General features: G+C 47.2%; 1 protein-coding gene across 1 annotated transcript; it reads left to right on the top strand.

Moving 5' to 3' along the window:
- The first annotated feature begins 71,715 nt into the window (after positions 1–71,715).
- LOC8034996 (bone morphogenetic protein 4) lies at positions 71,716–132,141 on the top strand. Its single transcript, XM_040499319.2, has 2 exons — positions 71,716–72,061; positions 131,140–132,141. The coding sequence occupies exons 1-2, from the start codon at positions 71,716–71,718 to the stop codon at positions 131,928–131,930; spliced, it is 1,137 nt and encodes a 378-aa protein (XP_040355253.1). The 3' UTR covers positions 131,931–132,141.
- The last annotated feature ends 9,753 nt before the right edge of the window (positions 132,142–141,894 follow it).

Genomic DNA, 141,894 nt, shown 5'->3' with positions numbered 1-141,894 from the left:
TTTGTAAGAACATGCTATACATCATTATGGCTACCAGTAAACATTCGTAGTACTTTGTTCTGTAGCACTGAAAGTGGGTGTGGAAGAAAATGGTACCGGGAACAACTAATTTAAATTACAAGGTAGAAACAAAAAAAAAAGGATCTCACGAACGCAGTGGAAATAAAGTACAGCAGGGTGAATTCCTTGAATAAAAATATAAGCTCCCTCAAGTAAAAAAAGAAAATACTTTCAGCCTTTCCACTCTGGTAAAGAAGGAAAGACCAGCGAAGCTGTACTATAGGAACCGTGCGGATCTAATTCAAGCCCCGACCAGGGGCGCCCCTAGCGGCAAACGGGTCCGTTGCATCGGGCATCTTCTGTCAGTCGCTGCGTTGGTTGTGCGTTGTAGTGGGTTAGCGCTGTAATTTCTGAGATGGCTATTTTGCACCAAGAAAGCCGTAACAATCGCTGCGTGGTCGGCAAGATCGCGCACGGCACGAAGTACTACATCGTCCCTTCGAAGCCGTACGAGGCGGAGTACTGCGCGACCTGGGTACGACTTGTGCGTCCTTACAGGTTAGTGGTGTTTCTTACCTTCCAGTTCGCGCTTTGTTTAATCTGCTGACGAATAATACAATTAACTTTTTTTTCTCTTCTAGCGACGATGGAAGAGCATCAACACCGACGGCAAACTCTAAAGTTTGCAGCAAATACTTCACCGGAATCGAGAAGCGGATGTTTCCATCAGCCTACAGGAAGATAGTAAAGAGAATCGCGGAACGGCGCGAAAAAATATCGCCCAGTTATTGTCAAGCTGATTCAGAAATAAACGTACATAATTACCGCAGTCCACTCAACGCCAACAAAATTTGTTTGCAGGCGCGCTTAATTTTGTTCGCAGAGTACGGCGCTCCGTGACATCCACTTGTCCGTCGAAACGGACCTCCTTCACGTCGCACACGCGGCCAGATTCATGAAACAGTTTTCTCTTCGTTATATTGGCACCACGGAAAAAGCTTTCTGAATTCGTAACCGCCTTAAACCCTGTCGTAATCACCCCGGGAACACTGTCCGCTGTGCTGCTAATCGCCACTGCTTCCCCCCGATGATTCCGCACCGGCTACCGAAGGAGCTTTCCGGATTCTTAGTCGCCCACAATCCTCTGCGCTGTTCGTGGCCGGCGGCACCGGCTTCCGAAGGGACTTTCCGAACTCGTAACTGCCTTAAATTCCGTTGTAATCACGACGGGGACACTGTCCGCCGTGCTGTGCGTCGCCATTGCTGCCCGATGCTCCTGCGGCGGCTACCGCCAGGTCGCGGCGAACAATAGGCGACCGCCGCGACACGGCCGGCTTGCTCGCTTCCTATGGTGGGAATGAAGTAATGGCCGGCCGCAAATCGGGAAGCAAGAGTGGAAAGGCTGCAAAGGTTGCGCCATCTATAAGCGACGGCGGCAACCAGACAACCGGCGAGCCGATTGTCTGGTTGCCGCCGTCGCTCATAGATGGCGGTAGCTGTCCAGAGTTTCGTGCCGTCATTTGTTTGCTGACGGACACGATACTGGGGAAACTAACCCTTAACAACTCCGCTGTAAAAAAACAAAAAAACAAAAAAAACAAGATTGTTTTTTTGCCTATTAGCGAATCCACGCTGAACCTCTGGGCGATATCATCTATTGGAATATTAGGCCATTCTGGCGTCTATAAAGAATGCAAAAAAGGGTTGCAATAGAAAATAAGCAAAATTTACTTACATATCCTCTTCAGTTTGTCAGAACAAACACGGCAGTAACCCAAAAAATCATTTGTGGTTTACACGCGATCGAAGTACAGAAATTGCAGATTTTTGTTTTCATGCTCCTCTAGTAAGCGAAAAAAATCATAATTCCATACTTTTATTGAACAAAGGCACCACCTTGTTATACCTGTGTTCCTACTTACACCGAAATATGTTTAAAAAAGTCGATTTGGCGCTCAGTTAAGAGTCTTGACGCCTTCAGATTCTCCCTGCGTATTTCATGTGTTCCATTGTTTTCAATAAATGTTTATTCACTGGATAAACATTTAAGACCTGCTAGTCTGAAACAAGTCAGTGAGGTTTTCAAATGTTATTTTAATAAATATTGCGGGGACAATACGCAGGTGCGGTGAAAGGGCCAAGTATTTTAGTTTTATATAATAATTTAAGACATTTTTTAGATTGAAGTTTTTACTCAATAAGGAGTCTCTTAAAGTTCAGGGTTTCCTGTATCTTCTGATAAAATTCACCTCTCATCTCCGTTCTTATTTTTCGCTAGGAGTCATCTACAGCTTGCATTTATTCCTTCTTAACTTTCCTCATAGAGGGATACTGAACCCCAACAATTTAGTGTCCATAATAAGGGGCGCACGTTCTTTCTATCCTGTAGCTGCCGGTGTGCGCGATCACACGCGACGACATCGACGTCATAGTCCCCCATTCGCGCTTAAGATGACAGTGAAATAAGTGTTTGGGCTTCGGGCCAAAGGAGAATAAAGACAGGCTTTTTCATCTCCACAAGTGAAAGCTACGTGCTTGTTAGACCAATTAATTGCTTACCTTTGAACTCCAAACCCCATTGTGGAAATGAAAAGTTTGTCTTTATTCTCCTTTTCCCTGGGCATTCGCTATGACGACTATGGCGTCAATTTTGTTGCGTGAGCTCGTGCACACTAGCGGCTGCTGGCTAGTGGAAAGATCGTGCGCCACTTAATATAGGCACTGAAATGTTTGGCAATAACAAAAAAAAAAAACATACGAACAAAAACTTTACAAAACAGGCAGATAGAAAGGCTGTAGTAAAAGTTTGGTTGGGGCTAGTTGGTACATAGTGATTAAAAGGTTAAGAATGGCTTTCACCTGCCTTCACGCAGCCATTGCAAAAAGCTGCCAGCATAGACTGCCAATCAGCTTTGATCATTAGGTTGAATGGTTGAAGAGTGCCGGTTACCCCAAGTGCCTGATATCAAGTGTGTGAGAAAGACTCCTCCGGACAATTAAACGAGAAAATGGCAACAAGTGTTGTGAAAAGACAGACAAGATGCCAGTGCAGGGGGTTCCATATTAATGTAGTGATCTCAGCCCCGTGCTAACTTTCAAAGATTTGCTCCGCGATGTGAAAACAAAAGCTTGTTTCGTGCTGAAGAAAAAAAGAAAAAGAAAAAAGAAGAAAAAAACATGTAATAAGATACACCGAATGCGTAACTAAGGTGGTGTGTAAGATTGCCTTTAAGTGCGGCCAAGTTTACATCGGTCAGACCTGCCGATGTTTTAATGAAAGAGCACGGGAACACAAGCTTGCTGTAGGCAATAATTAGGGGTGGCCATCTTGCGGGAGCACTGCAGACGATGTGTTTGTGAACCAATAATAGAGCGCACCAGACCCGAGATTCTGCAAGGCAGAAGATCCTCCTCACTATGGGGGAGAAGGAAAGAGGCAACGGTGGAACGGGCGGAAGGAGGCAGAGGGGGAAGCCGGGGAAAAGTGGAAAGCACGAATTGGTCGTCGGTCTGTAAAAGAGGGAATGAGAAGATGGAAAGGGAAATAAGCGAAGTGGCTGACCAATTCATAACGATGCCATCCCTTTATCTGCTGAACAAAGAAGTTGTGTCTCTTGATGCATGCGTGTGTGATGAGCGATATATGAACCTTTATCTTGTTTCATGGGGGTGTGTATAGTATAGGTGATGGGGGAACGACAGTTTGACGATGCTTGATGTTACATTAAACCAGTTTGAAGTTGGCGCTTGTCTGTGTCGTACATGTGTCTTAATTTTCGTCCTGTTTCAGTTCGCGCCTTTTAACCTTTTAATAGAAATGCTGTGTTCGACCGCGCGTGCACATATAATTGATCGACAACTAGAGGCTTGCACGGGCCGATATTTAGGAACCCGGCCCGAGGCCCGCTCTATTTTCGCCATTGCAGCTCTCTTGCCACTACACATGTTGTATACGGCTCGATAGTCAGTACAATAAGCGTAATTTTACGTAAAATTACGTCTTTCTCCGCGCTCGGTAGGGGGTGCAAAGTTGGGCAACCCCAAGATTCTCGGACAGGCGAGCGCCGCCACTACTTACGCCATCTATCGGCCGCCGTTGCGCCGGCGCCCGTAACTCAATGGACCAAAGCGATCTTTTTTATACAAAGAAAAGTAATCACTCAATCGCTTTGCACTTTATTGTCACGTTTTAATACGCTGCCCTCAACCTCCACGAGAAATTTCGTGGTCCTGGGTTTATATTAAATCTGGCCAAAATGCAACCAAACTTTTACTCATTGGTTCCTATGGCGAACCGCAGAAAAATCATACGTCTTTTCAACATTCAATGCAAACCCTAAGAGAACCACACCATCAATTTAGTTGCATTTTGCTATATATATAGCCAGTGTCTCTAGCTCCATGGAAACAATTTTTATTTTCAAATTACTTAAATTTAAAGTGGTTCCCCAGGACTTTAAGTACCAAAAAGAATCCGCAGTTGGTGAGGAGACTCGAGGATTCAGTGACGTTGTTGCGTTCCTAAATACATTTTTTAGCAACATATGTAATGCATAACAAAACGGCAACTACACTGAATATTTTCTTAATTGATAAACACGGAACCTGAATGCAGGTTTTTTTTTTTTTTTTTTTTTTTTTTTGTTTTCATCGCGTAATTAGCTCAAATACATTATACTTAAAGCGCTGAATAATTAAGGAGTCAAAACGTTTTTTTGTTCCGAACTATATTTTACAAATAGTCCAAATTTCATTTCACCAGCTATTCCACTTCCTCCCCCCCCCCCCCTTCCCCAAGAATGGTATTAAAAATAAAAATGCCAAAATGAATGGGCGTGGTCCAGACATTTTGGCCAACGCGACATGAAGAGTACCATTTATGGCGACATTTAGCACGCTGTTACTGCTAATTAATCAATCTTATGTAGGTTTGCTGCGCGTGCGCCCAAGAGTTTTTGAAACGGCCCATTATCTCTTAAGTCATCACAACCTCAGTCGTCAAAATCAGGCAAAAAAGGGGCGTGTCCCAGAAATTTGGCATACGCGTCGTCAATTGTACCATCGATGGCGACGCTCAGCAGTCTGTAATTCATTATAAGGAATCTCCTCTAGGTCTATGACACGTATGCCTGAGTGCTTTTGAAGCGGCACAGAATTTATTTAGTTATCACTCTCCAAAGCTTGCCTCAACCGTCAAAAGGGGGCGTTTCCCACAATTTTGGACATACGCGCCGTCAATTGTACCATCAATGGCGACGCTCAGCAGTCTGTAATTCATTATAAGTAATCTCCTCTAAGTCTATGACACGTATGCCCGAGTGCTTTTGAAGCGGCACAGAATTTATTTAGTTATCACTCTCCAAAGGTTGCCTCAGACGCCAAAATCAGCCAAAAAGGGGGCGTTTCCCACAAATTCGGGCATACGCGCCGTCAATTGTACCATCAATGGCGACGCTCAGCAGTCTGTAATTCATTATAAGGAATCTCCTCTAGGTCTATGACACGTATGCCCGAGTGCTTTGAAGCGGCACAAAATTTATTTAGTTATCGCTCTCCAAAGGTTGCCTCAGACGCCAAAATCAGCCAAAAAGGGGGCGTTTCCCACAAATTCGGGCATACGCGCCGTCAATTGTACCATCAATGGCGACGCTCAGCAGTCTGTAATTCATTATAAGGAATCTCCTCTAGGTCTACGACACGTATGCCCGAGTGCTTTTGAAGTGGCCCAGAATTTATTTAGTTATCGCTCTCCAAAGTTTGCCTCAGACGCGAAAATCAGCCAAAAAGGGGGCGTTTCCCACAAATTCGGGCATACGCGCCGTCAATTGTACCATCAATGGCGACGCTCAGCAATCTGTAATTCATTATAAGGAATCTCCTCTAGGTCTATGACACGTATGCCCGAGTGCTTTTGAAGCGGCACAGAATTTATTTAGTTATCGCTCTCCAAAGGTTGCCTCAGACGCCAAAAAGCATTTTATTGCCAAAAATCAGCCAAAAAGGGGGCGTTTCCCACAAATTCGGGCATACGCGCCGTCAATTGTACCATCAATGGCGACGCTCAGCAGTCTGTAATTCATTATAAGGAATCTCCTCTAGGTCTATGACACGTATGCCCGAGTGCTTTTCAAGCGGCCCAGAATTTATTTAGTTATCGCTCTCCAAACGTACGCGACGCCATATCCCATGTTACAGTAGCCATGTCCTCCGGATTTCGACGACAGCGCCACTCGCGGCAGTCTGCACTTCTGGCTTCACACGGCCGATGGGACGCCGCCGACACTTTTTCCACAGTGTAACTAGAGCGCCGACGTTAGAACGCGCGACTCGAGAGCGCTGCGATAGGAGCGCGCTTGCCATTAGAGTGCACGTCACAAGAGCGCATGACCAGTAGAGCGCATGTCACGAGATTGATTACCTTGTCCGAAAAAGAAGCTTTATTGTACGCAAACACTTTAAAGCACACAGAACCACTTGACGATCGGCTGGGTGCAGGAGCCAAGATTGAATGTTCTTTCGAATGGTGAAGTTGTGTACATTAGGAAGTGACTTCATACTCAACCATTACCACATTTTCTAAGTTTGCGAAGCGCTGCTCAACAACACAAGGTGCACCTCACTAGACCATTTTTCTCTACCACACAAACTTATGGTGTAGTGGAAAGTCATCACTGGGGCCACTAACTTTAGCGCGTCGGTGTCGCATTGGCCCTGACAGCATTCACAAACACGTTATGAAAGTGCGTCACACACCGCTAACAAATAAATGCGCCCCGCAAACTCAATAATGAGCGGCCGCATCATCGACGTCTGTCCTGAGCCGGCTCTGCATGCCATTCGTGCCTTCTTTTTCTGGACAGCATCTCCGTCGCAGTGCACACCGATGTTGCGATCGCCGGAGTACGGTAGAAGCTGGCCGTGTAGTTTCCGCTTCTTTTTTGTTGCGCGAGCGCTTGCTGCAGCCCAACGCACCACCGTCTTCCATAGCTCTGTTGCAAATCGCGGTCGTCTCAACCACCAGCATGGTCGACACCGGCGTGCGACGTCCTTTTGTGGCGTAGGTGCAGCCCATGTATAGTACAATGGTTTGTTTTAGGCTTCATCTAGCAGTCTGAAGAGTCTAGGACATTTCGGTGCTCGAAATATTCGGTGTGCGGAGTTTTTGTTGCATGGTCGTGGAACACAAAGCGACGCAAAGAGTCGCTTTTGTCCTTATTTTACGATTATTGTTTGCCCGAACTTCATAAAAAAATGTCATCTTCTCTTTCTGCTCGACTTTTTAGCAGACACCACCGCCCCACGGGCGTTAGAGCATGTGTGTTCTCGCTTCCGACCACAATGAATAAACTTGCACCCCCGTGTATAGCGTCTTTTGGGAAGCCGGGATCAGGGACTGGAATGATGCTCGACGATTCCTCAGAAGCGTTGCTAGCAACGCCGATTAGGTCACAGAGCAGTGAGCACACGCGTTTTGTAAATAAAAGGGGTCCACATTACCCTTCGTGCATGATTATGTTTCTTTTGAAGGCAGCTGGCCTCAGACTCTTACTTTATTACGTATACGACGACTCACCTGTGATACGTGGGCGTTATAGTATTTGGGAGGGCTAGAAACTGGCATTCTTTCCGGAATATATTATTATCAAGCCACACATGCGAATAACTTCATATGCGTATGCTTATGCACGTTATACCTATCATCCAGACATATTTATGACAAATCTTAATAAAGATGTCCTAGACGTATATTCTAACCTTTAGAATATTAAAGCATGCTATTGCCAGAAATGACGGGCCGTTTACACCGAAATATCCGTGTACCTTACGTCTTTTATTAACATGTCCTCATTGGATCACACAGGCAAATAATTGCTTAATTACACGTATCGTATATTTTCATTAGGGGGAAAAACATAGTCAAATAAGGCATCTTGATAATTACATCCATTATATTTTATGCGCCACTGCCGCCACAATATTTGGACATTCAAATGTCCGCAATGCCTGCTGGAAAGCTCAGCTATTTGAACTTCCAAACGTCTATTTACACAAAAATCTCCATGCAGCAAAACGTCCTTGCACCGAAAAGTCCGTGCTCCGAAATGTCGGCACCGAAACGACCTACACCGAAACGTCCTACACTGAATTGTTCGGATCCCCAGTCTGAAGAATCCAACAACCTTGCGAATAAAGACAGAGCCATTTGACTCTCCTTGTATTTTTTTAAAATTTGTAAAACGCCAAGTATCCGGGTTCATCAGAGATTTAAGCCATAACTGCAGCGACTGGCGGCTTCATAATAATATATAAAAACAAAACTTATGCAAACTTTCACAAGAGCCGTCGTTGAAACAGGGCGCTCTCGCACTACCCCATGCCTCCCGCGCTTGGAAATATTGAATTTTAAAAAAAAAGGAAAAAAAAAGAAGCAATACTGGAACGGGGTGTGTGTGATTCATGCTGAAAGCGAGGACGGGGGGGGGGGGGGGGGGGGGGGTGCACTTATCATTCTTCTTTGTTCAGTATACCAGGAACTCTGTGATAACGTTATTGCCCCGTTCAAGGTTTTCGAAACGCACAATGTCGCTTTAGAGCCTGCTTGGGGAATTCCTTCGGGTCGCTGAGGTGGGGCTTGATGGAAGTAGGACATCCGGACGCTACAAGCTGTTCCAGCCGATGCACTGCTGTGAGGGTTTCATTAGCAAAGCGCACATGAAGGCTCCCTAAGTTTCATATGACTTCTCGCTTTTTGGCGCGCATCGCTGCACGAAATCCGAATGCCACGTGTCACTTTTCCCAGCACTGAGTCACCTCCGATGTCTCATGGTATCGAGGCGCTCGAGGGGGAAGGGGGGGGGGGGGGGGGGGGAGAGGAGGCTCCACTACGTTCTTTCTTGTGTTTGGGTTCAATGTTTCAAGCCCAAGTCTGTGAATAACGGGGAGGCTTGGGAGAAAGCTTCGAAAACCAGACAGCTTCTTGTGCAAATCGTGATTGATTTGAGCCTGAGCTACGAACTACGTGCATAATGAAATGTCCGAAAATATTTGTACCCTTTTTTTATCCCTTTCATCGCCTCATCTAAAACTTTCTGGTTTTCTCGAGCGTAAATGACATCTTTAAAACAATTGTGAGCTTGGATGTAACCTACTTCAGACAAGCTTAGTAGCCCAAGTGTGACACAAATAGGCGGCGCACACCAAGTCACTGAGCCAGAAACTTTCTGGTTGTCGCGGGGTAGTCAGCACTGCATAGTGTACGCGTGCTTGTCCTCATGCGACTACCATTATATTGCCGGAGAAAAGCAGTTCTTTTCTTGGTCCTGACATTTAATTGAAAATATGGCATAGAATATAGTTGTCCTTCGATGCAAAAGGAACTATTTCCGAAAACGAGAAACGATCTCCAAATACTATTTTAAAGCATTCAATTAAACGGCTTTGATCAAATGGCGTTTGATTCAATAACGTTCGATGAAATGGCTTCGATGAAGTGTCCGGACCCAATCACCATCATTAATTTGAAATACGAGTTCATCTTTCCTACCTTGCTCAGTCCACGGATAAAACCACCTCATCTGGTTGGTTGCTAATATCAATGACCTAACTTGATTAGAAATGCCATCAGTGACGTTTTTGCGGTGGCCCGTGACCTGCTTCTTTGTTTCTGTTTATTATTAGTAATTATTTGTTACAGATGTACAGACTATTTCGGCAGTGTATTTACCTTCCGCTCTATAACGACTTCGGGCCACGAGAGCGCATTCGATAAACAAGTACACAAAAGTAGTAATTGTGGTCGCGTTGTCAACTCTATCCCTTGCTTAATCATGTATACAATGCGTAGGAAGAAACGCGTTGACAGCAATATAAGGGGAGAAGCTTGGAGAATTGTTAAGCGGGCGTTGGTTTTTAAAAGCCGGGGATCTTGAAGATGTGTGACAGAACGCGGGGGTTTGCGGCAGGGGTATGGAAACGGGGCTTTCGGATTTGGATTATTTCTTAAACTGATCATGGAATGGGGCAGAATCGTAAATGTCGGCGAGGAGCACTTTATTCTGCCAGGAAGACCCGGCTTGCTTTTGTAAGTAAACGACCGCTGAAACAGATAACAGACATGCACTGGATTCTCCAGTTGCTTCGAAAAGCCACGTTACGTTCTCCGCTCAAATCGTTACATTGGACTTTAAAATTACGTGGAACAGAAAAAAACGATCAGATAGAAAAGCTACATGGACTGAGTGTATCTCCGTTTCACCATAACTTGACAAACGGCGAAAGCTACGATCCCCGTTGGCCAATCAGAGCAAAGGAGCGACGCACGAGACAGCTCTCCGTGGGAGGATCGTGTTTCAATGGTACATCGTCAAGTGCTTTGCTCCGATGCCCCGATTGGCTCACGAGGGTCGTAGCTTTATATCCTGTTTTCAAAGGACTGGCTCTCACAACGCTTGAACGAGCACTTAACGCCTCGCCTTGTCCTGTGCGGAAGGTACTCCGTGATAATGGTTTTGTCCGGTTTGACATTCTGACAATATACAATGACACTTTTGTGAGCTGCTTGGAGATGTCTTCGGGGTGATCCGGGAAGTCAGACATACTGCTTTGGTACAAGATTATGTTCTGTATACCCAGGGATGGACCACACCGGACGCTGCAAGTCGTTCCAGCCAATGCAGCGCTGCGAGCGCTTCATTTGGCCTCGTGCCACACTCAGCGCATGTCACGTGTCACACACTCGGAACTGATTTACCTCCGATGGCTCGTAGCGTCCGCTGCGGTCCATTTTAAGGTAGAACGGATCGTAACAGACTACGCTGCTTTGTGTTTGCGAATAATGGATCGCTTTGAGTGGTTCATTGGTAAATCCTGCTTGAGTTCAGCCTGAGCTCGCAAACTCTGGACACAATAAAACTATGTGGCGTTGAAATAAAAGCCACTGAAAATGTCAGTACCGTTTGTCTTTTTGTACTTGCAACTTTTGTTATTGCTTGGGACCGAGTTCGGCCCTGGGAGCTGTTTGCCGCACTGTAAATTTGTCCAGTTATTAGTTAGTGCAATGATTTTCATGTAGGTGATAGGCCCTCTTGGGAAGAACATATTAGAAATAGTTCAATGCTATATCTTGAAGACATTGCCAGATAACAACTCACAAATATTGGGTAAAAATTTCAAAGTGGCCTAGTTCGTGTATTTCGAAGCGCTGCATTTTGCATGGAGACAAAATAATGCAACATGTTAACGGAACATTACGCGATAGACCGCAAAATATTTTCCTCGAGAAAAAAAGGAAAACGAAGTTTTCTTTTAACTGCACGCTGAAGTTGGGGAACTTTTCACATTGAAGCACGTTTGAAGCGTTGTAAATATTTTCAGTTATAAACTCGAGTAAAAAAATATTTTTAGGTGATTTACCGTTCCGGAAAGAATATACAAAAAAAAAAAAAAAATTAAACGCTATATCTAGAAAATATTACGAGATATGCACTCGCAAACGTCAGATACAAATATCAAAGTTACACGCACGCACACACGCACGAAGGTACACAATAACCTGAAAGCTGAATGCAGTGGCTGATGTACGAGTAGTGATCAAACTGTTTCTGCGGTTGACATCATGGGACGTCGCGTTCATGTGGGAGCTGTAAAGGTTAGGTGATCAAAAATGCACAATCATGACAATCAGAGCACATATCTCCAACATTTTTTACCCTCAACAACCTTCTCTCCCCTCCCCCTTTTTTCTCGCTCAGAAAAAAAGAAAAGAAAAAGAAGGGAGATCATTTAATGGTGCGACTTTTGCCGACGGTGCACGCGCGCAAAAGTACTTGTCAATCGCAAAAGTGTTATTTACGAGATAAAGTACACATGAGAGTGATTGTCGCTTTAGATGTCATTATAATTGGTTTTAGTAGTGCACCCATACAGTAGCCTAACCACATAGTTTTAACCCAACTACGTGAAAACGATCAGTTCTTTGGTTGACCCGTTCAAGACTGGCAGTTGTTGAAATATTTTAGCAAAGCGAAAACCGGGTATCGGCGCAAATGATAATCTATACGCAAACCCGAGCCCCTGAAACTTCAACAGTGCCTCCGGTATATGTGTGCGTGTGTTCACCTTGATTAGAGAAGTCATTCCAGATATAGTCACGGCAGTCCGGAAAGTCGAAGTGCTTCCGTCGCATTCCAATTAATGCTCGGAGCCTTTATTCTTGGCTGTAGGTATAGGTTAGGTTAGCTCGCACCTCACGCGTGATCCTAAGAACAAACGATTCCGTCAAAGCATTTTATGCTGCACAGGTTACGCCACCTCAGCTTATCGGATATCAGTGATACATTACAATAGACTTGAGTAACTCTTGCTGTGTTGCAACTTACAAGCACAAGTAGAGAATTAAAGAAAAAAATAATATTATCTTCTTTTTTATTAAAAACGAGCTTGCGAGAGCACGGTTATGGTCTCATCTCATATGTTGCGCTGTAGTACAGCATGGCGACACCACTGATTCAGATACTTTGGAGTTATTAGCGCATCGTAAAACCTCGTTGTCATCGGCGGCTTCCTGAACAAGCTCGCGGCATGACAGTAATGTATTATATTGCGCCTACATTGCACTGTTTGCAACAGCAGACTGATATTTCATTATCGACAAACAAACTCTACCTGCAAAAATTAAATGTAATACGAAGAGAATGCCCATAGTTTTAGTAATCAGTAATTTGTAATGTGAAATAATTAAATTTTAGTGATTTTTAAGAAAGGAATTGGTAATGTAAAACAGTTAGTTTTGGAAAGTGCTTTTGCCATCTCTAGCCTAGAAATCTCAAGAGGGCGACTGTACTAAAGTGATTAACCATTTCGAGAAGAGATATTGAGTTGAGAAAAATTAACGCTAATTACACTTCCAAAATTTGACGGGTGAACTTGTACTTTAAACTTTTGCTTACGGAAGGGTGAGTTCTAGTCACCGGTGTGGCCACGTGCAATATGACGTCTAAACGCGGCACTGGTCACTAGTAGGATCTCAAAACGCAATGTAAAAATGCAAGGAACCGGGAAAAAAAAAAAGGCTGTTTCGTATTATGGATTTTTGCAGATCTCAATATTTGGAGTTTCGGTCAAATTTCAGAACAAAAACAACGGTTTGACAGCCCCCAGCACTGTTTATTTCAACGTGTGTCCCATTTAGGCAACACCAGGTGGGTTGGGGTAAAAGCACCGGACATGTTAGAGTACGCACGCTGGCATGAGTTCCCGTCCCGTAAACACTTTTTGTAAGGCTCGCCGCTTCCTCTTCAAGTACCCAGGGTCACAATACACTCTGTAGTACCGTATTTTCCGGACTATACAAGTTTAAAAGTTGAAAATTCACCCGATGCAGAATATCTACAGGTGCGGACAATACAATGATTTAATTTCTCTAGATCCTTCACTATGACAATCGTGAAGGGTTTTATGAGTAACGGACTATACTAATGTTGATTTACGTACGATAAAGCTTCATCGTGACCTAATACAGTAGGCGTTTGTCAAGATCTGCTGAGTATGATACTTTTTACGTTCGGACTAGGTGCTAAGTGCGGGCTTTGCACTGGGTGCCGATTGTGTACCGGGTGCGGACTATCTAAGAAAACACTTTTATTTTTGACGCAAAATATTTCCCTGCGGACTATGCACCGGGCGCGGCCTATAGTCCGGAAAATGCGGTAGTTCCTTCGAACCCTAGGGTTTTTGGACGATGGCTCTTGGCCTATGCCCATCCTCACATGTCCTTGGGTCACTTTACATGGACGGCAGAAGCAGTCAAATGCTCGGAGTAGCCAAGCATGCTTATCGCAAAACAAAACAAAAATTCAGAGACAAAACCGAGAGGCTAGGCTCTGAAATGCTGCTGAAAGGAGAGTTCGGTTTCGGGCGCTTCTCTGGTATCGCCGGAGGAAAGGGGCCGCTGTGCCTCCCGCCGCAAATCGCCCATTGTGCGCTTAGCTTGGCTTATCTGGCCCCGAGATGCAGCAACAAAAGGAGTCTCCCCGCCGTCAAGTTAACTATGGGAGAGGAGGAAATGGGAAGTGTGGCGAGGGGAACTTTTTTTCTGGTTGAAAAATATTCTGCAGGTTGGTCTTTGAGCGCCGCGTGGTGGGAAGTTTTGAAACTATCCCGAATGTCTCGGAATCTTGGCCTTGAGAGTGATTCCACGAAAATGTGGTCAAGGAAGTGACGCCACACAGATAATTAACATGGGAGCGCCGACCGATTTGCATCGCCACGCTCCCTGACTGCGCGCAGTGCCTGTTGCCGAGAACCACGCAGTGAGCACGCGCGTCCTTTGAATGCCACAGCATTCTTTAGCGCCCCCGCCCCCGGATTTCTTGATTCTCTGACTTTCTAATGCTCAGTTTTGCCACAAGGCTGAGCGAATGGCATTGTGCTGAGATTTGATTGGATTCCGGGCCATGCACAGATTCCCGGGAACGAGTGGGATCGTCGAGTCGCAGCGGAGACAGCCAGGAACAACAGCTCTGCGACAGGCTCAACCACTCGGGAGGACAACGAGGAAACGGAAGATTCTGTGGAGAAGGCCGAACTAGCAAGACAAGCTAGAAAAACCTACTTCAGGGTACTCGTACCGACGAAGGAATACCCACCAAATGGATACCTAAGATGGGAAGCGGCCATACTTCGCAGAATCAGAACCGGCACGGCACTAACGCCGTCCAAGCTGGCAGCCTTTGGGCTACTGAAGGAAGACGATTTTATCTGCGGGGCCTGCAGAGAAATAAGGTGGTATGTATTAAGCACTTACTGGTAAAAGTGCGAACGCCTGGAAGACCACAGAAGAACGGCGTGGGGAAAATTTCCCGCTCAAGACCAACCAAGTAGGCTTAGCGACTGGACTCACCCCGGAGGCCAGGAACAGCACCGAAAGGCGACCCTGGACTTTCTGGTTGAATTTATGAGGGAATCTGGGACTCATAAATTCATCTAACAAAACCATAGTAATCCACACCTCCTTCTTATAACACCCCCCCCCCCCCCCCCTGTCTCAGGGCACACTACTCATAGACAGGAATCCTAACTATCATACATATTAAACATGTTCTCTCTCTCTCTAATGCGCAGTAGGTATGCACAGTAGACCATTTCGGCTCGAAATCTCAGTCCTTCACACTCGCACCCTCTTCGAAGGAGCTGATGACCTTGACGTCGTCGTTGACGTCGCCGTTGACGCCGTGTCGTACTAGGGGTCGTCCTTGAGGTCATCTTTGACGTCGCCCTTCAGGTCACCCTAGAGGTCATCTTTGACGTCGTCCTTGAGGTCGTCCTTAAGATCGTCCTAGAGGTTGTTCTAGACATCGTCCTCGACGTTAGACAATGCTCCGGCAGCCGTGATTCCAGTGGCCGAGCCGCCGACCTCGCGTCCTCTGCGGCACGAGCGGTTCACGCGACTCTCAAGCGCAACTCGGCGAAGCATTAACCCCCCCTTTCCCCTCTATCTTTTTTCTTGCGCCAACCATACGTAGTTTTATGGAAATGTATGCAGCATAGAATTTTTCGTTTTCAGCTGCTATTATTAGTCAGACATATCTGCGGGCCAATAGTCGGTGACAGGTCAAGAGTGAAGTGGAAGCTGCTGCCACCTTTCTCCCCTATGGCAGAGCGGACGCTGGAGAGGAGGCGACCTCCTCTCCAGCCTCCGCTATGTTGAAGTGGAAAGAGGTGGAAAAAGCTTCCACTTAAAAAAAGAAAAGAACAACTTTTTTTTTTTTTTTACGAAAATATTTAATGGAGAAGGGGAACAAGGGCGACAAAGGACAAAACCAAATCTCCAAACACAGCTAGGTGACTGGTGCGCGACCGAAAAACTCCGCCTGGTCCTGGAATCAAACCAAGGACCTCTCCATTTTCCCGTGGAGCGCTTACCAACTAAACTAACCAAAAGTGTTTTTGTTTTTTTTTTGCCGATTTTTGATTAGAAATACAACATAACAATTAATGATAATCACAATGATAAAAACTCGTAAACAACACATGGGTCTCGAGCATGGATGTTAAAATTCACTAAACTTCTCTAAAGAGTCCAATATTGGCACCGAATCGGGTGGACACTCTAATGCGGCATACACAGATTTCAAGCAGCCGAACAGATTCCATCAAATACATTTGGACAAGCTGCGCGTTTACATCAGCATGTCTTACTGCCATTTTAGTGCACCATATTGCATGCAGGCTAAGTAGCATAAAAATTACACCAGGAATTTCTTTGGCTTTGTGAACAGGATGGAACCTGATACCATGCGGCGCTAAGATAAAATCCTTTTCAATAGCTCCCTGGAGAACATATAAAAAAAGAAAGGCGTCACAGCGGTCTAAAATGCATGTTTCGTAGTTTCAGGCTTTTTGCGCAGAAAGCAGTCAACGACCCAAGGGACAAACAGTTTTTTTTTTTCTGATGGAGCCAGGTTTTTACTGGGAGAGTGTTTGTCTGTAACTTAAAGAAGAAGGTTTTTTACACAAGGTGGTATTGACATTTTCTTGACTCTAGACAACACCTCCTGCCCTGGGTTGGCATGAAACATAGAACGGTACACAGGTACAGAAAAGGCAGTGCCGAGGCGTTTTCGGTTGACACCCGACAAATATTCAAGAGAGAAACATACATTGAAAAACCGGCAGGCTCAGTCACTTCGCGAAATAAACTATCAATTCGCCTTTGCTTTGTGTAACATGTAGAAACAATGAAATATAAACTTTCCTCTGCAAGTCTAGTCTGAATGATAGCACGAAGAAAAGGACAAGTTTTCTCTCTGAAAAAAAAAACATAAAAAAAAACAACTTGCATGACAAACAGACGTGCTCCTTTTTTGACGCAGCGAAACAGATTGTCGCAACATATACTTTCCCACCCAGACCGCCAAAAGAATACAGCGAAAACATGGTGTATTTTTTGAACATTTACTCTAGCGCAATTCAAAACCTAAAGTACGTACCAAACGTTTGCAATTAAAAAAAAAAAATGTTACAGAAAGTGGCACGCGTAAGAATGGACATATCCCACCCACCCCATTTACGAGCTTTCTCTCGCGTCTCATAAATTACCGTCGACCAGTATTCATTTGATATTTTATAATATTGTAGTGGAACACAAACGTACTCAGTTGGCGTTGACATAAAACTATTATGTTCAGAAACTTCGGGCTTCATGGCCCATGTCCCATGCCAAAGGTTGCTCAGCTCGCACTAATACTTTACTTCACGCTACCGCTTCGAGAATACTTCTCTTATCTTTACAAAAAACAAACAAACAAGCAGCAACATCATCAGCATAAGCCAGAAGTTTTACTTCTATATTTTGGAGAAAAAAATTCATTGGCACGTTTATTTTTAATTAGGTTTCTACAAAAGGGTTCGCTAAATGTACAGAACAGCAACGGGGACGGTCGGCAACCTTGTACACTAATACGTTTTGTAAGCTTCCCGTTAATTATGAGCTGGTTAGTACATCCTGTATATGCCGTGCGAACGAAGTTTAATACTATTTTGCCTACTCCAACCTGTTCAAATATTTTATACAAGTGTGGGCGATGTTCATTGCGTGTTTTTGGACCTACTTTCACGGCTTCGCCTGGCGTCCTGAATATCTGATTAGCTTGGGAAAGCTGGCGAGCGAACCTGCCGCTACAGCTTTTTGTTTTCGCCGCTAGGCACCGTCGATTTCGCGGAAGTCACCGACAAGAAATAAACTTGTCCGACAGGAAAGCCCAAAATGGAGGGGCTGGAAAGGCCAGACGCGTGTTCGACCAATGCCGTAATGATATTGCCCCCTTCTTGCGCTAAGGGTCCAAAATACATTTTTTGTGGCTCTTCCGAGCAATTGTGCGATCGAAAAGCACTTAAAGAGACCGTAAACGTTGTCTCAGCATTATAGGGAAAGGTTATAGGTTATTATAGGACTGCCAGTTGTGAAAACCCGCGGGGTTTTCACAACTGCAGTCCCCAAATTTTGAGCGCTTCGGGTAACTCCGAATCTGCAATATTTTCACCGGCGGTATTTTATGGTTTTTATCACATTTATAAAAAAATATAAATACAACCATATTCACGAATTAATAGGAGCGGTACTTGTGCCGTTTCGTTCGTATGACTCACCATACAAACAAAGCGCCTTTGCCAAGCCAACCACGCATTTGCGTTTGACTGCGCTCGAGTACGTCGCGTTTTGTATCTCGCAGCGCCCGCACCTGGCGTGGGTAAACACGGACATCAGTGTTTGCAAAGAGCGCGCTGGTCTATAGTTGCACGAGCCGGTGCTGTCATGCACACATGTGGCTATCAACGCTTGCCTATAGACGATTGCAAGCTGAGCGACTGGCCGCCGCCATGTCTCTGCTCGAGCAGGCACGCCCGTGCGATTACGAGCTTGCCAAAGCTACGTTCACCCGCGCGTTGCACGCGCTTGCACGCATGGGGCACCACTTGTGGCGCCATGCTTGCAATTGTCTATGTACATGGTGTTATTTTAAGCTTTACAAATTTTGTTTAAAAAGTGAAAGACGTTTACAAATCTCTGTAATGCGAAACTAGAGCGCAGCTCTTGGAGAGGAGCAGGGGAGGGTACGGAAAGGGAGGGTATGCTCCTCCTCCTCCTCCGTACCCTCTCCTCCTCTCCTCGATCCTGCCGCTGAATTTGTTCATGAGTGACGTGAGACGAAGTCGTGACGTCATTTTCCTTGCTGCGTGTAGCGAGGAAACTGAATTGGTGTTGCGGTCATGTGACATCAATTTTCCCCGCTAAATTTAGCGGGAAATTTTTTTGCTAAAGTTAGCCGGGAAATTTTCCCGCTAAAGTTAGCGAGGAAATTTTACCGCTAACTTTAGCGGGGAAACGTCCCATAATGTAACGCGATCGGTTACGCCGACATCGACGCCGCTCAACCCGGAAACGGGCGCCTAAGAGCTGCGCTCTAAAAAGTCGCGAAAGCAACACTTATGCGGTTAGTGCTGGTGAGTTAACTTATACGGCCTGGGGGACATATAGAGGGCTAATTGTAACAATCAGTCGGCTAATTAGGTAAGATTTGTTAATTAACTTTCTTATTACTGAAAATGGACATATGGTTCAAATTAAAAACTTGAGCGTCAGACGACTAAACCAACTGTTTTCAGAAGGATATAACGCGGGGGCAGCACTTTACGGCGTTCCGTAAAACCAGTCAATTTGGACGCGTTTCTAGGTTTTGGTTTCTTATCGGAGCGCATCTCTGCGCCCGCGGTCCTGTTCCCTAGTGGCTGAGACGCGCAACACACGTGCGCCCAACTTCCCTCCATGCTACAAGGGAGGCGAGGGGGTGGCTTCGCGCCGCGACCACCGGGAGGCAGGACCGCGGGCGCAAAGATGCGCTCCGGTAACAAAGCAAAACCTAGAAACGCGTCCGAATTGAGCGCTTGTTTAGAACGCCGTAAAATGCTGCCCCTGCTTCATGTCCTTCTAAAAAGAGTTGATTTAGGGGTTTTCCATGACGTTCATCAAGTTTCTAATTGGGAGCATATGTGTATCTTTGCTAATTAAAAAGTTGATGAGCCAATTTGAGTTCATTAACCGACTGATCGTGACGATTAGCTCCCTATACTATGGCGCCCTGGCCGTATAACTCGTCTGCAAACCGCAAAACTGTAGCTTTCACTTTTTTCTTTTTACAAATTTGTATAGTAAAAAAAAAAAATAATAATAAAAACACCGTGTACGCTTTTCTTAAAGATGGTTTCACCTAAACGCTATCTCTTTCCGCACATCGCAGCTTGTCTGCATTGTTTCCAATATCACCAATGAGTGAACACCGAATTTGAGGATTGGTGCGCTTTAACATATACTGCATATTGGAGATCATTGGGCTTCACCACGTTCTTCAGTGTTAGCGGGCTTTTTTCTTTATCTGGTCTCGCGTCCGTTTATACCTAACACGAGGACGCCACAGCGCCCCGTCTACCTGTTGTCTTCTCGCACTTATAGTAAAAGACAAACATTTAGGAACTATGGCAGTGTCGTCTGCGAAACTTCGCGTGCGTTCAAATTGCCAGTCATCTATGTTGCGTGGGCGACGGCGAGCTTCTTCAAAATGGCGCCTCCGTTGAGATTTAGCGAGTTGTCCAATGCAGTCATCGAAAGTTTGAGAACGGCGAGGAGAAAGGCCTCCAGCATGAGCTTCGTATACCTTCGATCCATAGCCTCATCTCTACTCACAAAGCCTGTCAGTTCGACGACGGAGCCATAGAGTGCCAGGTCGCAGGTTCGGAGCACGAGGATCTGGTAACGTATAGCATTTCTCGGGGAACCTGGACGTCAGCGCACAGCTTTTGCAGCGGCGAGGACCCGAAACACAGCTTTCAAACCCGACGAGAAAAAAAGCGGCAGCTCGAGGAACGGACATTCCATCGCTTGGGACAAGTGTGGTTCGGCGTCTTGCCGCAGCTCGTCTCGTTCGTTGTCTGCCACTCTACCTTTTCGAGTTCGGCGGCCGCGTCTCGTGAGGATAACACTTCGGCGTCTGGTGAGCCCCTCATCTTGCCAGTAACGGCGAGAAGGAAATGAGAGTTCGGAGTTCGAACGCCGAACGCTAGATGCCGCCTTTCGAACGTAAAAAATCTACACGCCGGAGCGAACGATGGTTGCTCTGATTGGAGGGAGGTAGAGACAAAGGTATAGCTAGCGTTTGCGCTGACGCCGTCGCCCCCCCCCCCCCCCCCCCCCCCCGCTCTCTTTTCCTCCCCTCCTTCAGTGTGTCTCGGTATAATAGACCAACGCGCTGTTTACAAGTAAGCACGCCCACACTGCGCGTGCGCAGAAGCTGTCTGAGGTCAAGCGACTGGGCACGAGCCTTGCCGACAGGAGCACCACCGTGATGACAGAACCGCGTGTTCCCCGGGCCGGTCGGTGCGCCGTCGCAAACAGACACGGATATGACGGTCGCTTGTAACCGGTCCCTGAAAACAAAAAAAACAAAAAAAAAGAAGAAACGGGTAATCAGGTGGCCGAATCTGTGTCTTCTATATATCGCATAGGCACCTCTTCAAGACGCCCGACCGTTTAGCCGCACGCGCTACCGAAACTGGAATGGCAATTCTTGCGCCACGGGAGCACAGCATGGTATGTCGGCGATTTCGAGCGCACCGCCCCAATCCTGACGTCATGTTAGAGGCAAGGCGCGCACGCGCTAAACCGGAAAAGAAATGACAAGAAAAAGAAAAAAAGAAAGACACAGCAAGGTTGTGTATACGCGTCGCCGGTCGTTTAACTGGCGCGACGCGTAGGTACACTCGACCATTGCCAGATCTCAAAAGATAGGGTGCAATACGGTTTGCGTCGGATCTGACACGGTAAAAGAGTGAGCTGAAGTGCAACGCACAAAAGTATTGCAACACCGCGGGGTCACCGTGGAAATGTGGCTATATTTAGACCCAGTGGGAGCAACACCAAGACCGCCTGATGTCCGATTGTGTTTCGATTTCCGCAGTTTCGATGCCGTTCGCAAACCGGATGCAATCGCCCTCAGGGATGTCTACCTTCCTGCAATGCCGGGGCCGTGACGTAAAGGTAACGTCGCGCGCCGATATTTTGTCGTGCCCCCCTTTGGGGTTTTTGACCGGGGCGGTTGTCGGGCTTTCCGGTTTGAATAAAATTAAAAAAAAAAAAAGTTGATATGTCTTAGTTTTCTATACTCGTCAAACGCACAGACCTGTGATTGTCCGTCATTTGTCTTTTTTTAAATCACTTTTGTAGCGTGAGCATGGGCGTACCAACCCAGGGGGCGGGGAGCAAGGGGGGCGCTTGCACCCCCAGTTCTCAGAGTGGGGGAGGGGGAAGGGGGGCAAGGCATTTGTTTTGCCCCCCCCCCCCCCCCTTAAACAGCCGCCACTGATCAGAGAATATACTGTCCGTCGGCGCCCAAGAGGTACCATGGGCACCCCCCCCCCCCCCCCCCCCCCCGGGTCGGTGGGGGGGGGGGGGTCTGGTTTGCTCCCCCACTCAAAGACAAGTTGGTACGCCACTGAGCGTGAGCTACACTGGCCCTGCTGCGCATGCGCGAAGAGCAGTGACGTCACACGGCGCACACCTGGCGCGCCGGAGCCGCCGCCGCCGCGCCCGCCTCGCCTGCAGTCTTGGGTAGTAACGGGTTACTAGTAACGCGTTACTGTAACTTTATTACTTTTTTGGTAACTTATAACTGTAACGAGTTACTTTTTAAAAATGTAACTTGTAACTGTAGCTCTATTACTTTTTTCTAAGGCAACGATGAAAGTAACGATGTTACTTTTCTCGTTACTTTCCAGTGTTTTAGGAATAATATATCACTGAACGAGTGCAATTTAGCCATTCCTTGTATTTTCCAAATCGTCTAGTCTGACATTTCGAGTGTCAAGTTTGCCTTGCACAAAGTTGTGAATACGTTCTTTCTCGCGAGTCACGACCCGAATATAGCCACGTGTAGGTTTTATGAAAAAAATATCTAGTTATTTTTACGCACGCGCTTGTACTTTGTGACTGAACACTTACATCTTAGTGTTTTGAAGCACTATTTATGTTTTTTTGTTTTTTTTTCTGTGCAAACGCTTTTTAATCGGGTGAATCAACCGTGAAACAACGATACACGTGGAGGGCACTGCGCATGTTTCGTATTTTGATTGGCGCCCCTACTCCGGCGTGGAAACTTTCAAACACTAACTTCGGGAAGAAACTGCTGCTAAGTTACAATACGAAGTAAAAAGCGTACTTTTTAATTTTGTGCAATAAAACGTGTGAGGGCATTTTCTAGTTTTTTCTAATTTTTTGTGTTATAGAAAAGTAACTGAAAAGTAACGTCGTTACTTTTTAAAAGTAGCTGTAACTGTAACAAATTACTTTTTAAAAGTAACTTACCCAAGACTGCTCGCCGGTCTGCGCATTCCAGAGTAGTGACGTCATAGCCGCGGCAGACGCACTGGCGCCGCCGCGTGCCCAGCTGTTCGCCTCTGTTGCGCAGTAGCCAAGTCTGACGTTGCACCGGAGCCGCTTGATAGCGCCTCTCATTTTGTGCGCATAAACTCATGCTACGTATATTCTGGCATAGCCGAGCTAAGCCACCGCAATTTTTTTTTTCTGCTTTTGATTTTCATGGTACCGGCATGCGGTTATGTATCGCTATTGTGTAATGCGCGTTAAAGACCCCAGGCTAGAGGTTGTACTGCACCAGCTAAATTTCTTATCTACAGCTGGGAGACAAGTCAACCGTTGAAGCAGACTAAGTTCTAGTTCTTATTTTGATGCGTTAAAATTACAATAACTTTCAGGAACTTTTTTTTTTTTGCATATACGCACGCATATATTACGTTAACATATTGGGAAACGTGCATTTAACAATAAGTGTCAGTTTGCAGTCTATCGTGTTGTATGTATTTGGCAGACGTAAGGTGACCATTTTTGCTTCATAGTGTTGCGTTGTGGGCGAACCTCCAAAATTACGCCTCTATTTTAGGATTAGATAAGAGCCAAAAACTATCCGACAATTTTCTCCATAGGTATCTAATGGCTCCAACTTCCAAATGCTTCGCGCTGGGTTATTATTGTTATTATTTTTAGGGGCGAAGCTCCTTAGGGTCTAGCCTTGTCCGTCCGGCGTCCGTGCTCACATCGATTTGCTGGTGCTGATGCTTGTGAGCTCACGTGCTCACGTGCTCGAGCAAAGCAAAAAAAAAAAAAAAAAAAAAAAAAAACTGTTTGCGCAGTCGCCAGGATTCGAACCTGTGCGTGGAGACCCCAATGGATTTCTAGTCCATCGCTGCGGGACGAGTAGGGGGCTCTGAGATGTGGTAGTAACTCAAAGTGGTAGTAACTCAAGAGCTGGGGATGTCATGGATGAAACGTTGCATGTAGCCGCTCAACGTCTATACAGGAGAGGGCGTCGCGGTCAAATGCGTACATAATCGCGTTAAACTGTGCATTCATTGGCTCAACGTTTATAGACGAGAGGGCACTCTGGTCAAATGCTTAAATGCGTATATAACCTCGTTCCATACCACACGTTCTCTTTCTGACATGGATGAAAACGAACGAAAGGCTCGGCACGCTGCGGCTCAGCGTCTACGCAGACAAGCCCAACCAGAGCTTCGCCCCAATCAACATCATTCACCACGTAGAGATGCGGTCAATTTGTTTTTGTATCGAAATTGATTAAGACAATTGTTAAAGAATGACTGCTTTCCCATGATTCTTTTTCCCTTGTCACCTCGCTGACCGAGCTAAATAGAAATAAAAAAAAATCCCGATTAATAGCAACTCTTCGAGCTGGTTCGCAGGAAAACGTCTCGGAAATGCCCCCAGAGAAAACCCTGTGGGTAACCATAGCGTATCATGCGAGTCATCAAAACACGGATAATGTTCACCCGTCCGGAATTTCCTTCCCTTGACCTCGATCACACGCGCTCACAATCGCCGAACCTGTACTTCGTTCCAGCTTAATTTGGTAAAGAGCGAACGCTACGGCCCCGTTGAGCCAATCAGAGCGACGAAAACGAATCACGTGACTTGCGCTTACCAAAAGGGGCGAGAGCGCAACACATGCACTCGAAGAAGAGGGGAAGGAGGAATTCCCTTCTTACCCTCTTGCGTGCGTTCTAATCGTGCCGAGTCAGTCCGTCGTAATGCGATTATTCCGCCATATTCCCCACTTAGTCGCGATGCACGTATCCGTCGTGTTACACGCTTAGCCGTAATGCGATTATCCGCCGTAGTGACAGTGAACCGGAGAATAAACAGGGCTTTTCTCTCTCTCCCGCTCGTGCCTTTAATAGTGCTGCATAGCTTGCACTGACGTCACTCGGCCAGACATAGTGAGGGAAAGGGCGCGCGAGGGGGTAGCTTCCGATTCTGACCACCAGAAGGAGGGGCGGCCTGCAAGGATGCAAAAGAAACTACGGCATGCCCTCTTCGACTTCCGCCGGGTTTGGGCTGCGCATGTGCCAAAGTGCCGTCAAAGATGGAAAGCTCGCGCAGGAGGCGGAGCTCCTTGCGCTGGAGGCGGAGCTTCTGTAGTGAGGTAAAGTGCAGTCACATGTGTCCCTCGGACGTGCTGGTTGGCTCATACGGACCGCAGCCTTCGCGGAATAGTCAATTGGAATTAGCCTAGAGTAAACAAAAAAGAACAAAAATTACGCAAAAAAAAAGTATTAAAATAGAAGGATCTGCCCATACATAAACTTGTCTCGACGACTCACTTAATACATGGTTGCGATTGTGCGAAATGTCGATCGGGAAGGTGCGATAGGGCGGACCCAGCCGGGGAAAGTGGCTGAAGTGGCTCCAACGATCACGGTCGCATGACTTGCGCGTCCGATTTCAATATGACGTCTTGTTTTCCTTTCTGGATCTAATGAAGAGGAATGACGCTGTCATTATCGAAATTATGGAGGATTTTCTCCGTACTGTATCGGATAATTGAGCGATGGGTGCGTGTGACCTGTCAGATGTATCCTTGAAGCTTTGGCGATGATAGCAGGGACTTTATTAGAGGGCGGGAAGTGTCCGTGGTTCTGCTGGTCAGATTAATGGACATATTCTCGCAATGGCATCTCGCCAGGGGGAACGTGCTTGTTTCTAAGTGTTGGAAAGGTAGATATTATCCTAAGGCCCTCAATGACTGGCCGCTTTTTAGCAGACCCAGTCTCTGTCCGTCTGAATCTCAACGGACATATAGAGAAAGGAAAGAACAAAGAGGACAGAGCGGAAAAAAATTAAGTTGGATGAACGGATGGAGAATTGTCTGCGTCCAAATGCATCGAATCAAGTGGCGACTTGCGCCACCTAACGAGTATTTTGAATCAGATTTGCTAATACGCATATCGAGGTAAAGCTTCTTCAGATAAGGACGATGACAGGTTAGTCGAGTAAATTCTCCACATCCAGCGCGAGCTTGTTGCTTTCCGCATGGCTTTGGCTGGGCGTGCGACAAGGTGCTACCAAAAGCAGAAAAGTCGTGCTCGAGGCGGAGCATCTACTCTATAACGGCAGACATGTTTAATGTGTTTGTGGCGATAGCTGGCCGGCCGGTGGCCGAGAAAATAGCAGACAACGGCCTAGTCCACTTCCTGATCACTGGTGATGAGGACAAGATTATTCCTTCACTTTTGCTTGCCCCCTAGGTGACGATCCGTCCGCGTTAGCCGTATTGCGCATTTTATAGCCTTCACGCCGGTTCCTCTCTAAAAGAAGGACAAAAAAAAAAAAAAAAGGCGTTTCAGAAAAACCAAGTAGAACATCGCTCACAATTATATTAGGTTAACTTAGTAATTAAAAGATGGCATTCTTCGGGTTTGTAGTGTCATAGCCTCCTATATACTCACAAAGCATGGCAGATCGCCACGAGAAGCGGCCGGCGAAATGGAAAAGGTGGAGCGGTAGACAAAGGATGAGAGGAGGGCCACGTAATTGGCGCCCCTCTGCGGCGATACGCCGAAACACATCTCTCCCGAGCGTACAAGTGTGTTTCGGGTGCTCGCCACTGCAAAAGATGTGCGCTGACGTCCAGGTTCCCCCAGAGCCGCTTATACTGAGTGAGTTTGGCCTTCTTAAGGAGATTTTGACAGCCTGGCAACAACAGCAGCGTAGTCTGACGACTGGGGGGATGACTACTTCCGTCCGCCATTTTGTGGCTCTGACTCAAAGGAACTCTTTGCGATTTCCCAGGAATAAAGAGAAAAGAGCGACGCCATTTTGTATTATCACGAAATCCGCTGGTTCCAGCGGGAAACAAGCTCCGCCCATTGGCCAAACTCTCAATATAAACAGCTCTGGGTTCTCCTAGAAACGGCTCTTTGATGCTCTGTGCTACAAGGGGTCCTATGTTGCGCTTTTTGGACTCCCAGGAGACTAGGGAGAAGGAAGTGACGTCAACGATACAGCAAACGCAGATTGGATGTTGACAGAAGAAAACAAAATCAACATCCAATCTGCATTTGCTGCGTTGTTGACGTCACTTCCGTCTCCCTAGTCTCCTGGGAGTCCAAAACGTGCAACATAGCACCCCAAGGTCCTCGCGCTCCAAATCTGGGACAGGGCACTCTATGGCTCCCTCGTTGAGCTGCTAGGCTTTGTGAGTATAGAGGAGGGTATGGTAGTGTGCACTACAGTTTCGTTTTGTCGTTGTGATAGGTCAACGCGCTGTTTCCAAACCGTGGGCACTGCGCATGGAACCAGATTCGCGTGCGGCGTCCACCCATATGCCAATAGCACGCCATCGCGTAGGCAGCGTTACGTGAGGGCCGCGTGTGGGTTTAAGAGGATGTTTATTCCAAACGCTGTCCTCTTTTATGCGATATGGGGGGCACGTCTTGAGTTTCTTGTTTCATCCTATAAACCGTTCGAACGTCCAATTGCGCCTTCTTACGGTCGATCTGAAAATACTGCTAAGTGGCGTGCGCAAAAAACACCAAGAAGCTGGCATGTCTTTAGCTGATATAACATATACTCACTCTCAAGAGACTGTATACAATTGATGGAATTGACAATTTTCTGGTGTCTTTTGCGCACGCCACTTTGCGTCCCGGCTGAACCTCAAACCGCACGCCGAGGTCAGGCGGACCTGCCCTCCACCCAGGACGTTCGCTGCTTGTCGTACAATGTTTCCAAGCGTATCTTGCTGAAGTATACACACCTAAGCGCAGAAAGAAATATAAAAAAATAATTGTAAAACATACAGGTCTTGTCCTCAACCGCGAAAGAGCGCGAACATTTAAATAAAATACATAAACCAGCAACAAATCGAAAAGTTTAAATACCTAAAGTCTCAAAATGCTGATCAGAATGCGCCCGAAGCCGCATGGCCATTGCATCAACGATGGCTGCGCCGGCTGCGCTCGCGGCAGCTCTGGCTTCCACGGCGTGCTGGGACAGAGGCTGCGATCGTAATAAAGCCCTACAGTGTTTGATGCTGCGATACTGTGTAGATACTTTCTCCTGCGTTCCAAAGCAGTAAGTGTGTCGCTAACGCTGGCCGTCGGCGGATGCACCAGACGCCGCCACCTTGACACCACGCACCCCAATGACGTGCCCCTGGCGCAGAGCTCTGCCCTGGCGCACCTCAGCATGGCGGAAACGTTACGCGGCGCCAGCATCGCTCAAAATGGCAGCGCACAAAAGCCTTTCTCGCAAACGTTTATGGTTAAACCGCCTGCGACAGAAGAAAAGAAAAGCAGTGCTAGAATGTCGAGCTCAAAACCGGTTAGACTGGAAATCGAAACCAAAATTGTCGTCTGCAATCAGTGCCTTGGTGCCATGTGGGAGGCATTCGGCGTCCTACTGCGGCAGCAGTATAGTGCCGTAGATTCTTAGAGCTGTCTTTTTATAATCACATTTCAGAATATTTTCTTGTCCTAGTCAATAGCAAAGAGGTTCTGCAGTCCACAAAGCCTTAGTTCGGGTGCGAAGGTTTCCTGTCAAGATCATAGGGTTAACATAATAATCTAGAGCGAAAAGACCCGTGCATTTGTCCGCTTCGGAAAGGCAGGGCTTAGACGCGGACATCGGCGGCCCCAGCGCCGATGAGGAAATATAGCTGGCAACACCTTAATATGCACTAAGAAGCAGAAAAAAATCACTTGTAAGGTCTGTACCTTGTTATTTTCTCTCTTACTTCGCAGAAAAGCACCGCCTTCGTCTGCTTTCTGTCTCTGCTTTTTAATTATTATTATTAAGGAACTTTACTTTCCATTTTGATACATAAATGGAGGAAACAAGGGAAACAAGCTCTTAGAACAGCTTGATGGAGCCCCTTCAGCCTTTGTAGCGGCAGATACAGAAGTCAAAACAAACCAACAGCGTAAAACACTGGGAAAACCGACATAACAAAGCAAAAAATCAAGCAGGTTTCAAAACTTCGATTCATTCGTTTTCGTCCTAAATTAGTTCAGTTCGTAACCTCTGAATTGCAATAGAAATATTATCAATGCTACTTTTTTTATTAAGGTGTTCAATATAGTAGGAAGTATGTATTTGAGAGATTGCATTGGATAGTTGTTGTGGCACAGTGGCACAGTCCCATGTTCCGCCGACCGAGTTAGGTAGGAAGTTGCATGCAGGGGCGGATCCAGAACTCTATTTTTCTTTTCTTTTTTTTCTTTTTTTTTGGGGGGGGAGGCAGAAAATTTGTAAGGATACTACTCTCCCATTCTTTCTTCTGCACCGGGGGTCCACCAATGGTAAATTACCCACCGACAAGGGGGGAAGGGGGGGGGGGGGGTGCGGCCGCCCCGTTGCCCCCCCCCCCCCCCCCCCCCCCTTCCCTTGGATCCGCCACTGGTTGCATGTACTTTTATCTCCGCAAGGTTCACTAAGCTATCCCCATTTCTTTTATTTTCTAACTCAAAACTGATTGCTAGTCTATACTTGTACATGTTTCAAACAAAAAAGTATATTATTTTTTTTTTTTATGAACAAACCCTGGGTGCTAGAGTCGTAAAAAATATTCTCAATGAGGTGCACATGTTTTTTGCTTTGCAATAGGAGTATTTTTTTAGCTTTGTGCAGGTGGTTGTGCCCCAAACTGGATGACAATAATTCAGCTGAGAAAGAAGTCTGGTATAAAAGAAGCTTAACATTTCTCGGTAGAATAAAACAGTTACAAGAGACGAGTCCAATGACCTTTGACAATCTAGTGCGCAAATCATTTACATGATTTTCCCAAAATAAGTACTGATTGAAAATTACGCCCAAATTCTCAAGATTATCTACACTATCTATATCCTTTGCATTTAGGACAAGGGTCTTAGTTGTAGAAACATTTTTGTTTTTAGGTGGAAAGATGACTGCCTTCGGTCTCGCTCGCATTGATGCTTAGCGCGTTATCAGAAAACCATTTTTGGAACGCCGCTAGGGTCACGTTTACGCAGCTGATAAGCTTGTCGCCAGTCTCGCCAGAAAAGAAGAGAGCGGCTCTGTTTACCGACACGGCCGGAAGGCCGCGCATGCTCAGAAACTATGTGGGCAAAAGCGGCCCGGCTCTCCGTGTTTTCGCCACTGCGTTCTGTGGCGTCCGCTTGCTGTTGTCGTTGTAGGGACGCTTTTAGCTTTATTTCTGCATCGTATTTTCTGACAACGTATGTCGTATGCTATGCCCGACTATTTGAGCTAACTACCCGAGCCTGAACGGCAGCGGCATCGAAACAAACTGTACGTGGACGGCGTTGCCTTCGAGGATCCCTACGCCGCAAACTGGACTTCCGACGTGAAGTTTTTGCCACCGACCTCAATGGCTCACGTCGTCGTTTATTTAGTTCTTTCGCCGAGCCAGTTCACGGCCGACATGGTGCAGGCGTACAAGTCTCTCGAGGCCTACGATTACTTCGTGCCGGTTTCCGCGCTGCCGGCGGGATCAGCGGAAGTGTATTTATTAATTGATTAAATACACACAGCGTCTTCGAGTTAAGGTATGATATTTTCCTACCTTCATGACCACAAGGCATGACAAGCAGTAACGCTTTGTCCGTTCTGCAGTCTTGGCGGTAACACGTTACAAGTAACGGCGTTACCAGGAACGCGTTACTTTTTTCAGTAACGTTGTAACCTACTCGTTACTTTTTTGACCCAGTAAAGGGTAACGTATTTACGTTACTATTTCAAGAAACGTAGTTAAGTTGCTCGTTACTACTTCCCAAGTCTTAAAGAAATTGCACTTCAAATTTGTCCATGTTTTTTGGCGTCAAGCCATGTAAATTTCGGAGTTTTCTGCGTTTTTCTTTGCGTTTTTTCTCTTGAGTATTTAGGGGAAACCGTAAAAAGAGATAACATAATTATGTTCAGTTTCTGTATAAACATAATGCTTTTTAATATATGAGTTTATGCATATACCTGTATCGTCAAAACAGTAAAAAGGGTTAAATTATAATTTAAAAAGTAACGCAGAAGTAACGTGCGTTACTTTTTATCGGTAACCCGTTCCTTTTATTTTTAGGTAATGTAGGAAGGTAACGCGCTCATTTTATTCGCAAGTAGGGAGTAACGTATTTCGTTACTTTTTTTCGGTAACGCCTACAACACTGCCGTTCTGTCGTCGATCCCCTTCTGCTTGGTAGCACGGGGGTAGCGAGCCTCCGACGAACGCTTGGCCAGTGCTTTGTGCGCGAACACCGTGGGAACAAAATCCCGGAGGTCTCGATCAGACGACGCTTTTCCTGCACATAAGCAAGCCTCGGGACGGAGATTGAAATGGAAGCCACACTTGCGTTCAAGAAAGTGCTTACCGCACGAACGGTCGTCCGCGCGCGGCGACTATTATTTTCGATTCACGGATATTATCCACCTTCTGCGCCTTTCAGAGTCAGCCGGGCCCTTGGAGAAACTCACCCCGCTACTTTTGCTGTACCTTTCGGTGCAACTAACGGCTACACAGCTTCGCGGCATGCTGAAATGCTATGACGCCCATGCAAAACGTGCGCCCTTTTGCCCAAACCACACGGCTCCGCCGCGATCGCAGCGCCGCCGCGATCGCAGCGCCGCCGCAGCTCCGTGACGTCAAGCCAACGTGTCCAGTGGATTTATATTTACAATATAATTAATGTATATATTAAACAGTGACGGCCCTAAGAAGCCTCCTTGTGGTACACCGGATACAATTGTCTTGGTTGTAGACGCGAAACCATTAAGAGGAACAAACTGTTTACGGAAATTTAAATATGATTGAAGCCAACAGAAGCTTGACCTCGAATTCCGTAAATATCGAGTTTTTCTAGTAGCAAATTGTGATTTGTATAATCAAACGCCTTCGTAAAATATATATAAAATTACCAAGGATTTCTTTCTATCTAAACTCTGTAAAATGCATTCTTTCTGTTCAAGCAATTCAAGTACTGTAGATGGATTTTTTCGAAAGCGGAATTGAGCATTAGTAATTATTTGGTGCTTATAAAAAAACTGAGACACACGAATATGTATAATTTTTTTAAGCTTGTTGAAAATACCGGAAGGACAGAGATAGGCCCGTAATTGCTTATGTCGTTTTTATCTCCCTTTTTGAACAGCACAGACACTTTAGATGTTTGCATGAGTGACAGAAACACACCAATTGAAAGACAAAAGTTTAAAATATGAGTAAGACAGGGAGTGACCAAAGGTAAGAGATACTTGACCGGTCTAATCTGCGTTTCATTTGCATCACAACTGTGACTGTTATTTAATCAAAACCGCAAACACCTCTGCATCAGTGACTCGACGTAAAAAAACCCAATAAAGTCGCTGTTTCTAAACGTTACACGCATACATGCGCCTTTGCTATAATTACGCGTTGAGGTAAACTTATGAAATAGTCATTAACTACATCCGAAAAAGATATGCCAGTTAACTTGACGCTGGCAGAAGGAATGTCTTGTATGTCATTGGAGCGCTTACCACGCCCGACAACCGCATTCAAATATCTCCGCATAAGGTCACTGCGGATTACTAAAGATCTAAAAGATTCATGATAGAAACGCTCTCTGGCCTTTTTTGAGTCCTTTGTTATTTGATTACGATCATTTTTAAATGTCATGAGGTCATTGGTATCTCTAGTCTTCATAAACTCCTTATATAGAGCGTTTTTAATATTTACTCTCCCGAGTAAGTCAACCGTTACCGAAGGTTTCCGGATCCGCTCTTTTACTTTAATTAATTTGTAGGGAAAATCCACACTGTAAGGGCTTTTAAACCGACCCAAAAATAAACTGTACGCCTCATCGGGGTCTCCATTTTCGAAAATGTTATCCCAATTTGTGTTAGCTACATTCTGCGCAAACCTCTCCAAACCGTCCGGCGTAATACACTGGACTGACACAAAAGACACCAGCATTTTTTAGAGCGAGGCGTCCGTTTCGGGCTTGAGTGCATGGCATCGCCGTCCCCGTCACCGTCGGCGTAACCGCGAGCGTTGCATTATGGGAATAATGCAAGCGGGCGTAACTGCGCGTTGCATTAAGGGAAAAATTCCCCACAAAATTTAGCGCTAAATTTGGAGGGAAAATATTCCCTCTAAATTTGGCGGGAATTTTTTTTTTGCTAAAGAATTAGCGGGAATTATTTTCGTTAAATTTAGCGAAAAAATTTCCCCGCTAAATATAGCGAGAAAAATTCCTCGCTAAATTTAGGGAAACTTTTCCGCTAAATGGGAGGGGAGCAGGAGAGGAGAAAGGGAGGGTACGGAGGGACAGACTTTCCCCTCCTCCTCCTCAAGAGCTGTGCTCCAATTCTCCATTACAGAGAACTGTAAACGTCTTGAACTTTCTTCTTTGTACAGCTGGTTTTAACATGAAAATAGGAAGATGATCTCAAAGGTCCCATAACTTATTACTCCAAAACTTACATGGCTTTCCTCGTCATTTGTAATGAACAAGTCGATCAACGTTTCCGAAGCAACATTTAACCGAGTTGGCAAACAGGTTATTAAGTTATCTAGTCCTAGTTTTGAAACACTATCATTTAGCATGTTCACGTTAAAATCCCCACCACATACATATAATGTTGAGCTTATTTTTATTTTCAAACTCAAAAAGAGCACCTAAAAAATCCAAACAGGAAGCCAAAACACCGCCTGGGAGGTCGATAAATGACAGAGACAATATCGTGCTTAGTTCGCAGTGACGATTGCTCCCTAGCCCTTAGTGACTTACGCGAAACGTAGGCAAGAATTCGCGCTCAATGTTTTCCTTAATCAAAATTAATAACCTCCCCCTTGACCTTCATGCGACAGAAGAAAAAAAAAAGATTCGTACAGCGGCAGCTTAAAAAACATCAATATATTCCGTGTACCAGGCTTGGGTAAACATGATACTGTCACAATCAACGAACTCAGCAAGAAAATCCTCAAGAACAACGCTTTTATTTTTAGCTGATCGAATATTAACGTGCAGACAACGAGTCGAGGAAGAAAACTCTTTTCCAATACATGTTTCCAACTGGGACGGCAATACACATTCTGACACTGCCACGGAGGAAAAAATGAACACAACTTAGAGGTGGATTTAGTTCCGCGTCACTTAGTTCAAGTTGATCGAGTCATGTTCGCTCCTTGCAGTTGCAGCACGGTCACCGTCTTTCCTCCTTCCAAAAACGTTCTCATTTCGGTGCAACACAAATCGATGATTGTCGCTTTCTTCCTCGTTCTTTCTCTCGGGACCGGAGATGTTAGCGCCCAGGATTTGCCGCTTTCTTCTCCCGTCTTCACTCGCCTGGTCAAGGTTGTGCCGGCGTATCCCTCGGATACATTCACAACGCCGGCAAAGCGATTGCTCAAACGTTGCCCTGTCCTGGTTCCTAATGTTTGCCGGAATTCTAAAAAAAAAAAAAAAAAAAAAAAAAAAAAAAAAACAATGCAGCTCTGTTTTGTCCCAGACTTTTATGGCTGGAACAATTAATTACGGCGCAACTTGATCATTTCAAACCTCGAGTGAGAGAACAAACTACACTGCGAACGCGGCGCAAAAGCACATAAAACACAGAAAAAAAAATTGGGTTGTGTGTTTGTTTGTACAGCCTAGAACTTGGTCTGCCTCATAGGGGCGACGAGTCTCCCAGCCGTAGATGAGAAATTTAGCCAGTGCGGTACAACCGCTAGCCTGGGGTCTTTAACGTGCGTCACGCAGTAGTGATACACGACCGCATGCCGGTACGACATAAAACACAGAAGAACAGGGAAGAGTGCCTTCAACATGGATTCCGGCGGGTTCCGGTGGAATTTACGGACCGGAGGTAGCGTTGCATCGCGGTCTCGTGCAAGAACCCTGCCAACAACAATAAAAGAAAAGCAGTGGTATAATTTTGAGTTCACAACCATGGGATCATGCACGTGCGAGTTGGGGTTGGGGCCCGTTTATAATTTCGTTCTTCTCGATTCACCATACTTTTGTAGAGACTGTGGCGTTCCGTCACACTCTCCTGGGAGGTATCCGTGCCCTTAAACACATTCCGTGTTAAAGAGAAGAAAAAAGTTTATCGAGTAAAAACATCTCCCGCGTCATTCTTTCAACAGTTCACCCACGGCACGCAACAGTTTTTGCCCCACATTCCAGGACTGCCAGGCGGCTTGTTCTTGGGCAGTGACGTCACCCCCTTCCGCGCCTGACGTCACGACGCCCCAGCCGGCCGGTAAATCGGCAGCGCTCATTGAGCCGATGCCAGGCGGTGGAGTACACAAAAACCCGAAACGGGATTCCGAGTGTGAATCGAAGCCCTATTTTTAGGGCCGAAGCTTTCTTTTTTCGGGTCGCTTCGGGAATCCCAGCGATTTCGAGGGTCGTCTGCTTGTTACCGCCGGAAAAGAATTTCGAGGCCGGCTAGCGGCGGCGTTTTTGCGGCCTTGAGTAAAACCTGGAGATAACGCCGCGAGCCGATGTGAGCTTTCGCGGTCAGTTCGCTGGTCCTTGGTCAGCGCGAAATGAGGGCCGGACCTTCTACCGGGTCCTGTCACAGACTACGAATTAAAGAGAAAAATAAGTCTCCAAACATTTTGATAATTGTTTTAAAGCAGATGTGGAAGCAGCACGCCTCTGGTGCTTCATCTTGTCATCAGTATAAGAAAAAAAGAAACTTTTTTATGGTGTGACAAAATTATTCTAGACCAGATAATCTAAGAACTGTGATAATACCTATACGTCGCAGAGCCGTTACTACAAACCAATCAGTGACCACCCTCCACCGGTTGCCACCAGCATGGCGTCGCACTGACCTTACGCATCCGATATACGCACCACGTCATTCGTCTACGTCACTGGAGTGGGGTGACGTATTGGCCCTATACATGGCTTGCAAGTGACGTCATCGTATCGTGCTCGTATCATTGGACAGCAAGGAAAGCACAATGTCCGCCGGATATGACGTCAGTACAAGTCCTGGAAACGTTAACACCGTCTCGGTTTCATTTCTCTTTCTTTTTTTTTTTCTTCTCAGTTTCCCAAATAACGACACACACAAATTGGAACATACCACAACAAATGTTCGCGTGGGCACGCATAAGGAGAAATGCTATTGTGAGTTACAGCTCAAGAAGGCAGGGCGAGAGAAAGGAAGGCTAGAGAGGAAGAAGCAAACGGAACGCTGGAGGGGGACAGGGGGAAACCTCCTCCTCTTTCCAGCGTTCCGTCTGCTTCCTCTTCCCGGGCCTTCCTTTCCCTCGCGGTATCTTCTTGAGTTGGAACGGACTATAATACGCCCACACACGCGCGCGCAGCACAGACGCACGAGCATCCAAAGACAATCTCGTATCTAGTGTGCCGTACACTAATACAATTACGCGCGCGAAAGAGTGAGTAGAAGGGATGTTAATTCACAAGCTCAGGCGCGTACGCACACGTATTAATTAACGCAGTGACGCGAAATCTCCCCCCCCCCCCCCCAAAAAAAAAAAAAAAAGTTGACCTACGCAATAAAGGACCAGTGCAGAAAATTAGAGCTACTATTCGCGGAACGAAGGGTGGCAATAAATAGGGAGAAAAAAAAAAAAAAGAAGAAATAAGGCACAAACGTTACCGCCAGATTTACTGCGGGTTAATTTCAACGGAAATTGAGCTTTTCTTCTTGAGTTTTGTGTGTAATAGCACCAAAACCTTACTTGGGGCCTCTGTAGAGGTTTGCGCTTGTACGGATCCAGGCGTTCCACGCACGCCCACGCACACACCGTGATTGTGTCCAACTGACCAGAGTTGATTGTACGCGCTGACGCCTTTCCCGAGAAATCCTTAATTTCCAGGGAACAGGGTGGGCGGCTGGGTGTCGGGCAGGGATCGTCCAAAGGACAACGCAGGATTAACGAGGAGTTAATGTTACGTGGACTCCCGAAAGGCCACAACCAACCACCTCGTTTGTTTCTTGCGTTGTGTGTTTCGAGTGTTCTATTTTTCTTGCTTCCTATATACCCAACGAGAGGGTGGGGAGGACTTACGCAACCGAATAACAGGGGTCGACTCGCGCTGCTGTAGAAAAAAAAAAAAGGACGAGCGTGGGCGCTGTACAAAGCATTTAGAAGACAAGGCCTCGTCGCGCCCGCCTCCCCGACGTCATCACCAGTGGTCCCTAGGGACGGGTCGGGGATCCATTCGATGACGTCACACACGGGCCTTGTTTCTGAGGTGGTATTGGTGTAAGCCGCCTACGCGGAACTTTTTTTTACGTTGTAACGCTTCTGGTAGAAGATCGCGATCATTTGGAGGCGTCAATTGGACGACAGTTTGTCTGTGTCCGGGCTGTGTGACACCGTAGAGCACGGTTTGGAATTCGGTTGGACAGGCGCGGCAGACGCCAGCTCGGCAGCAACGGAGAAGGCGCATTTGTCTCGTAAAGTGTCGTTCTCCTTCGACGGTTCCTTCGTTTGGTAAGAACGTATTAGCGGTCCTGGTTTTACTTTTGTTTTTAGTTCGGATGGCGAAGTCGCCCTTTCCTGGTACGCTGACGGAGGTCAAGCTCCCGTTGCTTTCCAGGAACCGGAATGGTTCTAGGAAGAAAGCCGGTGGATGGATGAACACACACAAGAACACGCGCACATCGTCTGCTATGTTTGGCTTGTTTCTGCTGGATGGTCAGAATGTGGTCACGTGGTGTCCTGCCGACTCAAATATCCTCGAAAACCGGCTCACTTTATTTATTTATTTATTTATTTGAGATACGGTAGGGCTTTTTTCGTAAGCCCAAGAAGAACACAAGCAAAAAAAAAAAAAAAAGAGAAAAAAATAAAGCAATACGGCACTGCGCACACAGCATAAATTCAAACTTTGAAATACTTAACGACATTACATGAAACCTCTGTACTGACAGATCATGTGCGGAAAATATTCAATATAAGGGTACAAATATAACGTAAGAATGCAAGTCACGACACTCCCTCGAATAAACGAGGCTTAATTTTTCACTGCGGATGAAAAAAAGTTTAGATCATGAAAATGCTTAGTCAGTCTATCAGCGAACAACTGCGATTCGGTGATTCCGACCAATTCTTCCCGTAGCGAATTCCACTCTTCTATGGTTTGAACAAAATACGAATGTTTGAATGCGTCATTATTGCTGTGATACGCTCTTATAGTTTTAGTGTGGTTAGTTACATCTGAGTGTTCGATTGTGTCTGTTTTTTTTTGTTTTTCTTTAAAGTAGTTATTTGAATTTATTTTAAGGCAACCGTGGTGAAGATGACGCCGAAAACAACATTCAAATTTCCGCGCGCTCTCCAGGGGTGCGACGTCCCAAACGGTGCAGACTTTCGGGTCGCGCAGGTAATCTGAAACAGAATACGTCGAGCGTTTTTTCATGCGTCTCAGCGAGTAAGCTTCCAAACATTCTTTTCCCATCATGAAACGTCTGGTAATCAGTTAAGAACGCGATTTACTGCCCACTTTGTACCGTTCCTGTCGTCACACTTCAGCGTTGCCAGTAGGGGCTCTTGGTTTAAAAACGCGATGTGAACGAACTTCTAAAATTAAATACCTTCGCCATTTTTTTTACACAATATTTGGGGGATTGGTACTGCCGTGTCTATCGGTGTTTTGAGCCAATTTTGAGGCAAAGCAGCGACCATTAAAAAATCGCTGGAGTAATGTGGTCATTCGAGTTGAGGGAATCATTCGGTTTCCGTGGACTTGCTTTTAATTGTAACGGAATGAGGTCTTGAAAACCAGACGATACCTAAAATCATTGAACATAGTAAAAAAACACTCCGAGACCGGGGAAAAAGAAAGGACAGACAAAAAGCTTTGTGTTTGTCCGTCCTTTGTTTTTTGCCAGTCTCGGGGTGCTATTACTATGTTCAACTACCACCAGCTCCTTTGCACCCTAACCTTCTAGTTACCTAGAATTATGGTTACAAATGGTTGTCAATGTATTATTACAATCCTACTTATTTGCGGCTAAGCGTTGTTTATTTCCAATCTCCGAATCTCACAGCTTTTGAATAAGCCAAACCAATTCGGACAAACTTGATTTAATAAAAAAAGCACCTGTGATTATACAGATTTATAATTTTCCAAGAAACTTTGGCAGGAATTATTAACCACTATTATTTAACATCACTCGAAAAAAAAAAGCCTTATTTACCGTCTTTTGTTAATGCTAAGTAAAGCTTAGCGAGAACGCGTTTATTATAAGTTACTCGGCTCGACCGCTTCTTTCAAGACAATATGTTGTGAGTCGTCAGCCGATGTGCCGCCGTTCTTCACATCAATCCAACCTATGGGAAAAAAGAAAAAAAAAAACAACAACAACAAACAACGCACGCCGCGAGTTCGTTCAAATCACGCGGTATTCATGAGAGTCAAGTTGGTGACGCTGACACCTCTGCCGCAACAATCCGAGCTGAACAAGCTGCCGACAGGAAGCCATATCACATCCCCCGCGACAAAACAAACGCCGCCGATCAGAGCCCAGACGCCGAGAAGACGGAGACAGACTGCACGCAGCAGCGAAATAGCGTCTCGCGAGCGTCCGTTCGAAACTCGTGTTGTTGAGACGCTTTTGCCTCGCACCGTACCTCGCGCGCCGCTTCAGAGAACAGACAGTCTTGCTCATAGCGGCTGCTTCGGTCGATCTGTGTATACCTTTGTTCCCCTCGTCAAGTGCGTCCGCATTCATCTCGGAAACAGCGCGTTGCTCAATACACGGGATCCGCCAACAACGTCGCGGATATTTGCGGACAGAAAGTCGTCTGCTTGTTGCGCAGGAGTTGAGGGGATGTCACTACGACGCCGAACTTTGATTGTCTCTGATTGAAAGGATACCGGGTAGACCTCAATGCTAGATGCCTTGAGTTCTACCCACTATTTTTTTTTCTTTTTTTCAATCATCCAATAAGAGTTCGGCGTTGTGACGTCATCGCAACCCCTGAGCAAGAAGCAGACGAACTTGGCGCTCCATATATTTACTTTTTGGTTGTTTTTCTTTCGAAGCTTTTCCAGCTTCGAAAGGCACCAGGGGTAATTGGATCGAGGCTATTTCTTTACCTATAGGTTACACTGACGAACCAAAAAGTGCGAGCTACAATATAGCTCGTATGCCACCACCCACGACCGGGACACCACTTGAAAGGCTCGCCCGCACAACGGCTTCCTGCCAACCCTTTCGCTTCCGACCAAACAATTAAAGCGTACAAAAAAGATACACTGGTTAAAGAACAGAAGTAGACAGAGCACCCTGTGAGCGTCGAAGACCTCACGAGTGCGCGCTATTCATCGTAAACGCGCTCGGGAACTGGAGGATATTAAAACCGCATCAATCTCTGCGCATAGCTTCTGCAGGGGGGTACCCACTTTCCGATCGTAAACAGCGCTGGCGACGTCTACGCTGCCGTGGGGGCCGGCACCATCATCGGTAACCTCGATGCCGTTGCCTTAGCCGTCGGCAACGTTGTAATTTCACGTCTCCCGATGGAAATCGCACGGCCGTATCCACGGGGAAATTGCGCCGCGTTCGTTGCGGTGGCCCGTGTCCCCATTGCGTTGCACGGACGCGGTCAGCATTGCATGCGGGCTGACCGAAGGCCCGTCTGCTACCCTATGCGGAGTGCAAGCTCGTCTGCTTTCTTTTTGCAGGAGTTGTCGAGACGTCAGAACGACACTGAGATCTGATTGGCTGTGATTGAAGGATAGTGGGTAGGCCTCAAAGCAAGCTGCCCTTGAGGTCTACCCATAATAATTCAATTAGAACCAATAAGAACTCGGTATTCAGACGTGACCAGAACTCCCGCAAAAAGGAGCAGACGAACTAACGCTCCGCATACAGCCAGGCACTCGAACCCTAGTCTCACTGCCAACACATCGTACAGTCATGTCTAATTAACTGGCAAACAACATTTTTGGGGATGTAGATGTTCACATTTTTGTCTCGTAAATATGGACATTTTGGACGCCTTTTGGGGGACGCGGAGGTGTTTATATCATCACTGTACAAAAGACGGTCTGTGAACTCAGTCTGGTGCGTGCTTCTTCCTTGCATGACTGTCACATTGGTCATAGAGAAAAGATTGGCAGCGAGCTTTGCCTTTGAAGTCCTTTAATAATGCATGGAATGCATTATATATAATGGTGAAGGAACTGGGTGTCACGTAACATATCTTTTCCCGCTAAATATAGCGAAGAAACTGAGTGGCTGTATAGGTCACGTGACGTCGATTTCCTCCGCTAAATTTAGCGGAGGAAGCTGGACTGGTGTCCGGATCACGAGAGGCGAATTTTATCGCAAAATTTAGCGGGGAAATTGGACTGGTGTCTGCGTCACAAGACGCGAATTTTTCCGCTAAATCTAGCGGGTAACTGAATTGGTGTGTAGGTCACGTGACGTCAGTTTCCCGCTACATTTAGCGGATAAACTGAATTGATGTTCTGGCTACGAGACGTGGTCTTATGTTAAATTTAGTGAGGGGAAACTGAGTTGGACCTTTCGGGTCACGTGCCGTGAATTTCTCCAAGGTGTATAGCTCACGCGACGAAGCTTTACCGCCAAATTTAGCGGGGAAACTGAAATGGTGTATAGGTCGTGCGACGTCAATTTTTTACGCCAAATTTAGCGGGAAAATCGAATTGCTTTTTATGTCCCGTGACTTCAGGTCGCGTGACATCAATTTTCCCACTAAATTTAGCTGAAAAACTAAATACTAAATTCGTGCATAGGTTTCGTGATATCTATATCCCCCTCTAGACTAAGCGGGAAATACTCGGAAGGACGCGGAAGCGTTAAAGAGCTTTTCCTGCTTTAAAACTGCCTGCAGACAGTTTAGAAGCATTCAAATGTCAAGCACACAAGTTTCGCACGTGCTCGGGGCCTGTCCGCTCTGTCCTCCTGTCCTCATCGAGCACATATGATGTATGGACAGCGTGATTGTGGCTTTACAGTATCGGCTTTCCGTTCCCCCAGGGGCGCCGCCATTTTGTTGCTTAGTGCGGAGCATCTACGCAAGCGACGATCGTTGATTCGAAATTCCGACTTGCTGAACTTTAGATGCGGTGGTGTCGAGGAGCTTGGGCGACGTTATCTTGCTCTGTCGCGGAATGTTTTCATATTTCTGGAGGAAAGAAAAACTTTTCTGCGTGAGATTTCAAGCATAGCGTATATACGCTTTACACACGCGCCAAATTACAGCCGCCATTGCTGACCTTCTCCTGTCTTACCGAGATGCCGAGCAACTGAAACGGTAGTTGACGATCCCCTACAAAGGCCGATGCTTTCGAAAAGGACACAGTTGAATCTAATGTGGCAAAAACCTGTCCTGCTATGGTAATGATGAAGTGAAATAAACGAAATTAGAGGAAACAAAAACTGAAGGTCAGTTATGGCGGCGTCCATGCACAGCTGCTGTAAAGCGTCTATGGCAGGGGCCCTATCCTACACGGCATGGCCGAGCGGGACCGAGAGACCGCCGGACATCGTCGTCTGCTGCGATTGGTCAGCGCCGCGTTGCTGACCAATCGCAGAAGATGACCTTGACAAGGTCTTTTGGTCCCGCTAGGCCATGCCGTGTAGGATAGGGCTCCAAAGGTCTCAAACACGAGGCCCCCGTGCCGCATGTGGCCCGCAGGCAACCGGCTACGAGTCCCAGTTTCCATGTCTCGAGGTCTAGAATGGCATGCATTTATCTGGCCGATACATTATTTTATCTCCAAAAGTAGCTCTGCTCTTTAAACGTATTCACATAGTTTATACCTACCTGTATTCATTTGCCGTTTGTTTAGCTTTATTTTTTGTTTCCCCGCTTTTTGTAATGTACTTACAACAATCACCGTTACTAGGATGCAAGCGCGAGCTCTTCGTTGAAGAATGCGTCTCGGCTGCGCCAACTCTCGATCAGCGGGAGCAACTGTCAAAGATATAGCTACGATCAGGGGATTATGGCCTTCAAATATATATAACCATTAAAATACAACAATTTGTTCAGAGTGCTGTAATAAATATCACCAAGAAAGCAAGAACTGTCAAATTAACGGATTGTTTTTTCTAGACATGTTGAGCTTGGTTAACTGCCGAGTGTATTGGGCAACGGGAACGACAGGGTACTTGCTCTCTAGCTCTATTAAAATGCTAGCACGTTGGCGGGACGGTGTCATTTTAATTCTTATCAGATCAGGAAAGGCCCCAAAAGAGTCATATAAAAAAATCCAATCTAAAGATGTCACCGGCGAAATTGTAAGTTTACAAAAACCATAGAGCACTGAAGTGTCTTCTCTTTAAAATCTTCTATACACCCCCCTTTCAAATGAGTTTGAGACCACTGGCGTATAGGATAACTGGTAGTAACCATGATTTTACACACCAAGATGGATGATCTGTTGTCACTCTGAAGCGTAGCTTATTCATGTGGCTCTAAAGCCGGGGTCACTCTGCTTATACATCATACGAAAGACAATCTGCATAGGTATCCGACAGCGAGTCACAGGGAGATCCGTGCTTCGAATGCCGCATGGCAATGAGTTCAAGGAGAAAACTTGGCACGTGTCATTCGAACAACAGACCTAGTGGTGACCCGTGTTTGCAGACTCTCTTTTGTGTATAATGTTTGAGCAGCGTGACCCCGGCTTAACTATTCTAATAATAGTTTTCTGAGCGATGCTATCTTTTGACAGTTTTGGTATGGAGTTGCTGGATGTTGCGCACGCAATGCGGACAAAAATAGCGGACGCTAAAGAAACGCACGCACACAAGAAAAACTACATGATTTTAGAAACTTTAGTTCCCGTTCGATAAACGATTCCAGCTGGGAATCTATCATATGCTCTTTCTGTTTTATTACCACGTGCTTTCAATGCCACCAAGCTATAACTACTACCCCCGAAAAAAAAATTAAATTTCTCCAATCAGTCAATATAGGTAACCTAAGCCAAACCACAGCCTTTTGTGTCGACTTGCTATAGAAAAAAGCGTCTTAGCAGACTACGTGAAAGAAAGCCTGCCAAGCCTGGAGCGCCCAAACGCTTGAAGCTCGACTTCACGTGCCATTCAGGCTTGTGCGCTAGTTTTGCCGGCGTTTTATTTACACAGTCTTAACCGAGACTCAGTTCATATGGAGCCAGCCCTCGTCAAAGGCGTTTTCTACGAGGTACGGAGGCCTCGACGCGATTGAGCAGGTAGAGAAAATCGACCACGGTGACTTCGTCGATGATATAGACGCTTTCAGGCAGCTGTGCATGGATGCCGCCATAACCGACCTTCAGTCTTTGTTCCCTCTTATTCCGTTCGCTCAACTACATCATTACCAGAGCAGGACAGGTTATTGTCATTTTGAGTGTTACTGTGTCCTTCTCCCCAGCATAGGTCCTTGTGGCGACTCCTCAATTCCCGCTTCAGTGCCTTGGCATCTCGGTGAGACAAGAGAAGGTCGGCTATGGCAGCTCAATCTGGCGCGCGCTGAAAGCGTCTATACTGTGTAATCGCCACCTTTTATCAATGCATTGATTTCCCTACACACACCTTAGGGGGGGGGGGACACCCCCCCCCTTGTTTTTCTGAAGGCACCCCCTTAATTCACAACGACTCATCTATTCTCAGTGCCCCCCTCCTTGCAAAATTTAGACCCCCCCCCCCCCCCCCCCCCCAACCTCAATTCCTGGGGAAGTCCCATTATCACTGGTGTCAAAAAATCCAAAACCTACTAATGCTAATCAAAAGTAACAAACTTTTAAGTCACCTGGCCACCAGTGACGAACTGCGCGATGAGTAGATCGCAGTGCTCGCGCGCGACGTGGACAGGAAATATTTTCCTGTGCATTCCTGTAGGTGTACCGCAATCCGGCTTCTGGTTGCAATGTGTCCCGAAAAGGATTACCAAGCTGCGCTCGACGTATGATAGACAAATGATACGGGATCGTGAAGCCAACGCGCACGCCACTTCTTCCGTGCTGTCCGTCGTGGTTGTCGCCATCTTGAAATTGGTGCTTTTGTTGCCGGGCGCGGGATCTTGCGAGAACGTCCTACCAGAGGCAGAAATGGCCGCAACAGCGACAAGCTTTAATCGTGATTCTTTTTTTTTTTTATCGGAAAGAGCATACAGCGCAAACAAGGTCCCAATATTTTGAAGTTCTTAAAAATGCTTAACATCGTTTCTGACGCGATCGAACTGAATAATTATTTCAAAAGCCTATGTGCCCATATGAACCCCCCCCCCCCCCCCCCCCCCTTTGCCCCCTCCCCCAACTTGTCTTTTTATCTTAGAAGACGACAACCGAATAAAATACAAATACCTTCCATAAAAAATAAAAAAAATAACACACTTCTTTACAGGGTAACGCAAAAACAAACACACACAGAGTCAATTCGAGCATTACTTTAAAGAGACATCGAGACATATATAAGGTTTTGAACTTAGAATTCAATAGCAACTGGTTCCCCAAAGCACGAAACTTAAGGCCTATTTTTTGCTTCGTTTTGTTTACAAATCAGACGAAAAACAGCTTCCAGGCTAAATATAGCCTTCCTTGGACTGGCTCGCGACGGATTTCAGCGGCATGACGCATCGGATAATGAAGGGGGAAAAGCCGACCGAGATCGGGACGACGCAGGAGGGGGGAAAACCACGGCGGTTGGACGCCCTCCGAAAATCAGGTGCGCCAACGGTAGATAAGATATGGGAAGAAGCGGCGCCGAAGTCCAGACGACCCGAACGAAATTTCGTCGATAGTAGGGCGATGCAGTCTGCCACAACGGTAACTCACATCGTACAACGTGTTGTTGCGGTATAACCGTATGTCGAAAGATGAGGCTGAGGAGTCAACATTATAAAGAGAAACTCGTTTTTTTTCTTTTTTGCTCCGTTTCTTGTCGAGTTCCGCCAGCACCACTTAGAAGGCAAGAGTGAATCAACGCAAAAAAAAAAGTTACTTTTTGATGTGTGTGTGTTTTTTTTTTTTTTGCATTACTTTGCCTCAGACAGATCACAATCTTGTTTGCTTCACACATATGTGTGCTCCGAACGTGTCTGCAGACGGTTTTTGCACGACAAATAGTGTTGCGTGTATGTTTAGACAGCCTCGAAGGCGGTAACGCCTCAACGGGCGACCCCTCTCTCAGCTCTAGATGAAACATTGAGCCAGTGCGGTACAACCGCTGAACTGGGGTCCTTAACGTGCACCACGCAGTAGTGATGACACGAACGCCGTGCCGGTACAAAGTTCATCCAAAACGAAACCTTCTGGGAATCGAACCCAGGAGGTTCTGCAGCGCAAGCTCCGAGCTGAGACGCGTTCGGCCACCGATCATCCCTCGTTTTTGTATACGAGCAATGTGATAGGACCGTCGTACCAGGAAGAAGCGAGCGTCAGTGTTTGCAGACTGTATTTTGCATGCTGTATTAGGAGTGCGCACCCGCGGCTTACAGACAGTTCCCACGATGCGTGGGGATAACGGCGGCGTAACTAAACAGGTTGGTGAGATCAGTTTACTGGCGATCGTTACTGTTCGAAGTTGCGATTTGCTAAGCTTTAGATATACGGTACCGGGGCGGCTCGGGAGAATTGGTTCTGGGTCTGTCGCGGACGCGTTTCGCATTTCTGGGGGGACCGAAAACCCGTTTCTTGCGATTTCAGATAAAACTTCCAGTAACTGACATCCATTCATGTTTTGGAGCATCAAGATGGCTCTCCTTATACTCTGAAAGCGGCCCTAGTTTGCGTTTCTCTCTGCGTGTCCGCGCATAGTTTTGCGCTGTAATGTCAAGTTATTTCTTGGCATCCTAATTACTTCTATGCGATACCGTCGGTTTGCATAAACATGCCCCAGTCCTGTCCCGCCCTCGTTTATTTTTTTTCTCCCCGCAATAAAGTTTCTTCGAGTTCGTGATAAGTGTGAGTGTGACTATGCACACCGTCTGGTGCATCTGACGTGAGGCTAAAGGGGCGACGCTGACTGAGGAAAAGAGTATGGCCTCGTGCTCCGCTGTACGGCGTGTAAGTTCGTCTGCTCTTTGCTCACCTTGTGCGTCTGTTTACCCGTCAGATGCGCCCACGTACTTTTGTGCCCCCCCCCCTCCCTTCTCTCCCCCCCCCCTCCGCCCCTTCCTGCTGCTGCGTTCACGGCACTTCGCGGCGGCGGTCTGCGGTGGCTCATTACAAAAACGTTAACCCACCTGGCCCACCCGTAAACGCCGCTTCGCGGCGGCCGACTATTCGCTGAAGTGTCTCGATGAAAAGTCGGCGTTCACTAAAACGCCGTTCGACCAACCGAGTTCTACCCCATTTTGGAACACTTGCTCGCCGTATAGCCTCGTGTTTGTGAACCTCTGACATTTCCCGATCTACTTTTTCCTTCTTTATTCCATGATAAAGAACAAGCACGTCAGCCTTGTTGTCCCATCTGTTTTTTTTTTATTATTATTCTTTCTCTTTTTTTCTACTTTTCCTTGTTCTGCAATCAAGAGGAGTTCGCATCAGTGGATTTTCATACTTTAGGGAAGCTCTACCAAAACGTTTGTCTTAAAAACAAATAAAAAAAAGCTTTAAGAAAGAAAAACAAATAGTTGGCAGTACTCGGCGTCAACTGGACCCACTGAACAGGTAATGAATAAATTGCATAGGAGTCTGTAGTAGGCGAAACACAAAAGAAATTGCATCGATATTCTGACTTCACAGTGACGTAATTCAGTGAAACTTGCGTCGACTCTTTGGTGATAGGCTGACAAAGCCGGCGCAGCTTACACAGTGCTGCAGCCTGCTGCTGACTCGCGTGGCTGCGAAAGCACGTAGCTTAGTCTTCAGCCTCATTCTCATTCGGCCTCATGTAAGTAATGCTACTGCTTGCTGGCAGTTGTACTGCAACGGTTCAATTTCTCATCTCCAGCGGGGTCAGCAGACGCCCATTGAGGCTGGCTCACTTCCCGCCGTCTAAGCATACGCACAAAACCATGGCCTCCTCTATACTCACAAAGCCTGGCAGTTCGACAACGGAGCCATAGACTGCCTGGTCGCAGATTTGGAGCGCGAAGATCTGGTAGCACAGAGCATCAAAGAGCCATTTCTCGGGAAACCTGGGCGTCAGCGCACAGCTTTTGCAGCGGTGAGGACTCGAAACACACTTGTTCGCTCGGGAGAAGTGTGTTTCGGCGTCTCGCCGCAGCGGGGCGCCAGTCACGTGGCTCTCCTCTCATCCGTTTCTCCATTTCCATTTCGGTGGCCGCTTCTCGTGGTGATATGCCAGGCTTTGTCAGTGTATAGGAGGTTATGGCACAACACAATTGCTTTACTTGTTGGAGATCCGCGGAAGGATATCCTTTTAGCAATTTCGAAAAATGCTTCTATTTCGGGATCGACGTATCGAAAGAAAAGCATATTTCGGAACCACTCCTACCTCAAAATAAGTCTCCCGTTAAAAAATATAGCGCTATTTTTTTCCCCGTATATGCATTCTAGACTATGGCTCAACCCACTCAAAAGTCATCATGAGGGGCATAGCTCTAACGTGTCTGGGCTCGGCACCAAAAACTCCTGTTTTTATACTATGGCAGCCAGCTTCAGTATGCAAGTAGGGAGGCCAAGAAAAGCCGGCTATTCGTCAGTCCTATTGGCTGATGTGGCAAACGCTTAGGTGAAAAAAGTGAAAGCCGTTTACAACTCCCTGTAACGCCGAATTGGAGCGCAGCTCTTGAGGAGGAGGAGGGAAGGGTACTGGGGGGTGGGTCAAGTGACCTCGGGGGGCGGGGGGGTCACGTGACCTTGGGGCGTCACGTGACGTCGGGGGGGGTCACGTGACCTGGGGTCACGTGACGATACCGATGACGTCATCAGTAGCGTCACTGATGACGCCATCAGTGATGATGATGACGATGCGGATGCCGGTGACGTCATCAGTGACGTCACTGATGACGTCACCGGCATCCGCATCGTCATCGTCATCATCACTGATGCGGATGCCGGGGACGTCATCAGTGATGATGACGATGACGATGCGGATGCCGGTGACGTCATCAGTGGCTATGACGTCAACGGGGGGTCACGTGACCTCGGGGGTATCCCCAGGTCACGTGACCCCAGGGGGGGTCACTTGACCTGGGTAACCATCGTGACCCTCGTGAGGGTAACCCTAGTAACCCTTGTGAGGGCAACTCTCGTGACCCTCGTGAGGGTAACTCTCGTGACCCTCGTGAGGGTAACTCTCGTGACCCTCGTGAGGGTAACTCTCATAACCCTCGTGACCCTCGTGAGGGTAACCCTCGTGAAGGTTACCCTCACGAGGGTTACTAACCCTCGTAACCCTCGTGAGGGTTACGAGGGTAAGTAACCCTCGTGAGGGTAACTCTCATAACTCTCGTGACCCTCGTGAGGGTAACCCTCGTGAAGGTTACCCTCACGAGGGTTACTGATCCTCGTAACCCTCAAAAGGGTTACCTTCACGAGGGTTACCCTCACGAGGGTTACTAACCCTCGTAAACCTCGTGAGGGTTACAAGGGTAAGTAACCCTCGTGAGGGTAACCCTCGTGAAGGTAACCCTTTTGAGGGTAACTAACCCTCGTAACCCTCGTGAGGGTAACAAGGGTAAGTAACCCTCGTGGCCCTCGTGATCCTCGTGAGGGTAACCCTCATGAGATTAACCCTCGTAACCCTCACGAGGGTTACGAGGGTTGCGGTTACGCCGACGCCGACGGCGACGCCGCTCAAGCCGGGAACGGGCCCCTAAGAGCTGCGCTCTAAAAGGCAAAAGGCTTCCAGACTAACAAAACCAGTGTCAAGTAAACGAGGCCAGTGGTATATCGTACCTGCACAGGACGTCCCATAATTTAAAGAAAACCTACGTCGCAAGCTGCAATGGAGTCAGAGTAGTTTTTAGAGCGCAGCTCTTAGGGGCCCGTTCCCGGCTTGAGCGGCGTCGGCGTCGGCGTAACCAAGGTCACGCCAAGGTCACGTGACCCCCCAAGGTCATCCCAAGGTCACCCCAAGGTCACGTGCCCCCCCCCCCCGAGGTCACGTGACCCCCCGAAGTCACGTGACACCCCCGAGGTCACGTGACCTCCCCGATGACGTCATCGTCACTGATGACGTCACCGGCATCCGCATCGTCATCATCATCACTGATGACGTCATCAGTGACCTCACTGATGACGTCCCCGGCATCCGCCTCGTCATCGCCATCATCACTGATGACGTCATCAGTGACGTCACTGATGACGTCACCGGCATCCGCATCGTCATCATCACGGATGACGTCATCAGTGACGTCACTGATGACGTCACTGACATCCGCATCGTCATCATCGCTGATGACGTCATCAGTGACGTCACTGATGACGTCATCGGAATCCGCATCGTCATCGTCACTGACGACGTCATCAGTGACGTCACTGATGGAATCATCAGCATCGTCACGTGACCCCCCCCCAGGTCACTTGACCCCCCCCCCCAGTACCCTTCCCTCCTCCTCCTCAAGAGCTGCGCTCTAATTCGGTGTTACAGGGAGTTGTAAACGGCTTTCACTTTTTCAGCACCCAAAAAAAAAGAGAGTCAACTTTGTTGACTCTTTTCCACAAAACCAAGCAACCACAAGACACAAATGCACCAAGAAGCATGCAAATAAATTCCTTCCATCCGCATCGGGCGTCGTATATAAAATACCACTTTCGTGTGGCAACAGCTTCATAGGCCAAACGGGCAGATGCCTCAATAACCGACTCCGGGAGCATGATTACTCCTTGAAGGCTACAGTGGGCGGATACCTTGCAACCTATTGTAGGGAGTGCACGTGCAGACCATTATTCGGCGAGACCAACATCTTGGGGAAGAACAAAGACAAATTGACCCGCGACGTACTGGAGGTCTTCCACATCCTCTGTGAGGACATTAACTGTATTAGTGTAGAATCTGTAACGCTGTCAAGCCAAGGAAAGAGAATGTTTTCAACAGACAATGAAGGGCCCACACGAGCCTGCATGCAACTATCATTCACGGGGCTTGTGGTAGATGCACAAATCCGCGGAGGATCATTTGTTTGTATTTATTTCTCTTTCTTTTATTGTTAGTAAACATAGTTGTGAGTGGCGCTCTTTTCTGTCCTGTTCTCTTTCTCTCTACTTTGTGCGCTAAATACCTCAATATGTTAAACTCACTACTACTACTACTACTCCTTAACAACCAGGAAGTAAAAATATCGAAATTATTTTTTTTTCTCTTGGCAAGTGCTCAAGGTTAATTATAATCACAAGTTGTTGTTGTTGCTGTTTTTCTATTTTGCGCCTTGTGTCGTCGGCTTCTTACCTTGTCCTAGTGCGCCTTGTGTCGTCGTTTTCTTACCTTGTCCTAGTGCTCCTTGTGTCGTCGTCTTCTTACCTTGTCCTAGTCTTTCGGCGCTTGTCTTTCCCCATTATGAACCAACTGGCCCAACTCACCATTTTGTTGTAAAATTACCCCTTTTGGTGCATGCGGCGGTTGTTGCATAACAGTCGAATCATATCCCGAATATCTCAGTCACTAGGCGCGTCTTAAATGGGTCATCTAACGATATTTCGTAAGAACGTTTCTCACTTTACACAGGCTATACTGGCACTACCGGTACCCAAGGTATACTCGTACGCGACTCCACTGACCAAGAAGCTTCTTTGTCGCCACGTAATCGCGAAGATAATAAAAGGGGATGTTTACTTTGAGTCTCTACTTCGCAAAACTTGATGACGAAGTTGTGGGGATTGCATTGTTGGCGTTGTCAACAATGCAATCTTCAGGATTTCGTCACCAAGTTTTGTGATTTCCGCGGCGATGACATTGAAAGTGACACGACCACTGCGTTATCATTCGATTACGGCTCGCGACACTCATGGCCCCGGCATGCGTTCGGGTAGTGGCTCGTGAGTCGTGCCCAATCCCTGCGATTACGGGGACAGCCGAATCTTAAAAATGTGTGGCACTCAGCGAGTGCGTTGTGCTTTGCCAACCCCAGCGCGTGGTTACGATAAGCACTGGCTGCATATATTGGTCTCCAGATCACGTGACCGCTCGTTCTGGCTGCGAATAGAGGCAGTGAGCGCTGCTCGCTTTTCTCGAATTTCTTCTGTGTCTATCATAACGTAAAATATAAATAAAAACTAACACGTGTTTTATAGGTTAAATATAACACTAACACGTGAATAACGTGAACACACATATAACACTAACACGTGAATGGAGAATGATGACGTCAATTTTGTAGTCTCTGCATGCTCGCGCATACCGGCGGCTGCTGGCTCATGAAAAGGTCGTGCGCCACTTATTATGAACGCTGCAATGTTAGGTTTACCTCATAATATTAAGTGGGCGTGATCAGGTCCAGTCATCACTGGATAGCGAATGAATCTACAGAGGCATCATTCGACAAAAAGAGCGGACCTATCACGAGTCCTCTGCATGACGTTCACACCCTGCCGTCTTGATGCTTATGCTCTGCTAAGCTGAACGCGTTCGCTAACGTGTTCGCACATAGGTTTCTGAATCTTTCAAAAAGAAAAAAAAAAGAAGAACAAGAACGACACCTATGAATGGTCACTCACTGGTAAACTACCGGGGGAAATATGGCGTAAAATGTTTTACCAAGTGTACGCAAACTATACGCACACAGGAAGTGCCACGGCGTATCGTGTACGCCTATGTGATTATTCCAAGTGCCCTGGGATACCAAGCCTGCGGGCAGTTGTTTGAGTGATTGATGAACGTCGTCGTTGGCTGATTTGTTTTCAGCAGATCACAATGATTGGCTCATTATGTGTAATGTCGCGGAAAGTAGAAATGCAGATTCAGCTCACGATCTGGCTCATTTTCGAGTGAATATGTTAACGACCGCTTTGCTATAGCTTCGACCCTTGATAGACCATTCCAGAAGAGGGGCAGTACCACAGTGAAGACAAGGCCTGCGCGTAACGTCATCGTTAGTGGATCTCCAAGCGGCAAACACACTCAAGCTCCACGAGAAACGCCGCAGAGCGGCGGACACGTGCGTTTTTAGCGTCACCTGCTGAACCTGCCGTCACAGCTTTCAAATCTAACCGCTAGGTGCCAACTATTTCGCAGTAGTGGCCAACAGTGCCATAATACCCCGTCCGCACGGCCAGCCTGAAGGCACCCCTTTGGAATCGGCGAATCAACGAGCGGTCTCGGGTCGCGCGCGAGCACGCGCGGAGGATCGCGAACTGATTAGCTGCTAGCCATAAAGCTCCCAAGCGGATTTCAGAGTAGGCCGGGCGGCTAAATTAGAGTGCCTTCATGTGCGCTAGGCAAAATCGCCTCGTCGCTGGCGGAAAATCTGGATATGGATCCCGGACCGATCCAGATTTTCCGCCAGCAACGAACGATTTCGCCACCCGCGGCTACGAAATCCACTCGGCGCCGGCGCGGATCCACTATTCTACTAAATCCACTATTCTAAACGCACCGTTAAATAAAAGAACGCTGATGACCGAGTGAATGGGGTATAAGCTTGAGTAAAGTGAAAAACATTCCAGCCCAGTATCGGTACACGGCCCTTTTAAAGGCATGACCCTTTGTTGCGAATATGCCGCGAAAAAGGGACGGTTCTAGCCCCGCAAGTGTTTGTTCTGCGCGTGGTACTGTTGCACAGCACCCAAAGCGAACGGCTCACCGGGCGAAATTCGTCGTTGTTCGCCGCATATTTGCTGCGTGTCATTTGCATTTAAAATCGTTTACGTAAGCCATTTCAATTTGCTCGCTTCAACAACCTTAAAATAGACCCAGGAAAGACCACTTCTATTCCAAGACTCAAAATAGACGCTGGCGCCCTGGGAAGGGAGGGGGGGGGGGGGGGGGGGGGGGGGGTCGCTGACGGAGGACAACATGCCTTCATTGTCGTTAATTCGATGACGCTGTGACGCAGTGACGTCATATTCGAAGGTTGGTCATTAATACTCCCAAAAGAAAGCTTCGGGGAAAGCCCCGCGTGAGCAAGAAACAACTCCAAGACGCCCGTCTGAGCCGAGACGTAGCCAAAAACAAGCTGGCTCCGATCCAACGGAAGCCTTGTCTCTGTTCGCAGTTAATCTCACCTAGGCTGGTCAATTATGGCGAGGTCGTTTCGGGTATTGTACGCTCTCGAGAGTTCCTGGGCAAATTCTGTCCCCGTAAGGCACTCGCAGAATACAGCACTCTAATCTACAAAGGAAGACCAACAAATAAAACCCCCGCCGCAAACAAAAAAAGAAGAAAAGAAGTGTTTTGCTTTTAGGCCGACGATTAGACTTGAGGTTCTGCAAGGCAGAAGATCCTCCTGACCATGGGGGAGAAGGAAAGAGGCAACGGTGGACAGGGTAGAAGGGGGGAGAGGAGGAAACTAGGGAAAGGTGGAAAGCGCGAGCTGGTCGTCGGTCTTTAACATAAACAAAGTCTGTAATATGATACTGAGCACGACGCGAGCGTGTGAAACGTCGTACGCAGCGCTGCATCCCAGATTTCGTTTCGAGCACGTCTAAAGCCCGCATGTGACACCACTCATGCAAAAGGACACGGTGTTAGCTGCGAACATAATGAGAGGATTATCTGCGGTCACGCCTTATGCATGTTCGAAGCATGTTTGCTTCATGTTGTTTTTACAGGGCGAATCAGCGAAGGCTATTAAAGATCGCTACAAATAGGGTTGTTGAGAGGAAAAAAATAGCTCTTTCCGAAACGAACTGCCAGCCAGGTTGGACGTCGGAATCGCAGAAAAACATTCTAATTAGCTAAATAGTAAATTTATATTTATTAATTATTTTTCTAATTTGCGACGGAAACACGCAAAAATAAAAACAATGGTTCCCGTGAGAGACTTGCAAAGCGTCATCAAAAATACCTAAATTAACACATTTTTCAAATATATCAGACAAAGACAGCATTCCATGGCGCCCCCCTCTCCCCCCCCCCCCCCCCCCACCGAAAAAAAAAAGAAAGAAAGAAAAAAAGAAAGAAAGAAACGCTTAATTTGAGCGCGTTTCTTAGAAGATTTAGTTAAAGTCATTTATCTAGCTAATTAGAATTATTTTTTTTTTAATCGTTGTCGTCTGCCGTGGCTAGCAGTTTGTTCCCGGAAAAAGTTTATTTTTTCTCAACGACCATACTCACGGTGATTTTTGTGATTGGCTACCCTGCGTGTTTTATATACGGAAAAACTGAGACACAGGATTTTTTGTTGTCTGTGGTCACAAACGTAGGCTGCGACGTTTTTTTGTTTTTGTTTTTTCTCAGACGCTTAGGATCGTGATTGGTTCACCGAATTTCGAATCAGCGAATGCCGCGATCTGATTGGCTGCACAGTATAACAAGGAGATGACCATCTTGTTTCGCCACGTCACGTACATTTTAAGTTGTCACTGACTCGAGGCACACGTTCATTCTCTTAAGCCGTGGTCGCACTGCTTATGCCCGTGTCCCACAAGAGCGACATACAGGAACAAAGGACAACGACAAGCCTCAAACTAGAGTCTTTCGCGATTTGAGAGGCTTCGTAGAATAAAGGAGGCTATGCTCAAACACGAGCATCGGGCACGCGACGGTGGCTTTGGTAGGCTTGCAATCGCTTGTGCTTACTTCACGAGCACCGAACGACTAAACGCCTGCCAAAGGTACCATCGAGAGCATGCTGCATGGGTTTGAGGCTTGTCGCTGTCTTTTGCTTCTCTCTGTCGCTCTAGTGGGACACGGGCATTATAGATGGTTCAAAAGACAGCCTGCATACAGATTGGAATGCGAGTCACCGTGAGATCCGGGTCTTCGAATGCCGCGCGGCAACGAGTTCAAGGAGAAACTTGGCACGCGGCATTCGAACCACGGATATTGCGGTGACCCGTGCTTTGCAGCCCGTCGTTTGTATGATGTATGGCCAGTGCAAATCCCGGACAAAAGCTCACCGGACAAAAGCTCACTCATTTTTTCACAGACCCGGAGAAAAGCTCACGGCTCACCGGGAGAAAATTTCATGTTGGTCTTAACTCCAGTGTGGACAACTTAGGTGCATGCGTGCGACACTAAATGCAACGATAAATTAAATCTGACAGGCGCAGAAGGAGCAGAAGCATAACGGAAGGCGCCGTTGACATACCTGTAGCCAAAGTAGTCCACCAGGTCACCGATGTCACCGGTAGACTTTTCCCTGATGTAGGTTAGTTTTTCGGGTACAAGTTGTGATGGTAGGAGCGCCAGCCTATCCAAACTTTCGTACAGCTTTCTAAATTGATAATGTCTTGTACTTGTCCCGTTCCATAAACATATCTTTTTTGAAATTCGCAACTCATTGGTTTGTATATTACTGTCTTGCTTCAGTTTCCCTTTTACTTCACTCTGATATAATCCTTGATTTTAAATACATTTACAACGCACAATGACAAAAATAATTTAATTTTCCTTGCCGTTCACTCGTAACATTACTCTGAATCCCAAGAAACCCCATGCATTAGTAATGAATAGACATTGTGCCTAACCTTTATGTGCGCGTTTAGCGTGACATTAGCACAATGGAAAAGCGAGGTCATCGGAGTGTGACTTCGCTTCTTCGGTCAGTCTCCGGGTTCAAAAAATTCGGTTCACGAAGTTTCTTGGGTGTGCCACAAGATGCTCCAGCATACCTTAAGTCAAATAAGCTTGCTCTTATCAGCTCCACTCAATTTTGGTGAACTAAATATTGGTCTCAAATCGTTGCTTCTCTGCCTGTTTTGGCTTATCTGTCGACACCTTTGCATGAGATGGAATGCCAGGTCTCCTAAAAATGGTGCAATGTCCATCACGTCCGCACTTTACCCCAGCCCGTGTTTTTCCCGGGTAGGAAAAGAAATGAGGTGAGCTTTTGTCCGGGTCTGTGAAAACATGGGCGAGCTTTTGTCCCGTGAGCTCTTGTCCGGTGAGCTTCTGTCCAGTGAGCTTTTGTCCGGTGAGCTTTTGTCCGGTTACCGACTAGTGCAACCCCGGCTTTAGAGAGTGAGCGGCTTATGAATCATACAAAATACAGCCGTGCTTCTTCCTCGTATGGCGGTCGATGCCGTGCGCCGAAACGGTCACTGGCTAAATTGCTCATCTAGAGCGAGTGACTCGTCGCAACTTTGAAAATGGCTGACTAACTACACGCGCTGTATAAATATCCGCACAACCCCACTTATTTCGCCGTGTGCAGACATGTTCGAATGGCACGTGTGAATGAAGTCAACACGCTTCCACAATGGTTGAGACGTAACCGCGGACACTTCTGTCGTTATATGGGCCCCAAACGCCGTTTGCCTTTGCATGTGAGCTGGACCGCGCTCATAAAAGAAAGATCTATCATTCACTTTCCGAGTGCGTCGCGGGAAGCTTAACATGCCGCGCGCGGGTATTTCTCAGAGTGCAAGTCCGAAGAATGCCACGCATCTTGCTTGCGGGATTTTTTTCGCGAGAGGAGCCGGTATTTTCTGTCTCTGACATCCGTTATTACTCGATGAAGCTTCGCCCTTTCATCGGAATCGGACACACCACTGCCGTTCGGTTTCCTCGACGGGCGACCACGAACGGCAAAACCTCGTCCAATTGCGATGTTTTTGTTTTTCTTTTTCTTCCCCCGACGTCTGTCCGGTCGCAGCTCGAGCCATCCTCCGCGGGTTATGTCCGTAAAAACCCGCACGTGCGGGCCGACAGCAATTGTCTCGCACGCATGCGGAGACGTAAGTGGCGAACAACGGACGGCCGGCAAAACAAGAGAGAGCCGCCAAAATAAAAACCGGCAGAAAAACAAAAAGAAAGAAAGATGTCTTCGTTTGTTGGCGTCGGTCCGAGCATTCTTGCCGACCTCAGATTAAGTCACGAACTTGATCAAAACGCGTTGTTGACGTTGCACGCGGAAGCCGAAGGGCTACTCGAACGCGGGAAGGAAGGAACGAACTATTGCCGAACAATTACGGCGCGAGCCACTCGTCGATTGATTAATACCGAGCCACAGGAATAACGCGGTTTAGTACAATACCAACTGTGATGTGGGTACGTTCAAACAACGGGCAGGAAGTTGGCCCCGACGGACGTCCGGCGTTTCCGCTGTAGATGAGAAATTGACCTAGTGCAGCATACAACCGCTAACCTGCGGGCTTTAATCGTGCTAAAATAAAAAGTCCACAACAAGAAAAAGAAAACAACAAGGACGAAGAACAGAGGAAAGAGAGCGCTAAAATGTATTCCAAGAAAACGAGAGGACACGTGCATCACGTAGCAGAATGGTACACCATGGCATGCCGGTACGATGCTCGTCCAGATTGAAATGGGCGGGGGTACAAAAATAGTCCAAAAGCCGGGAAACACCATAATAGAAAATAATAACAAAAAAAAAAAAAGGCTCGATTTAACAATATGCTCGGTTTAATTGAACGGCCTTGGCCAGGGGGAGTTGGTGGGGACCGAGAAAGTTCCTCGAATCCTGGTTTGTTCGAGGTGATGCATCGCACGTGAGTAAAAACCGTGGGCCCCTAACCGTTCGTGTATAGAAAGCTTATGCCTAAATAAGCCCACTTCCTCGTGTATACTGCTATTTGCTGGATACAGAAGATGCCTCCAGCATGGGAGGCAAAACGTTTGGTTCAACCGTTTATATTACTAAGTCATGCCATTTTCTTGTAACTTTTATCTCAGGCAGGGTTGGGGATTGAGCCCAGCATCCCTGGGCCTTGCGGCGCGGGGTTTAGCTCAGCCCTATAGCCTCCTCTATACTCACAAAGCCTGGCAGTACGACGACGTAGCCATAGAGTGCCCGGTCGCAGATTTGGCGCGCGAGGATCGGGTAGTACAGAGCATCAAAGAGCTATTTCTCGGGGAACCTGGACGTCAGCGCGCAGCTTTTGCAGCAGCGAGGACCCGAAACACGCTTGTTCGCTCGGACGAAGTGTGTTTCGGCGTCTCGCCGCAGCGGGGCGCCAGTCACGTGGCTCTCCTTTATTGGAGGATTGGAGGATAGACTAGAGAAGAGTGGGCTTGGGTTCAACCTTTCTTACAGTAAGCTAGGCCAAAAAATTCAGCAATCCTTACCGGGATTGATGTATGCGGATGATATTGTACTAATGGCTAACAACAGGACAGAGTTGCAGGAATTAATGAGCATCTGTGGTAGGGAAGGAGAGGAATTAGGTTTAGAATTCAGTAGCGAAAAATCGGCAGTCATGATTTTTAACGAGGATGAAGTTGAGAGGCTGAAGATACAGAATATTACAGTTGAGAGAGCTAGTAAATACAAGTATCTAGGAGTATGGATATGTGATGGTGCAGAATATCTTAGAGACCATGAAAAGTATATAATAGGTAAGGGCAACAGAAATGCAGCTGTAATGAAAAATAGAGCACTTTGGAATTACAACAGGTATGAGGTGGTGAGAGAGATTTGGAAAGGGGTCATGGTGCCTGGCTTGACTTTTGGAAACGCAGTGCTATGCATGAAATCCGAAGTGCATGCGAAACTAGAAATAAAACAGCGCGGAGTAGGTAGACTGGCTTTGGGGGCACATTGCAAAACGCCAAACCAGGGAGTACAAGGAGACATGGGATGGGCATCATTTGAGAGCAGGGAAGCGGTGAGCAAGGTAGAATTTGAGGATAGGTTGAGGCTAATGGACGGGGAGCAATGGGCACGAAAGGTTTTCAGCTATTTATACATGAGGAGTGTAGACACCAAGTGGAGACAGCGCACTAGGAAATTAAGAGGAAAGTTTTTGGGCTATAGCGAAGATACGGAAGAGCAAGTCTCAGTTAAGAAGAAAGTTAAGGCCACAGAAAGAGATCGGTGGCTAGAGGGAATGCAGACAAAGACGGCTCTGGAAAGCTATAGATTAAACAAAAGAGTTATTGCCAAAGAAAGCATTTATGACAATTCTAGGGGAAGCTCATTGCTGTTTGAGGCAAGAACGGGTGTTCTGCGAACCAGAACATACAGAGTGAAGTACCAGGAAATTGATACAGTGTGCACTGCTTGTGGAGAGGAGGACGAGACGGCTGAGCACTTGATACTCTACTGTAAAGGGCTTCACCCTATGCCTACCGAAGACAACATAGATTTAATAAAGTCATTGGGTTTTAGAGACAGCGAAGGGAGAGTGGATTTCAAGACTGTAGAGATTACCAAGCAAAGATTAAGTGAATGGTGGCAGAAATCGAGAGAAAACTAGGTATAGTCTTATTCACTGATGGCAAATGGGTTTCATAGCCTCACTTTCTTTGCACTGCGGAGTGAATATAGATTTCACATTTAAATATTCTAAGCTTAAATGGTAAAACAAAATGGCTAGGTGGCGTAAGCTACCGCCCGATCCAAAGGGCTCAGCCGTATTCATCCATCCATCCATCCATCCTATCATCCGTTGTCTTGCGGTCCACCTTTTCTATTTTGGCGGCGGCTTCTCGTGGCGATCTGCCAGGCTTTGTCAGTGTATAGGAGGCTTTGGCTCAACTTACCGGTGGTAGCATATCCACAGCCCAGCTAGTGCCATACGCACGACCGCCAAAAATGGCACCGGCCAGGAGCCCTTTTGTAGGACGGCTTAGAGTCAATGAGGGGTTTCCCTTGACACCTCTTTGGTCTTGTCACAAACGCAGGCTCTCGTGTGGAGTTCATCGTTGTGAGCTTCGGTGGGCACCTCGGTGAAAGCATTTGACAGTCGCTGATGCTATGAGAACGGCATATTCTTGGAGTGCCTTTAAGCTGAGACTAGAAGCTCCGCCTTTTAAGTGCGAGCTCTCTGCCCTTGCTAACACAAGCGTGAACGCGCAGGCACGGGCAACCGAAGCGCCGTGGAGGCCAGCAAGCTCGTACTGAAGGCGGAGCTTCTAGTCTCGTTGACTTCCCTTGGTTGCGCGTGCTCGCTCGAAGCTCATTAAACGCTGAAAAGTTGTCGGGGGTCAAGATCTAGAGAAAGGGACAACTGAAAAATCTCTTAGCCGTCCTCACCCCGTTAGTGAGTTGTGTCTTGACCGCTGCCCTCTCGCCGTGGGGTCAAGCGTGTGAATTGTTGCCAAATTTCTAAAGTTAAACTTACGCGCATGCTGATCACGAGCTTGCATCTCCCGACGGATGCAAGCAGGATTCAGTGGCCTCCAGCGCTTCAGACTTTGGTCATTAGGAATGTTTAGTGGTGCAACGCAGCTTCTTAGTTTACCTTAAGTACAAAACCTATAAGTACTTTACTTAACTCAGTTCATTCTTTATTTTACAACTTACATCCCCGAACACTGTACTAGAGCGTAACAATTGTTCGAGACTGTCGTCGTAGACACACACACACACAGAAAACTTTTATATTCTGAACGCTTTAAAGGCGTGTTCACACAAGCAGCGGAGCGCTACAAGCATAGCGCTGACCTCGTGCTAAGCGCGTGCTGACGGGAGCATTCACCAGCTTTGTATCGCACCGTCTAGAGCCACGGAATGAGCTGCGCTTAGAGTATCGGCACTCCGTTCCCCGGAATTCTTGTGGGCGCCGCCATTTTGGCTCGTATGCAGAGCAGACGCAACTGCCGATCGTCATGATTCAAAAGTGCGACTTCCTCAGCATTAGATTCGGTGTTAGGAAGCTCGTGTAATATTGCTTTGCTCTGTCACGAACTGTTGAAACATTTGTAGAGAGCGGAAAGGTGTTTCCTGTGATTTCAGATAAAGCTTCAGATAACTGGCAACCATGATTTTACGGCACAAAATGGCCAAGTGTCGTTACTCTGAAGCGTAGCTTATTTAGTGGCACTAGCACCGTCAAAACTGTTGCTCATGGCAGACGATAAGTAGCTGACGGCACGTGAAGAGCGCTACATCAGCGCTTCGCTGCATGTGAGAACCGGCCTTAAATCAGCTGGTCCCGAAGCTATAATGCTGGTGCACACCCTAAAATAAGACACGTGAGGTCACACACACATAGCATGTGCTCAGTCACATAGCACACACATAGCATGTGCTCTTTCTCAACAAAATCAAACTAGTGTTCTCTTTTTTATTTAAAAAAAAATTTTGTCTGTTTTTTTTTTTTTTTGTCCGAGATGGCGATTGTGCATGCGGCACCGAGCGACGAATGCCGAAACCGGGCATACAGTACTTACAACGCCGCTGAAAATTCCGAGAATGACGCTTTTGTATCTTTTCTAAAACCTGCTGTTCCTGCTTTTTTTCTCGCCAATCTTTCCCAATATATATATATATTATTTTATTTATTTATTTTTTGTGTGTTTTCGCTAACCGTCTGGTCGAGGTCATAAAAAAAAAATAATATATGGCGGAGCAATCAACCTTGCGCTTGGAGAGAAGCATCGCGAGAACGGCAATACCAATGTCACCGTGACGTGCTTTTCCCAGTCGGACGCAGCAGCATGAGCTTGTTAAGTTTCCTTTTTTCTCTCTCTGTTGCTCGTTTTTTTTTTTTTTTTTTTTTTTTATTATGCCATGAATGCGGAACACGCTTTTGGGGCACCTCGCGGAGGCAGTTGTACTTCCTTTAGAAATTGCCAACGGCCACAGTCCCTATCACCTACAAGACAAGGCCTGCGCGTGACGTCATCGTTCGTGGATCCCGCCTCAAGCGGCAAACACGCCGAAGCTCGAACGAGAGTCGTTGCAAATAAAGTCCCTGGATAATAGCTTCCTACAAGGAGCGACATTCTTTGAAACGCCGACTGGGTGTCGGTGCAGGTTTTAGGAAGCGAACAACGCGTCGCACAGCAGAGATTTAAGCTGAATGCCGCCATTTTGTTCCAGGGAAATGTGCCTTGTCATTTGCATTGGTTGTTTTTACTTGTAAAAAAAGTATCGAGGGACTTTAGTCGCGAAGCGGCAGACGCGTCCGTCCTGGCGACGCCGCCTGCTATGCGGAGAGCAAGTCGTCTGCTTCCTGCGCAGGAGTTTGGGATGACGTCAGAACGACGCCAAGCTGCGATTGGCTGATTGAAAAAAAAAATAAAAATAGTGGGCTGCTTAAAGCATCTAGTACTGAGGTCTATCCACTATTTTTTTTTTTTCAGTCGGCCAATCAGAGCTCGTCGTCGTTCTGACGTCACCGCAACTCCTGCGCAACAAGCAGACGACTTGCTCTCCTCATAGCGTCGCGATCGTTGTGAGACGCTGCCAGACGCGCTGTTGAAGAATGACGCCGAGTTCTGATTGGCTTTGATTGAAAGGATAGTGGGTAGATCTCAATGCTAGATGCCTCGAGATCTACTTACTATTTTTTTTTTTTCAAACAGCCAATAAGAGATCGGTGTCCTGACATCACCACAACCATTGTGCGAGAAGCAGAACAACCTGAGCTCTGCATACACCGACATACATTCCTCGATTGGTGTGATGTTAAACGGAGAACAACAGAAGGAGTTAAGAACGTGCAGTGACGTCAGGACGCTAAGCTATGATTGGAAAACCTAGTGGGTAGACGAAAAAACTTGCTGCCGTTGTCTCTAGCCACTGTCTCCCACCAGTCAGAGTGAACGAGAGCGTCGTCTGCTCATCACGCGGAGTCTGGAGTTGGAACGCCAAACGCCGAAGTCTGGCGTTTGAATGCGAGACCCGACGCGAAAAGCAGACGACGTTTGTTTTTTTTCTCTTAATTTTGACAGGAAGAAGACAGAAGTCTGCCCTTTTTTACTGCTGCTCGGACGCTTCGAGTTTCGTACCCCAAGCGCAGCAATTAAACGAAGCATAGCGTACAGGAGTGCGACGCACCGAAACTATCGATGAGCCACACGAGCCACTTCCGACCGCACGGTTATGACGAACTCGGCATTTCGTGGATACGGGTGGCAGAAGCCAAAATTATTTCGAAAATATATTCAATCAGGCCTCAGTAAATCGGCAAAATGTGAAGTAAAAAAAAAAAAAAAGGTGACGTTAGGATGTTTTTGTTTCACAAATGTTTTAATATTCCTGAAAGGTTTGAAGACTCGCTTCGAGCGTATGTGAATGAATGTAAAAGGCAACATTCTTGAACCCGTTTGTCGACGCAGGAAACGCTCAAACTTGTCAGGTGTATACCCCAGTTCCGTCTTACAGCGCGAGACGGAACCCGACTGTCAGAAAACGATGATCATGGATTCGACTCGGGAGCGGATTACACGATGCTACGCCATGGCTGGGTCTCGGCGTCTGTGGCTTTAGATAGGCTTGGCTTTCTTGACAGTCCAGTGTCTTGTGTCTTTTGCTTGGCTTAACTTCCTTGACATCCCCCTTTTTCTTTAGAGATCGAGCCTGACGACTGGTTTGATTATGCGACCTGATTTGGTCACGGTGGTTGAGTCTGCCGGGTTCTCTCGCTGGGGGCTGGGGCACACTCGGCTGTCGGTCACAGGCTGTGGCGCATGTGGCTCGACGTTGGTAGCATGAGATTTCGCAGCGTAGTGTAGCTCAGCCTTTGTTGGACGAACAAAGGACTATTGCGACGGTACTGTCACTTTGGCGTCTGTACTATCACAGACCGAGGCCGAAAGACGTACGACTGTTGCAGGAACCCGTCTCCTGTTTTCTTCCCAGACTTTCACTTTATCGCCTGGGGCCATGGCAGGGGCTCGTTTGGAGTGGTGGTCAGCGTAAGTCTTTTGCTGGTTGCGCTTGTGACGCAGCTTGTCAGACACGCTTTGGATTATTTCGGGCTTTAGTAGCTTGCTGTGCGTAGGAACTGGAGTTCTTGTCCTTCTGCTGTACAGTCTCTGTGCAGGTAAACCCAGTTCTTCACTCCTTGGCGTGTTTCTCAAAAATGAGGAGGGCCATTTGTATGTCGCTTCCATCCAGAGAGCATTTTCGGAGAATCCCTTTTGCAGTCTGAACGGCTCGTTCAGCCAAACCATTTGACTGCGCGTACCTCGGGCTGGAAGTCACATGTTGGAATCCCCAGTCTCCGCTGAAGTTCTTGAATTCTTGTGCTGCATAGCAGGAACCGCTGTCTGTTTCAATGACTTTGGGGACGCCATGATTTGCTAGCCACTGTTTCATGACGTCTACACCTCTTGTGACGATTCTCCTGAGAGCTTCTTGAAGTCTAGGTATCCAGAGTAGCTGTCAACAATGACAACGTAGGATCTTCCTTCGAAGTTGAAGAGATCTGACGCTACTCTTTCCCCCGGGACGTCTGACACTTTGTTGAGATGAAATGGCTCTCTCGCTGGTCTCTTCTCAGTTGCTTGGCATGTGGCACATATTTCCACGTAGCATTTGATGTCGGTCGTTAGTCCTGGCCAATATACAGTCTCGCAGGCTCTCTTCAGATAGCTGTTTATGCCTAGGTGTCCAGCGTGGATCTGGACGAGCAGTCTGTTTCTCCAAGTCTTCGGAATGACTATCCGATCGCTTCTGAGTAACATGTCTTCATACACAGTGAGTTCATCTCTAAATGCCCAATACAGCTTCATTCGTTCACTGAGCCCTCTTGTGGTGCTTGGCCATCCTTCTTTCGTGGCTTGGTTCACTTAATGGATTTCTTTGTCTTGGGCAATGTCCCTCTTTAGCTCTTCCATTGTTTCAGGTGGCATGGGTACAATTGTCATCACTTGTATGCTCGTTTTTGATGCAGTCTCTGCTCAGTAGATTTGCGATAAGGAGTTTCGTTCCTTTCTTGGAGACGATGGTTGGTGCGTACTGCGGTATGTCGAAGAGAAGTCTTTGTAGTCGAGGAGGGGCTTTTCTCAGCGGCTTCTTTGCAATACTGTCGATGGGCTTGTGGTCAATCTCTATGGTTAGCGGTCTTCCATAGATATACTGGCGAAATTTCCGGCAGCCGCAGCGAATCGCTAGGGCCTCCTTCTTGATCTGAGAGGGTAGTTCTATTGTGCTTCTGACATTGCTGCTGAGGCATAGGCAACAGGCTCTCTTTCTTGCAGAAGAACAGCTCCTAGGGCTTTTGAGCTTTCGTCCACTGAAAGGGTCATAGCACCATTAACGTTGTAGTATACGAGTGTTGGTGCACTCTTCGGCGCTTGCTTGATTTTAGTCATCGCCTTGCTCTGTTCCTCTGTCCACAGGTACTCAGTGTCCATGGTGATGAGCTTTCTCAGTGGTGCAGTCTAGTCCGCAAGGTTGGGCACGAACCTCTGGAGGTACTCGATCATCCCTAGCAGTCTCTGTAGCTCGGTCTTGTTCTTTGGTTCATCTCATTGGTCGATGGCGGCTACCTTTTCTTTGTCGATCTTGAGTCCTGTAGTGATTTCGTGACCAAGAAACTTGACTGCAGGCTTGTCAAAGACACACTTGTCCTTGTTGAGTTTAGCGCCAGCTTCTTTCAGAGCATTCATGACCTTATTTGTACTTTCTTGCAGTTGTTCGCTTGTTTCGGCATACACCAGAATGTCGTCTATAGAGTTTACGGTGTTCGGAATGCCTTCCAGGATCCTGCTGATGACTTGTTGAAAAACTTTTGGTGCTGTGGCTATGCCAAAGGGAACTCTCTTAAAGCAGTGCCTGCCCCACGGAGTGCTTAAGGCTATATACTTCTTGGTGCGCTCCGACACCTGCATTTGCCAAAATCCTTTCTTGAGCTCTGGCAGAGTGAACCGCTTAGATCCTCTGACATGCGCAACAATTTCTTCCAGAGTCTTGAGAAGATAGTTTCGTCTTATGAGAACTTTGTTCAGTTCCACTGGATCGATGCAGATCCTGATTTTCCTTGCTGCTTCACAACAACCATTTCACTACAGAATGGAGTTGTTTCTGTGATTTTTTCGACGATTCCTTTCTGTTCCATGCATGCTCGTGAGCTCTTGCTTGACTTCATTCATGAGTGGATATGGGACTCTTCTGGGTGGCTTGTTTTCCAACTTCTTGCTTGCTTCCTCTTTGACATCGGCATCATAGACAAAGTTCTTGATGCAACAGATGCCCTGAAATATTTCGGCATCTTCTCGCGTTGCTTGGAATGTATGCACTCTCTTCACGAGGTTGAGGACTGTATGCTTGGAGCATGTTCTTCATGACAGTTTTTGTGAGACCAATCTGACCGTCATACAAGGAGCTCCTAAGACAGTGCCAGCAGCAGATTGTCGTTTCTATGATATATTAGGAGCGTGACCGCTGCTTCGAGTTGACAGCGACCTTAGCTTTACATACGCGAGGTTTCTCAATTTCTTTGAGCCGCACCCATTCGGACCAGATAGCAAAACGCCAAGTTATTGCGTGTGCGCGCGCGCGCGTGTGTGTGTGCGTGTGTGTGTGCGTGTGCGTGTGCGTGTGTGTGTTTGTGCGCGTGCGTGCGTGTCTGTTTTAGAGCGCAGCTCTTAGGCGCTCGTTCCTGTGTTTCGCGGCGTCACCGTCGCCGTCGGCATCGGCGCCGCCGTTGCTGTCGGCGTAACCACGCGCGTTGCATTATGGGATGTCACAGACCTATACACCAATTCAATTCCCTGCTAAATTTATCGAAGAAACTGAATTGGTGTGTAGGTCCGCCACGTCTCATAAAGCAACAGTGCTCATTCAGTTTCCCCGCCAAATTTAGCGGTAAAACTGGCGTCACTTGGCCTCAAGGCTAACTCCGTTTTTCCGCTAAATTTAGCGGGGAATCGAATTGGTGTTGAGGTCACGCGACGTGAATTTTTCCGCTAAATCTAGAGGAGAAACCAAATGTGTTCATAGGTGACGTGACACGAAGTCATATGACGTCATTTTACCCGCTCAATTTATTGGGGAAACTGAATTGCTGTTGAAGTCCCGTGGAGTCAAGTTTCCAGCTAAATTTAGGGGGAAACTGCGGAAGGAGGGGAGGGTATGCAGGAGTAGAAGAGGAGGGTGAGAAAGAGGAGGATGGAAGGGGACGCGGGAAGAGGAGGGTGCAGAACCGGTATGTGAGGACAGTGATCTATATTTGTACTCATATATATACATATCTCTTTCCCAAATTGTTTACCACGGCAATCGCAAAATCTAAATACCTCGAGCTAAGCTCTAATTTTGCGTTACAAAAATTTGTAAAGGTCTTTCTTTTTTTTGTGAAATAATACTTTAATTAAAATTCGAGATATAGGTCGAAACATGAACCTCGGAAGTCGTAAACACGGGCTAGAATCACGGATAAAACGAGAAAGCGAACGAAAGAAAGCACCTAAAAATGACAGACGTTTATAACTCCCTGTAATACCGAATTAGAGCGCAGGTCTTGAGGAGGAGGGGGGGAGGGTATGGAGAGGAAGGTATGCCCTCCTCCTCCTCTCCGTCCTCCTCCCCCTCTTTCCCTCCCCCGCGTGACGTCACTTGTTACAATTGTGGCGTCACGCGTGACGTCACGTGTGACGTCATTATAAAAAAAACGTCCCATGATGCAATGCGCGGGTCACGAGTGAGACCCGCGCGTTGCAATATGTGACGTTCCCATAATTCAACGCGCGGGACGCTCGTGACGTCACTCGTGACCCTCATGACATACTACGTGACGTCACTTGTGACGTCATTATAGAAAATATCCCATAATGCAACGCGTGGGTCACCAGTGAGACGCGCGCGTTGTGTTATGGGACGTTTCCCATAATGCACCGCGCGCTTGCGCCCACGGCTACGGCGACGCCGCTCAGGCCGGGAACGGGCGCCAAAGAGCTGCACTCTAAAATTCCCCGAGTCATTTCCGTAGGCCCCCGAGAACCGAGCGCTTAACGGTACGCGAATAGCTCGGGAAAACGCGTCTCCCAAAGCGGCCAGCGTTTTTGAGCCTTCGACGTGGCAGAACCTATTTCCGTCTGCCGATCATCAACAGTCTCCCACTCAACTTCACCCAGAGGGCAGCGTCGAGCACGTTCAACAATCCCCCGTCGACACTCGGTTCGACTTTATCGCCGTAAACATCGCGCCGCGAACTTGCTTCCGCACAGTTCTTCCCCAAAAATAACCCGTAAAAAAAAATACGCGGCTTGTCGAGATCCCAATTCAGACGGATATTTTTAGAGACAAACAGGGTGGTCTCAATACGTTGTTCTCCCGATTCGCCCGTCAGAAAAAAAAAGAATAAATAAATAAAAATACACGTTTCTTCCGAGATTGATAGTACCACGTTCCTTGCACTGCATTCCGAAGGAGCTAATCTAGCAGCGCTGAAAGAGCACCGTCACATAGCTCGTTGTTTTTGTATCATCGGCTATAATATATCTCGCGCGTAGAAAAAACCGCAGGATCGCTGCGTATTGTGATTTGTGGGTTGCTTTAATCGGTTATAGCAAATTGCGCAAAGCCGATGAGCTGTGCCGTGACGATGCAATTTTTTCCGGTGCCGGGTTGGCTCTATCGAGCCCATCGTGATGCGAAGTATAGTATTCGATGGGGACGAACCAATCAGCGGGCACTTTTCGCCGAAACCGTCCGTTCTCGCCCTGAGGAACAAGCTTCACCGCGTAGACTAGAAGCAATGCGGCAAAACCCAACCTTTGCGCGGGTGGGATTCGGCGGAGGATACTGTCATTGTGTCGGGCGCGTGCTTCAGTAGGCGGACGTTTTATTTCTGCTGCTCCGATTGTTGGAGATTGCTTCCAGGAAGCTTAATTTGGGTTCGCGTTGTTCTCGAAGACTTCGAGGAAAAGCGAGAAAGATGGTCGGTGTCGTCGAAAGCGGAAACGGGCGGGCCTCTTCTAATTAAATCCTAACCGGACTAGATAGCGCGTCGATTTCGCTTTTCTTTTCTTTTTTTTGCCAAGACTGCATTGCGATTTATTGAAGGAGAATTTATCACCATGTGTCGACTGTACCAGCCGCCGCAGCTATGTATACGTATATCTTTCACCTGTTCTCAGTAATGCCTTACCTGCGCAATTGCTTTTGCCAGAAATTAGCCGATTCAAATTCATTGCTAGACCCGTAGATTCAAGGTACGCTACGTGCGTAACATACGTCGAGGAATGCTACGTGAGTGGCATACACTGAACTTGAATAAATTCTTGTTGTGTTTTATCCGTCGTTATACCAGTTCGCAGCGTTCGCGCTTTTTGTGTTTCTCTATTTTTTTGCCGCGCGTGCTTAAAAAGCGTCTGTATGTAATTGTTATGATGACTCCAGTAAAGGAAACAACAGAGCCGACGTAAAGTTAATATATATATATATATATATATATAATGAAGCGTGGCATTGCTAGATATATAACCAACATTTCGACTAAATAAATCATGCCTCCCAGACCACCTTTTCGTTATTAGCCTCTCGATAAGGTAAGTAAGGTGGGTTGTTTTTATATGCGCGAGAATGTAATCTGTGTATTACTCTGATGTCAGAGATAAACAAACAACAAGGAGAAAGAGAGAAGGAATATACTTATTCTGTTCTGGGTAGCTTCGCCTTTATCCGTTTCTGTAAAGGAGATGGTATCATAATACCGACAGGGGGTCCCAAACCTTTGGGTTCACCAACCAGCTTAAGGCGTTCCAGTGCGCATGCGCAGAAGGTCCGCAAACTTCGACGCCCCAAAGCTGTTTGGAGGACCCAACCACCTCTATTTTGAAACTCCAAATTGTGTTTCGTTTATGGCATGTCTTGAAGCAGAGTATCTACCTAAACGCGGTTTTAAAGTGAAAGAGACATGTGGTACGAAATCGGGACAAACGCGAAGACGGTGCCACGTAGAGAAAACACGACAACCAGGACAACGTCGTCGCTTTTAACAATTAGAGACTGGAGAAGGTGGCTAGTCTTATTCATCTTTCCCGGCTACCCTCTCCCATTGTTTCCCCTCCACTTTCCCGGGCAGAGGGAGAGGAGACGCCAAGACGTAACGGGGGCCGACCAATGGGGATGGTTCCTCATCCGCCACGTGGTACGACGACCGAGGGAGGGGGAAGCGGGCCGTGGGGGAAAGGGCCAAGCTATACCTGCGAAGTTCCCGCCACGCACGTGCTAAAGTCGACTCGGTCCTCCGAGCACGGACGTTCTGGGCGGGTGGCACGATCAAGTCGGGGACCGGTCTGGAACGACGACAGCGGTGAGCCGAACGCTCGCCCACCGGCAAGAACTGACGTCGCCCTCGTGCACAACTTCGGAATCGAAGATGTGCTGACTTGTGCCGTGGACGGATACATCCCAAGGAACGTGTTTTGTGAGCGGCCTTTTTTTTTATTATTTGCTCTCGTCTTTGGTGAGTGTGTGCGTGTGTGTCTGTGTGTCGGCTCTTCCGTGGAACTCGTCCAAGAATGGTTCCGCCAGCGAAGAGGCGAACTGCCCGAGACTGATGGGCGAATCGACGAAGACCCGCGTGGAAGTATTTGGTGAACGCCGACGCTCAGATTTTTACACTCTGCGTCTCGGGTCGAACAGTTTTACGATACGTTTGCCAATGACATAGCGTCCACGACCTCATTGCGTCCGGATTAGTCAAATATTGCGAAAGTAACCTCGTTTAATTTAATAAGACGCCACAATCCTGACAAAATCGAGAACTTCAGAACGTTCCTATAGTTGGCTACAAGTGACAGCGTCAACACTGGGAAGACCCTATATCTACCGGGTAAGCCAAGACAGCTCAATAAATTTTATCTTGAGTTTTCCGTCAGTTCAACCTTTGGAATTTTCCATAATTCTTGACCACCAAAAACCTGTGAGTTCTCCTTGCAAAGGACATTAGGGCACAGGAGACCATTAAATCGACCTGAAGTCTCCAGAAGTCTCAAGAGAGTTCCAATACCATACGAGCCAGTTCCGGAGAGCTTTCTGCCGAGCACGCGCGAATGCAGACAACTCTCCAGAGTCAGATGTCGACGTGAGCTATTAGTCCAGGACTGCGTTAAAAGTCTCAAGAGTCAGACGTTCGCGGCCGCCATCCGTCCAGGAGAGCTTCAAGAGTCACAAGACGGGCATCGCTCATCGTGGGCATGCGAAGACCGGCAGCACGGCGGTCGGCCTGATCACGCCGATGCTCTGTCCAGTCCTGGTGCTTGCGTGGGCCCTTCAGGTCATGGTGGTGCCCGGCCAGACCAGGGCCGTCATGGGAGGTGATCCGGAGAGATCGCGGGCGATCGAACTGATCAAGGGACGCATCCTCGCGGACTTGGGACTCAGCAGTGCGCCCAGCGGCGCTCCCAGCGAGGCGCAAGGTACGCTCAGCAAGGCTCACATGGACCACATGATGCGCGTGTACCGTCGCAGTGTACAGAGATCCGTCGAACCTGGTCCTGGAGAACGGGTGCGGAACGACAGGAAAGAGTTCGCCAGGGGAAACGAGCGGGAAGTGATGCATTACTACAGCTTCAAGAATCAGGGTGAGTCTTCTTGGTCCCTTTGTCTTCGAGATGCGAAACATGGGACATCGTAGAATGAGTTGCGTAATTGTAACGTTCCTTGCATTTTTCTTCTATACTATGGGTCGTTGAGGAGGTTCTAGGGGCGCATAAAAAGTTTTGCTAACGCAGCATTCACACTGCTAATACATAGTACAGGAGACAGTCGCATACACTCTCAGGAGTGCTTCTTCCTTGCTTGAGCCCCTGTCATATTGGTCTTATTGAAACTATCTCCTGACATGTTCAAAGCAGACATGTGTGTAAAACAAACATGCTGCGAACAGGTTTGGGGTGTGCCGACAAATAATTCTGTCATTATGTCTGCAGCGAACACTGTCTTTTGTAAGATGTGTCAGCAGTGTGAACCCGGTTTGAGACATCTATAGCTGCATCAATCCTAAAGAAGCGCTTCTTCAGCATCTTTTGCCACCTTGATGCTTCTAGTAGGTATTCTGCAATTTCCTCCTATGAGCGTCGTTGTAAAGTTATCGCGTTGCTGTTATATTTTCGTGAACCTTGAATAATATGCAAACTAGACCTTCGTCACTCTTACCCATAATGATCTGATGGTTTTATGACAGTCAGAGAGCAACAAGGAGACAGCCTACCCGCAGCGCGAACAGGATTTCTGTTAGTCTTCTGATCACAGATAAGGCGAAGGAATTGTGTGCTGCGTACGCTCGTCGCATGATACTACCAGTTTATAGCACACACAAGGTCGTCGCTGCAGGCTGCCTGAACGTGCGGTCGTACTTCGACGCGATCGGACGTTTCGAGTCGAGAGCGCAGTCAAAAGCTGTCCGACACCGACAGACCGTCGAAGACTCTTCCGTGCTGACGACAGATTGGATCACCAGCGAAATCATGTGCCGTTTAAAGTCTGCCAGAATGTAAATAGCCTACGTGTATGCATAAATACAAAATTCTAGATGTCAGCTTTAATTCTTAAAGGTAACTCTTACTGTGCGCATTTATTGTAGACCTCTCCAATTAGAGTCACTAAACAAACTATAGGCTTTAGAGTAACGAAACCTTAGCCATCTTGGTGCTTGAAGCCATCGTTGGCAGTTGTCCGGAGCTTTATCTGAAATCGCAGGAAAAGCTCTTGCGTCCTCCAGAAATGCTAAAACAATCCACTACGGTGCCAAGGGATATCGGCCGAGCTTCCTGGCACCACGTACCTAATGCTCACGTAGTCGCGTTTTCGAATCGTCACTATCGGCAATTGCGCTCGTGCTGCACCGAGCACCAAAACATGGCGGCGCCCACGAGTGCATCGAGGAATGGGGAGTGCCACTATGCTACTGCTCTAAGCGTAGCGTACTTTGCTGGCTCTATATAGTTCCAATAAAGGACTTGTGGTTTTTGGCAGTTTGTCGCGTTCATGCGTTTAGCGCGTATAAACATATTGGTAGTATATTTGTCACATCTTTTCCCTCGTTTGTACGTGAAGCTTCGCTGTTTAATCGATGCCCTTAATAACTCACCTACACTCTCCATACTGGTTTTTCAGCTGATGACCTCTCTTGACCCTCTCTAGCCAATCGAGCGATGGCTGCCCGGCAAATAGAGCTATTTTTATTCTCTCGTTTTTGTTATAGTGCTTGTTTCTGACAGCGCGTGGATAAGAAAAGACCTCGCTGGACGGAGGACGGCATGGTGTAATTGCGGCGAGAGAGGAGGATTGGGAGTCTAGCCACAGAGGGAAAGAGCTGGAGAAGAAAAAAAAAAGTTAGTAACCGAACAAGCAATAAAGAAAGCGCACCTAAGCGGCTTACAGAAAAGCGAACTTCCTCGGCTTCCAGGCAACTTTACGGAGCAATCGGTCGTACAGGGCAAGTGGATCTTCGCCGTCACGGAAGGTCGACACGTGGGGCTTGACAACGCCCGCGTGGTCGTAAACAGCCGCGCTCCACTCCGTACGTGTGGCGCGCAGACGACGAGTCTTTTCTCGGCCCTTCTAAAAAGATGGTTATTTCTACCCTTTAAATATCTTTAATTGACGCTTGATTTATATTGAACTTAAGCTAAGACGTGCGCCGTGACCGCCAGCCTGGTTTGGAGGCGGTTCCTGCTGCCGCGTCCAGTGGTCCAGGAAGTCTCACTTGGGAACCGCATTGAATCTTCAAAGATTCCTTGGTTTTGAAGGAAGCAACTCATTTCCTTCACACGTGCTCATAGCCCTCTTTCTTTTACTTTCATGATTTGCAGCCAGGTGATCACCAAACGTCTTACAAGTATCTTGGCGTCCGCTTATCTGACGATCTTTCACGGAGCACGCATCTAACATATCCTGTCTAACGCTAACCGCTCTCTTGGCTAACCACGACGGAATCTAAACTCTTAAGATCACAAGTTGAATTTGCGTCATTCATCCGGGTCTCTTGGCAACGTAGATTAATGACAAACATAAAGGCACATCCAAATCGCGCCATTCGGATTACTCACGAGACACCAGCATTACATTCTTACGAATGAAATCTAGCTTTGACCTGCTCTCGTCTATGAGGACATTATATGGTCTGTCTCTTTTTGGCAAGTTTTACTATGATAACCATGACATCAGAACTTCATTGCTATTCTCATTCCACTCGCAAATTTCTCCACATTGATAACGTTTGTAAAGACCGTTCAATTTTCGCTTCATTGGTCTCGTGTCCTTAACTCTACCTTTCCATTAACAATTACAGACTGAAACTATTTGCCTAACGCAGTGTCGTGGCCCAGAAAGATCAAACCACATTCATATCCCAACTAACCACGCAGTTTCAGTTGCATTAGAAACAAATTTGATTTGTGCTTGTAGAAATGTTTTATTTATTCATTTATTTATTCTGTTTAATTAGCTGCTTTTCCCCTAAAGGTTTTTAAATGTTTATTTTTTTTATGTTTCTTGCCTTATATAACAAAGTTCTCCAGACTTGTGTAATGTCCTTAAGGACTTTCAAGGTTTAATAAATATTGATGATGATGATGATGAAGGACCGTATTCTGGACATAGTAGCCTCATATCCTGAGACCCACTGAACTTGTGTGGCGAATGATTGATCTTCCGACGGGTGCAGTTTTTTTCTGCGCTTCCGGGGTTGCTGAACCCGACGACTTGATTGCTGAAACAGGGGAACGTTCGAGGTGGCAGGAACTTATCAGGGAGGCCAAATTTACGAGTGACCCCTCTTTCTTCTTGTGGCATAATCACGGTGGTACGAAGGGCAGACAGGATCTGACATCGTTCATGGTTTCTCGTGGACCATTTTCGCGAACTAGTCGTCTTTAGAATGTCAGTTTGTATTCGGGAATGCTATCTAAAATATAAGAACTCGTTGCTACGGCGTTAACCTTGCTTAAAAAAAAACAGTTCGAGAAAACTGCACTTTAATGATGATGTATAAAGTCTCTAACGTCCTTAAAGCAGCGGTTGCCGCGCGTATAAGCGCGGGAGACCAGAATTACTGCCGTTGCAAGATCGACGCGTCAGAAAACGTTGCTCTTTGTGAAGTTCGTCGCAACCCCCGGTGATGAAAAAAAAAAAAAAAAAAAAAAGAAGAACAGATTTCGTTTTTCCAGTTGCAGGGAAATTGTGAGGTCCACACGCGTCTCCTTCGAACACGCGAATTGATTGCGCGGATCTTGCGATGAGCTTTCGAGGCATTCCTTTGCGTTCTTCGAACGGTGATGTTTTCAAGCGCATTTTTATGGCGATGGCGTGACTGCGCGCTCTCATCCGTAATCCAAAAGCTTGCAACTTATCGTTCTTTTGTATACCAGTGTATGTTTCAGTAAGCCACTCTCTCTATACGAGTTGGTAATAGACCCATTTCAAAAGTGCGCGCCATCCAGTAGTGGCTCCACGGGGTCTGCCATTGTTTGGGCAGGCTCTGAGGTCTGCGTCAGTATTTGCGCGAACCCGGCTCGGCTCGTATTGGCTACAAGTCTGACGTCAGCGTTCGGCGAGCACTCGGATCCAATCGCACGCTTTCGTGCCCTACGAATGGCGACCACCATTGTTGCTTGGTGGATTTTTGAGCAGAGTCTATTCTCCAGGTAGGTGTGGGATTTGTAAAGTAGGCACGCATATATACATTGGTATGCTTTCATTTCCTGTTGAAACTACTATTTTTTACAAGACACAAAATCTACGATAATGTAGTCGGTGACAGGGTTCAGTAGAAGCCCCGCCTCCAGCGCGTGCTCGTTGCCGTCCGCTGGGCTTTGGCTGCGCGTGCGACGAGCCGTTATCAAAGGCAGAAAGTTACTGAATTCTTAACGTGTCGCTGACTGTAGTCACAATGCACTCGCAACTATGATCCTTGAAACCCTATAAAGGACCGAGAATGCATCTTGACCTCTTACAAGTTCTAATACGTTGTATAAAACTATTTCCAAAGTAAATTAAGTATAGATATGTAAAATGATTATATCTCACTTTATTTTGAGGATTTTACAAGGCGAAAAGAAAAAGCGCCACCATCCTTATCTCGACAATTTTTTTCTTCAAAACTCGTTGCCACGTGTTACAAAAAACTAAAGAAAGCCCATTTTTCTGTGCCTTGATTAATCTGGGGGTTCAACAAATTCCATTGATTGAACATAAAAGTGTCAGATCTTCAAAGGCGGCTTTCGAAATCCGCGTACGATCGACTTGTGAACCACCATGTTCCTTCCCTTTTTTTATATATTTTGAGTTTTTTCGTTTGTCTCCTCTGGGTCTGCCCGATTTTGTATGTTACTCATTCTGCTTTTGCTCACCTCTTCATAAGACAAGGTCATTACGTCCGCCACACGTGGATACATAAATCAAACTTTGTGGTATTTATTACGCCACAATCTTCAATGCACTACATGAACAAAAAAAATATAATAATAATATAAACTCCGAAGGCATCAAATTGTCGCGGTAAAAACCCAGCGTTAACCTTTTTTTTCTGAAAAAAAAAAAAAAATCTTTAAGACGAGACGTCGTTTTTTTTTCGCTTCGGCATCCGAAGCTTGCACAAGCAGCTTGATAACGGAAATGCCACTGGTCGGCGGAGATTGTCACCCACTGCGTGCTCAGTAAGGAGAGCGTGCAGTAAGCATGGTACGCTGCAGACTAGTAAGTAATGATTAACGGGTCTGGGAGCGAGAGGCGACAAGACTAATACCTCGCTGCGACCCCCTGGGGGTAGACTCATCAATTCGCAGCGTACATCAGCGAGCCATGGGGATCGGATCAGGCATTTCAAAGATTTCTCGATTTTTTTTTTCTCCAGGCGATATCATTTTGTAGATCTTATCAGAGGCGGCAAGTTGTGTCCGGAATTAATTGGCGACCTTGTCAAACTGTCTTTTTTTTTTTTATATATATATATTTCGAGTTTCACCTTCTGCATTTAAAGCAACATTAATTTTTTTTTTTTTTCCTTTGGTGAGCTAGTATTTTTTTTTTGTTGTAAATTTTCAGGTTTTTAAAACATTTTTTTTCCCTCACAACTCAAGTGTTTCCGTTGACAAAGCTTCTTATTCAAAAGAGACGAGAAGAAAGCAGCAGTTTATGTTCACGATTTTTGATTCCCGATTCGTTCTTCTGAGCTCTTATCGGCAAATGTGTTGTGCGCATTGGTTGCGGAGCTCTACTGTGATGCGTGCGACTTGCTTACCACTGTCGGAGCCGTAAGTGACCATAGCCCTGGTTAGGCTTAAACTAACCGGGCGTAGTAGAAGAGGTACTGCTGCGAGCCATCGCTCAATTTTAAGGAAACAGCCAGTATTCGTATCTTCAGAGATCTACGCACACCCCCCCCCCCCCCACACACACACGCACACTTTTCAGAATATCCCACGCAAAGTATACAAACCCATGGTGCACACAATCAGGAACATCAAAATTAATCTTCAACCCCCTCCCCCCTTCCCAGCGAAGATCGATAATCCAAGGTATAAACCCGAGCATTTACTTGTCCATACATTCATCTAGTGCGAGCAGACGACACTGAAGCGGTGACATTCGTCTGCCGCATACAATATACACGCACGTACGCCGCTCCGTCTCTTCCCGAGCCAGAGGGACCATTCCCGAAAACGGCCCTGGTCAGGGCAATAAAATTCTCGGGGGAGAAGTAGAAATGCCGTCGAAGCGCGCAAAAACACACATAAAACCAGACAACGAAATAGCTCAGGACGGCGGAGAGAGAGAGAAGGCGCCGCAAGCCAAGCGCTGGTGGGAAGATTCCCGCAGCGATCCTGGGGCCGATAGCTGCATACCTGTCGCTTTCCTGACGGTCGCGGCCAGGCACCTTGCACGGGCAATACTAGCCAGAAGACAAGGCCCGCGCGCGACGTCGTCGTCGGTGGACTTCCCGACTTGCTCCAAGCGGCTAACACGCTCAAGCTCGACGCGAGGCGCCGCAAGGCGGCAGACGCGTCGCCACTTGCTAGCGTCGCTTTCTCTGTGAGACGCTGCAAGATACGCTAGCGGCGATGCTGACGCGAGCTAGGCGGCGCTGCGTCGGTCCACTCGCGATGACGTCAGAGGAGGAAATGTCTAGGCCTTGTCTTTCAGCTGGTATTGGTGCAGGCGTCGTCCTCGTCCGCCAGCGCAACCTCCTCTTCCTCACACGGTTACTGTTCTCCCGAACGATACAATCTTCTTCCTTTCTTCGCGGGCTTTCGGCCGTGCTTATCTGTCGCGTGAAGCAAAAGGACCGATATATGGAGGCGCCGATGGTCTCTCTCTCTTGACGACCGGGCACGGTTTGTTTCGCCGGTTGCCGGTCCTTGTCTTGGGTTTTTCGGAGGAGGGGAACCTTTTTTTCTGGTGGTTTACCGGTTTCGCGGCTGGTGTTGTTGATGTGGGCAACCCCGCGTGTGCCGGAGACGTGGACGGGCGTTTGTCTGCCGTGCTTAGAACGTCAATCTGACTTGTAGTACTGAGACTTTACAGGAGGGCTGCTCGTCTAATTACTTTAAGGCAGAGTACACTGACTATCTGCGCACGTGCATCGAGCATGCATGTACCGTCATAAGCAATATTAATTCGCGTTTTTGAGGTAGACACGTCTCTTTCCGTTTTCATCACTCGTTGAACTATTTTAGAACCAGCTTTAATTGGCCTACCACGTGAGTCGCCAAATCGATAACGCACAGAGAGTCATTTTTTATATTTTATTCGTGAAGGCAACGACCTGCCTAATGAAGGTATCTCTCAAAGAGCCCCCACAGCGCTAATTTTGCCCTGCTTAACCGGTCACTGTCGCCTCTTGCACGAACTGTTGGGGTGATGAATTGCCGGGCTAATCGAGTGTTGGCTTAAGCGGGACGCTACAACCAAACGTACGCACACCTCTCAGTTTGCAACGCCCAGACGACACACCCTCCGACGCCCCTTAGCAAAAGAAAAGACACCAAAACCTGTAATGCAACATTTTCTTCCGTCTGATTGACGGCAACGTACAGCAGCTGGTTGGCATCCAGATGAATGGCACGGCTCTCGTCGATAAATAGGCTTCTTTCCTGACTGAGCCGCGCGTTTTCTGTTGAAGGTCCTGAACAGATATTTTACCTTCTTCCATTCAGTGGGATGCTGGAAAACCAAAAATAATTGTGTTGCGTCGCGTGTTTTTTTAGGCAGCGGAAAATGACTCAGCCCCACCGTAGGTGAGGAATCGAATGACCCAGCCTGGGTTCTTTCGATGTACATCACGCAGTAGTGTCACACTAACAACGTACGTCTGTACAATGATCCTCGAGATCGAAACGGGCAAGGGTGAGGATTGAGCCCAGGGTCCCTGGCTTCTGCTGCTTGAGCTGTCAGAAAATCAGGCAGTACAGAAGATAATGACCGTTAAGCTAAATTCACAATACCAATGCATGACCGTTAAGCTGGATTCACAATCCTGATGCATCATACAAACTAGAGCCTAAAACCACTGCCTGAGGAGTTTCCCTTCCTTGTATTCGCCCTTTTCTGTTTGGCCACAAACTCAGTGGCACCACCTATTGGGTAGCCCGGGCACACTTCCGGTTCACGTATGTTTCCTAACATTTTACTCGTCACTTTTTTATGATAAGAGTGAATTAAGTCTGACAGTGCTATAAGTGGCCATTTTCAGCAGATAGCGCGTATATTTGACGTCGTAAATGTTGCGAAACCCGCCGTCTAGTTTAGAACCGGAAGTGGTTGGGGGCGATTTGCACACTGCGCCACCACGTTTCAACTAACGCGATAGAGTGAAAACTGTCGATTCTGTCACGTTAGAATAAACTGTCTGCAGACAGGTTCGAAGCATACATACGAATAACGCACACATCCTTCGAACATGCCCTAGATGTAGACAATTCTCTCATCGTGTCTACAACGAACACCGTGGCGCTTTTACGAAGTATGAGCGCTGAGACGGTGGCTTTGAACAGCGGTATCTTGGTCGGAGTCAATACGGACCGCAAGTTCGTCTGCTTCTTTTATAGGGGTTGCGATGACGTCACAAAGACGCCGAGCTCTGATTGGTACTGAAGGAAAGATAGTGGGTAGCCCTCAATGCAGCGTGTTTTGAGGTCTATCCACTATCCTCCAATCAGAAACAATCAGAGTTCGGCGTCTTTGTGACGTCATCGCAACTCTTGCGCAAGAAAGAAGCAGACGACTTGCTCTCCGCATAAGAAGTTTTCGTAGATCGTTTTCACCGTCCCACAACGGCTCTCCGCTACCCTCCACGATACCCGGAACTCTGCAGTTGAGGCCATCGGCACGCAGGCGCAGTAGCGGCTTCTTCGTTGTGGAGGGCTTAGTGGAGCGGGAAAAGCGGTCTACGAACACTCCCTAATGGGCTTCTGATGTCCCCCACCGTAGATGAGAACTTAGTAGTGGTACACGAGTGAACGCCGGTATGATGCTCGTCCAGATCCCCAGAGGTGAGGAGCGCGAGCCGCCAAAAAAAAAAAAAAAAAAAAAAAAACAGGCAGTCCAAAAGATACAAGTGACCGCCGCACGCAGGTACCGGTTTGGAATAACGTAAACTGCTGTACGCCTCCCCGATAGTCCGGCAAGGAAAAGCACCGCTTCATCGGGAAGTACGCAGAGAACGAACGCGAATGCCCCTTGTGCAGCGTAACGGGAACCTCGGCCGCTTTGCAGGGGGATGTCAGGCACGTGCCAGTCGCCAATTAACAAGCCTCGTAATCGCTCGTGTTCAAGGATCTGCATGGCAGCGCCCAGGAGGCCCGAGCTTGCCATCGCTCATAGATGCGAATGTATAAAAACTGAAACCGGTCCCTGGGAAGCTTTTACGGCTAACCTTTGTCTACGGACCGTAACCGTCGATAAAATCGGGAACGCTTGTTGCCGGAGCCGCTGAACGTCGTGGATTCCAACAGGACCTCTCGTGCACCAGAAGGTCAGTCGCAAGAATGTTTACGAAGAGCGCTAATGATCGCCTCCTGCGAATCGAGCCAATCGCCAACGGTGCGGGGTTTGTCGAGTATCCCTAGCGTAAAAAGACACACAAAAAATGATAAGGCTCCTCCACGAGGGTTTGCTTGCTGCAATTGCGAGAGACTGCGGCCAGTTTCAAAAGGTCGATCAGGGGGTGTTTATCGGCCGAGTGGGCGTCCCTTGACGAAACTAACTGCGAAGTAATCGGTTAAGAAAGTGTCGGATGTCCACGTGGCAGAGAAATATGAAGGGCAGGCGAAACAGAACTGGTAGGGTAACCTAATCAATTCCTGTGATCGCTAGGAAAGTAGATCGGTGGCCTGTGAGGTCGTAGCATCACTCGGTCGCTAAAAATTCCATCTGGAACAGCTATTGTAGCAAGAAACACCGTCGTTGTAAGTAATCAGGTCCTGTAGGCATTCCGCTACCGGCAGCTATGTTTAGTCATCAACAGTGGAAAACGGGGCGTCACCACCAGAGATCATGTTTTTTGTAGTTTTGAGGTCAACCGGATCAACTCAATCGACCGAGAAGTCACCAAGTGCGGAGCAAGATGATCATAGCGAATCGCGTCTCCCTTCTGTAAGTAATTTACCCTAACACAAATGAACAAAACACGGTTAGGCTCAGCAACTTCATCTGTGCGTACTCGAGACAGACATAGGTACACAGCAACAACTGCGGCCCGCCTTCCACGATTGACCAAGAGCTCACTAAGGCGTCTTTAGTCGAACGTATTCTATTTTCATTTAAGGTTGACAGCTTTGGAACTGTTGCTGTTGAATTGGCTACAAGATTCCATCGTGTTCTTCACACCTCATCGGACTGATGCTAAGTTCCCAGCTTCAGAATCATTGATGAGAATCGCGGCCGCGACCTCACGGGCAGGAACCCCAGTTCAAAAGGTTGATCAATTTTCTGCCGACGTATACTGAGCCAGTGCATCAAAAAACAAATAATTAGTGCATGACAGCTAAGAAGCTCAGGGCGGCCTTCTGCAGAGCACACGTTTGTCTGCTGCTTTGGCAGGGGCTCTGGTGACGCCAGAATGCCGAACTCTTATTGACTCTGATTGAAGGATAGTGGGTAGAGCTCAATGCTAACTGCCTTGTGGTCTACCCACTATCCTTCCAATCGGAGCCAATCAGGGCTCGGCTTTTCACCTCACCGCAACCCTCGCGCATTGCAAGTAGCAGACGAGCTCTCGCTCCACATAATAAGATGCTGGGGATACTGTCAGCGACTGAAAGGAGGTCTTACATCCACCTCTACACAGACCGAATTTGAAGGAAGTTGTAGAATTGGACGGCGCCGGGAGGCAGGCGGCCACGACTTGACACAAGACGGAAAACTCCGCAGTTTCGGGGTGCTCGTAACGTCATGCCTTGGCTCGTGGTTCGCGGATGACGCTGGGCCCGCGGAATGTTCTGGTGACAGAATAGAAACGACAGTTTCGAAGTTTTTTTGTGTGTTTTTGTTTGTGACGATCATGCAGCTCTAATTGTTCTGTCGTCTGTACGGGCCTACCGCTTCTTTTCTAAGGGTGCCGGCTAAAAATATCGTGGGGTTCGGGTAAAACAGGGTTCACAACAGGTGTTCGACGGCTAAATTTGGAACAGACGGAAGGGTGACACGAGCATTCCGACTTGTCTTCTGTTATTTTTCTGTTGTTTTGGTTCCGTTCGTTGTTTATGGAGTCGGCAACATTCCGGGCATGCTATACTCGGGTTGTTTCGACAAAAGCACCGGTCACAGCGCGAATATATAGCGCAAAAGAACAGTCTGTATAAACACCGTCTGAGGCGTTCTGACGGTCACATTGGTCATACAAATTACTGTTCGCAAACACGTTCGAAACATGGATCTGTACGAAGAAAATGTACTTCGAATATGTTTGACTCCTGTCCGCAGAAAAATATGTTGTCATCGTGTCTGGAGCGAACGCCATGTATTTGGTATAATATATGAGGAGTGTTACTTTAACGTTTCCTTGTTTCCCACGTTTCTTTGTTTGGGTTTTTCTTCTTTTTTTTTATCTGGGTGAAGGGGAGGCGTTCTTATGTCTTATACTCCGTTTCACATCAACGGTCCGACCACAGCCGTCATTTTAAGAAACGCAGGACGAGGCCTATACGGAGAACAAGTTGGTCTGCTTCTTGTGCGGTAGGTTGCAGTGACGTCACACCGTCGAGCTTTGATTGGCTCTGATGGATGGATAGTGGGTAGACCTCAGTGCTACAGCTCCCTCGAGGTCTACCCACCATCCTTACAATCGGAGCCAATCAGAGGTCGGTGTTTTGACGACACGGCAACCCCTGTTCAAGAAGCAGACGAACTTGGTTTTTTCGCCTGATGTTCTTGCTTTGCGATTCTTGCATTGGCGTCGGCCAACATCATCATCTCATCGGTTGTAGAGCGATAATGAGATTCTCGGCTCATGTCAGTACTTTTGCTTTTACTGAGTTCACTGTGATTATGATCACGGAACGACACTGAGTTTGAATTGTGTGCATTGCATATCGCGTCCCGAGACAAGAGATGTATAGCGCATGTCGACAACAAGACAGCGGACAATTGTTGTTGTTGTTGTTTATGTTGTTTTACAATCTCGGTACGAAGCGCTGCGAGGCGCGTCACTGATTAGACATCTGCACATTTCGCTTGGAAAAACATATTAGCTAGATCAGTTTAAAGTTACTGTCTTTTACCATCTGAAACCCGCATAGTTACGCTGTCGGTACTTCAAAGGATGCCGGTACTTGCAAAGGGACCCCAAGTGCGCCTCTCTAAGAAATTTACGTCTTGTCGCGAGAAGAAAGTACCTCCCTCAGGACGTTGCCACACGTCACATTCTGATGACGCCGTCTCGCATCGCGTAATCTCTTATCTCCGTAAAATCGCCGAACGACGAAAGCGCCGGCGCGTTGTCCAACTTCGGCCGCCAAGTAAGTCTGCATGTTGGCTAAAAATAAATAATCAGCCTTACCAGAAAACGAGCAGGGTTCCCAGTTTTAAAAACAAATGTGCCAGAAGTATTCATCTGAGCCTGCATGCGAGGGTTGTTCTCAACGCGGCGGAGGTGACTTGAATCGTAATGCGACGGCCTTGGAAGGGGCCCGATCGGTGACCGATGTCGAAGAATGGTTGAGATGAGGATATCGGTGCCCAATTTGTCAGTACCGGGGGGATCTCTCAATCTCGGAGTGTTAAGAAGGTAGACACGGCGTAGAGCGGGCATCTAAAGGTAAGCGGTAATCGGCGCAAATTGGCTGATAAATGGCGGGCGAAAGGGTGTAGGCAGACTCTTTTGCTTCTCTTTCGCGATCGTTTCTCGCAACCTTGGAATAGTGATGATCGCGCATTGCTACACTTGGCACGCGGGGTCTTCTTGCAGCTATGGCGGTGCCGCATCCAGAAATCAGCCGCCTTATTTACCCGTACGGCAGGCACCTGTTTTCCCACTCGCGCCGCCTTCTCTTGTTGCTGTTTTTGTGTCTCTTTCTCAAGGCTCCTGACTATTCGAAACGCTAACGAGAAGTGTTATGGTCGCTAATTGTTTGGACGCATCGCAGGCGCTCGCCGGAATGTTTTCGTGAGTCTATTTTGTGTAATAATCACTTACGCGACGTATCGCATAAGGTGGGAAAACAGAGCATTATGTAAACCATCTTGCACAGCCATCTGCAATCACGATGCACAGCGTGATGATGATGATGATGTTGATGCGCGAAAGGGAAAGTGGCAAGTACTGGACCGGTGCCCCAGTTGGCTTGTTTGAAATTCAGGTTCGCACGTTCGTTTATATGCCAACTTAAAAAAAGACGTGTGGAGCGAGTACTCAATGAAACAAACCAGCCCAAGGCGAAGCGCGAGCTAGCCCGCGCTCCTGGCTCTTGAGCGCTCGTTCTGCGAAAGAACGTTTCCAAAGCCGGGATTACTCTCGCATACCATACACGATCCTTCATGCTATTGCACGAGACACGCCTTTTGAGCGTAGTCCTTGCTATTCGAAGGGAGGGAGGGCTTTCACTGAAAGTTCGCGCTGCAGAACCCAGGGTTCAGTCGCCACCCCTGCCCGTTTCGATCTGAGTGATCGTCGTACCGGCGTACTGTCGCGTACCGTTACTGCGTGAAAAACGTTAATAACCTTAGGAGCTGGCAGAGGTATACACTCTAGAAAAGAAAAAAATTGCCGTCTTACACCCTTTTGCCCCATATAATGCACACCAAAATTTTAGTAAGATGTAGAGCGCACTGAGGTCGAACAGAGTGCCCCAACTCTTACGATGGGCTTGATAACGGTGCGATATAACTAATAAAACAGCCAAAGTACGTATCAAAAAAGGAAAAAAAAGGAAACGCTGAGGTTTTGCGTGTAAGGCCAAGAAAAAACCCGATTATTATTATTATTATTTTTTTATTAAGTTGTACCACTTGGCTATGAAGCCGCTCGTGAAAGCTGGTAGTGTCGATTCGACGTCAGCGCGATGTACGTCGAACTGAATTTTGGGGTGTCCAATTGGGACAAGGGGTGTAAGAATGCACCTTTTTTTTTTTTTTTCCTGAGAATACTGCACAGACTAAATTTCTCAGCCACGGTAGAGACTCCAGGCATCCATTCGGAACGACTCACTTCTCGCCGTCTAAACAAACAGCAAGACACCCCAACAGGGTCCGGACGGATGTGGGAGGGCACAAATATAGACGCTTTACAACAGTTGTGCATGGGCGCCGCCATAACTGGCCTTCAGTTTTTGTTTCCGCTTATTCCATTTTCTTCCCTTCGTCATTACCCTAGCAGTCCAGGATTTTGCCATCTTAGATTCCATTGTGTCCTTCTTCCCAGCATTGACCTTTCTGGAGGCTCGTCAACACCCGTTCCAGTGGCTCGGTATCTCCGTAAGACAAGAGAAGGTCAGCAATGGCGGCTGTATTCTGGCGCGTGTGTAAAGCCTCTATAGCGGCACGAGTTTTATCCTCCACTTTACGATGGACCGCAGAGAACGCTAGAAGCCATCGGAACACATTCTGTGTGTTGTGAGCAGACTTAAACGAGACACTTACAAACAACTATTTAAATTAACGAGTGCCAGGCAAAATCGTAACTGAGTAACGCACTAAATACGCATTCCTGAAAACTGTTTGAGTAGAGTGTTAAATATTTGAAGAAAAGCCACTCGTGACTTTTAAGATACTCTTAAGCTAATATTTGTTGCGCAGTTCACATAACCTTCAAAAACAAAAACACATAAAAAAAACTTTTTTTTCTTTTTGTTTTTATATCGGCAAGAAAGAACAGGTGCCTTCTCGCATTCTTCCCCTCAGACAAAACAATTAAAATATGTAATTTCTTTTTGTATGTTCGTGTCTTCCGAAAGTGGAAGCAACTTACGAAAGGTATTTAAGCACAAAATGCTGACTTTTAAAAGCATTTGTGAGATGCCAAGTTACTCGCAAAAGAATTTAAGATATAGCAACTTACGTGGAAGCAACTTGCGAAAGGTATTTAAGCACAAAATACTGACTTGCGAGCGCATTTCTGAGATACCAAGTTACTCGCAAAAGCATTTAAGATACAGCAACTTGCGTGGAGTGATCAGGTCACGCGCTCGCTAGCGCCACGTGACATTTGGCACGGAAGGGCCTTGTAGTGACGTAATACATTCTTTGTTTTGGATCGGCTGGTATGGCTCGTATATATGGCATTCGCTACGGGCCATTGTGCCGCGAAGCAAACATGTCGTCTGGCTCATTTTGCAGACCTTATGGTTCACTGTATGAAGCCTCCCTTCGGCAGTCATTCCACAAGTCCAGACGGGAGAGCCCCCCTTCGCGCGTTGCCCTGGGCTGCTTCAGAAGGCGCTCGCAATAAGGACGGCGGACCCCCTAGAGAGCGCTTCGTGCGCCTTTAACCCGATAAACAGATCGCCCTCCGTGCGGCGCTTTAATCCGAAAAGGCTTAAGTCGCCGCGCTGAATGGAAGCACGTTGACGATGTCGTTCATTTTTGTCTTTCCCGAGAAGTCTACGGCTCCGATTGACTTCTCCTTTACTTTATTACTTTCGTCTATAATTTTCGGGCGACACTTTGAGCTCGCGCGCTCGTGCGGCTTCGCTTAGCCCAGCTCTGGCAGGGCGGCGTGGACATGGCAGCGAGGAAGCCGACGTGCCGGAGAATTCTGTGCGACCAGGGTAGAGTCGGTGACCAGAGTAAGGAAAGTTAGAACTCGATTTACTCGCCGCCCAACGTACAAATCGGTTCGTGTCACATGCAGCAGTTGACAGGTTTGGAACAAAGTCATGGTCGCACTACTAATGCCTACATCGTCAGAAAGAAAGATCATCTGGAAACACTGTGAAAAACCGCGTTTTTTTTGTTTTTTTTTGTATGAGCAATGTGATTGTGACACGAGGAAGAAATACGCGTCGAACAATTTCTGCATATTGGCTTTTGTACATTCTGTATAATGTATATTGGCGGTGTGGTTCGGGCTTAAGCAGGAAGTTAAACTTGGCGCCGGGAAACGAACGTTCTTCAGCGTTCGGGTGCTTTCCTAGATTCAGTGCCGAGATCGAATAAAGTATGGGATAAAACTCGCTTTGCTCGTCGAGAAACGTACATATCGGATCATGGCGAATGGCAGCACAAACTATAGGGGTATAGAAATATGGAACACAAGCTGTTTACGCCTTCTGTTGTGTTTAAGTCGCTCTTGCGCCATGAAACCCCAATCATCATCATCATCATTATTGTTGTGTGCGTGTGTGTCTCCTCGCTGGGCCTAAAATTATTCGCCAGCACCGCTCGCGCACAGTTGACAAAGAGCGCGTGCCGTGGCACCCTCGAGCCAATCACAGAGGCGGATCGGGCGAATCACTTGACAGCTCTTCGCAGCAGCGGATCAGTTCAATGCTCGATGGTGCGACGTGCCTCATTCCTATTCTCTGATTGGCTCGCTGGCGCCGTAGCTTCCGTCGTGTCTTCCTTACACTCGAGCAGTCACCAACTTGCGAGCAGCCAATGTTAAGCCTATAAAATTAACATATATCTTACTTTTTTCATCTTTTTTTTTCATTCTATCGCGGTTTAAATGGATCGATGGGGGTTTGAAGAACCGCATACATCGGTTTCTTAACTTATCGCGCCCGGATTGACTACAGAGGTGCTCCGAGCTGGTGTATTTATCAATTGAGAGTATGAATACACGAAACCTCCGGTGTCAAAAGAATGATCAGAAAAACTGGTTTTGTCTCTGGAAAAACGATCGCTAAGCATTTTATCTCAAAACCATCAGAGGAATCGTTATGGGCTATTTTGGTGTTTCCTATACTATTAAAAAAAAAAAGGCGAAATGTAAGGGAAACAGAATTGGCTTACCTATTCTTCACTTCATTTGGCCCAATTAAGCGTCACAGTAACACATACTATTCGTTTTTAGTGTACGTGCGAAGTATAGGGAAAACAGTTTTTGTTTTTGTTGATTTACTCGGGTGAGCCAATCTTTTCCACAATTTTTGGCGAAGGCTTCCACCAACTTCAGGCACCACTGCAGTAAAGCGCGAAACACATGTACGACGAAACCGTCCGATCCCACGTCCGACCACGCAATACGACGGTCGGAGGCGAGGGTTTTCAACGCTGTCCAATACTACGAAAACCCTCGCCCCCAAAGGTCATTCCGGCAGTCCGCACGTCGGATCGGAAGGCTTCGTCGTACATGTGTTTCGCGCTTAAATCGTAGCGCGATGCTTTAAGGACCCGATGTATGACGTCCCTTCAAACGGCCGTCGATCCCTTCGCCGACCCACGAGGTGTGTGCTCGTATATGCACGTATATATGTATGCCTCTCTGACGTCACGCCACTATGGTGGCGCTGCTGTCGGTGCTGCGCATGCGCAGAGGCTTCACCTCGGGCGAATTGGTTTTCTACGCACGCGAAGTCAACGGGCACCTTAACGTTGTACTTTTGCCGCATGTTTCGTTGATCCGTCGGACCGTAATGGCGGCTGAGGCTTTTCTGAAACCGCGTACAAGTTAGTTATATTCTCAATGTCCGATTACGTTTATAATATGTATGTAGGATTTTGTTTTTCACTAAAATTATTTTTTTTTTTTTGTATTTTAGCTAAATGTCATTCTGAATATACTACGCGTTTGCGAACAGGTGCATGGTGCTTTGGAAGATTACTAACTGTTTCTCTCTTGTCAGTAAGAAATGTTGCTCGTCTGTCTGCCCACTGGGACCAGGCCCCGACCTACGCGAAGAAACGTCTTTATTTATTTATTTTTTTCTGGTTCCAAGCATTTCATTACGTTGTTAGATCTGTATCAGGCTGTAGAGTTTCCGAGCAAGCTTCTTCCAAAGCCGCGCAAGATGCTCTTTTCTTTAACGCAAAAAAAAAAAAAAAAAGAAACACACGCACACATGCACACAAAAAGAATTTCGGCCGTCGACTTTGGCAATCCAAGGAAGATACCCATTTTCATCGGCTATTTGCTTTATTTCGCGTGTACGTCCCGAACCGGGCGATGTTCCTTCGCGCTCAAAAAACCACTTATTTTTTTTTTTTTGGAGGGGGGAGGGGGGCCCTCCTTCCAATAAATAATAAAAATTAAGTTTAAAATGATGCGATTGGCCAATTTCTAAACGATCAAAAAGTCCTTCACACTTAGTTTTGTTGTCTGTTTGTATTTTTTTTTCTCACATAATAAATTCCACTTCAATCGGTATCATTATCTATCTGAAGGGTCTCTATATCTTGCCCGCTGGATAGCCAATCATTATGGATGTATTCCGGAACGTATCGCTGCATCAGACTTGCTCTAAGGCAATTGCCGATTCTTACATAATGCACATATCGGGAACATAAGTGGAATATTAAAGAAAAAATACATGTGAGGCGGTTTTCGCTTTCTCTTCGTAATTCGGCCCAATCACTGCAACCGACGTATAATTTATCTTGAAGCCCATTGGGGGAAGCAATGAGAAAATTATGCGTTTAATCCGTTCACGTACCGTACACCCAGAGTTCAGATTCGACGAATTAAAGAAAGCGTATGCCGGTAACGCTACGAGAATTAACGGGAAGTACTGAAAAACGACACTTTGTCCTCATCAATTTTGTTGCTCTCCGTTTGCTCTTCCGGAGTTTTGAGGTTGCCACGAAAAAGCAGTCCTGTCTTGTCTGTTTGTCTTTAATGTCCCTCTTTCCTTATCGTAAATTAATAACCAACACGCTCAACCATCTACAATAAAAATCTATATATATAAAAAATGGCCGTTTTTTACATTGGCCGCTTTTACATGGATGCAACTGCAGCGCATCGAAATGATATTCGGCGACAATGATTGGGTATAAGAAAAGAGTGGAGGGATAATGAAAATAATCCCTGGAGAAGGGCAACAAGAGGGACAAAGGACAAACACAAATCTCCAAACACAGCTAGGTGACTGGTGTGCGACCGAAAAAATCCGCCTGGTCCGGGTATCGAACCCGGGACCTCTCCATTACAGGTGGAGTGCTCTACCAACTGAGCGAACCAGGGGTTAGTCGTCAGTAGAGCAAACGTGGACGTAACTGGTTCCCGTTCATTCAACGCGCTTCGGTCGCATAGCAGCACAATACTTAGCCAAAATCGCGAAGTGTCCAGGGCTATAGCAGGTTCCTATGAACCATCATCGACGAGAAGAGTCTCCTCGACTTGCAAAAGCAAGCAACCGTTGCTATCTCATCACCCGCCTAACAAAGAAAAGAAAAAAAAAAGAGAGCTAACAGATGGTTATAGAGTAACGGCGAGTAAGCGCATATGGCGATGTGATGGAAACTGCTTTTTTTCGTGAAGGTCTGTCTCTGGTTCAAGACCAGCCCAGCCGGACTTCTCCAGCCAACAAAATTTGTTTCCCCCCCCAGCTTGTTCAACGGCGTCAACAAAAGACAGGCAATTCCGTCGATTCGACAGGGCCCACATACCCAGACGCACCGCTTTGGAGACAGAGCCGACGAAAAGAGGGGGACTTTCCAACGCGCGACTTCCAGAAGCTCTACCAGGCATGGCGCCGCCGTGTCAGCCGACCCCAGGCAATACCACCTCGAAGACAAGGCCTGTGCCTTCCGCCCCCAAAATGTCATCACTAGTGGTCCAACGCAGCGCCGCCTAGATCGCGCCAGCATCGCTGCCAGCGTGTTTTGCAGTGTCCCGCGCCGAGAGCGACGCTAGCACGTGCCATCGGCAAGACTGCCGTTTTGCAGCGTCTCTCGTGGGAACTTCGGAGCGTTTGCCGCTTGGAGCGCGTCGGGAATCCACGAACGATGACGTCATGTGCAAGCCTTGTTTTCTATAGTGGTATTACTCCAAGGGCTTCAGGGGGGGGGGGGGGGGGGGAAGGGGGGGGGGGGGGTTCGCGGGCCTTTGTATGGGTCTAGACAGCCGTCGCACCGACGGAATTAGCGTGCACGGCTGGGGAAGTCTGTCGGTCGGCGTGTAGGTTCAGCGTGAGGAGCTTGTCAAAGGGAACCGCCTCTAATGTGTTGACATGTTAGAGAAGGGCCGGTCTTCAATCGTTCTTGTAGGGTCCCCATTTTACCCGGTGGCTCCCAGTCGCGTGCGTCGACTCCAGACGCCGTTGCAACCTTTTGCGTTGGAAGCGCTGGGTGGCACCTGGATGACACGTGTCGTTGACCATACATTTAACAATATTATGAACCTTTTTTTTTTTTTTTTTTGAGAGAAGTGTTGAGGAGAGCGTTACTGTTCGTGACCTGTCCTTCTATGTTAAATTTTTCCTTAAGTTTCCGCACTCTGCCAGCGCGCTCACCTAAAAAAAAAGTTCAGTTTGTTTATCATTGCTAACAACCTTTTTTCCCCGCGATCTTGAAGACAGCAAACTTACTCAGGCTGCGTGTACTACATGAACAGGACCGTAGCGCTTGGAATAGAGACTGGACTTGCCATTCGCAACTGATCGTAAGTAGCCAGGATCACAACTCGTGACGTCACGGCTAGGTTAATCCTGGTAGTGACCTTACGGATGGGAGACATAAATCAGCGGTCGCGCTGCAAACACAATAATAATTTAAAAAAAAACACAGTCTGCAGAAGGTAGTACAAAACCCTTAAGGGCGATTCACACAGTTGCGTTGAGTCCGACCAATTAGTGCGAGGGTTGCTATGGCAACAGTGCGTCAGCTCCAGGGCGGATGTTGTCGACGCAGCTGTTGCTATAGCAACCCTCGCCCTCATTGGTCAGACTCAACGCAACTGTGTGAATCGCCCAATTTACCCAGGAGCACGATCGAGCGAATTTTGGAACACGAACCAGGATACGAGGGATACGAGTCTGACGAGAACTGAAGTTACCGAAAAACGGAGGAAGCGAGGAAGCGTTTGCTCCGTTGTGTTCAAACAGACTGCCGAACGCTTCAATTCACACGGTTTTTGATGGAGTCGTGTGCGCCTCGCGATTTCCGAAGCGTCCTGTTTGGACAGGCGGCGTCGTTCTTGCTCGTCCCGTCCCATTGGTGATAAAAGTGACGTCCTTAGACATGAACGAAGCAAACATCCTTCGAACCACGGATGACAGATAACGCTGTAATAATGTCTGTGGCCAACACTGTTTCTTTTGTACGATGTACGAGCGACTGCGGCTCAGGGTTTTAGGCGTTACCAAAAAAAATAATGAAATACGTTACTAGTTTTTTGTCAAATTAAGGAACGCGTCACCGTTACTGATAAAAGATAACGGATGTTACTTTTGCGTCACTTTCTTATTTATAAATTGACGGTAACAGCTTTTTTTTTCAGCGACAGCGTTTTTCTATAGTAAAACAAAAAGCGTAAGCGCTTTTTTTTTTAAAAATGGAACATTTTGGATGTTGGAAGAAACAGGTAACACTTTTGAAGATATATGTGGAATGAGTGCAGTAATTAATGACTTTGCGACTATGCATTTATTTATTTATTTATTTATTGAAATACCTTAAAGGTCCTTATCTGGCAAGGACATTACATAAAGGGAGGGGGGGGGGATAAGTACTTCATATATGAAACACACAAAAAATAATGTTTTAGATTAGTACTAAGAAACTTCTTATTCGATTACGCTAAAACTTTTACAGCTTCTAGTAAAATATCATGCAACAGTTCGAAAATAAAAGTTTGAAGAATTCACTACATTTTAACGTTTAAATAAAATTGAAATAACAAAGTTCCCCCCTTATAGCTGACGGCGAAAAATAGCTTTTCGTTTTCTTTCTTGCGTGCAGCGTATTTAAACTTATTTTCCTTAGGTTCAGTGTAAAGCCAGTGACGTGTGGAAGGTACCTGCGAAATTCAATGAGCATTGTATGTTTTGTTCCTGAGAAGAGGTACGTTGAAAACTGGAACTCAGCCTAAGGAGTGATAGCCCGTTACTAAGAATATAAAAAAAAAATGCTTTAGTAAAAAGGCAACACAAAGTTGATTCCAATGATGTAACCATTCAATACATTAAATTCCACAATAAAATATTTTTTAGATACAATCTTAAAGCCAAGATGACCCGTTTACCCTACCGTTCCCCTTAAGTGGAGTACGTTACTACCTTACCAAAAAAAGAAATTCGTTACCGGTAACGTTGTTACTTGTAACGGGTTACCGCCAACACTGCTGCGTCCCAATACATGGTCCAAAAGATACTCTGAAGAGTATGTCCGAGGGATGCTTCTGCCCCGTATGACGGTTCTGTACATTGACCATACAAAACACCGTCTTCCCACGCCTTCGGAGCATAAATACACCCTGATTTTGTAAAACACCTTACGTCCATGCATCCGTGGTCGTCTCAACGACGGTCGATTTGCAGACAGACCACCGAGGCCGCCGCCATGTCAACCCTGTCGCTCGTCGAAATCTTGGAATGTCTTGCTAGCACCATTCCAAGAATGCGTACGGCAAATATTTATTTTTAGCGTCTCGCCGAGGAAATTAAAAAAAAGAAGAAAAACTTCGAGTAGTGTTGCATGTTGATTTTAGAGGTCGCGTTCCTTTCCTTTTTTTTATGACTCTTCTTTATGACTCCTTGTTGACTTTATGGGCTTTAGAAGAACTTTAATAAAAGGGATCGTTCCACGAGAAACTTGAAGTTATGTTGCGTGTCCAGGCGTACTTAAGGGTGATTTATTAAAGTGGCGACACCACGCCAATTGAATGTTAGAACGGGACGTTTTACTTTTTTTTTTTTTTTAAGTTCATATCCTTTTTTTTTTTTTCGAGTGCGAAGACAGTAAACGTGACTGTGAACGAGATCAGAGCTTATTTTAATACTAGAAAAACGGCTATTTTTTTACTTATTTTTTAAGGAGACGTTAAGCGCATGAAATAAATATTTGAATTAGAGTAAAGTTTCCGTGTCACGTTTTGTAAAAAAGTCAACGAATTTATTACGCTACGAACCGAACTAATCTTCTGGGTTTGCTCGGGCGTGATTGCAAAGTTCTCGTCACAAAAGATTTTAGCTCTTCTTAGCCGTCCTTTCGGCTCCACTTCTGGATTTTATTAATCCCTCCATTGTGATGGTGTCTTAGATTGTGTTGAACGCCTCTATAGACACTTTTTACAATTAAGTGCTATGTGATGGCTCAAAAAGCAGTTTCACTCTCGATCAAGCACCGTCACTTTCGTAAGTCAAAGTCAGATGAAAATTGGTTCTTCAAAGATCTTATAATTCTTTTTTTTTTAATTGCTTGAGCTTCGTTGACGTGAACATAAGAACTGACTACTACAAAACGGCGACCCATGCCATAATCATCATCATTAAATTTCCGCCATGAAAAGGCTTAAGAGCCAAACTTGTGCCGATGAAATGATTGGGCCATACTTGGAAATAAACGCTTGAGCAGCCGTTGTGTGTAAACCATGCTTCGGGTTGTACTGACATCTCGAACGTGCAGGGTTTATATATCCTTCACTTGGTAGTGTCTTCAAATTCTTCTTTCATCTGCCTCAAGAAGGCCGCCATCTTAGTTTGGCAAAAATGCCATTCACAGAGATGTGAATAGTGATCAAAGTTGCCGACTGAATTCTGAAAATGATCCATCGTCTGTATTTGGATTAATATCGGTCGTAATATATGAAGAAAATATGACACTCTTTTGTTTTTATTGCTCCGTAAATGAGGGCTGGGCCTTTTTTTCAGTTATTGTACATGAACCAACTCGTTTACTGTGTTGCAGTAATTCAATATGAACGTTACAGGTACACAAGGCTGCGAGATACGTGATTGACTTTCACGTATGATAACAAGAACGCGTAAAAAGACAGGCAGAAGGTCGTCGACGTCAGTATCGATTTTGGCTGCCTCAGCTTTCTAGTAAAAGCTTATTTAAGGATCAGCGCGTGATTAAACGTGACTCGGTTACGCAAAGAACGATATGGAAGAAAAATCATTACGCGCGCGAACACATATAGCACCATCATTCATTTCGTAGTTAAGTTAATAAACGAGAAAAAGGTAAACTGCATATACAATACTAATGCTGCGTTCTAAGATAAAGAAAAAATGCCAAGCAGACACATACGGATACTACACTAGTTTCCGTTTTGGTAGCGTTGACATACAATCGAAAACGGAGTGTAACTTAGACAATCCTATGCGGAGTGGAAGTTGGTTTGCTTCTTGCGCGGGGGTTGTGGTGACGTCACAAAGACGCCGAACGCTGATTGGCTCTGATTGGAAAGATAATGGGTAGACCTCGGTGCTAGCTGCCTCGAGGGCTACCCCCTGTCGTTCCAATCGGAGCCAATCGGAGCTCATCGTTCTGACGTCACCACAACCCCCAAGCAAGAAGCAGACGAACTTACGCTCCGCATAGCCACCGGCAGGTCCCCAGTCAATGAAATTGCGCCATGGGCCATAAAACGCTGGAGTATCGATCACGAAGCGAGAAGCGTCAACATAATAGCCTACACGCTACGTTTCTTAAAAAAAAAAAAAGAAAAACGAGCTTGAGGTAAGTTTTAGGTTATTTATGGCCCGTGAATCTGCATTAGTTTACAAATCCAGAAACAAACTAAGTGTTACAAACTATCGCCCAATCTGCCTACTTTGCTCGAGTGGGGATATACTGGAACATTTCCTTTTTAAACACCTATTTATGCGCCTTCAGGACAATGTTTTTTGTTTTGTTTTTAGTGAAGAACAGCACGGTTTTTGTCGAGGCTTGTCGACAGTGACTCAGCTGTTTCATACTGTAAATGAATTTGCGACGGTATGAATAGAGGGGGACAGAATGACGTCATATTTTTTAGACTTTGCAAGAGCGTTTGATTCTCTCTCGCATCCAAAGCTGCTTTACAATTTAAGGCAGTTGCTAAAGAATTATAAGATTCTACGATGGTTGAACTCTTTCTCAACGTCAACAATTTGTTCCCATCGACGATGTTTCATCCCCCAAAGTTTCAGTTTTATCAGGAGTGCCGCAAAGCGCGTTGCTATTTTTGGTATTCATAAATGACCTGACAACATGTGTGCCTATTCAGTGCCGACTTTTCGCTGACGATTGAGTCCTGTTTTCAGAGATAGGTAGTGTTGAAAACCAAGAAATATTTAACAACTCTCTTGCTTCTATTTATGACTGGTGTTGCAACTGGCAAATGACAGTGAACTGTAAAAAGTGTGCGCAGATGACTATTACCAGAAAAAAAAGAAGAAAACTCTAGGCCCTTTTCATACTCCGGGAATGGTGTTCCCTTGGAATCTGTTAGAGAATACAGGTACCTTAAAATTGTTATTGCGTTAGATGTAACATGGAACGCGCACGTAAACTACATAGTTGCCAGAGCGTCGCAGAAACTGTGGTTTTTAAGAAGAAAACTAACCTACAGTACACCCAAAACAAAGTTAACAGCATGCACAACTATAATTAGGCCAATACTAGAATACGCTGACTTGGCATGGGACCCATAAACAGCAGAAAACATAGAGCAGCTAGAACGAATTCAGATCAAAGCATTGCGTTTTGTTTATAGCCGTTACGACAGGCTATAAACAGTCCGTCTCTCAACTTAATACACTGTCAAGCGTACCCGAACCCAAAACACGCAGGAAAATTAATCGCCTTAAGCTTCTTTACAACATAGTCAATGGCAATGTTAAACTTCCATCCGAAAAATACATGCAATACAATACATACAGACAGACACGCAACAAACACGAGTAAACCATTATTGTGCCACAATCTAAAAAGGACTCTTTTAACTACTCCTTCATACCGCGCACTGTTCATGAATGAAATAAATTACCTCTAACCGTTATTAATCAGGTCAGATCTCCTTGTTTTGTTGCGGCAGTTTCTAATCATTTATTGTTATAGAAAAAGTTTGCTTTTTGTGTCTCGAATGTTTTCGAGTGTTGCTGCGGTTTTTCTTCATTATTTGTACGCTCTTGTCACTTTGCGTTGTATTGCCGATTGTTGTTATGTTATTCTTTGTGTGTCTACATTGTTCAGTGCACTTGCTATACCGTGCTGACCTTGCCTTGGACACCATCTAGGTGTCTGGCAATGTTTCCAAATGAATAAAGAAAAAAATGTCACGTTCGTTTTCTTCAAAGATGGAACTAAACGCAAGAAAACACGAAATAACTCCGACCAGTTGTTATGCCCAGAGCCATGTATAGAGAGTGTTTGGTCTATAGACGCTTTACACACGCGCCAGATTACAGACGCCATTGCCGACCTTCTATTGTCTTACCGAGATATCAAACCACTGAAGCGGGCTTTGGCGAGCCTCTACAAAGGCAAATGCTGGGGAAAAAGACACCGTCGTATCTAACATGCCAGTAACCTGTCCTCCTGTGGTAATGATGGAGCAGAGTGAAAAGTATAAGAGAAAACAAAAACTGAAGGACGGTTATGGCGGCGCCCATGCACAGCTGCTGTAAAGCGTCTATACGGGAGGCGCGGGCAGAGAAAGGCCCTGTACCAAACGCAGCAAGAGGGCTTCACGTGCTCTCTTGGCCAACCAGGAGCCAAAAAGAATCCTCTAGCGGTGGTGGCGCGAAACAGTTTTAATCATAGGTGTATGGTTTTAATAATTAAGCGCGTAAGAGTTAAGTGTAGTAACCCTTCCTGGTTGAAAATAGGGTGCACGTGATGCTTCAATCAGGATCATGCAGAAAAATGTAAGAAACGCATGTGCCCCTTGAACTCTGTTTTGCTCGGACAGAGAAGAGCGTGGCCGCTCGGACGGCAGATTCCCGGCCCTCGGATTATGTCGAACGTTCCGCTAGTTGCACTCTTCCACCTTGGTCTTGGATGACCGTGATTGAAACATCACGTTCACCATATTTTCAGTCACCGAGAGTTACTCCGACACGCTTATTAATTTCGTTTCTCGCGACCACCACCAGAGCAGTATTTCCCTCTCCTGGTTGGCCACATTCGAATTTCTGAAAACGCCTTGGAACACGCCCAGCCCGTTTTTGGCCAACATGGCGCCTCCTGGTTTGTCTCCTATATACTTTCCCAGTGAATGGCCAAACTCTATACATATATACGGCTCTGGTTAGATCATAAAAGGATTGGGGCCGCCAAGCACTTGTCGCTCGTGTGGGCAGAGCGTGCGATAGACCAAGCTCACCGAGCGTTCCCCGCATGCGTGACGCCGCCATAATGGACCTTTTCCGAGAAGCGTTCTGCGAACGCGCGGGCGCCCGATACCAAGTAGCGGAAGTCGACACGAAAAATCTAGGAAATTCAGAAGAAGGCTGTGAATTAGCGAGTAGAATACGTAATTGCAGCATATATATAGTTGTGTTATACAAAAAAAAAAAAGAAAAAAAAAAGGAAGTGGACGGAAAGAAAAACGCGACGACTGGGTGGACGTCACGGATGTCCCTCTTTAAAGTCGCGTTGGGCACGTGCCGCAGCTCAGAGAGCGAAGAAACTGGTAGCGTAGCTCCCACTATTGAATGGTAGCGCAGATAGGCCACTTTCTCGATTTTTAGTTCGTGCAGCCACCGCCTGGTGCCGTCGGTATGTGGAAAAGGTTCATTGTGTAGTTCACAGGAAGCAGGCGACAGTGAAAGGGTCAGCTCGCGACGTCTCGTGCTCTGCTTGTGCATGCCGACCCCCAGGGAGGTTGTCGCTCGTGCACTAACACCGATCGTGACGTGTTTTTTTTTTGTTTTTTTTAAACAGCGAGAGTGAGCGTGCCTATCAAAGTGCATACCTATTAAAATAGGCGCTGAAGGCGCACGAGAACTCAGATTTCGTAGCTCCTTTTATGCCGTAACGCTTTAGGGAAGGTTAGGGGGGGGGGGGGGGGGGGTTCAGCGGTATTTTGAAAATGATTTTATACCTTATCCGTGGACCGAATTGAAAAGTAATCTCGATATTCGTGATTCTGGAGGCTAAGTGATGACGATTTAAGTTTTTCTTTTTTTAATGCAAATACAGAATTGCTTCAGTTTCCCAACGAGGTAATAATAGACCTAAAGTGCCTTCGCGTGCGTTTAAATTAGGATGATGACATCTCGCCATTTTGTACCGAACGCTTATTTTTCTTTCTTTCCTTTTTTTCGTTTTGAAGCGCGTGAAAGAGCGTGTGCCGGCACGCGCTGGTAGAGCTGACTGCACTCGGCGACATCTTGTTTTCACCGATTTATTTTTATTTTCCTTTTGAGCGCGTGCTGTCGGCATCGGTAAACTAGAAAAGGATGGCATCACTCTAACCAGACGGACATTGGGGCACTCTATTATGGTGGCTATAAGGGGAGGTGTGCCGAGCGCTCCGCATTCTTGGGTAGTTCCACGTGCCGCCGCTTCATGGCGAGTGCTGTGCGCGAGCCCGCGAGACACGAGAGCGTCTCGCACTACGCGTGCTCATGCAGGACGCAATTCTGCGCGTGGTTCCATTGTGCGCCGCCCGATGGCACCAGGCGCAGGGTACCGGTGCCATCGGCGTCATGAACAAGTGGCATGCTATCGGTGTTCTGCTCGGCACACCTCCCCTTATAAGGTGTATAATATACCAACGCGCGACGATGACGGCACGTCCCGCTGGAGCTGTCGATGCTCTTCCGTGAACCTGGTTTCTTCATACGCGCACCGCCCACATCCGGTGTGGGCAACCGATGACTTGATTGCAAACAGCGTGCGATTCTATAGTGATAGTGTTACTGAATTCATCATTCTGGTCCGTGGCTAGAGGGACCTCCAAGAGGAGCTTCGTCGACAAGGCCATAGCTGCGGTCCTTCCTTCAACAATTGAAACTAAAGTTGCCTGCGATAAAAAAAAGCAAGAAAGAGAACACCGACGTCAGCAATTAAAGGTCGAACGTCGTCCCGCCAGATCGGTGGACTTTGTAGGTGGAAGGCCGCCGTGATGAACGGCGGTCTGCCATCGCGGCACACAAAAGGCCGTTCGATCTTTTGGCAGTGACCCAGCACAAGGACAGACCCGCTGCCAAGCGGCCGGGACAAGGGACGCCATGAACGACGACGCCTCACCGTCCTGCACTTTCGCGACGCTTTGCTCAAGAAGGACCGTATAGACTCTGTCTGTGGTGGAGCTCTTTCTCCGGTTGTGCGTGGTCTTTGTCAGGGAGACACGGGTGAGATGACAAAGTCGCGGTCACGATGCTATTGCATCGCACAAATGACGGTCTGCAGACACTAGCTGATGCATGTTCCTCTCCTGTATGACGGTCACATTGGTCATAAAACAACTGTCTGCAGAACATACTCGAAGCGTGCCCAGAGACAGTTTTGTCATCGCGTCTGCAGCGGCCACTTGCAGATGTATGAGCAGTGACGGCTCATACCTCGTACAGAAGACGTGTTTGCTTCATACGTGTGTATGCTTCAAACATGTCTGCAGCCAGTTTTTTTGTATGAACAATGTGACCGTCATACGAGGAAGAAACACGCCAGAGACAGTGTCTGCAGACTGTCTCTTGTATGACGTATTAACAGTGTGGCCGAAGCTTAAAAGTGCCAGGGTGGGACTTCCACCTTGGCACTCTTAAGTGGGACTTTCACCTGTTCCGCCTGGAACTCAAACGTTCCTGCAAGTGTCGACTGCCACACGCGCTAACTATACTCGTTGTCCCGCGGCCTCCGTAATTATACACAAAAAAAAAAAAAAAAAAAAAAACGTTTTGCGCATTGTTTAAACATTGCGCGAAGTAGTTTTTTGAGGATGCTGTTTGAGTGTGAAACGTGTGGCGTTTGGCAAAACAACACAGAGTCGATATCAAATGCTCGTTATCATTCATCATTCCATAAAAAGAGAATCGTAAAATAGTGTTAGGACTCCAACATTTCCTTTTTTTTAAATATGTTTCTTCTTCTTTTATTTTTTGTTTGTTTTGGTAGTGTGGATGTCCGGTTATCGCCTCCTGGGTGAGCAACAGAATAGTAATGGTTCATAACGACAACTGGATCCATGTGCCATAGTAGTAGATCTTTTTCTAGAAAGCTTCTGCGCGTGCGTACATTGTCTCCCCTGCCCTTGCTTGCCACTGTCACCGTTTTCAATGTGCACCGTCCCGCACGACCAACAGGACTATGTATCTATTTTTCCGTGTTTCGTCTGTTTTGACGATCTTTTTTTTTTTTGAGCATCGGTGGCATGGGGCACAAGAAGATCACAGGCTAGTGGTTGTACTGCTCTGGTTAAATTGCTCATCTACAGCGAGTGACTCCTCGCAACTTTGAAATGGCTGACCAACTACACTAAAATATTAAGGTGGGCTAGTTGGATATGCATATTTCGAAATAAATAGCGCGAAGGTCAAGAACAAACTGACGGTACAAGCGCTAGCGCTTGTACCGTCAGTTTGTTCTTGACCTTCGCGCTGTTTATTTCGAAAGACCAACTACACGCTGTATAAAATACACACACAACCCCCAATTATTATTAACCAATGCAAGCGGATACAGCGGCACGTTGTCAATGTGTTCTGACTGGCTGTGGAATTTTCGGGCTGCCTTTCAATTCTAGTTTGCACACAATTCCCAAGACAGCGCCCGCTACTCGAACGAGGCCCATTGACACTTACCATGCATGATTCATGGGAAACTCGCTTTAGAAGCAGGTACTACAGAAAAGAGAGGAGATGCTGAACTCGATAACCAAAGGAAAAGGAAATTGGGGGGAGGGGGGGGGGGGGGGGGGGTTAGTCCGCTAGCACGTGAAGAGAATGCTGTCGGGGGAGAGCCCGACATCATTATTTCGCGTACCATACAGGTGTTTCGATGTCGATGTGGGCGTGATGCCAGAAGGCGATCACGTAATCACTCCTGCATGACGCTCGCCAAAGGTCACAAACTACACACCAGTGGCCAAAAAGTACGCCATTTGTGATGCGGTAAATTGACTTCCACATAGACCCACGCAACAGATGTGACTCATTTTCGCGCGTTTCACTGCGCGCGAAGGAAGTATAGGGGCCGCGTACTTATCTTCGTCGTGTTAAAATGTGTTCAGACTTTTCGGTATTGCTGATCACCTGCGAGGGAGTTCACTCGAAATAAACCGAAAATGAAACACGCACCTTTTTGGGCGAGTGTCAATAACGCCAGGGAACAACATTGACATCAACAAAACAACAGCAAGTATCATCAGACATGCAACAGCAAAAACATCATCATCATCAACATCATCATTAAGTACGAAAGCGAACACGGTGTGTCTGACGTCACTTCCGGACACGCTGCAAAGCGGCGTGTTCGAAAACTACGAAACCCAACGTCAATAGAGCGTTTTAGTATATCGTTCCGATTGCGATAGCCGATAACGATACAATGAATTCGCAAGCGTAGTATCGCGTAACTCTATCCGAGTCATCGGAATGGTCTACTAAAACTCGCTACCAGGCCGACTGCGGCCCTAGCGGTGACGCCTTCCGCTATTTGCCGCTATTCGCATGCACGTAAGCGATTCTTTATTAGCGTCGTCTTTGGTGCAACGCAGAAGCAAGCAGACGGCTCAGTCGACGGCAGAACTCAACAAATTAAACCCGCTTTACTCCTTTTCTAAACCCCTTTGGAAGCCGTCCGGCGGCTCGTTTGCGGCCTGTCTGAAGTCAGAATCAAGACAAGTATGCAAAAGATCGTCTACCAGCCGATGTTGTTCTACTATGTTGTAGACCACTTTGGTTGGTTTAGCCAACACCACCTAGACAGAAGGCCTCCACACGCGTCATCATAGTCAGATCGATCGAGGCGAGAGATTGGGCACGAGTGCTGCGTCAGTGTTCGGCTGCGGCTCGTGGCCAATCAGCGCGTCGAAGGTCCGGCTCGGGTCCAATAGCCGACCGAGCGCGATCCGACTGTGATGACGTTTCATAGAAGAAGAGGAAACCATGAGGAAGCCTTCTGTCTAGGTGGTGTTAGTTTAGCACGGCCGCTCGATCAAAAACAAGGTATGGCCCGCCATTTCGAGCCACCACACACGGAGAAGGCGAGATTGATCAGTTTACACTACTGGCCGCGTGGGCGCTAGTGGTCGTGTACGCTTCGGGCAATTTCGGGGACGCGCGCTGCTGAGCAGAAGCGGAGAGATAATGTTGAGATATGAAAGCGCGAAACGACGAGGAAGGAAACACAAAGAAGATAGTGGTAACTGACAACTGACATCTAATACCCCCGAAAGAAAAGAAAGGATTTCCGGATGTTATCGAAACACAGAAGAAAACAAAAATACATCAAAAGAATATGTTATATGTAAAGAGATTGTACACCACGAAACAAACCAAGCAGAGTTGGTGATACGGAACAAACGAACCAGCGCGGGTAAGGGACAGTTGGGTCAGCTGGCAGTGGGGACCTTTAGCTAACCGTTGCCATGCTCCACGTACCGCACTACCGGAGCCTTTGAAGCATGCTTTTAAGCGCGCGCCCGGGTGGTACCAAGACCGCGGGGCGCGCGCTTAAAAGCATGCTTCAAAGGCTCCGAGTGCATACGCGGAGCACGGCAACGGTTTGCTAAAGTTGCCTAATATTTAGCTCTGATGGGCCGGTACAAAGCCGTGTATAGAGAAAGTTTGGTCAATGGGAGGAGTCGGCCGGAGCCGGGGTGGAGTGGCGAAAGCGACGCCGTCCGCAGCGCCGCCTATGATGAGCTTGCGAAGAATGAGCTGGAATAACCTTGAAAAATTCGCGTAACGCAGCGGAGATTTTTTTTTTTTTTTTTTTTATTCTTTGTCCGGATGAGGTTGAAAGTACATAAATGTATAAATGAAAGAGATTGTTGGAAAAGGGAAGTTTCAAGATGCCGAGTGCGTTTACTGTGCTAGGGAAGGTTACATTGAAGAGAAAATTTCCTTACGCATGAGACGAGCTGCGACTAGGTGCTCGTTCGGGGTTGGGGTCAAAACTCCCACGCAGTCGAATCCGCACTTTTTACTTTCCACTCCTACTAAACTTTGTAACTGGAAAAAAAAAAAAAAAATCAAGGAAAAGGTTGAAGGCGTTGTGAAAGTTGCAGTGACGACAACGTCACGTGCGTTGCTCTCTCAGCTATGAAGAGTCGCAAATTTCCACTCTAGAGTGCTGAAATGTAATAAAACATCCTTTCCTAGAAATTGTGATTGGAGGGTATTTGTATATAAAGAGCTTGATGCCTGCGCTAGGGGAATATTTGTGGCTAGTGGTTGGTCGGAAGGGCCGTCAATCATCGCGCCCCAAGTAATTGCAACAATTTCGGCCAATGGCATGGCCTTATTTTCGCTCTATTATTACCAGTTAATGACCAAACTCTCTACATATGCGCCTATGGACAGGTACGGCCGGTAGCGCCACGTTGGTCCGCCAGGGTACTAGGCGCGTTTCGCCGTTTGCGGCGCCATCTAACGGGCCGCACTTCGTTCCAGATCAAGCGGCTGTGGTTTAGTAGTCAATCACGACGCGAAAAACTCAAACAATCTAGAAAACACCGCTTCCGCGCATAGAAAGCCACAGCGCGAACATAAGACGAAAACAAAAGAATCTCACCAACATGACTTCCGGCGAAGATATCGAGCCGGAAGCAAGGAGACCCTATAGATATTACATATAGCTGTTTGTAAACGAGGGCCACGGCGAAGGATTATTCCGGTCGTCGAAAAACTAATTTTCTTTCTTCGGCGAGCACAGTCGATTTGATCGCGCTAGTCGTGTGGTCCCTACCGCGCGTTGCAGACCCCCCTTGTTAGCGACTGCAGCGCAACGGTTACATTTGTCATCCACAGCGTGAATCATTGCCGTCATTTCTGGCAGGCACCGCACGCTATATCGCTTTCAATTTTATTTGGGGACTAAGCAATGATTACATTTGCTTTCCGGCGTGGGGAACAAGGCTTCAATTTGTTTTTCGACTCTGACCCGATCGGTGCTTTCCGAAACAAGCCAATCTATTTCGCCGGATAATCGCTTTAGCCCTCCTGTTGTTTTTCGTTTTCCCTTTTTTCCTGGTACTCTTTCCTCTCTTCTCCAGACAAAAGGACACCAGAGGTGCACTCGAGTTTGTTTTCCGGCTTCAGAGGAACCTTCAGAACGTAACTGGTGACGTGAATGCTAATGGATTGAACTGTCCAAGGCCTAACGAAGTAATAAAAGAAAAGAAAAAAACGGGGCCACGAAGAGGAAGAGAGAAAACTCCTGCTCACAGTGGACCCGGAAAAACCGGGGATCTATGAGCTGCCTGTCTACTCGAAAACAAACTGCACACTAATTAAATCTTGGGCGGTTCTTTCTTTTAGAATAAATTTGGAATTTTACACCGGTTCATTTGACCCCGAGTACAATGTTTTATGTTTCCTTCATATTCAAATAAAAATATTTTTTTTTCCATGAAAATAGCAGAAGTACTATGCTTCTTGAGCTTGCATGCCATTACAGATACCAAGACTATAGTTTGATGCCGCATTAGTAACGAAAGATGCAGATGTAATTGATGCAAGTTGTTTTGACTGGAAACTCACGGCCAGGGGCCCTAAGCGGGACACTCGGCGAGGTTGTCGGCGAGGTTTCTAACCGCCCCAATTAGCCAGCGCTGCGCTTAAATTTAGCGCTGGCCAATCGCCAAGAGATATCTGGCCGATTTTCTCTCCAAGTATGTAAGAATCGAGGCGGTATAGCTGGATGGATGCCGGAACAGATGCTTAGGGCTGAACCCTTTTAGACGGGCAGAAGCTTGAGCCTCCTATGCTCCAGTGCGAAGACGACGACAGAAACGTTGTTTATTTGTGTGAAAAATGAATACACTCCGGCTTTTTTGACTAAAGTCACCCAGAGTTTAATCGGGCGGGCACCAAAACGGCACTTAACGGAGGGAATCTGAACTTTCTTCGGAGAAACATTGGTCTTCAATGTAGCATGTTCCCTCCAAAACACACGCGAGTCTCCACCGCTAAGTGGACGGAGAACTCGCGCAGGCGCAGAAGGTTTTTGTTTTCGATTTTCCCGAAAGAGTTTTTCGGTGCCACTCAAGTCTGGAGCGTGAAATCAAGGTTGTTAACAAGCTGTGTCTGACTTGTCTGCGAGGTGAGTTTTCCGTCTGGCCACCTAATGGTATGCGAGAGACGCTGTTGGAGGCTTGCGCCAGCTCTCCGCTCCAGTTGATACAACTCGGTGCAATATACCCGATCTACAGCGGCGCAAGTTGAAACATTTAATCCCCGCTACCAGCGCTGAGTCCCCGATGCGTTTCACGGTCTAATTCAGACCTAAGCGGCGTTCGACGTCGGCTCGCCAGCTGCAGACGGGGCCAACGAAGCGGAAATGCAGTTTTCTGCGAAGATATCGGCGCTCAAATTGCGGGATTTTCGCGCTGCGTGGTTAAAGTTGAGGAACGTTAAGCGGTGACCGAAAACAGAGAGCACGATGCAACGTGGCACCGAAACAAGGGATAACACGGCAACGTGTTTTCACATGCCTCGACACGTTTAGGCCTAAACGTAATACAACAAAATAAACGGCAAAAAAGAAGCAAAACGAGAACGACGACAGATATAAACATTTACAGCTATATCAACAGCATTTGGTGCAATCCCTTTCATCTTTATTTCGCATCCCATTCGCTAGAGGCTCGCAAGCCATAGCCTTTAACTGTTCAAGGATAAAAAAAAAAACGTTATAAATAAATTAATCGCACACTTTCTTAATTGTAGCGGGATATAGGCAGAATTTACATATGTCTTAGTATCGGACGAGCTGTCCAAACGTTCAAAATAAAACAAAACGGCGAAGATTCCGATTAAAAAAAAAAAGATATTGCTGGCAAATTATCTTTTTAAAACTACGCTCTGGAGCCTCTCCGACTTATTCCTGAAGGTGATGTCGGAAGTTCTGTAAAATGATGCATACTGACAGTCCGCAGATCACGGAAAGCGAGCAAAAGCTCGAAAAATGAAAGAGGAGGAAGGAAAAACAGAAAGACCAAACTCACTCTGGTTTATCTGTCCCGGTTGCTACCCGGTGCTGAAGAAGAGGAATGCAGGGATCAAGAAAGATACTGTTAAAAAAAAGAAAGAGAGGAAGCAGAGAACAAAAATAGTATATAGTACCAGTTTTTGACGCTCTAGGTACGCCCTAAAAACGACACTGCAGTTCTCCATGCGGAAGTCCACCTGTATTTCCCTTAACAAACGGACAAGTGGTCTCGTCTTCTTCGTATGTGCCACATGAAGCCATGTGCCGCGGAGAAGAATCGACTACTTGGGCGAACCGTGCTTTCGAGTCTGGTTCTTTCTGCCAATAGTAGATGGCAGAGTCGCACAAGAATACGACGAAATGTTTCAATGCAGTCACAACCTGGGCATTCCGGCCTTGTAGTTTTGTCCAGACTCCCGAAAAAGCGCACCTGCGTAGAAGCTTCACCGAGTCTCAATTTATAGATACATGACCTTCTTTACACGGGTGGCATGCCGAAAGTGTACTTAGAAAGTGGAACGAAATACGGGGGTTTAGCTGACAAGCACAAAGAAAGGCGCCGAGGACTTGAAGTAGTTTTGCCAAGTTCTTGTTTTCTAGAGGGCCGTCGCAAGTCATGACGTGTGTGTAGTGAACCCAGCACAAGGGCAATGATGACGGCAACAGTAAATGAAAAACCGACATACTGAGCGGGCGGAAGTGAAATCCTAGAAAACGGCTCTTTTATTATTAAAGGGGCCATGAAACGATTTTTCTACTTTCGCTAAATATTACTCAGAATCACTCCTTAACGTTAATAACCGAATAAAACTTGCCTTAGTGTTTCTCTCTAGGCAATGGCAGCCGGCAAAGAAATTCGAGAAATATGAGCATCGTTCCTACCCTCAACTCGGAGCCAGAACAAGCGCCATTGTGGCCTGATGCCTATCCCATGCAGCCAACGTTCATCATGGCCCCGCGCTGGAGTCGGAAAAGTAGAAAACGCGTTCTGAGTTCCCTCCAAGCATTGTTAGAGTCCGATTATTCTCATCAGTGCAATGGTTGGGCAAGAGTATCCGCCGAGGCATTGATTGTTATACCGAGCCGAAGTCGAATGCTCACGCAGGTCTCGAGTCCAATCCATGAACCGCACTTGACTGTCGTCAGGCGGGTGATTTTGATCCCAAAATTACGTCATCGAGCTTTGCAAAGGCAAGACTGAAGGAAATAGTCCCCTTTTATCCTCGCAATTTCACCGCGAACAAGACGCCTCTGAATCAGTGGCGGTCCGTGCGAGAATACTTGGGCCAGACAAGGACCAGTACTCCTCTGTAAAGTCGTGGACATCCCAACCCGACATCGTTTCATGACACCTTTAAAATACAGGGTGTCACAAAAGAAAATTTACACGGTTTTTTTTATCGCAAAAATAAACTAGGCATCGCCGAACGCTCATTCTCCGCCCAAAGGTAGAGCTAGAGGTCACAACCAGATGCCCAAGTTTCAGCCCGATCCGATAACTTAATCAAAAGTTATAAGTGATTTTCTGAAAAGTTCAATGGGAAAATGGAGCCCATTTTTGCCCGTTTTCGGTTTCTGGTGCCATAGAGCGCCATGTGTCTGAAAACTCCGTCGGCCGCCATTTTCCCATTGAAATTTTCAGAAAATCACATAACTTTTGATTAAGTTATCGGATCGGGCTGAAACTTTGGCACCTGGTTGTGACCTCTAGCTCTACCTTTGGGCGGAGAATGAGCGTTCGGCGATGCCTAGTTTATTTTTGCGATAAGAAAGACCGTGTAAATTGTCTTTTGTGACACCCTGTAGAAGAACGAGAAACCGACTAGAGAAACAATAACTCGACAATTCGGGATTTTCGAAGAGGGAACATCATCGCGGTCTCCAGTGTTCTCGCGCAAGAGACGGAGCCATCCTAAAAGACAACGCTTTCGCGTGACGTCATCATTGGCGAACTCCCGGCCCGCCCCTAAGCGATAGAGACGCCGAAGCTCTACGTAAGTATACGCTACAAGGCGGCAGACGCGTCCGCCTTGCCGTCGCCACGTTCCAGCGTATACGTTCGTTGTGAGACGCTGCACGACCGGCGCTGGCGGCGATGCTGCGTAGATGCACTAGTGATGACGCCAGGGGCGGAAGGGATGCAGGCCTTGTCTTGGACGCGGTTAGGGTGCCCACTGCCCGGATGTCCGCGCGCACGAGGACACCCTGAAGGCGGAAGCTTCCTCGCAACGCGTCTTTGCAAAAATAACGAGGGGAACGACCCGGCCGACCGCCGAAGCAACGCATAAAGAAACGGGGGAGAGGAGGTGGGTAGTAGTATATTCCGGCTGGAATTTCCAGTCTCGAGGCCAGAGATTGGGCTCACCGATTAGCTTTCTCGTCCGACGAATTGCTTCGAGACGGTACAAGTTGTCAAGGGCCCACTCTTCTCGTCGCTGCAATGTTCGACGACGGCGATTAGCCACGGAAATCACCCATAGCTCCCGGCGCGAGCACTGTAAGCGCCCCCTCTAGCTGTTTTTTTTTTTTTCTTTTCTTGTTTTCATTACGCGAAAATATCTCGTAAAGGTGTTCTCAACGTGGTCAAAATTAGGGCAGTCATGACGGACTCCCTTTTGTTATGGACATACGGTATATGCCCGGGGAACCTGCGCTTATGACAGCCATGCATGTAGACACCACTCAGTGGTGTCTACATGCATGGCTGCCTGTTAAACCGTATAAGAACTGTAGTAAAGCGATCACTTTCGGCACGTATTGAACACGAACGCTGCGGCAAAGTTTGGCGTAAACTCGGATCTAACCACGCTTCGAGCCCAAGAAATGGCAACCCATATAGTGTTGCTTGATCGGGCTTTGCAAGGGGCCCTCTGTAGAAAGAACTAAGACCTTAGGGCTGTTTGTTAGCACCCTTGGTGTCTTGACTCGAGGACAAACCGAAAACTACTCTTAAGGCTGTAAAAATACTTCATTGCGCTGCTTCGCTATTAGTGCTACCCGACCAGCACGTATACCGGCTGTATGTCCTCGCAGCGTTCGCCGACTGTGCACTGCGCCGTCTCCTCGAGATGTGTGCTAGGATAATGGTTTGTATTCTCTGTCGGTTTATGAGAGGCTGTGGTTTCGGGCGGATATACAGGTCGTTATGTTTATGCGTTCCGCAGGGCGGGGGGGGGGGGGGGGGGGGGGGAGGGGGAGGGGGAGGGAGGGGAGGGAGGGGAGGGGAAGAAGGGGCGCGTTTGCGTTTGCGACGCGTTCTGTTCGGCCGTGTAGAGCGAATGATCGTTCTGTCCCGGAGATAATGAGAGCGCGGTATAATGAGTTTATTGGACCAGCTTTGCGGTGCGACCATGCTGGCTTTTCTAGATGTGCCTCGGCGAGATATGCACCTCCTTCGCCGCGGCGCTGTCTGGGTCGGCAGGCGGCCTCCCGAGACAAGGACGTTTTCACGAGGCTCCGCCGGTCGCAATTGTTTAGATTTACGAGGTTTTGTTTCTGCGAAGGCGCGGCTATGGGTCGGCGGAGCGTGTCCTCAAGTCTGGAAGCGCTGCGGTACCGAGACAGTCATGCCGTCGCCGTTTAGTCGGTTGAAATCGTTGGGAAGTACTGGCCATCATCGTGTTTTGCAGCGATGCTCGTCTGCAGTTGGGCCTAGACTACGCTTAATTGGTCGATTTGAAAGCCATTAGGCCTTAAACGGTACTTGTCCCCGCGCGGGCTTTTGGATTACGTGGAGTCGACTTTGCACAGGAGATGGCGTGTTCCCTGCGGTCTTAATTGTGCATTACTGTACTTAAGAGCTAAGCAGTGAAGGCAAGGTTGTGAAAGCTCACCTTCGAGACTGCTATCATCGAGACGAGGCTGGAAGGATCGATAAAAGGTGGGAGAAGAACACTCAGAAAAGTGACACGATCGAACGCAGATGTCTACCGCTTTCCGTCTGATGAGCCTTGTTGTTCCTCTCTCGGAGTAAGCTCACGGTGTCTCAACTCCAGGTTACCTTAATAGGATATACCACAATCACCGCAATGTGATGAGTATATATACCTCGCGTTATCGATCTCCTGAGGTATGCGTGCGCCATCTGTTTACTTGCGTAGCCAGGAAGATGGCAACTGGAGCACAACCATCATTAACAGAAGAAGCAGAGCAGGTGTCCCCGTTTACCTGACTATCTGCGAAACCTGCGAATTCTGCCAATACCACACAAAAGAAAAATCTTACCGCCACTCCCCCCTCCCCCCTCCCTCTCAAACGTTATCAATATTGAATCCACACAGTGCCACCTAGGTTGCGTCAGCATCGTCAACAGCGCCTCTTGAAGCGTCTCACAACGATGACGTCATGAGCAGGCCTTGTCTTCTAAGTGGTATGCATTCAACGGACGCAACATTAGAAAGTTTTACTGAATACTTCTTGGGGAGATCCGATAACGATACCCTGGAGGCTCAAGGGTAACGGCGGGCAATCGGGTATCGTCATCGGAATCCGAAAACAATCCGGCGTAACGAATAGTTTTAATAAATCTTTTTTTTTTGGTGGGGGCGGGGGGGGGGGGGGGGGGGGGGGGCGGCATTGTTATTGGGCATCATTATCATAAAAGTTGATCGTTATTGAAATACGGATAACCTTACCCGGTAACAATTCAACGCAGGCTCAGAGGTTCTGGCCGTCGGCGTGTCCCGTAGACCATTATCGCGATCCAAAAACAATCTGTACTAAAATTCTGAAAGCGTAAAGACACAGGTAAGCCGATGAACTAACCCCATAACAGATCAGTTGGCCTTTGTTCTTCACTGATTGAGATACCGTGCATGGCCGTTCCCTTTGTTATTTCCTGGTCACGCGCAACTCCTAAAACGCGCTGCTAAAAGGCTAAAACAAAAAAATAAGAGGGAAAAACATGCGCACACAACAAACCCAGCCACTCCGTTCTACATCAAACGAGGCGCTAAGGTGCGGCCGCCGCGCTGAGTTGCTCAACCGACCTCCAGCGATTGATTATCGTGCACACAGCGGCAGTCGACGGAAAAATCGGCGGCAACACTGTGGTCGGGCGAGGCGGGATACGAATCAATTTACAAGCCCCGCCCCTCGACCGTCGCGCGGATTATTTCCTTAAACCTGGCACACGTAATCTCGATTGGATACAATCTGTAATTAGCCTCGCAATCCACGCAGTGCCACCCCTAATCGAGCACGAGCTCCTATACCGCGCACGAACCCATCAAGAATAGAAGGAGTTTGTCTTCCAGCTTGCAGCCGATGGCGGCCAGGTGACAAATCGATTCCGTCGTGGCCGCTTCCAATCGCGGGTTGGATCTCGCGCGGAACGTTACCCCGGAGCATGTACAGGTGCTTTATCGGTAACTCGGGGTGGATCTATATAAGGGTGCTGTTTATCGAAATAAGAGATCGGTCGGGCGCCAACCGATCGGCTGCTCGTCGGGATTCTGAGGATGTGCCGTGGGTTTCTTGACCCGAGAGCTCTCTGGCCGCCGCCATTTTGCGACTCGAGCGACCCCTATCAGCCAGAAATTTCTGTCACCCACCTGAGGTATGGAAACCCGGTTTCCTGAAAGATTTTACTTTATTTACCTGTTCAGGATGCTTACCCTTTTTGTCTTACCTTGCACTGTGAGAATCAGGGAATACCAGGGTTCGTAGCCTGCTCGGTCTTCTCAGGAAACGAACGAAGAGAGCGAACGTCAAACAGCCCCCGATGCGGGCCCTTCGACGTTCTTCGAGGAATATTTTCGTTGAGATAATCTCCCAAAAGCTTTCTTGGCTATGTTCCTGGTTTTCGCGAAAAATAGCTGATAGGGTTCGGGGTATGGGGACGGAATAGATACGTTCGTTCACTTGCTTTGGCGCTGTACAAAACCACAGCTGTCTTCAGAACATGACCCAAAACAAGCCGGATTCCGTTCGATCGTCGTATATTGGATATGCTGTGCTATTTTAGACCTTTCTCAAATCCTGTTCGGTAACGTGGCACCGTGGGGTACGTACAATATATGTTGTTCGGCTGATGAAACTCGTTGAATTTCATATTTTTGAGGGGGATACCCATGCAGTTCAGCTATTTTGTGGTGTGGTCAAATATTTTAGACAGTTCAGGCCTTTGTAGATTGACACGGCTCAGTGCATTGTGCGGTAAAAAAAAATATTACATAAAATGTATTAAATATTTTAGTTACATATTTTCTCTGGCGCACGGACTCTCAAAATATATCCCCACCGAAAAACAAAAAAAAAAAACAAAAAACAGTATGAACTGGAGTATGGAACAGAAAATCTTACTGGATTTCTTGCTCGAAGCATGAAATCTAGTATGCAGACAATTGTCTGCAAACCGGATTTCAGGTTTTCTTTTGAAACTTTTTTCTCGAATTTCGCTTTATTTTAAAAGTTATAGGCGAGTTAAAATTACAAAAACAAGCAAAAAATAACCTCCTTCATGACGCCCTTGGTTGCTTGAGTGGCCGTGAACTAGAGGAGGGCTAGTGAGCTCCGCGAGCGGTCACGGCTGCCGCACGCTGTGTCGACGGCTTGAGAGGGCGCCACTGAAACATGTTCTGGATAGGCTGTAGGAAGTGGGCAGCCAGGGCGGCTCGCATTGCATTTGCTGCACGATCAAACACTAATTCGGCATGACACTTCATTGGCCAGAAATGTCAGCAAACACGGGGTAAAAATCAGTTCAGAACGGGAGCCACTTCGCGCCATACCGCCAAAAGGTCAAAGCGCAAGCCAAAGCTGCTCGCCGGAGGCCTTGGTAATGGTCGGAACCGGTCGGATCTTCCAGTCCATTCGACCGCAGCGCCGCCGCGTACATCCGGTACCTTTCTACGCTCGCCGCTCGTTGGTGCCTGATCCCACTATACCTTTCTATATGCACCGCCTTGTCCACTGCTTGGTGGCGGGTATGTCGACGGGTCATTTTTTGTTTCCGTACTTTCTAAACTACATTTGTTTCTTTTTTGATGTAAAATAGTGAACAAAATTATTTTGATAAATAATTAAACCGGTTCGCGCCCCCTATATTTTGTATTTCGACTAAAAAGAAGCCTTTAGCCGCTCTGACCAGTAGTAAGCCCAGGACCAAAGACGTCACATATCGCGCGCTTCCGGTATCGCGGGTCGCCCCCGTACGTGGAGGAGGTTTCCGAGTCGCCCGGTTAAAATATGACGCACTGATATTTAGTTAATCTCTCCTTGCCCGCTGGCTTGCCCGAACTCCAAGAAACGTGAAAACCGCCAAAAAAAAAAAAAAAAAAAAAGACGCTTGAATATGATTGCAGGGCCCCTTTAAGGCGAAAGCTGCCATCAAGCGACCGGCTCTGCGTCGTCAGCACCACCGCGTGTCTCCCAACCACTCGGCGGACCAGGCGTGTTACCTGATGGCAGGTGTTTATGGTTGTCTGTATCGCGTTGGTATATGTACGGTCTTGGAGAGGAAAACCCAGGATCCAACAAGAGGGTGTGCAAGGGATAGAGTGTCTGTCTAGCTGTATGGAGATAAGCGAGTAAACTGACCGCTGGTACAGGGAGTGGGAGAGGAGCAGCAGCTCCGATTTCTCGGGAGCAGCTTCGAGGCCTGAGCGGGAGAGAAGTCTAGGCCAGCTCGTCGGTAGCCCATTCGTCGAATAGGCCAATTTGTCATAGGGCAACCCGTCGAAGAAAAACTCGTCGAAGAGGCCAACTGGTCGACGCTTTTTCAAGGCCAAAATGTATAATTATTTCCTGAACTTTTAAGGTAAATACTGCCCTATAGTAATACGTAAAATCGCCGCAAGTTATCTTCTTGTCGAAGATAACTTGTTTTACGGTGCAGTGGGGGACGGTCACTAGGTCCACGCTTTCACGCCGCTTCACGGCGACAGTCCGCGGCTGCTCATTGCAAAAATGTTAACCCACCAGGCTCACCCGTTCACGCCGCTTCGCGGTGACAGTCTGCAGCGGTTCATTACAAAAAACAAAGACAAAAAAAAAGAAGGAAATGAACAAAATGACGATTTGAGATGACACATTACTCGACTCGACTCGAGGTTCTGTCCTGTCTTCGCCCTCTTGCGATGAGATGGGTTTGAGATTTTTCAAGGGTAGCTGTTTTGCCAGGTTTCGGAATAAGAGAGATAATGGATGAAGTCGATTCAGTCGGGAGGGTACCAGCTTCCCAATGAGAAGTAATTTGGGAAAGGAGAAATTCTTTGTCAGAGTCGGGGAGATTTTTGAGCATAGAGTAGGTGATGTGATCCGCGCCCGGGGCTTGTCCCGGCTTTATCCTGGGCCAGAGCGAGGTCCAGTTTGGGGTGTGTAGAGGGTTGATCTAGACCTGAATTGGGAGGGCCTGAGCGCTCGGGGTAGAGGGAAGCGAGCGGAGGAGGTATCTTCAGTCCGGTGACGTGTTCTAATAGAGAGTCGAGACTATGCAGGGGGCAGGTGGGAGTTCTTGAAACGTTCGCTTCTACGAAGTTTTTTTTTTTTTTTTTTCTCTCTCTCTCTCTATCTGGTTTGTTATTTTTTTTAATTTTTATCATTTTTTCTGGGCTTTTGAAAGTAGGATTTCACGATGTCAGTACTGGACGTTCTGCGTGCAGTCCGAACGAGTAAGCAAAAACTGTTGCCCGTTCAGCACTTTGTTTCTCAGTACTACAGTCGCTGATAGAATAGACATGCTCCGCCTCTATTACGCGCTCGTTGCCTTCAGCCATAGCTTCAGCCAGGCTTCGGTTGCACATGCGGCGAAGTGTTATCAAAGACAGAAGGCTCTGCTCGGTTCATTGACCCATCACCGACTATAGTTAACCAAAATTTAAACAAACGAAACCGTTTTGCTGTTCACGCGAGCGCCACCTCCTACCACTTACTCCAAGTTGAAGAATAGTGGCACTGGCAAATACCAGCTAGAAAACAAGGCCTGTCCATAACGTCATCTTTGGTGGATCTCCCACCGCGTTGCGTACGTGTATCGACGTTTGGGGAAAAAGAAGACGCAGGAATTGTCTTCTATAGGCGGTAATGCTCCGGCATCCCGGCAGGGAAAGATGTAGGAACGACAACTCCTTCTTTGTTTGCACGTGGCAATATCTGTGTTTTTTCCCCGCTCAGCGAGGCCAGCAAGAACGCTAATCTTTACGAGTTTAAACGACCGGGAAGTATCGGAGCGGGGGAAAAAACAGAGGATCAGGATACGGACTTCCAACTTTTACGAGGTTCCAAGCTTAAGTAACGGCAAAAACAAAATAAAGGGGAAAAAAAAAAAGAAACGTTTCTAAGTCCCACAAGGTGCGTGAGGACGTCCAATTTCATAAATCTAGTTTATAGGTTCGGCTCGCGCGAGCCGACGTCGGCGTGTTTATGTGGCCGTTTCTTTTTTTTTTGGTTGCACAGCTTCTTTTACGTGGGTGGTAGTAGCGTGCATCAAGGACTCGAGCGGTACCGAGAAAACGTGAGGTTTGTTTATGGTGATTTTAATTGCGGAGCTAACCTGCGGTTGACGCACGAGGCGGTATAGCGGCTTGTCGGGCTCGATTTCGCGTTTTGACTAGTCGCGCCAGCTGGCGGACTTTGAGCGAACCACTACAAAGGGCTCGCGGCTTCCGTAATTTCAGTGGAAGTCTGACCCCGGGCTAGCGGTTGCACCGCACTCGCTAAATTGCTCATCTACAGCTGGGAGACACGTCGCTCCTTCAAGGTTAGAAAAACATACCCACAAACAAATTTTTTTTTTATTTGCTGACAGAAGTATTTTAGACGTGTCTTAAACGTATTGGAGGTATATCTGCATCACACATTGCATGCTTCGAACATGACCGAACTCAGTTTTTGTATGACCAATGTGACCGCGTCATACCAGTAACGCCCCAGACAGTGTTTTCAGACTGTATGATGTATTATTAGCAGCGTAACCGCGGCTTATATCACTCTAAAAAAAATGGTCGTAATAGAACTCTTATAGGTTCTTCGTCTTGTTTATATTTTGCACCCTAAAAATTTTTTTCAAGCACCTCCCCAAAAAATGTTTTCGTAAAAAAAAAAAAAAAAAAACTATAAGCGGTTCTTTTTAGCTGCTTTTTTTGTCGCGGAAGAGTTCTTGGGGCGTCGAAGAACCCCTCAAAAACAGAGCTGCCCCGCTCGCTGGCAGCGTAGCCATAACGGCCCGCCAATGCTCCATCAACTTCGTGACCAGCACGAAAGCCGTGCTGGATGAGAGCGCAGTTCGGTTTTACTGCCTTAGCGCATGAGGCAATCGATCGACGCATACCGTTCCGAGGAATAATAACGAAGCGTTCCCCCGGGCACATCGAGTGGAACTTTTTATTACGCATTTCGAGTGCAACTCTTGACGGTCGGCTCTGTTTTGTACCGCTTCGCCGACCTTCAAGCAGGCCGTAACTAGACTTGTGACAACACTGCATTCTTCTGACATTCTCACGCGTCTCTATCGTGAAGTTCCGTTGAAAATATTGGTCCCGTTATGGTTGAGACAAGAAGGCTGTTAAGATCCAAGCTGATATACTGTGGCTGATATACTTCGCCCATGCGAGTTTCGCCACTTTCCCCGGCTCAGTTGGAGGAACATCTCTTATGTAACAAAACAGTAGTGTAAAGGCTAGTTCACACATTTGCAACAGTTGCGTGCAACCGAAACGACCGATACGACCAAAACACCGCAACAACAGTGACTCATGGATTGCTACGCGAAGCTACCCCTCGTACCGCTTGCCATGCTGTGTACGGCGAACACTTGTCCCGGTGACTTTGTCGTTACGGTCGTTTCGGTTGCATGCGAACGCAACCGACGCAGATATGTGAACCAGCCTTTGAAGAGGAGGGCGTAGAGCGCCCGGCCTTCAGCACGCGCTTGATGCCTTCCACCGTGCTTTCGATGCGCGAGACGTGAAAGCGTTGTCGAAAATATACGATGCTTGCGCTGGAGGCGGGACAGCTGTGAACGACGTCGGTGGCCATCCGCTATTCCAGCAAAACGGACGTCACCTAGCGGGAAAGCACGGAGCTGAACGGAGCGGGTTCTTTCGTCATTTCTGTTTGGACGTCCCCTCAGCGTGTTGCCCAGGTCGCCCAGAACGACGCTACCGCGTGAACCAGCCATTGTGTGCGTTTATCGACTTTCATCGGCACCGCAGTGCTTCCATCGCTTCCCCGACTAGAGTCAAGCCTGGAAGCTCCCTTTGGCCAACAATTCGCACAAATTTAAAACGCAATAAAAAAAAAAAAAAAAAGAAACAAAAACAGGCTTACGATGTTTTGGAGGGGGGGGGGGAGGATATTCCTCTCCTCCCCCTTCGTACCGTGCCCTCCTCCTGTCCTGCTCCCCTCCCATTTAGCGGGAAATTTTCGCTTAATTTCCCGCTAATAAGCAAGAAAAGGGGGGGGGGGGGGGGGCAATACTTTAGACACAGCTCAGCTGCGTATAATGTTTTATCCCCGCCTCTTTCTTCCCCAGCTCCTAAAACCAGCTCACCTGCACTCTCGCTTCGGTTCATTACATACCTCACTTGACAGTTTCCGTCGCCCTCTTCTCCTCAGACTGTAGGCGCGTGCGCGTTGTCCGACATGAGACGCCCAACGGATCGTCCTCCGGCTTCAGATACTCGCCGCGCACCGCGTCTGGCCAGTGTAAACGAATCGCATGCGCTTCCCCAGAACAGCATGACTCGGCAAATCCTTGCCGGAGCGCGACGCGTTCTCTTGGCCACGTGACGTCAAGGTTCTGTTCCGACGAATCGAGGCGGCTGGGTTTGTGTCTGTTTAAAGAATCCTGAACAGCAACCCAGCGAATCTACACCCAGATGTATCAAGCCAATCAAACTAAAACTTTTTTTTTCGTAGGAGTGTGCGATGCTCTTACCAATCCAGTGGCACAGTGTCATCCTCAGCTTCAGGAATGTTAAAGAGTGCACGAGCTCTAGAGTCGTCAAAATTTGGGCCATCGAAATCAATGGAGCGCGCCAACTGAACTCGAGCGAGCGACGATGACACCGCTCTTTTGCCGCCGAAGCTCAGGCGGCGAGCACTCGGCGAACTTTCGGCTCCGCTCCAACTTCGTGTTTGATGGATCTAGAGCCCCAAGAATGTTCACCCTCGCACTGTGGAAGCTATATACGAACTCATCTCTGTTACGTCAGGGCGCGGTGGTGGCGCGTCGGGCGCACTTCCGGTCTGGGGCTGTGGGCGGAAGTCTTCATGTGAGACGTGTATTCCTGCGTTGTTTTGAGAGGAACCTGACAAAAACCTGCATTCTCGTCAAAACGCCACGACTGGGGCTGTACCAGAAGAGTCGAGAAAGGTTTGAAGATAAGTTTTCATGTGCTTGGTTCGTCCGAGAACGTGGATATGTGCCGTGAACATGAAAAAACCAGACGCTGTCGGACCACGATTGCTTAAACGGGAAGCACTTTGGGCTGCATTCACGGATACCTAGCTGTGGTCATCAGATTAATTTGTTTCGTTCCAACATGAATGCCGGAAAACCGTCAAGTTGTGCGGACAACCTGCGGCCAACACTCAGTGCGTCTTCAAGTTCGAACTGTCGTCTGTTCTTTCAAACGCTTCTGCTTGTCGTCTGCTCTTTTAGACGACCCGGCCGCTGGACCAAATGTTGGCCCGGTACTTGCGACAAGAAATGAGTGCAGGCCTCAAAAGACTTAACTTTGAAGGTTGGTAAGCAGGCTCGATGTATACAAGAAGATGTTGATTATTATTACCAGTGGCTATCACAGACTTGCTATGCCTGATTCACTTGGTCCGATTCTGCTTGCAATTTTTCATATCGACGTCGACCATCTTGGCTATACGGTTCACGTTTTTGCAGCCCGAGCGACGTCGCGACTGAAAATTGCGAGAGAAATCTCATAATGCGAATCAGGCTTTAGCGTACATTCTGCGGCGTCCACGCGGAATGAATCGCCGCATGTCACGTTATTCACGCGAAGTTTAGCGGTGTAACGAGCCTCGGTAATTTCGCTGAGGCCGCTCAAGTAGTCAGGCATTGCCAGGAAGACGTAGAATCAACATTTTGAGCGCAAAAAAAAAAAGGGCAGGGGGATTCACACCGACGCCGACAACATCGCATATCAATGGTTTGTTTATGGGCGACGGCGAGCTTCTTGTCCACACTCCATCGCGCATGCGCGGCGCGGGTGGCATCCGCTAGGGGCGCTCCGGTTTGTTTGTAAACATAAGTTGGTGTATAGATGATGAAGCTCGATTTGAAATCCCCTGTTCGCACAGCCCCCACATTTTTGTGAGCTGCATGCTGCTCGCTTTTGACCTTCCTGACTTCATGGGCCATTCGGATCTTTCTCGGCTTATCTCGCAGACGCAAAGAACGTTTGTCTTTTCATGACATAAAGCTTAAAAAAGCAAAGAAATACCGAAAGAAAGGAATATAAAAAATAGAGTGAGATTAGAAAAAAAAATAGAAAAAGAAGTAAGGTCTTCGATTACCGCTATCGTCGCGACCGCCAGCCTAATGGAAGTCGACCGTGTAAGCAAACATCGAAACTCGGGAATGCGGTCGCATTTTCTCGTTCCTCGACTGCCGCTCTCCAAGAGACATAAGATACAAATGGGTCCAACTTTATTCCCCGCAGCCAACACGCGCGCCACATAAAACAAAACAAAAAAGAAAGGTTCAAACTTGTCGGATTTTGCATTCCAACTAGTGAGCATACTGTACGTAAGCGTGACTAGATATAGCCCAAGGCTGCTGAGTAGAAACGGGCGTTTTTCTCTATCGACAGCCAATCGGGAAAGGTCTTCAATGAATAATGAAGGCGACGGACCAGTGAAGATCGCAATGATATATTTACAAAGAGTGGCTTAATGTGTACACGGTTGTTGTATATGTTCTTCGGCCTTTGTTTATTGGTTGCGGCTAAGATAGCTGGGAGATCGCTATTCCCTGCCTTGACATAAAGGAGCCATGAAATTAATTTTGGGTTAAGGATAAACGATTTGTAGGTTGGGATCTTACTAATCGCATACCGCTTAGTAGGCAAAAGAATATATATATATATATATATATATATATATATACACGCCGGGGGCCGGTCTGGAAACAACGGGCATGGTGGCGGGAGGCCGAAGGCGTGGGTATATAACTGAGAAGAAAAAAACCCTTAGTGAAAACAGCAACAACGGACGATTTAATCTTCGACGTTTCGGCCGGAGTCCGGCCTTCGTCAGGAAGGCCGGACAGCAACAACGGACGATTTAATCTTCGACGTTTCGGCCGGAGTCCGGCCTTCGTCAGGAAGGCCGGAGTCCGGCCTTCCTGACGAAGGCCGGACTCCGGCCGAAACGTCGAAGATTAAATCGTCCGTTGTTGCTGTTTTCACTAAGGGTTTTTTTCTTCTCAGTTATATATATATATATATATATATATATATATATATATATATATAGAGAGAGAGAGAGAGAGAGAGAGAGAGAGAGAGAGAGAGGGCAAAGAGTCGTCGGAAACTCACTTTTCGGTACGAAAATTTTAAAAATATAGCAGACTATAATTCGTACTATCGGGGAAAAATTAAATGCGAACAGCGGAGGGCGTGGCTCGCGGTACAGGCTGCGCCGCCTGGAAGTGAGTCTAGGGGCGAGGGTGCGTGGCCTACTTCGATGTGTTCACGCCCCTCGATTGGCGCTCCCCCAGCTTCGGCAGTGCACCTCTCAGTGCGCTGAAAGCTGTCACCGCTATCTTTGCCTGCTCAGCGAGTGCGGCGAGCTTCTTTGCACCGTACGCGCTGAGCCAGCAAAGATAGCGGTGATAGCTTTCAGCGCACTAAGAGGCGCACTGCTGAAGCTTGGGGAGCGCGGAGGGAGGGGCGTGAACACATTGAAGTAGGTCACGCACCCTCGCTCCTAGGCTCATTTCCAGGCGGCGCAGCCTGTACCGCAAGCCACGCGCTCCTCTGTTCGCATTTCATTTTTCCCCGATAGTACCTCCTTTCCTTCGAAAGCTCTCCGTCTTTTCACTGTGATACATCAACGATGTCTAAAGCACGTTAACTGACCCCAGCTCGCGCTTTGTACATGAGTACGGCGTCACTCGGACGTAAGCGCTCGGCAACCATCAATCCGTCGACAAATATTTGGATTCGAGTTTCGTGGCCAATGTGTGCCGTGACGGCGCTTATCATCAATCACAAATTACAAGTTTAACTGAGCGCTTAGAAAGCACGGTTGAAGCTTGGACTCATCGCATTTAACGAAATACTACGTCACGTCCTCGTGATACCTCATTTCGCTTTTGAGTTGAGAAGAAAAGCTAAGGAGGACGAAGTTGAGAAATCTTTTCATGCTCACTTTAGGTATCAGCTTGAACATAATGAGCAATGTCCCTGTACGTCGTCTCACCCTACGATATGTACCCGCAGTCAAAGCTATAGCGCTTCCTGATCCAATCACGAACATGTTCAAAAACCACGTGGCATATTGCTCCGACGACTTATCGGTCGGACTAGTTGGTAAGCATTTCATAGTGATATACCACGTGATTTCTAACTGGCTCGTGATTGTACCTGGCGGCCCGTACCTTTGACTGCAGTCCGCCACAAAGAGAGACGAAGTGTCATGCTCCGGCTAATGTGCAGCTTCGAAAATGTCAGCACCAGAGTCGTCCGCTTCTGCAGAAACCTCGCCCGCGCACTTCTAGGGAACTTTAGGGGAAGTTTGAGGAGTAATTCGAGGTTTATCGAAGAGGTTTAGGGAATGCGGGGGAGGTTTCATTTCACCCTTTGCCGGGCCGCCTCATATGTGCCGAACCATATTCGGGTGAATAAGGGGCCTTTTTCCAGTAACAAGCGTTGTGTCCGGGGAGCTGTCAGCGAACTACAAATACAGGACAGCCTAAAATGCTTCCGCCCGTCAGAACAGATTTACATGGTGTTGCTGCATCGATTATTATCGTTTTTTATGCCCCATACTACCGATCCGCCGGTGTCTGTCAGTTTGTCAGCGCCGGGGATATAGCCCCATACTACCAGTGCTCTAAAAAGAATTGTCAATAAAAAAGAAATACGCGCACTACGAAAATGGCGCGAAGAAAGGCTTACTGGAAAGAAAAAGAAGGTCCTTCTTATTTGCAACCGAAATCAGACACCGGGAAACCTTTAACGGTTGCACTACGTAGTTCGGGGTGCAGCGTCCCAAATTAAAATACGAATGAAAAAAAAGTGTTACGCGGGGAACGCAATTTGGGCGAAAAAGGCGGAATACTTTCTTGCCAGAAGATCCCGCCAGGATCGTGGCTGAAACTGGACCGCGGGCTTAGAGTCGCAAATTACGAATCTAGAAAACATTAGACTGGAAAGCATTCGAGAGGTGAGCCATAAAAAAGGCGCCAGCACGCACAAACAAAAATACAAATAATATTTTTTTTTTAAACGTGTAGAGACGTATGTTACAGTCGTTGATATTATATATGGTTCGACGAAACTACCTGTCCGATACGCAACGCGATCCGAGGAAATCCTCACGCGAGGATGGATGTCTTCGCCTTGGGTTTCGCACTCTGGGAAAAAAGAAAACAAAGCGAAACTCTCCCTCGCTTCTGTAACGCTCGATTGATACTCTTTGCTCTTCCACTTTAAATGCTTCGTTATATTGAGCGGCAAAGCAAATGTTGATCCAGCGCTCGCCAAGCACGCTTTGGCATTCCGATCACGATAAATTATTCTCGTATATATGAGGTGCTCAAGACTCAGATAAGGCAAGAAGGAACGTTCGCGAAGTAGACGGGAAACTAGGGGCGCTTTCGAGGCCGCGGTACGTGCGCAATGCGGATGTTCAAGTCGCTAAGCATTTTTTTTTTCCTCGCAACCCCGCGATTGTTTTATTGTTGCTGCTTCGAGGAAAGCTGACACAAGCCGCATAATACTTTACTGAACACACACAAAAAAAAATCACCGACATTTTTTTGCGAATGGTGAATGGCAAGGCTTTAGACCTAATAAAGACAGTATGCGCTGTGACGCTGAGCGTGACGTTTCACCTGCTCAAGTCATTTGCAGGGCCACAGCGCAGACCGCTGCTCGGAGCTCGTGGAGTGAAGGCCCCTTTTCAAAAGTTCGTCAAGCAACATTGGCGGGCGCCATTAGTTGGGACACAAAGCGCGTGATTGGATACGAGTCCCCGCCGAACGCTGACGTCACACTCGTGTCCAATACATGCTCAGAGCGCTTGAACAAGCAATGGCGCGGACAGGCGTGTGCGCGGACTTTTGAAAATGGTCTATTCCCACCTCTGCCCGTTTCGGTTTGGACGAGCATCGTACCGGCGGCGTCCGGTCGTTGTATCACTACTGCCTGCGCGAATGTCGTTAAAGCGATGCTGAACCGAAATTTGGAGCTCACAAAACAAGGCTGGAGCGATAGGCGGGACGCAGCAAACTCCAAAGACGTCAATCATACGACGATACCTGCAATGGTTGGCCGTATTTTTGGAAAATAAGTGCGCGATTGAAAACATGGCTGACGAGGCCGACGAGACAAGAGACGTCACGTTTCTCATTCCCTCTCCCCTTCGCTTCGTCCCCTCGAGCAGGTGAACCGAAATGAGGAGGAGAGAAGCGAGGCCGCTTCCTCTCATTCTCAACTGTTCCAGGAGGATCGTGACGTCAGAGTCCTCGCTTGATCGCACGGTTCTTTAAAAAAAAAAACACGGCCATCCGTTTCAGAGATCGATGAATGAGTGATGTTGTGGAGTTCAAAAGGCGATATCTCGAATCGACGGCCGTATTTTTAGAAAAGAGGTCAAGATTGAACGAGGCCGGCGAGGCGCGTGACGTCAAGATATCTCGTTTCCTCCTCTCTTCGCTTCGCCCCCTCAAGGCGGCGAGGCGAAGACGCGGGGCCGTTCCCTCTCCTTCTCGGCTCTTCTCGGAGAAACATGACGTAAACATATCTGTCAAATGCGCCTCCTTTTCTTGAAAAATACGGTCATCCGTTCGATATATCGTTGTATGAGTGATGTTTTGATGTTTGTAGCATCCCGTTGCACGCTTTTGCCGCCGTGCTTTGTGGAATCTAGATTTCGGTTCAGCATCAGTCTCTGTGCGAGCGGTCGTGCTCCGCTGAACATATTCCTCCTCTGCAGTGGAAATACCAGACGCTCATTGACGCTGATTAACTTCAAACTGTCTAAACACAGTTTAACACAACACAGTTACTTTCAACGAAAAAATGCCTCATGTACAGGCGAGCGGATGATATTGAACAGGGTAGTAACCTCCGAGGCTGGGGTAAAAAAATTTAAACAGTAAAAGACCCTAAAAGAATTGTCCTTCGAAGTACTATAATGCATGAAATGCATTATAGTACTTCGAACTGGGAACTGGGGATAGAATTAGTGTCTGACGTCACGTATATTTTCCCGCTAAATTTAGCGGGGAACTTAAATGGTTGTATATGTCACGTGACGTGGATTTCATCCGCTAAATTTAGCGGGAAAACTGGATAGAAGACAGTGATTTCCCCACTAAATTGAGCGGAAAATTAAGGAACGGACTGACAGACATAATTTTGGGATTGGGGGTAGCGTTAAACTGCATATCATGCTTTAAAAGGAAAGGCGGGCGGGTGACAGACAGCACCTAAGCTGAGTTTGAGACGTCCGTGTTCTCTTTCCCTCTGTCTCTTACCGATTGAACTCTCTTTACCGCCAATCCCGGGGTTTGCAATCACGTACAAATACTCCCCCACACTTTAATATATATATATATATATATATATATATATATATATATATATATATATATATATATATATATATATATATATATATATATATATATATATATATATATATATATATATATATATATATATATATATATATATGTGGTCGTAAAAGCACTTTTAAGCCGGGGTCACGCTGCTCAAACATAATGTACAAAAAACAGCCTGCAAACACGAGTCATTGCAATGTCTGTTGTTCGAAGGACTCGTACCAAGTTTTCTCCTTGAACTCATTGTCATGCGGCATTCGAAGCACGGATCTTGTGGTGACTCGCGTACAAATCTGTTTGTAGACTGATTTTTTTTCTTCGTTTTCTTGTTTTATAATGTATAAGCAGTTTGATATCGGCTTTAGGGGTTCTTCGGCTTGTCTATACTTTGCACCCTAAAAGTTAATTTAAGCACAACCTAAAAGGGTTCTCCGTGAAAAACCTTTGTTTTAAGGGGTATTCACACGAGGGAGAAATCCCGGGGATTTCTCCCCGGCACGTGCGCATCACGAGATGAAAACGCGAGGCTTTTGCACATCGCAAAGCCTGACGTTTTCGTCGTGGGGTGCGCGTGCCGGGGAGAAATCCCGGGGATTTCTCCCTCGTGTGAATCTCCTTTTTGTTTTATGCGAAAGAATGGTTTATTGACCAATTGCCTTTCTAGTTTTTTTGTTTTTTTTTTCTTAGAGCGAAGGTTTGTGATAAATTAGAGCGTTGTGCAAGTCAGTTCTGTCTGCGGCGTCGGTGAGGCGGTCTCGTGACGTGTAACTCCTCTGCGAGCTTTCGCCACAATCTTTTCCAGTAGCTCGCAGAGCTCACCACTATAAGACGGTGAGCGACTGAGCGCTCCGCTGACCGCCTCGCTTGTGTAATCCGGCCGAATCAGTTATCCGCGCTCGCTCCGCCTTTCGTTGCCACCTGAAATCGCATTAATTCTCCTTAATTCGCCACAATAAATTGTTGGCTTGCGAAGCTGATATCTGCTGCGCTTTACTAGGATGTGGTTTTTCCTCGCGTGATCCAAGAGGCTGTGTCATTTCTCGTGGAACTGGAGTTCTGCAACACAACCTATACTCGTTATCACACACACACACAATATATATATATATATATATATATATATATATATATATTTCGCACATTTTCAATGCGCTGCACGAAGTAGCTCTTGCAATATTTGGTTGTCGAAGGAAGAAACGATGTTTTTAACGCTTGAGACATGTAGGTGTCGATAAAATAACACAAAGTTCATCTGAGATTCACCTATATAGATCTTAATTCAGCACATCGAGGGTGAGATTTGTAGCGCTCCGCCAAAAGGCGGACTTTTTTTTTTATTATTATTACAGGTTTTGAGGTGAACACGAGCTTGGAATGGTCAACGCGTGCGAACCTTCTCCTCTTCCTCCATGGAACGTCCTCGCAGTCGCTTGTTGTCAACACAGCAATAGACTCTTTTCAAAACCACATCGAGCAACATGGGCGGTCGTTATTAGGCTAGGCGGCGCAAGCTACCGCCCGTTACAAAGGGTATAGCCATTACAATCCATCCATCCATCCATTGGGCACGAGTGTGTGATTGGATCCGTGTCCTCACCGAACGCTGATGTCACACTCGTGTCCAATGCGCACTCAAAGCGTGCCCAAACACTGGCCTACTTAAATCATTAACGCAGCAGCTCTCCAGGTGGCGTGCGCACTTCTGAAAAGGGTCGTCGAAATCCCATAGCGCACCGGCTGTGATGATTTGAGCTTTCTCGTTTTCGTTTTTAAGCTTTAATCTAAGAGTTTAAAACCCTTCAACACAATTTAACACCCCCCCCCCCCCCCCCCGAAAAAAAAGTGCATAAGTGTGAGTCAACATGTGTGAGAGAGAGGAACTGCATGAGCCCTTTGTAGCTGTAATATATACGAAGCAGATCGCTCTCTGACCCAGACCACGTAGTTCAAGCCCAGGATCTGTTTAGGTGGTTATCTTTAATGTGCTTAAATGCCTTGTAAACGCAACCTAAAAAAAAAAAAAAAAAAAAAAAAAAAACAAGAAGGAAAGTACATTATCTTTGGAAATACTTATTAAATGTAAACGACCTAAAGAAAATAACGCGGATGAAGGAAAGACCCGAACACAAGCGGACACTGTTGGAGTACAGACCTGTCCGACTTTCGAAGGGCATAGCAATAAATCTTAGGTGCCTGCTTTTTTTTTTTTTTTTTTTTTTTTACTTACGTTATACTTTTGTTTATATAAGATCCTTTTTTTTTTTTTTTCAAATTATTTCTGCACTATGTAGTGCAAAACGTTCGGTACGGAAGTTAGCCGTGATCTTCCCAAACAGAACAAACACGCAAAAATGGGTGGTATAATTGCCCCCGCAGGTAAAAGTAAAGTGTAATTTAACGATTTCTAAAAGTAATAAGATACCCCGCCCCGTATGACTATACCCGAAGCCAGGAGTGAAAAAAAATCCCAAAATTTCTTACGAAAGCGAGCGGTGACTTGTGGTCGGATTCGTTACCACTATCGCTCAAGACCCTGCTTTTACCGAAATCTCATTCCACTATTTAACGATTTTATGGACTGTTTGAACGTCAGTCTTTAGCTCCTGACCGCTGACATGTATCGTGGCCGGCACGCGTTCTCACGCACATCCCGATGCGGCAAGTGTAATTTTTCGCTAGCGACGTATATATACATGCCAACCTATCGCTTTCTCAAGAGGGCTTTCGCCATCGCGATGTCGTTAGCGTAGCTTGGTGAACCGGTGCTCGAATCGCGAAATCTGTCGATAGCTCGCACTCAATTCAACTGTCCGCGAACATATTCCCCGAAATAGACATGACCGGTTTCTCGTTCTTATGAAACAAAAACTCCCAGTTAACCTTGGTGTAAGACGCGCTTGCGAGAAATATTTTCTCATTTTGCATGGATGGGATGTGTAAGAGCGAAGTAACAGTTTTTTTTTCTTTTTCTTTATAAATCTTTATGAGCAGTGTTTTAAGCGTTTCTGCGTGAACCGCATGAAACCGGATCTTTCCCCCACACTCGTGAAGGTATCGTTCGAATGGCAATGAGACGCCCCATCTCGTTCACGAGCAATAAAAGTGTCAACAAGCTGAAAGACGACGAGAGTTGTAGTTCAAGTAAAACCCACACGGCCGTTTACAAACACGCCCGCGTTTGCCCACGCCAGGGGCGGTCACTGCGCGTGCGCTGAAACGAGATTTGCGTGAAGTAAAGCGTCTGCGCGTGCGCAAGAAAGTCTGAGTCGGTGTGAACGCCCCCGCCGCGAGACGTGGGTCGAGTGTGACGGCCCATGCATGCTCATCGAATCCGGTGGATCCGCGCTTTGATTCCATCGTTACCTAATGTGTATAACGATCACACTATATCTGACATCGCGGTATACAGACACGTCGGTCTATGACACGTCACCTCAAGGCGTCCGCTATCTTCCAATATACTGATCTGACAGAACGAATTTCCTCTTGCCGGATCGGTGAACCTATAGTCGCCATGGTCGTATACGTGTCACATTTGTGGGCGTTTGCAAAGATTAGAATACAAAGGGCAGATAGATTCACGAATCACTTGTTTATAAAAGTGATTAGGTCTTGGAGAAGGCAATGAACGCCCAGAATAAAGTCGAAATCGTAAACGAAGCGTATCCTGCAATCTTGTGCTAACCTCGCTTTGCGGAGCGCAAGTTCGTCTGGTTCTTGCGCAGGGGTTGCGGTGGCATCAGAACGCCGATCTCTGATTGGCTCCGATTGGAACGATAGTGGTTAGATCTCAAGGCAGCTACGTAAGAAACACTGGGCGTGGAGAGTCCGGAAAATCTTGCCATCGCTCCGCACGCCAGTCAGGTTTTGGAATTAACAATTAAGAATGCCGGAGGGCCAATCACTAGGCAAGAAGCGTGAACAGAAGTCACGTCCTGTATTACTTACGCTATCAGCGAACATAGATGAACTTGGTTATCAAACCACACTAACTTTTTTTAGGTTTACACTTCCGCACGACAAATTGCTTACTCACTGTTGCCACCCTGGAACACGGTTGCTCACTCATTGGAGGAATTCAGAAATCTCTCTCGATGTCATCGCTTTGAATCGCTGATCGGCTTCGCCATTCCTCTCGGTCAAGTTGAATTCACAGACAACTGCGGCTGGAGCTTTGGCTTACGAATCTATCATTCGGATACAAAATGAAAATTAGCGTGATTTGTTGTTGTTCTTTGAATTTTCAGTATTATGGTATTTTTGTGTTGCCTTTCTCGTGAATATTTCGTCAGTAAAAGTGGTGTATAATGTGCACCCAGTCAAGTTGGGTTAAAGGTTCTTTGTTTGAGATTCCCTTCATTGTTTCTGCAAAGCAAAGCTTTGATTTGGTTTTAATATGATGGCTAAAAGAAACTTTCAGTTTTGTAGGACTTGCCAAAAGCACGCTGTGAACAAACCCGAAGACATACCAACACGGAACTTTGTTTCTTGTCGTTCCAGGGCGGGCATTCCAGATGGCGCGCAAGGCCAAAACGTCGTTCCAGCACCTCCGGTTCCAGATCCACCTCAAGGGGTCGTCCAACGGGAGCACGTCAACTCAGCGAAGCTTCAGCGTCCGCTACGCCAGGCTCCGGTTGCGAACGATGAGCCGTCGACCGACCCTCATCCGCGTCTACCAGCTGCTCGAGCCGCAGTGCCCCACCTGCGAGCGACGACTCATCAACATCCGCAAAGTGTCCAGAAAAGGACGCCACAGAATGGACGTGGCAGAGGCGGTCCAGGCGTGGATAGACCAGCCGGGTTCCAACCACGGGCTCGACGTCGAGTGCAAGCCGGCCTGCAGGCTGGCCAGGGACGCCGCGCTGGACGTGGAGGTGGCCGAAGTCCTCAACAGGTCCCACAGGAGCTATCAGTACGGACCGCCGGGGGTCCTCCTCCAGCATCACCGGGCCATCGACTGCTCGCACGGCCCCAACAACAAGACCGACCTGTGCTGCCGCCACTCGCTCAAGGTGTCCTTCGCAGAGATCGGCTGGGATTGGGTTGCCGAGCCCAAGGAGTTTGACGCCTACATGTGCAAGGGCCGGTGCCCCAACGATAACCGCAACTTCAACAGTACGCATGCCCTGGTGCAGAGCTTGATGAGCGAGCGCGCGGACGTGCCCAGTCCATGCTGCGCACCGAAGTCCCTTAAGGGCCTCAGTCTTTTGTACCAGGAGGGCCCAAACTCGGACCTGTACACCGTGGCTACGCAGCAGGGCATGGTGGTGGAGGAGTGCGCCTGCCTCTGAGTGCGTTGCGACGTCTTCAACCAAAGATAGTTTGACTCGAGCAGACTCTTGATGAGTGCGTGTCGTGGACGTTTCCGGCCGGAATTCTCGTCGGAGACTCCCGTCGACGACGTGAAAACGTGTGCCGCTTGACGGCAATGCTCGTCCGGTCAACGTTCCTCGTTTGACAAGGCGTCACAAAGAAACACGTGTTCGCTGGGAGACGCATGGAGTGTCTCGATAGAATAGAACGTAGGAAAGAACACAACAAGGCCAAAGGAACTAGTAATAGAAAAAAAACGAAAGAACTAAACGACCATTCTTCTACAGAGTTCTAAGGTCGTTCTGGTTGCGCAGTGACCGTCATCTAGATTGTGCTGCCATCTAGAAGTCAGCTCAGTTTCCAAAAGATAACTCCACGCAGGCACAATCATCCTGCATTCTTAGGAAATGGCGAGCTCAGGCGTCCCATGAAAGAACAATCACACAGTGACGTGGACTGTCACAAACTACGCGAACCAGGAGGATGTCCCGTAGAAACCACCGTAACGTAATTGATCGTTCCTCAGAATATAGATATATCTCCAGTTTATGACAGGCCTCGTGTTCGTGGCGGACTGTGCGTCTTTGAGTGGAGCGTAATGTGGGAAGAAAATAAAAGAAGAAAAAACAGCCCTTCTAGTGTTCAAGTAACCTGTGATAAACGGCGTGATCAGCATTTGGACACTGGGAAGTGCATCCGATCCGCCCACCGTGTGGTGTTAGATGTAGCGTCCTCGCAGAGTACAAGCGTATACATCTCTGTCAAGGCTAGATTCCTATTTGCGTGACGACAAAAAGTAAGGAAAAAGAAGAGGGCATGCAGAGACGGAATTAATTGTGAGAGTTCTCCTCGTGTTGTTACATAGTGTACACAACTTGGTGTGCGTATTATATTGTTCTTCTCGGAGTTCGTGTGTACCAATAAAAGTCTGTCGAGCATGTTACGTTGGGAGTTCGTTTCGGTGAAATGCGACAGCATGTGACCATTTGTTTTTCACATATTCAGTTTCATCTTTTGGTGGGCTGACAATTATATATTTTTTTCTCGTCACTTCTTTATTTTAGGCACTGACAATTTAAGAAACGTAGGGCACGATTAATCCGGAGAATATCATTATCACTCGGCAGCCAATGAGATTGTTTCATTTGCCGATACGAGCATCGAAAAACCAATGATGAGCATAAGGAGCGTGAACGTGGTAAATCGCACCCTGCGCTTCTGAAGGTGTCAGTGATTTTATAGTGGGACACCTTCGGTTAACTGAGTCATATTCACGAAAGATTGTGTCGTCTCTCCGCCCGTTCCTTGCCGCCCGCTAAAGTTCAGTCAAGGATGGAGGGTTGCATGATTCTCGAGCCAGTTGGGAACTTATATTTTTATTTTTTATTCCCCAGGGTCAACTTCGCTGGTTTCGCATACATCACCCCCTTTTTAGTTCCCATAGCCGATTGTTTCTTGTTCGAAGGTTAACGGCGGCAATCAATGGCCATCGTTCAGTTGACGCGACAGGTACAAAAAAATCGCCGGAGGCGCGGCATTTTTCAAACAAACACCGGCAACGCTCAGCGCGCAGGGGCAATGGCCATCGATCATCGCTGGCGCCGTGACATGACTGGTCGCGGCTCGGGTGTCCGAGATAATTGTAGATAGCGGAAAAAACAGTTCGCTTGTCTGGCGCCGCTTCAGCCGTTCTGTTACTTTCTTGTTTTTGTGAACACTTGGAATGACGGAGCTCTTCGCGTAACCGATACCGGATAGGCAAGGTCGTGATATGGCGGTATGAGAATGCGGCACCATTTCGCAGTATTGCGCAAAAAGATTCAGGGCCGCCTTGCTGTGAACGAAAGGGATGGTGAGACTTCAATATTATTTTCTTTGTTTCTTTCTTATCGTGCTGATCTTTGGCCAATCCCTTCCTTGGGTATGCTCCAAAGGCTCGAGGACAATAACAACCAAAGACCATTTACAGTAATAGGCTGAAACGTATACAAAAAAAAAAAAGGTTTCGTGACGTCATTTGTTGCCCCATTGGGGCCACTTTTGATGCATGGGCGGGATAAGACGTTAAACACCCCAGTTGGGGACGCATCCCAGGTACCATAAGCTCTTTTTTTAAAAACGTGACAACTCTGTGCGCCACTGGCAACAATGTGTGCGCTCTCCATTTTAAGGCTAGGTGGCGCAAGCTACCGCCCGATATAAAGGGAACAGCCAATGTCCATCCATCCATCCATCCATCCATCCATCGGTGAAGGAATGTTTCTTTTCTTCGGCCCGGTCGGCTCTGCGTGAAAAAGCGGTAACGGCAAATGCAATTAACCCAGTTCTGTTTTCCATCGCCGGCCGGGAAAATAATTTTGCTAGCTAGCTTGCTAAGCGTGATGCTTGGCACATGAAACTAAACATTATGAAATGTAAGGCCATGAGGATTTCCCGCAAATCAGCACTCTGTCCTAACTACTTCCTATCAAATAGCCTCCTTGAAAACGTATCAACTTACAAATATCTAGGTGTTCATATCTCTTCTGACCTATCATGGAAAACTCACACCGAATATATCGTTAATAACTGTAACCACATGCTTGGATATTTAAGACGTAACCTTTTCTCTAGCTCCATCCTCATTAAAATTACTACTTTATAAAACACTGGTGTGACCAAAACTTGAATATGCATGCTCGGTCTGGGATCCCGGTGCAGAAAGCCTTATATCAGCGCTTGAAGCCATCCAAAACCGGTCAGCACGTTTTATATTATCAAACTACCATCGTACATCAACCGTCACATCCATGAAAGCTAGTCTCTCACTGCCCCTTCTTTCCACTCGTCGCACTATCTCCCGTCTTTGTTTATTTCATAAAACTTACTATGCCAATTCACTCTTGAAAGAGCAACGAATCGGTGCCCCCATCTACGCATCATCTCGCCTCGATCACTGCTGCAAAGTTGATATACCCACTTCCATCTCAAATTCTTTTTTCAAATCTTTCATCCCAAAAACATCTCGTGAATGGAACGGCCATCCCTCATCCATTGCGTCCATTGGCGATTTTGTTATCTTTAAAGAAGCACTAACAAGTTACTATTCATGATCTGTGCCGGACTAACCATCTTCAGCGTTTCTGTACTTCCGTTGCCCACCCCCTCTGTAATGCTTCGGCCCTGAGGGTATAATAAATAAAAATAAATAAATAAATAAAAAGTGTAAAACCTGTAAACAAACAGCTCTCATCATGATGGGTCTGCAAGTAAATTTCGGAGTCCACAAGGCGTCTAGCCCGCATACTTTGCATTAAAAAAAAAAAAAGATGTTTTTAAGAGAAACTTAATGCGGTGCTGTCCCAAAACTGCATGGTGGCATAAAGTAACATGGTGTCAGTGGATGCTTCAGTGACATAAAAACATATAAAAAAAAAACGCGTCTGCAGGGTAAAGATTTCTTCTTTTTTTTCGTCTGGCACGCGAAGTTTGTTAAAGAGCACAGAACGTTCGCAGGACTGATGCGCGAATTCGACTGCTCGTTTAGCCACACCAACAATATCTGTTTATCGAGCAACACAAAGTAAGAGTACAATAAAATACAAACTCGCGAGGCTGGCCGTATTTTAACTGTTGCAGCTACACGTATCTGTTTAAAGTAGCAGTAAAAAAGCCGCAAAGCAGTATACTTCGTTTCAGCTTCGGTCCAGACGCAGCCGATGCTACAAGCGCGAGCATGTGGCCCAGAACAGTGCTTGCACTGCACGAGCGCGCGTGCTTGGCAGGGATGCTGAAAGCCTGGAGCTCGCGTTTGTAGCTTTGGCTGCGTCTGGACCGAAGCTGAAACGAAGTATAGAATTCACTGCCAATATATAACCTCATTAGGGAAATGCATGCAAATTCCTGTGCCAAGGATCCGTGTGCTATTGAAAATGGAGGTTACTAAAGTACTAGAATGTTTTCTTTTTTTTTTGTAAACATAGTGTTTTAAGACAAAAAGCTCGACGTAATCGTTGTTAGGGCCTTGCAACAAACCATTTTATGCCATAGTGCTTCTGTCTCGTTGCTCAAGACCTTTTCATCACCACCACCTAGATTGCGCTATTTCGTTACTATCTTTTTTTTTTTTTTTAATTTTATACACAGTGAGGTATCACCGCAGATCAGGGTGTATAATATGGACACTTGGCTAAACAGTCGGCAAGGACTTCGACCTCCGTGATTAGCCCGCGCCAAGGTTAAGCGCTGCGCGGGTCAATTATGGCCGCCGGGCGCCTCCCCGATTTTTTCTCCAAGTGTCGAGATTAGAGCACTCCGTGTGTGCACGCTGCACACCCTCTAAATGATGTCACGAGAAAAATTGGCGACGTCATATGACGACACGCTAAGCGTTTCTCCGCTACATTAGGCAGCAAAATCGTGACGTCACGCAATGCCCCGGACAACGTTTTTAGATTAGCTCAGTTACGGAACTGTTTTAAAATATTCTGGCGGGCTAGGTGGTTATTCATACTAAATTACAAATAGCGCTAAGGCAAGACAAGGAAAGACGAAGAAGTGGACACTTCTTCGTCTGTCCTTGTCTTATCTTAGCGCTATTTGTTATTTAGTACGGAACTGTTCATAGACGCCGCTTGCACGAGCGATACCCCCATGCCCCGATGATGATGATGATGATGATGATGATGATGATACTGCGGCTGCTCCCTTTATAACGGGCGGGCTCAAATAATCGTGCCCAAGCCTGGGGGTGAATTCAGCGCCCCCTGTGTTGTGTATGATGCCACCAATCCTCCAGTCGTCTTTTCGTCTGCTCGATGGTCTTCCAAAAGGCTTCAGTAGTATTGGCTGCCTCGCTTGTTGACGAGAAGCCCAACGCTGCCGCTAGAGGCGGGACACCCCGAGAAGTTTGCGTGGCGCCCCCTTACGGCGAACCGGGGTGACGTCACTGCGAGGACAGAATTTTTGCCTGACTCGCTCCTCTCGTTCTGCGGAGGCTGTGACGATGTTAGCTTTCGCCGCGCTCGTTTCTATTTAACTTTTTTTGTGCGCGTTTTTTGTAGGAAGTGTACATTTTCATATGTGGCTTTATTGAAGTATGGCCTGCAGCTGCAGGCGAACCTTCTACCAACATTTCAGTCATGGTTGACAGGGCAGGCAACGCATGAATCGCAGCTGGTATGTGAAAATAAAGAAATATAGCCTCAACTGCAGGAGAATCACTAAAGATTTGCATCTTCAGCAATCAATGCTACTAATGGTCTGAATGAATTGACAGGTTATAAATACTATTTCGATTTCTTTTTTTTGTGCGTTTTAAACAAAAACGCCGAAGCAGAAAAGCTGCATGCTGCTCGCGCAACATGTTAAATGTATTCTGGGCCATTGAAAGAGAATCACAATTTGGACAGCCCAAGTACAGGTATAAAGTAAAGAAAGAACGAACACAGGCATTGACAGTTTTTTGTTTGTCTGTTTATATTTCAATAGATTCGACGGGTGCTATCTGTGGACTTCTCTATAATATCGCTCAATTAATGTACAACAAACGTGGGAGAAGATGTCTAGCCCATTATTAGTGCCTAAGGCTCTGAAATTTAGATGCTACTAAATCAGATTGTCCTGAAGCTAAAATACGACAAGCTTTAATCACGCAAACAAGTCACCCTTCAGAGGTTCTACGTTTTCTGCTCTTAGTGCAGCATCTACCACTGGCAGCCGCTCGAATGCTCGCTGTTCCACCTGTTTTCCTCTGTTGTCAGAGAGTCCAGCTGTAGGGAGTTTGGAGGCTGAGGAAGCTTTTAGGGACCTGCAGCAGTGTCTCTTTTGATTGGGAATCAGAATTTATACTAAACGGTGTTTTTGTTTTTTGTTTTTTTTGGAATACACAATGCTGGAATAAAGGAAGAATGCCAGGAAAAAGTATAAACATTCCAAAGTACGGTACTATTGCGGCGCATATTTTGGGCAGTTCAATCCATCTCATACAGGCAACTGGGGGAAATTCGGCCGTTTTTCTTGCTACCATATAAGCTCATTTCCAGTAAATGTGTGTGTTCTAAGAAATAAAACATGGCTGGCAGACGTGTACGAACTATATCATTAATTCACGACGAAGCTACATTGATGTAAAACAACCCTGTTCCACAAGCACTTCAAAGGTCTTCAGACCGGTGGCGTTTAAGACATCTGCGAACCAGCGTATGCAGAGTGGCACGCGCAGACTCGGGGTCACGAGCTAATATGCCGACTGCCCAAATTCCTTTCATACAAATGCCGTTTGAAAAGCCTGCAAAGGGGGATGTAATATCCTTTTAAATCATGAACATACAATAAAATTCCAGCGTATGAAACACTTACGCCGCCGCTTCCCCGACCCCTCGCACGATTTCTTTGTGCCGTGGGAAATGACAAGGAGCTTCATCGGCGCCATTCCCTCCGCCGATAGCTTTTGGGATTTTTATCCCAATTATAAAGGTCAAGGTGACAAGCACGCTTATAGAAGGTACGGAAGCTCGTCGGTATCGGCCTAACCCAGTGTCTTGTACACCGGATAAACAAGGTCCCGCTCCTCGAAGTACTTGTTGCACACAACGGCAGGCCAAACCAGGAAACCAAGGCAGGGAAGCGAGCCGGATGCAAGATCGCGAAGCAGAGTCCTTCCCCTGACGTCAAGGTCACCCAATCATGGCGCGGCGACCTCAGCGACACCTGTGTTCGCTCTCAGGGCTCAGTTCGACGACGGAACCATAGAGTGCCCGGTCGCAGATTTGGAGCGCGAGGATCTGGCAGCACAGAGCATCAAAGAGCCATTGCTCGGGGAATCTAAGGCCCCTGTATACTTAGGGGAATCTGGTTGTCAGCGCACGGCTTTTGCAGCGGCGAGGACCCGAAGCATGGTTTTCAAACCCGACCAGAAAAGAAGCCGTAGCGCGAGGAACGCGAAGAGCACGAGCGGACATTCCATCGCTCGGGAGAAGTGTGTTTCGGCGTCTCGCCGCAGCGGGGCGCCCGTTACATGACTCTCCTTTCATCCGTTGTCCGGCGCTCTATCTTTACAGTTTCGGCGGCAGCGTCTCGTGGCGATCTTCTGGCTTTGTCAGTATTGAGGAGGTTATGCCATCACTCACCACGACTCGCCTCCCATCGCTCGACGCGCCGGACGGCTGCTTTGCTAACTGCAGCGTATTTTATGGAACATGCCAGTTTCGAAGCACAGCGTCTAAATGGCGCTCCCCCTACTCTATGGAACACACAGTAATGAAACGAAAATCTAGATGGCGCTTCAAACGACGGGAGGCGGACAGGAGTGAGTGAGGGGGGGGGGGGGGGGGGGGGGCACCCCCTTCCGCGGCTGTTCCTCAACTGATGTAATCTAGTAACGTTGGTCCCTGAACACATTTACGTCCATGACTATGTCACGTCATAATTTCTTCGCTAAAACTAGCGGGAAGCATTTCCCCGCTAAATTTAGCGAGAAAATTGCGACGTCGCGTGACCAGGTAATCTTTGTATCATCGCTAAATTTCGAATGGTGGGGGAAAGTGATTATATTGAATGGGTTAAAACAGCGCAAAAAGACGAAGGACCAATTAAAGGAAACACGCAGACACAGCGCTGACTTACAACTGAATTTTTACTTCTGCGCCATTCAGCAAGCAAACTTGAAAAGAGATAAATATACAAGCAATCGACCCGATAACACGTCATCTTCCCACCAAGCCGACACGCGGGTACACGTATTTACCCGCCTTTCTGATAAAATTTATCTCATCACTAACCAGGGCAAGTGACGGAACACTTATGCAGATGCCCGCGCCATGGTTGGCAATAAAAAAGCTTCGTCAATCTCCCGAGCATACTGAGCTTTATGTTGGGCTAAAATCTTAATTTCATTAAACATACATTGGAGAGCATGCACATCTGTCACAGCGGACCGCTAAATTGCAAGAGCGTAGGGACAGAGAATGTTCCCTCGCCCGGTCGTTAACACATCTCCCTGTCTGCCCGATGTACACTCTTCCACAGGACAACGGAATTAAATACACCACCCCACATGCGCAGGCGATAAACCGGTCACGGTGCTTAACTTCACATTGTGTACCCGCGCGACCACCTCGATTCACGGCTGCACACAGCCGTCCCAACTTAGCTAGAGCCGAAAACACAACTGGCACGTTGTACCTACTTGCAACCTTCTTGACACCGTGGGACACCTTGCGCAAGTACGGCAAGACCACAGGTCTTACCGTTGGTTTTTGTCTTGCCTCAGAACTAGCAGGCCCTCTAAACACCCTAACCAAGGATTCCACGACGCCCATGACGCGTAATTGCCCATGGCCCATGGTTGCGTAATTTGTGAGCAGCAGAGTGCGCTACGGTACAGCTTCCGGCTCAGTTGAAGTGGCCGTGCAACCATATTCGCTTGGAATGTTGTTCCCTTTACACGAGTTTACTGGCACTAGTGGGACCCAAATAACTCCTTAGTTGCTGTGTAATTTCAAAGACAAAAGCGAGCGTTTCCATTCAATCTCTTCTTCGCGAAACTTGATAACAAAGCTGGGAAGTCGCAGTAACCCCCCCCCCCAGTGATGCTGTTTGAGTGCGGCTCATAGATTGGACCCGAACATTGCGTGAGCACTCGATTTGGGCTCGTGATAATCGATAACTCGACAATCATTCGTGTAGCCCGTGTCCAATCGTTGCAAAGACGTCAACAGCCGAACCATAACAATGTCTGGAAATCAGCGCGTGTCCTGTGCCTTGCCATCCCCAGCGCGTGGCTATATGATCAACATTGGCGGCATATAATCGGCTCCAGATCACGTGGCCGCTTGTTCTAGCTGAAGATTGAGGGGAAGAACGCTGCTTCTTTTTCTTTCATTTTTCTCTGCGATTTATACGCATGGAGAAAAACGAACGAGTGTTCCATGGGTTAATTGACGTCAGGGATTTGTTCTAAGCGGTTTTGTACAAAGTGCAAAAATCGTTTCCAGGGCACGGCAAACAACAGGCATTACTTGTAATTCTGTGCTGCCGGCATCGCATATACTACAAATACATACCACGGTGTCAGGCTAAGGATGAAAGAGGCGGTGCAACGATATTCAATTGGAAGGTTTTTTTCACTTTACACGAGCTTACTGGCAGTAGTGGGACTCAAGGATACTCACATGCAACACCACTGACCAAGAAACTCCTTTGTTGCACTGTAATTTCAAGGACAAAACCGAGCGTTTTCATTCAATCTCTTATTGAATGTGGCTCATAGATTGGACCCGAGCATTGCGTGGGCACTCGATTTGGGCTCGTGATAATCGATAGCTCGAGAAGCAGTCGGGTAGCGTCCTGTGTACAATCGCTGCAATGACGACAACAGCCGAACCATAACATGCATCTGGAACGCAGCGCGTATCCTGTGCCTTGCCAACCCCAGCGCATGGCTATGATCAACATTGGCGGCATTTGATCGGCTCCAGATCACGTGGCCGCTTGTTCTGGCTGCGAGTTGAGGGGGTGAACTCTGCTTGTTTTTCTTTATTTTTTTTTTTTTTGCGACTTCGATTGCGTGTGGTGAAAAACGAATCGGCATTTCACAGGTCATTAACGTCAGGGATCCGCTCTAAGCGGTATTTCCGCAAAATACAAAACTCGTTGCATCGCCCCTTCAAGTAGAAGCTGCACCTTCAGCACGCGCTCGTTGACATCCGCCACGCTTGGGACGAAGCGTTATCTAAGGCAGAAAGCTCACGTTGAAGGCGGAACATCTACACAATTCTTAAACCGTCACCGGATATACTGTAGCCTCAGATAGGGGCGTTAAAATAATTTATAAATATAATCGATTAATCGGTTAAATATTCATGGTCTAGACCCTGAGATATGGAACGACAAAATAACGGGCGTTATTTTATTTCTTCGTGTGTCCTGGTTTAGATTATTATCCTTCCTAACCAGCTGGCC

This window comes from Ixodes scapularis, unplaced genomic scaffold (genome assembly GCF_016920785.2).
Source record: "Ixodes scapularis isolate PalLabHiFi unplaced genomic scaffold, ASM1692078v2 PGA_scaffold12__126_contigs__length_90152505, whole genome shotgun sequence".
Classification (NCBI taxonomy): domain Eukaryota; kingdom Metazoa; phylum Arthropoda; class Arachnida; order Ixodida; family Ixodidae; genus Ixodes; species Ixodes scapularis.
The sequence above is the reverse complement of the archived record's forward strand: the minus strand, read 5'-3'. Positions and strand labels throughout refer to the sequence as shown.

Bases quoted from the DNA above. Each gene is read 5' to 3' on its own strand.
- LOC8034996 (XM_040499319.2), top strand. From the start codon at position 71,716: ATGCTCTGTCCAGTCCTGGTGCTTGCGTGGGCCCTTCAGGTCATGGTG. The intron at 72,062-131,139 runs GTGAGTCTTCTT...TTGTCGTTCCAG, and splicing joins CTACAGCTTCAAGAATCAGG to GGCGGGCATTCCAGATGGCG.